General features: G+C 40.1%; 1 protein-coding gene across 1 annotated transcript; it reads left to right on the top strand.

The window, feature by feature from the left end:
* Window positions 1–63,808: 63,808 nt before the first annotated feature.
* LOC126190876 (protein PRRC1-like) lies at window positions 63,809–138,717 on the top strand. Its single transcript, XM_049931476.1, has 7 exons — window positions 63,809–63,998; window positions 95,487–95,646; window positions 99,697–99,923; window positions 121,377–121,479; window positions 121,648–121,815; window positions 127,068–127,257; window positions 137,863–138,717. Exons 1-7 carry the CDS (start codon window positions 63,902–63,904, stop codon window positions 137,977–137,979), a joined length of 1,062 nt encoding a protein of 353 aa, XP_049787433.1. The 5' UTR covers window positions 63,809–63,901; the 3' UTR covers window positions 137,980–138,717.
* The last annotated feature ends 393 nt before the right edge of the window (window positions 138,718–139,110 follow it).

Here is a 139,110-nt window from a genome sequence, read left to right as displayed (position 1 = left end):
TGTCGCGATACGATAAACCGCAATCGCGATAGGCTATGATCCGACCTTTATCAAAGTCGGAAACGTGATGGTACGCATTTCTCCTCATTACACGAGGAATCACAGAGGCATCACAACAACGTTTCACCATGCAACGCCGGTCAACTGCTGTTTGTGTATGAGAAATCGGTTGGAAACTTTCCTCATGTCAGCACATTGTAGGTGTCGCCACCAGCGCCAACCTTGTGTGATGCTCTGAAAAGCTAATCATTTGCATATCACAGCATCTTCTTCCTGTCGGTTAAATTTCGGGTCTGTAGCACGTTATCTTCGTGGTGTAGCAATTTCAATGGGCGGTAGAGTACCATATGAGGACCAAACTTGATAGCATTAATGTCAAGAATACGGAGAAGAGAAATAATGCAGAATCAATTCAGTTGAAACAATTTTTATGTGCTGCTATGGAACATCATATCATTACATACCGGAACCAATACTGCTACAAAAGGTGGTCAATAAGGCGCCCATCAGTGTCCACAAGAGTCTGAAAGCGCAGGATTGCATTCTGCATAACACAACGAAGCATGTCTGTAGGTATGCTGGCTACCTCTCTTATATATGCTGCGTTTCAGATCAGCACATGTGTGAATGTTCCCCTAGTAAACCCCGTCCTTCAAGTAGCCCCACAACCAGAAATCACATGGAGTGAAATCAGGTGATCGTGCCGGCCGAGCGTTTCGAAACGATCGGCTGATAATTCGATCGTTTCCAAGTGTGTTTCGGAGAAGCAGGCGAACTTCTCGAGCGATGTGCGCTGGGGCCCCATCTTGCATGAAATCTGTTAAGTTCAATGCGTCTCTCTGCTGTAGAGCGGGTTTGACATGCTGGCGAAGCATATTGCAGTAACACTGGCCAGTCACACTGCACATCTTTGGTCCGTGAGCGCCGACTTGTTCAAAAAATAATGGGCCAGTGATTAACGTAGACGTGAAGCCACACTGTACAGTGACACGTTCACCATAGAGACGAACTTCATGCACAGTGACAGGAGGTGAAGATCCCCATACTCAGCAATTCTGTGTGTTCAACTCACCTACCACAGAAAAATGAGCATCGTCTGTCCACAGGGTGCTCCAGCGCCAATCCTCGTCAACTTCAATGCTTATGAAAAAGTGGAGAGCGAAATCAACACGTCGTTGCGAGTCCTGTGGCGCAAGCTGCTGTACGATATGGATCTTGTACGGATACCATTTGAGAACGGTTCGAAGCACCTTTTATACAGTGGACCATGGGATGTTCAACTGTCGTGACAAAGCACGAACACGATCGGGAACTGCGTGCAGCAGCAACAGCGATTTCATCAACCACCTCCGGTGCAACCAGTCAGCGACCTCTTCCTGGAGCGACTCCCAGTTCTCCAGTTGATTCAAACTTCTTCATCATGCTCCATACAGCAGGTGGAGAAAGAGGACCCTTCTGTAATCTGTTCAGCCGGCGATACTCTCGAAGTGCAGCTGCAGCATTGCTGTTGTTTTGGTAATAGAGCTTCACCAATAATTTCGTTCTCCTTTTGTCCAAGCTCATGTTGGCACATCAACAAGTGCACTGCTACTGGTCAGGTGTGTGAGACTATGAATCACGATGAGTGGTCATGGCAGCTGGTGGTCATGGTTGGAACTGGACGGTGGCGCTGTGATTCATAGAAATCATGCATCCGATGCTCTGGACATTAATGCCACCAGGTATGGTACCCGTACGGTAATTAGTTTCCGTGTTATAACGTTTTAAATAGGAAAAGTTTAATTATAACCATCCGGCATTTCCTCATCGGGTAGGAAAAAAATCGTTTCTTATCTGTTACGTCATGCATCACAGGACTAGAATATTTGACTCATTTTTGACTGATGACAGAGTGCCAAAATGTACCACTATCACAGGATGCCTCCTCACTTTCGAACTCTCTCTGAAAGTAACCAAATGTCTCGTAACATACGAAGTCCTTTAAGGTAACAGCAGAGAGAAGTTCTGAATATAAGGTTTATACTGCGTATCACTTTATAAGTTCGATAATACACCTAATTTTATTACGATGGTTGTCTCTCCCTTTGTAGGTGTAAGATGGAAATATCATTAAAAGATGTCGCCGCAACGGAAACAACGTCCGATTATCGCTGCCACTCCTGAATTATTTCCGTGGTGCTATTGCTTCCACCCTCCAGGGGACTTATAGACAAATTAATTAAATGGATCATGAGCGTCACTCTGCGTGGCAAGAAATTATTCTTTTTCAGCAGTCGGATTACGCTCACCAGGTAGTTCAAATGGAAATCCCTGGAAGGAAGACGATGTTCTTTTCGAGGAACACTATTGAGTACCGACATTTGAAGCTGACCACAAAGGATTCTACCACCGACAACATACATTTGCGTAAGGATCGCGCTATTAAAAACATGATCACAATTATTATGTTACCGTCACCCTACATGAAAAGCGGTCTTGGTTCCACAGGCACACACAAGAGTAGACCCGAGTTAGTGTTAGAGTGTGGATGCTCCACGTGTTATATCCGGTGCGGTGTTGGGATGCGGATCCAGAATATGCCACGTCCGGAATAGGGTTTCAAGGTGGATATTCCGAACACTATATCCAGAGCGATGTTCAGAGGCGGATCCACAATACGTCACATCCAGAATGGGGCTCGAATGTGGATCAACCACACATTAAGTCCGGAGATGTGTTTTATGTTCGAAGTTGGTTCCACCGACGGGAGGACTGGGTCATGGGAGCCGCCCATGACACATGCACAGACACAGACATGCTAAAAAGACAGCAAACGCACAGTACCTGCAGAATATGTGGTTGGAGGTGACTGGATGCTTTTGAGTACAGTGCTATAGTATGCCATCTGACCAGAAAAATAGTGCATTTGCGCTAACTGCTGGAAACTGTACTACTACATTTACTAGCAATTTTAGAACATGGAGCTAGAAGTGATGTCATGATCGCTTGGGCAGAAGTGACATAAAAATCTGTAAAAATACAAATTGAGGGAAAATACTCCGAATTGCTGGGAAATTGAGGAAGTACTTGCATGTCTTCTGCCTGGTGCAGGACAGTTCTTGTACATGGAAACGGGTATGTTATAGCAAGAGGAATTTGAGAAAAAGTTGACATGGAAGCACCAGGAACCAGGGAAACAAGGTTTTTTTTTTTTATCGTCGATAGGAGAATCATGGTTGGAGTAAAATGTTTAACGTGGTTGACCACCAAATCTAGAATAATAATTTTATGTATGTAGAATCACAAGCCCAGGTGTGCCCCCAAGTTATCGGCAACAACGAAAGCAACAACCTTATAGATTTTTATAAAGTGTCCTTAGCTAAAGAGCATTGTAATACCAGCTATCTGACTGCAGTATACAACTACAGGATGAACTGCATGTTTGAACCTGTGCAGGATTGATTAGGTGTTTTAAACTCTGAAAAACGTATTTACAATGTGCTTCACTGGACTCTCCGCCAATCACAACCTTGCGGTGTCAGCTAACAGACAGTTGCTGTATTTTTTTAAACAACATTCTACTGTATGTCTGTTGAGGTAATAGTGATACATGCAAGTTGCCTGCTGTCTTTGATGCTTTCCTGGAAAATACTGCCATTTGCCTCTAAATTGATATAGAAAGTAGATGGAGTGATCGGTTGAGAGCGAGAGAGGGAGATGTTGCTGCAGGCCATTTAACAAGCATTTAACCACTTCGCCCATTGTTCTCTCGGGGTGTATCAGCTCTTGTGATATAACCTGCGATCGACACATATGGAATTACGGTACGTGTTCTGTGTGTGACTTAGAGCACTATCTACCTGAGATCGTTAACAGCAAACCTCTCCAAACCACAGTCATCAGAGGACTTCTGTCTCAAGTGTGATGAAATATGTCCATCAATGGAAAACCTGTTTCGGCAACCTCCTCTAGACGAATGAAGATGTATGGGAAGTAGTCCATTTCTCTGCCACATGTTGTACGTAAATCGAGTCTTCAGTTTCATATTGGTACGAAGCGACTTTCATGTTCGTCCTATCCTAAATGCACGCAAGTGGATCATCGGGGAGATGGGAAGTCTTAGGATTTTTTAGTGAGTTGGGGTATAAGATGCGCAGACGTACTTGTATAAAATCAAACAGAAAAGTGTATTCAGCAGTATGACCATACACATACGGAAAACTGTGGAAAAATATGGAAAAGACGTAAAATCGGTAAAATTCGAGAAAACCCAGTAAAATTACGGAAATTCATTAATAATACATAAAATTAGAGACAAATAGCATAAAAAGAGCACTGAGAAAAATCAATAACAATGTGTATTCTGGAGGAGGAGAGTAGACTGATGCTACCTATAAACATCTTTTAATAGTGGAGAGAGGAGGCATTCTAGACACATGGCGTCAAGACGAAACGGCAATATTACCCTGCACATGAGCAATACACCCTGACATCGGGCCATGACTTCTGTGTGCAAGAGGGAGATTACCAGGGGCGGCGGTAAACTGCAGTAACACTGTTACATCTCCTCTAGCTACTGATTGTGGTGTTTATTTCCTCGTAAGATGTCGCCATTCCTTCGTACGCATTTTCGGCTGTCGACTATCATTTTATAGGGCTGTTATGAAAAAGTCATAATTTACGAACCGTAATTGAGCTTGAACTTCGCAAACATCAGGTGCTATACACCTCTGGAAACCTATGTAATGTTTGTGTTACAAAGAATTGATGTTTTCTTTGATGTGCAAGGTAATAGTTGTATCGCTTTACAGATTGTCACCGTAGTTTATCGTAGAGAAACTTGCATGCAGAATGTATGTTACGTGGTAGGGACATATTTCTTGCACTGGAATATTAACAGCGTTGCATTCTGCAGGAGTAATATGTCGGAGTCCGCTCTGCTCTACCATTATAGCGCATTTTATGTATAAAATCGTGTAGCCTTGGGAATGTATGTGTTTATGTTCCATGATCATTTCTCTCTTACCAATACCTTCTTGAAAGTGACCTCAGACACTTGAGTAACGCTTCTGAATTGATAGTGCCGTTTATTTACGTAAAATACTTCAAATTCTGTTCGTCTGGAGGTCTGTCATTGGTAAAACCACATTGTTACTTCTTCATAGCAATCTGTTATATCATTACATCACTCTCATACCTATTATACACCGATAAGGGGTGCTAAACTCTTCGACATGCATGCACCTGGAGAGATTTTGTGCACTTGGATGGGTGCTGTGAGTAAGATTGGTGCGGAACAGCAGTTACAGACTCAGGTCCCTCATGACACATGGAATGTAGCCTCTGGCTTCTGGTCAGCTGCAAATTAAATCTGTGACAGTGTTGCAGGGAGGGTTGGTCACAGATAATGGGAGGACATCCTTCAATCTCTAACTTTATCCTAAGAATGCGAGAATTCTCTGTGACTCCCATATGCATAGAAAAAGATGGGCAATGGTAATCGTAAATTACGTACTATGATCGAAGTGCTGGAAATATGTAGATTGCTGTCTTTTAACTTTGGTATATATACAGTGTGTTTGAAAAAGAACTCCCTAGTTTTAATATGTCCTAGAATCTGTACAAAGTGGCATGCACTTTTCTAGTTTGTGGTGTTTGATTTATCAACTCTCCAAGTTTGGCTCTCCGGCATTTGGCAGGTCTGCTTGATCTTGAGACGAGCACCAGTGGTGTTTTTTCCCTCTGTTCCCTCAGTTCAGTCCAGGCGCGCGTGCAGTGCAGAGCAACTCAGCTACAATGTGTACTCCGCAACAGAAAGCACAGTGTTTTATCTGGCTTGTGAAAACTGAGTCAGTTATAACAGTGTAATGTAGTTTTAGATGCCAGTATGGTGGTGAACCACCTAACTATTCGTAGTGTTTTAAAAACAAAATCACCAGGTAGACCGAGAACTTCTGAAGATGTTGAACAGATCCGTGTTTCGTGTGTTAGCAACCCGAAGAAGTCATTGGCCAGACGTAGTCTACAATTATATGTGGCTAAACGTACTGTGTGTGATGTTGTGCGTAAAAGACTAAAGTTGCATACCTACATATTGCAACTGTTACATGAAATAAAATCTACTGGTAAAATCGAAAGATATAAGTTTGCTGTTGACTTTCTACAAAGAATTGATGATGATGTCAATTTTTTTTAAAAAATATTCTCTTTTCTGATGAGGCTGCATTTCATGTCAGTGGAAAAGTTAATCGTCATAACTGCAGAATTTGGGAGGCAGCATCCTTATGAAGTTTTCAACATCAACGTGACTCTCCCAAAGTCAATGTCTGGTGGAGTTTGATGGAAGATTGTGTGATTGGTCCTTACATTTTTGTAGAAAAACAATAAATGGGGATGTTTACTGTGTCATGTTGACAGATTATGTCATTCCCTAAATGGACGATATTGAGACGGTAAAGGGACTTGTGTTTTTCCAAAAAGATGGCTGCCCACCTCATTACAGTAACCATGTGCATGCAGCTCTTGACACTCGCTTTCCAGGAAGGTGGATAGGCAGGGCTAGCCCAATACCTTGGCCACCACAAAGCCCAGACTTAGCCCCACTGGACTTTTTCTTTTGGGGTCACGTAAAAAATTATGTGTACAGTGAAAAGATCAGAGACATCAATCATTTATGGGAAAGAATCGTCACGGCAGTTGGGACAGTTACACCTGAAATGTTGGTGAATACGTGACGAGAAGTGGAATGTTGTCTCGACGTGTGCAGGGCAACAAATGGATCCCACGTTGATGTCTACTAACATTAAACAAAACTTGAAGGAATTCTGTTTCATGATATGTACTCATTGATATAATATTTCATTAATTTTCCCATTAAATTTATACTTAAAACTAGGGAGACCTTTTTCAAACAATGATAAATGTATGTTCAAGCATGATAAATGTATGTTCAAGCATTAACAATGAATGGATGTACCGCATAGTCATCTGTAGTATATGGTACTCGTAAAGTAGTGAAGAGCTGGTTTAGTGATGGTACAGGAAATGGGAAGCATGCTACCATGTCACTGGTCGGTGTTGAAAACTGGAAAATTGCTAAAATCGATCAAACTATCAACTGTGGTGCTTATTACTGTTCATCAAAGGTGTCTTTTCCATCCCATTCGTCACTGGTATAATGTTGATTACCACATAATGATTGACTGACATCATTTGTTTGAGATGAAGAGAGTCTTGGTGGAGGGGTAACACCCTCTGAGGATGGTCTCCACCGAAACAGTGATCGCGTATATGACTACAGTGTGAGGGATAACTCGAAATGGAACACCAAGCCATCTGTTACACTGTCACTGTGAAAGATAAATTTAAATGTAGAGGTCATCAATCAGTTTTGGACAGCTATTTGGAAACGCTCCACAACGCCACAAAACTCTTCCAGTTTTCATATGTTGCGATGTCTTATGCATTTTTGCCAATAAGAAACACCGCCTGTGTACTTTATTTCAGTCATCCTGTGTACTGTGGAAGCAACATCAACATAATTTGCACTGTTCGATGTCCAGTTTTCTGTGAGAGCCAGTGGATCAAAACGTATTAATGTCAGTTTACAACCTGACACAGACCTCAATGTCGTGGTGGGAAAAACAAAATGTATGGCGGTATACAAAGCTGTAGTCATACACTGCTTGGACGCATTACAGCAGAAAAAACAATGTATCAAGCAACAAAACATGGGCCCTCCTTCCAACTGATAGTCTGTAGGATGTGCTCCTCCTACAGTACGGGAGATGAAACTTTAAACTGGTTTGTGCACGTGATTTTGATCACTGGTCACCTGCTCCAATGGATCAATGCCTGTATATTTAATAGGATCGCCACATAAGCTCGATGCTGGCAAAGAATGTGTGTGTGTGTGTGTGTGTCGAAAACCAGGATATATATATATATATATATATATATATATATATATATATATATATATACCAGGAATGCTATAAAAATCTTATCAAGTTCTCTATCGGATGATCGTAGCAGAGTTTTTATAGTTCACAGTTTTTTTTCTCTGTTGGATAGTACAAAATAATGATCACAGAGTGAATGTTTGAATGACAGAGGTGACTGCACCCTGAGGGATACAGATCTCCTTCGACCTGCATTACCTGTATGTAGTTTGGAGATGCTTCACAAAAAAACTGCACTAGAATTCTTGCTGTAGCAAACAGGTCCGAGAAAGGTTTCGCGTCTCTAGATATGAGATTGGCACGAACGTTATTCACCAGTGGCTGTAATCATTACAAGACATCTACACAGGATCCAGAGCAAGTATGTGGTTGAATTCCAAATCGCAGACAGCAATTCTACCAGAAAGCATAATGCTGTTAGCGACTCACGTGTGTGCCTGTGAAACCAAGACCACTTTTTATGCAGGATGACGGTGACATAGTCCTTGTGATGATGTTTTTAATAGCACGGTCCTTAAGCGAAATGAATGTGAAGCATCTCCAAACTACATACAGGTAATGCAGGTCGAAGGAGATCTGTGGTCAGCTTAAAACTTCGGTTCTCAATAGTATTCTTTGAAAAGAACATCGTATTCACTCCAGGAATTCTCATTTGAACTAGTTGGTGAGTATAACACAACTGCTGAAAAAGAAAAATTAATCCCATGCAAAGAGACTCTCATGATTAATTTAATTAATTAGTCTACCAGTTTGATGCCATTGGCATACTGAGTGGCGGGTGGAAGCGATGGATAGAGCACCGAGGAAATGATTCGTGAGTGGGAGAGGTAATCAACTATTGTTTTCGTTGCGGCCATACCTTTTAATTATATTTCAATTTTCCACCTGAAGAGGGAGAGACAACCATCATAATAAAATCTGATGTATTACCGAATTTGTAAGGTGATATGTGGTATAAACCTTATATTTATCACATCTCTGTGCTGTTACCGTAAGAGACTTCATATGTTATGAGATATTTGGTTACATCAAGAGACTGTTCGAAAGTGAGGAGGCGTCCTGTGATAGTGGTAGATTTTAGCATTCTGTCGTGAGTCAAAAATGAGTTTAATATACTAGTGCTGTGACGCATTATGTAACAGATGGGAAAAAATTTTTCCTACCTGATGGTAAAATACTTAGAGGAAATGTAACCCATGCCATACTGTTAAAGGATTTTAACAAATAACGATACTCCAGCGATGTGAAAATGCGTGTATAAGTCGATTTCTTCTGTCTTCGATAGTGGCTTGTATAAAAGGGGGAAATCTAGATTTCACATGAGAAATTCGTGGTGTATGGTCAACAGCATCGCTGCCTCGAATCGAGTAAAGTGGATTTTTTAAACTGATGAGACTATGATAGGGGGGAATTGTTTAGAACTACTGTATATCTACAAGCTGTGGCTACTTGTTTTGCAGTGCGCTGCAGCTCACTGCTGTGGTGGTCACGAGGAGTCGGCAACCGGAAGTAATGCATTAGCTCAGCCTGTGACAGGTACAAAGAATGGGCTTATCTGTCTGAACTTGTCCACGGGTTACTAGGGCTGTCGAAGAGACCAGTGTGCTTCGTGCCTGCATCAAAAGCGGACGTGTGTGTGTGTTGCAGGAGAGAAGATTCAAAATTATGGATTTTTGCACCGGATGTATTAATCTCATCCTAATTCCGATGCTTTCAATCTTCCACAGATGCCTTCCATGGCCAGAGGTGGTGTACTCTGGCATACACGCTCGACCACGACTATGGCTGTGGCTGCGGCGGTAGTTTTCACTGGCCTCTGAACGTTGGCGCTGGTTGTGTACGAGAGGACGGGCGTGCTGGCTGTGGAAATCTGGCACATGAGTGAGCAGGATGTGTGAGTGTTTTCAACGATCTCTGACATCTAGCCACAACAATTACTTCTACAGACTGGATTGTCGTTTAAGTGTGTCACGTTTAGTGCTTCTCAGTACATCACAGTAGACTCCGTCTTGAAGTGGTGTTACTGTTGTCTCTATCCCATCATGCAGTAGGCCTTCCGAATGTACCCCTGTGAACAAATTTAGGAATTCTATAGGGCTTGAAAAACCCAATCGCATTGTCAAATTCCCGATTGATAGCGATCTGCGACATCTAGCCACGACAATTACAACTACTACTAATATGAATTGGATCATGGTTTAAGTGTCTCGTGTTTAGCGCTTCTCAATACATTGCACCACGCATGCCCTCAGTATGGGCAGGCATGGCCTGTGCAAGTGTGGGTCTCTCTCCTGGACGGTGTGGACGGGATTACCCTGTAGTCAGCGAATGGCGTGTGGCTCGTGATCGCTAGTTTGTGTGATTGGTAGGATCTTTTTTTCACTAGGTATGTTTAGTGGATCGTTGTGGAGGAGGAGGGTGTTTGTACTCTCAAACATCGTTGCATGCAATGCCTCTGAAGTGCCAAAGAAACTGATATAGGCATGTGTATTCAAATATAGAGATATGTGAACAGGCAGAATACAGTGCTGGGGTCGGCAACGCCTATATATGACAAAAAGTGTCTGGTGCAGTTGTTAGGTCGGTTAGTGCAGCTACAATGGCAGGTTATCTATATTTAAGTGAGTTTTAACGTAGTGTTATTGTCGGTGCATGATCGATGGGACACAGCATTTTCGAGGTAGCAATGAAGTGGGGATTTTCCCATACAACCATTCCACGAGTGTACCGTGAATATCAGAAATATGGTAAAACATCAAATCTCCGACATCGCTGTTTCCAGAAGAAGATCCTGGAGGAATGGGGCCAACGTCGACTGAAGAGAATCGTTCAACATGACAGAAGTGCAACACTTCTGCAAATTGCTGCAGATGTCAGTGCTGAGCCATCAACAAAATATCATCAATATGGGAGTTCGGAGCCAAATGCCTGCTTGTGTATCCTTGATGACAGTACAACATAAAGCTTTAAGCCTCGCATGGACCTGTCAACACCGTCATTGGACTGCTGATGGCTGGAAACATGTTGACTCATCGGAGGAGTCTCGTTTCAAATTGAATTGAGCGGATGGACACGTATGGGTATGGAGACAATCTCATGAATCCATGGACCCTGCGTATCAACAGGCGACTGTTAAAGCTGGTGGAGGTTCTGTAATGGTGCAGGGCACGTGCCTTTGGAGTGACATGAGGCCCGTGATACAGCCAGATACGACTCTGACAGGTGATACATACATAATCATCCTGTCTGATCACCTACATCCGTTCATGTCCATTGTGCATTCTGACGGACTTGGGCAATTCCACCAAGACAATGCGACACCCCACACGTTCAGAAATGCTATAGAGTGGCTCCAGGAACAGTCTTCTGAATTTAAACACTTCCACTGGCCACTAAACTCGCTAGACATTAATATTATTAAGCATATCTGGGATGCCTTGCAACGTGCTGTTCAGAAGAGATCTCCACCGCCTCTTACTCTTATGGATTTATGGATAGCCCTGCATGATTCATGGAGTCAGTTCCCTCCAGCTCTACTTCAGATGTTAGTCGAGTCCATGGCACGTCGTGTTGTGGCACTTCTGCATGCTAGTGGGGGCCCTACAGGATATTAGGCAGGTGTACCAGTTTCTTTGGCTCTTCAGTGTATTTAGCGCTACGGTCTATTTCTGGTGGAAATTTCATTACTTGATTTGCATTATGTTTGTGTGTGATACTCAAACGTTCAAAGTATGTTTTGTTAGGAACATTAGTAAAACAAAGGCTGGAATGGTGGCTGGAAATAAATAAAATGCTTCCAGTAACACAGGACGGCTTAGGAAAGACAAAGGAGCCATAAGTAACTTATCAGTGTCAAGTCTAGACATTGGCCTTACAATGGAAAGAAGTTGATGTGGCTTCCTTTCTGTATGTAGTTGGTACTTATGATATTGACAGAAAAATCCGAATCACATCAGTTGCTTAAGAATTCATGCAGTTTATATATAGGGTGCTTCCAGAGAAGGAAGTCTTCTTTAAGTATCAGGATAAATTTGCAGGTTCTTGATCACTCACATCCAGATTACCTCATGGAGAAATACTAAGCCGCTTGATATACTGTATATTAGTGATTCGTTGTATCTTGAGTTGTCTGTCCCATCTCTAGTCCATATTCTTCAGTACACAGATAACGTCTCGCCAGTTGGAAGTTCAATAAGAGGAAGATCTGTATAATGCAATGAAGAATGTTACACAATGGCCTTTCAAAATAGACTATCAACATGAACAGAAAATTTCTTGTTTGTACTATTCTCAAAGAAGAGACTTGATGCAACCCAGCCTTAGATGGTTCTTAGTCCGTTAAATTTGCACTAAAACTGCAAGTTAAATACCCAGATTATCTGGACGCCACATGTAAGAACCGTAATTCTAAGTTGCTAATCGACACTGAACTTCGTCCTATCTGTTTTGAGAGTATTGTGGCTGACACGCCCAGTATACTGATTACCACGTACAGAGCTATCTAGACAGGACAGATTATGGGGGCACTTTATACTAGGGGTTGCCCTGACAGACTAGTTGTAAATATGGCTCTCGGGCGAGACATCGGATGTCGTCATGAAAATTCCACAATATTTCGTCACTGCAACTGACCAACATCTTCAGGTGTGGGAAACACACTGTGCAGTGTGTTCCCACACCTCAAGATATTGGTCAGTTATGCCACTGAAATATTATGGAATTTTCACCGACATCTTCAGGTGTAGCAAACACACTGCACAGGGTGTTTGCCACACCTGAAGATATTGATCAGTTGCGCTGACGAAATATTGTGGAATTTTCACAACACCCGACGTCTCGATGAGAACCATATTTACAACTTCATACTAAATACTAAAGTGCAGAGTAACACAATAGGTGTCTGATAAATATTTTCTTTCCAAAGAATAGATTATTGAACATCCAGCTTACCTAGAAGTACTCACATTTGCATGTATACTAAACGAAGGGAGAGGTACTAAAAGGTACTAGCATTATATTACAGTTACATGTCGTGGAACCATTTACTACGAGGGCAGTTCAATAAATAATGCAACACATTTTTTTTCTGAAACAGGGGTTGTTTTATTCAGCATTGAAATACACCAGGTTATTCCCCAATCTTTTAGCTACACAACACTATTTTTCAACGTAATCTCCATTCAACACTACGGCCTTACGCCACCTTGAAATGAGGGCCTGTATGCCTGCACGGTACCATTCCACTGGTTGATGTCGGAGCCAACTCCATTGATTGCCGTTTTGTTTCAGGTTCGAAGTGATGAACCCATGTTTCATCGCCTGTAACAATCTTTGACAAGAAATTGTCACCCTCAGCCACATGACGAGCAAGCAATTCCGCACAGATGGTTCTCCTTTGCTCTTTATGGTGTTCGGTTAGACAACGAGGGACCCAGCAGGAACAAACCTTTGAATATCCCAACTGGTGAACAATTGTGACAGCACTACCAACAGAGATGTCAAGTTGAGCACTGAGTAGTTTGATGGTGATCCGTCGATCATCTCGAACGAGTGTGTTCACACGCTCCACCATTGCAGGAGTCACAGCTGTGCACTGCCGGCCTGCACGCGGGAGATCAGACAGTCTTGCTTGACCTTGCGGCGTGATGACACACGCTTTGCCCAACGACTCACTGTGCTTTTGTCTACTGCCAGATCACCGTAGACATTCTGCAAGCGCCTATGAATATCTGAGATGCCCTGGTTTTCCGCCAAAAGAAACTCGATCACTGCCCATTGTTTGCAACGCACATCCGTTACAGACGCCATTTTAACAGCTCCGTACAGCGCTGCCACATGTCGGAAGTCAATGAAACTATACGAGACGAAGCGGGAATATTTTAAAATATTCCACAAGAAATTTCCGGTTTTTTCAACCAAAATTGGCCGAGAAAAAAAATGTGTTGCATTACTTATTGAACTGCCCTCGTAGAATCAGTTGTTTGATGGAACTCTACACCAGTGTATGAAAGTGATTACTCTGTAACAATGTTTTGAGCTTAGATTTTTGTAATACAGGATGGGGTAAATAAAAGTGGCTTGGAGAACAGAGTTCCAGGGTTAAAAAAAAAACACAGCAGAGGAAAGGAAATACAATACTAAACTGACTATAGCAGATGTTGAAAGTGACCACCATTCATCTCTTGGCCCTTTGGGACCCTGGTCAGCGAGTTGCTGAAGGTGGATCGAAGCTGGACTGCTGGAAATGCTGCAGTTTCATCAAAAATATTCTGTTGCACTTCTTGCGATTCACCTTAATCTTGAAGGCTCCTCACACAAATCAATCACACACTGACAGATCACCTGGGTAGCCAGCTGAGGTTGCGACCAGACTAACGTCTGCTAACAACACTCTCAGACATGAAGCTTGTGTAAATATGCTCCAAGATCCAGCCAGCTGTATGGGCAGTTGCTCCATCCAGTTGGAAATAACATTCCTTCTTTTCCTCCTCCGTTAATGCTGCCACAAATGGTAGCCAATTGTCTGGACCACTTTTGTTACTTTTAAACATTTACTTTTTTACTTTAAAACATTTGTTAACACTGCAAATTATAAGTAAGTAACCAGACAACTTTCTAATTTACACAGAGGGACTGAAAATAGAAGGTGACAAGCCTTTTGATGCCCACTAATTTCTGCAGAAAAATTATTCCAGCTTTCTCGAGAAACTTCTATTATACAAACAAAAGCATTTCGGTAATAGAGGCACTGAAGTTTTTTTATGAAAATACTACTACAAAAGTGTTGCTGCCATGAGATTCAATGTAGTGTAGTGGCGCCACTGGAAGTCAGGCACTGTCCCAGTGAAGGGGAATAACGCCGAAGTTGGCGCGATTTGCGTTGTTGCCAAATTTATTCTAATGGTCGCTTTCCCTGGGGAGTCCCCCACCTCCTCTCTATTGGGGGGAGGGGAGATGTGGCAAGTCACATTATGTCAGTCATCCCTCATCCCCCACAAGTATTCCCCCTCCCAGCTTCCCTCCTCCCCTCCCTCACTTCCTCTCACTGCCCCACTTAGCAATTGGTGAGAAAAAGACTCAATCTGCACTGAGCTGCTGGAGAGCAGGGGTTTATCAGATAGTTCTAGGGCTGTCTCCCATCTTCCACTTGTGAATTGGTAGAAAAAGGCTGTAGAGGAAGGATGTAAGATAATTATTTACTTATTTTTAGCGGGGAATGTGTTCAGTTGATGAGATGTTGGTGTTGGACAGAGAGGAATTTTACATATATATTTCCTGTAAGCATACAGCTAAGGTCTTCGTCTATAGCCTCCTACATGAAAAATGGAGGGAGAAGGTAATGTATAAGTGTAGGAAGAATACATTTCTGCAGGTAATGGTGATGCAGCAGGGTGGACTTAGGATGCATTTCACAACTCATAGAGACTACTGTCTGTGCTGAAGCTGTTTGTGTTTTTTAAATGGACGGTCAATCCACATTGCAGGAGACAATTTCATCCTAATCCTCTACCCCAGACTTAAAGAACCAGAGGCACTCGTCTTTGTGTGTGGGGCTCGACTGAGGACACCTTAAATATGTTTCGTTCCCCTTTCTGATCACAAGCAAGTGTACATGTTCACCTTGCTGTGTGCCCTAGTCCACAATGTCACTCGATATTGGCGGGAATCTGTCCTAGGGCCGCTGCCGAAAGAACTGCCTACTATCGATGTACAAGTGTATAGCTGCTGAGGAACTTGTACACAAATACACAGTGAGAAGGGATAGGACTTCAAACCATAACCGAAGTGTAAGAAGAGTTGCCTCTTACCGATCTGCAAGTGTACAGCTGCTGAGAAACGTGTACATAGATACATGGTTAGAAGGGATAGGACAGCAAACTATCACTGAAATGTAGGAAGATTTTCCTCTTACCGATCTACAAGTGTACAACTGCTGAGGAACTTCTACACAGATACATAGTGAGCAGGTATAGGGCAGCAAACTATCAATGAAGTGTAGTAAGAGAAGCTTGCTACTGATCTACAAGAGAAATAGCTGCTGAGGAAACACACACACAGAGAGAAAGAGAGAGGGAGAGAGAGAGAGAGAGAGAGAGAGAGAGAGAGAGAGAGAGAGAGAGAGAGATCATGGACAGTTCAATACGCATGAAAAAACCAGTCACTCTTATACTACGAATCATAATGCCACACATGCTGCATGGGGGCCTAATTAAAATAATACTGCAGATATTTTTTTAGTAGCTGTAAGTCCGATTACGCTGTTTCGTAAACGGCTGGCCCTGACTAGTATTAGTACGCAATCTGACTGCATAGAACAACAACAAAGAATGAAATGAAAATTTTCATTAACACAATTAATTAATTAAGTCCCCAGCAACTATAAAACCAACGCCACAACAAGCACAAGTGTAGCTGTTCTGTATGTGGTAGTATGACTCAACGCACATCTGGCACGGTTCTTCTTCAACAAGACAAGAATTTTTAAATATTGACGTGATAAAAGAAAATTAGAAATACTATAATTGTGCAAGAAAACTGAAATTACACTCTAATACAAGAACACAAGCCAGATGCTTTGTTGACTGAACCTGTAATGATGCATTATTTGAGACACACAAATAATAAAAGAACATAGCGTTTTATTGCCTTCATATATATTGACGAAATGCACTCTGATCATTACAATATCGCCATTAGAATAACATCTGCTATCTCTCCCATCAAATAACTGCATAAAACATGGAACAACACTCTCCACTATCACATCTCACTCCGACTTCACGACGAGCAGTGTCCACCACAACTTCTCGGCAAGAACAGCCTGCCGCTACTTCTCAATAAGCACTGCCAGTGGAGGCGGCGGAACAAAACTCTCTGGCGCGATCTCTGGCGCTGTGGCTTAGTGTAGCCACCTTTCATATGCCCCTCCTCCACGGGCTAGAATTTGATGGTATTTTTGCCTGCATTGGTGGTGAAAATACCACCAAATTCGTCAAAAAAAAATACAGACAAAAATAAAAGATAATATTACTACGTAAATATCATATAACTAGATAAAATTTTGGCTTTGCACTGACCTTACAATAGCCTAATATATAAAATACAGTAAGGAATACAAATTTTTTCATACATATGACTTTACATAATAGTTTACACAAATATCATGTGGTTAAACAGTTCAATCAATAGCGTCAGCAATGACGAATATGTACAGGTAAGAGTCTCATAACTTTTCACAAACAGTAATACACAAAAAATCAGTTTATACAAATATTCACGTAAATCCTTTCCATAGTTCAAGAAACAAGTAGTTGACAGTTCCAGCAGTAGTACCCAGCAATGTTGAATAGGTGCTACAGCAACAAGTGACATCATCTCAGTAGAAGCAGTCCATCAGTGGCACCCAGCAATGTCGAGTAGGTGCAGACACCATCAGGTGACATCATTTCAGTGGAAGCAGTCCATCAGTGGCACCCAGCAATGTCGAGTAGGTGCAGACACCATCAGGTGACATCATTTCAGTAGAAGCAGCCCATCAGTGGCACCCAGCATTGTGGAGTAGGTGCAGACAGCATCAGGTGACATCATTTCAGTAGAAGCAGTCCATCAGTGGCACCCAGCATTGTGGAACAGGTGCAGACAGCATCAGGTGACATCATTTCAGTAGAAGCAGTCCATCAGTGGCACCCAGCATTGTGGAACAGGTGCAGACAGCATCAGGTGACATCATTTCAGTAAAAGCAGTCCATCAGTGGCACTCAGCATTGTGGAACAGGTGCAGACAGCATCAGGTGACATCATTTCAGTAGAAGCAGTCCATCAGTGGCACCCAGCAATGTTGAGTAGGTGCAGACAGCAAGAAGTAACATCATTTCAATAGAAACAGTTCCATCAGTTGCACCCAGCATTGTGGAACAGGTGCAGACTCCAACAGGTGACATCATTTCAGTAGAAGCAGTCCATCAGTGGCACCCAGCAATGTTGAGTAGGTGCAGACACCATCAGGTGACATCATTTCAGTAGAAGCAGTCCGTCAGTGGCACCCATCATGTAGAAAAAGTACAAGTAACAGTCCATAATATTCACTATCACTGATCACACTGTTCACCAGCAGAAATTAAACATGTCCTAGTGGCACCAATCATGTAGAAAAAGTACAAGTAACAGTCCATAATATTTACTATCACTGATCACACAGTTCATCAGTAGAAATTAAACATTTCTAAGTGTCACACATCATGTTGAAAAGTGCAGGTAACAGTTCATAATATTCACCATCACTACTCAGACAGTTCAAGCATGAACAATAGTTTGAATACACATACAAATGCTTTTACAATGCTCTTACACTAAACATACAAATTCTAATAAACACACAAATGATATCAGATAATTGTCATATTACTATTACAAATACTCAAATATCAGTAAACCTATAATATTTATGAGTGTCAGTGCAAGCCACTACAATCAATAAAATAATATTTAGTAGATAGGTGGGTAGGATTAGGAAAGGAAAACACACAAAACACACTCACTCATCTTTCATCCACATTAAGTACTACTGTGTAATTGAATAGTGTTAACTGTGTAAATGCAATTCTGTCAAAATTTCATGTTCATCATGTGTATCAAGTAGTAGTGGCAGCAATGTATAACAGTCAATAATAGTTAAGTCAACGTCATAGTCATCATGTCAAGACCAATGTTTGCTAAGCCAGATCAAATGTACTGTTACTGAACAACTGTCAGTGTGCCAAGATATGCAAATACTTCCTCTCTCCAAAAAAAATACATACTGCTTAGTGATTTAACAAAGTGTGTGTAGACAATCTTCCTTCCACTTTAGTGTTCTAGTCTGCTATCTTCATCCTCCTTGTTCCATTTAGACCAACAAAAAAAATATGCACCTCACTTACTTTACCTCTTATACACCAAAACTCCAATAATCATCAGCATAATACCTCTTCAATATGTCGATACATATAAACCTTATTGCCAATATCATTTCACTTCCATAACAACTCTTTCCTCTAGTCAGTCTCCTCGAACAAGTACAGATAAAATCCTAATTCAAACCTCATCATCCCATACAATCCGAAGACACACTGTCAACACACAACCTCTGTGTAATCCATCTGACCAAAATCTTCTACTCATTATGAATTATAAACAAAGAAATGCATACATGACCTCTAACAGACTTAGTTCGAATAACTCTCAGTAATTAAGTACGATTACGGAGTGTGAATGATCATAATATTTCACAGTGTGTACACCACTTCAAGAATTATGGCAAACAGAAGCAAACATGTGGAGTATTTCTTGTGTCAAGTGTCACTTCCTATTTCAGTTGCTCACAAAAATGCAGTTTAATAACTGTCAATGGTCTAAACCTAGTTTTGGTATGTCATGTCGTTAGCTTCCTTCCTATTAGCATAAATTTATACAGCTTCCATAAAACCTCCAGCTCATGTGAATTCTATGACATTTCTTGTACTAAAGTCGCTCGTCGAATTACTGCAGTTCATTTTCTTATGTTAAAATATAAAGCACTGAGCGTAAGCAAAACAAGCAATAGCGAGTAAATAAACCAGTAGTGAACAGAATGTCAACAAGTGGATGCAGCACAATTCTTACAACGAGGCTCTGCCAAGCGAACAATCTGTAATTAATACAATAATGTGACCTAAACTCTATGTTTATACACAGTATATCAGCATTTCTATATACTAAATTAAAGAGTAGTTGTGACGACAAACAGAAGTGTATAAATATGCAATCCATACGCATAGCAGTAAACATATATCTTACGTAATAAACAGGTCATTAGCATCATATCAGCATAAGCAAATAAATGTTCATATGTAATCTTAATAAGTAAACATGAAGGCGCAAGCAGATAAATGACAAAGTGTAACCTACATACATAACCACAGTCAGCACAATTAATCAGGTGACAATTATAATTTAAATCAATAAGCACAGCAGGCACATAATTAAAAAATATGACATCAGTGAAAAAGCATAGCAGCCAAGCGATGCATAATATACACAAGTTACAACTCAGTTCATTAATAATCATTGTCAAAATCAGTTAATGTACGCAAGTACGTCGCTCCACAAGTAAATTCATAGAACATGAAATTTAGCACAAAGTATGAATCACGTAATCGCGAGCAGCAAATTACGTCTGAAGTACGTACCTAAGTGGAAATATGTTACCTGAAAATGAACCCAATTAACAGTTACCTTTTTTTTAGTTTATTAGTTTCTTCTTGGAAATTACATTCTTCCTGAAAATTTCTCGATAGCAAGTCGTCTTAACGTCGGACACGCACAGAATTTACCTGAAGTTCTTAAATGTTTTATAGAACCGTATCCTGAAAAATACTGAATGTTAATAACATAATTCATCAAGTCACTATAGCTTTATACTGAATTTAATCGGAGAAATTAAACTGTGTATTTGTTTACGGCTGTCAATGCATTCGCACCGAGCGCTCAATCAGCTGTAGGCGCGTGACGTAGAAAGCAATTGTTTGCGGTCAACGACTGCCTTGTGCGGCGCGCAGACTTCATTGTTGCTTTGAGTTGTTTGCGGTGAACGACTGCCTTGTGCGGCGCGCAGACTTCACTGTTGCTTTGAGTATGTGCCGCCGCGCTGCCAAAACACAGCGCGGTATCCTTGTATTCTCTGCATGTTTACGTAAACTGTTGGTTTCTCGAAAGTATGTCATTCCACAAAAATTTTAACGTTAGATATATGATGTATTCCCTTAGGGCGTCGTGATTTCAGAGTTTCTACTTCGACAGTGTTATCATGAATAATTTTGCGAATTCTATATGGGCCGTTATAAAGCAGAAATAATTTGCGACACAAGCCTTTTCCTTTGTGAGACAAACGATGAGACTTAATTAACACTTTCTGACCAACTGACAAGATTTTTAAACGACCAGGACGCTTAGCTGATTTCTCTCTTCTAGCAGCCGCAGATGTAATATTTCGTAGAGCCAGGTTGACAATTTCACAATGCCGCAGTTTCCGTGTAGGCGGAAAAGGAACGATTTCAGAGATGCGATTTGTTGGTACTTTATTTTTTAATATCAGTATAGACGGTAAAGAAGTTGAATCATTAGGGAGTTCATTCAGAATGTTTTGAAAAGTATGAAGATACTGATCCCACGTTCTGTGATTCTGATGACAATAAAGTCGACACAATTTAATGATTTCCTTCATCCATCTCTCTGAAGCGTTAGATTGAGGGTGAAAAAGTGAAATGAAAATTGGTTTAATTTTACGACACTGTAGAGTACGAAGCCAAATTATAGAACGAAACTGTGATCCATTATCTGATATAACCTTATCAACATGACCCACTTCTTTAAGAAAATGTTTGATGAAAGCGTTAGATACTGAACGAGCTGTTGCTTTGCGTAAAGGTGTAAAACACACATATTTTGATGTCAACTCCACTGCTACGAAAATGTACGCAAAACCATTAGTAGATCGAACCACTGGACCGAACAAATCGACTGCAGCCATGTCCTTTAATTTCGCTGGAATGATAGGAAACAACGGTGCTCTGTGAGAAACTGTTGGCGGCTTAGCCTTTTGACATAATTTGCATTTGGCCAGAACAGATCGAATACGTTTTTCCATATTACTGAAGTAACAATTTTCTCGCAATTTATGAAAGCATTTTCTGGGACCAAAGTGTGCATAACTGAAATGCGTATACCAAATAAGCTTATTAACCCACTCATCAGGAATACAAACTAACCAAACAGAGTTGTCGACCGATTTTCGTTTAAAAAGAATGTCATTGCGAACTAAATAATGCTGTCTAATCGCTACGCTTTCCTTTCTCCTCCACTTCTCCTTAATGTCCTTCCAGATTGGATCCTTATTTTGCTCCTTAGCGATGTCCTGGAGCGAAGACCAAATAAAGTTCTCAAACGCAACACCTTGAATATACATCAAACAATAATTGTTTTCCTTGCAGTCCTCTTCAGCACTTTGTTTCAAACCCATAGGTGCACGTGATAAAGCATCGGCAACAATATTTGAAGAACCCTGTATGTAAACAATACTAAAATCAAATTCCTGTAGGTACAACGCCCATCGTGACAAGTGTAAACCTTAGTATGTCTGCCAAACAAAAATGTCCGAAATTTTGTAAAAGCCCAAACAACAGCCAAAGCTTTAAGTTCCGTAATGGAATAATTCTTTTCTGATTTAGAGAGAACACGACTTCCAAATGCAATAGTCTTCTGCACTACAATGCCGTTTTCTTCTATCTCTTGAAATAAATGAGCACCTAGGCCTTTATATGATGAGTCCGTCGCCAGACAAAAATCTTTAGATAAATCCGGATGTGAAAGAAGTGGAGCAGCAACTAAAGCATCACGAAGTTGTTCAAATTCTGATTGAGCTTCCTCATCCCAACACCAATTAGATTTCTTTCCAGATAGTTCACATAAACGAGGTGTGGCCAAATCGTCCAATCTAACAAAGCGTCTAAGAAAATTACAGACACCAAGGAAACTACGAACATCACGTTTTGTGGTAGGAACAGCATAATTACGAATAGCGTCTAGTTTTTCTGGATCAGGAAGAATACCTTCTGTAGAAATAATGTGACCGAGAAATTTCACCTGAGAACGACCAAATTCAGATTTTTCCAAGTTCACTGTAATGCCAACTCTTGCAAAAATACGTAATAATGAATCCAAAATTTTGTTGTGCTCACTCCAAGAATGTTTAGCAATAAGAATGCCGTCAACATATGAAGTAATATTGCCACGAAGATAAACAGGTAAAATTTCATTTAAGCTACGAATGAATGCTGCTGAAGATACAGTAAGTCCAAACGGTAATTTCCGAAACTGGTAACAGTTACCAAAGGCTAAAAAGGCAGTATATTTTCTACAATCAGGGTGGAGTTCTATTTGCCAAAAACTTGCGCGCATATCAATCGTGGATAAAACTATAATTCCATGAAAATGTTGAAGAAGTTCATCTAAATTTTGTGGATGGTCAGTTTCAGGAATGATGATATTATTTATCTGTCTGGAATCCAGAACCAAACGAATTGACCCATCCTTTTTAAGAACAACGTGTAATGGGCTAGTATTAGGACTGACTGCAGGCTCAATAATGCCCTGATCTAACATTTACTGAAGTTCATTCTTAACCTTGTCTCTGTAAGCCAAAGGAACAGCGTACGTTTTCCCGCGAAATGGTGTGTGTTCTTTTACTTTAAATAAATATTGTAGGCCTTGTATAGTTCCTGTATGATGACTAAATACTGTAGCATGTGAAGTCAAAATGTGGTGCAGCTCTTCTCTTGCAACGTCATCTGGCACTTCAGCTTTCTTAACCTTTTCATTAATTAATTCTTCACTATTAATTATATCATCCATCGCGTCCCTGTATCTATTGTCATTGTCATGAATAAACACCTGTCGTCATAATGCTCAACGAAAACATCAGAAGTAAGAAACCTTAAACATTTTGTATCTGACTCAGATCTTGTTAAACACTCGAAAAATTTCAAACTTTTCGGCATTCCGGCAACAGTCAAATTCACACTTCCTTCTTTAAAGTTCAAAATTGCTTTATGTGCGTTAAGAAACTCCATACCTAATATAATTTGTGTGTTGAGTAATGGAACAATAATAAAATTAGCTGAAAATTCGTATCCTTGACAAATGAAATTTAGGTTGGTCTGTTGTTTAACTTCTACACCTTTTCCAGAAATCGCTCCTCGAATTGTAGTTTTAGAAATAGGTAACACAGGACAGGCAATAGTTCTTTCACATATACGAAAAACTGATTCACTAATGACATTCAACGGGCTCCCAGAATCTAAAACTGCAGTGAACTTATTCTTACCCACACATACTTCAATAACAGGATGTAAAAATGCGTCTACATTATTTTCCTTTTCGTCTAACAAAATGTCTCTCATGTCTTCCAGGCGTACGTAGTGTAAAGCCGTAGTGTCATTACTTTCTGAACCGTCTATATTGCTGACAGAAGCCGAAGCTGCTAGTCATTGTCGATTGTTTGCGTCACGTCTTTGATTATTCGCGTCATTTCGCGGATCCATTTCTACGATTTGCACTTGTCTCTCTGAAGTTCTGTCACGTGGAGAATGCCAATTAGGTCCCTCCTGTCTGTTAGATACAAATTCTTGGTTGTGTCTGTTATTAAAATTTCTATTTTCCTGTCTGTCTGCATAACTACTTGTTGTATAATTTCGACTGTCACTTCTGAAATTATTGTTGTATCTACTACCCTGATTACTTCTGTAGTAAGAATTTCTATTACTGTTTGAATAATTTCTATCTTGATAATACCGATTACTGTTTCCGTATGATTGATCATTCCGGTTCGAATTACCGTTATTATAATTGTCTGTGTAATTTCTGTTAGAACGTCTGTTATTGTCATAAGGCTGGTATCTATTGTCCTGTCTGTTACGTCTGTCATTCTCAAAGTTACCCATATAACGCCCGTTCCGATCACTATCCCTTTTCTCTGAAAATCTATTGTAATTACTGTTACTGAAAAAGTTACAAGAAGTCCCGTCGTCGTTGTCATACTCAAGTTCTTGCAACAAAGTCTTAAAAGTCTCAATGTCGTCTTTACATCTTCCGGCTAAAGCAATTTGTCTTATGGATTGTGGTAGCTTAGTTAAACAAATGCGAATTAATTCAGTCGGGCTATAAGGGTTGGAAAGGAACTGATTCTTCCGAATCATGTCTTCAAAATATTCTGCCGGCGTGCGGAACTCAGACTGTTTGAAATTACGCTGCATAATCAGACTATGTTTGACTCTATCTTGCGTGTTTTCGGACCAATATGCCGATAGAAATGCATGATAAAAATCATACAGATTATTACAATCTCTAATGAGTGCGCACATCCGCGTCGCCGGTTCGTTTTCTAAATGTTGTTGTTGTGGTCTTCAGTCCTGAGACTGGTTTGATGCAGCTCTCCATGCTACTCTATCCTGTGCAAGCTTCTTCATCTCCCAGTACCTACTGCAACCTACATCCTTCAGAATCTGCTTAGTGTATTCATCTCTTGGTCTCCCCCTACGATTTTTACCCTCCACGCTGCCCTCCAATACTAAATTGGTGATCCCTTGATGCCTCAGAACATGTCCTACCAACCGATCCCTTCTTCTGGTCAAGTTGTGCCACAAACTTCTCTCCTCCCCAATCCTATTCAATACTTCCTCATTAGTTATGTGATCTACCCATCTAATCTTCAGCATTCTTCTGTAGCACCACATTTCGAAAGCTTCTATTCTCTTCTTGTCCAAACTATTTACCGTCCATGTTTCACTTCCATACATGGCTACACTCCATACAAATACTTTCAGAAATGACTTCCTGACACTTAAATCTATACTCGATGTTAACAAATTTCTCTTCTTCAGAAACGCTTTCTTTGCCATTGCCAGTCTACATTTTATATCCTCTCTACTTCGACCATCATCAGTTATTTTGCTCCCCAAATAGCAAAACTCCTTTACTACTTTAAGTGTCTCATTTCCTAATCTAATTCCCTCAGCATCACCCGACTTAATTCGACTACATTGCATTATCCTCGTTTTGCTCTTATTGATGTTCATCTTATATCCTCCCTTCAAGATACCATCCATTCCATTCAACTGCTCTTCCAAGTCCTTTGCTGTCTCTGACAGAATTACAATGTCATCGGCAAACCTCAAAGTTTTTATTTCTTCTCCATGGATTTTAATACCTACTCCGAAATTTTCTTTTGTTTCCTTTACTGCTTGCTCAATATACAGATTGAATAACATCGGGGAGAGGCAACAACCCTGTCTTACTCCCTTCCCCACCGCTGCTTCCCTTTCATGTCCCTCGAGTCTTATAACAGCCATCTGGTTTCTGTACAAATTGTAAATAGCCTTTCGCTCCCTGTATTTTACCCCTGCCACCTTTAGAATTTGAAAGAGACTATTCCAGTCAACATTGTCAAAAGCTTTCTCTAAGTCTACAAATGCTAGAAACGTAGGTTTGCCTTTCCTTAATCTTTCTTCTAAGATAAGTCGTAAGGTCAGTATTGCCTCACGTGTTCCAGTATTTCTACGGAATCCAAACTGATCTTCCCCGAGGTTGGCTTCTACTAGTTTTTCCATTCGTCTGTAAAGAATTCGTGTTAGTATTTTGCAGCTGTGGCTTATTAAACTGATTGTTCGGTAATTTTCACATCTGTCAACACCTGCTTTCTTTGGGATTGGAATTACTATATTCTTCTTGAAGTCTGAGGGTATTTCACCTGTCCCATACATCTTGCTGACCAGATGGTAGAGTTTTGTCAGGACTGGCTCTCCCAAGGCCGTCAGTAGTTCCAATGCAATGTTGTCTACTCTGGGGGCCTTGTTTCGACTCAGGTCTTTCAGTGCTCTGTCAAACTCTTCACGCAGTATCGTATCTCCCATTTCATCTTCATCTACATCCTCTTCCATTTCCATAATATTGTCCTCAAGTACATCGCCCTTGTATAGACCCTCTATATACTCCTTCCACCTTTCTGCTTTCCCTTCTTTGCTTAGAACTAGGTTTCCATCTGAGCTCTTGATGTTCATACAAGTGGTTCTCTTATCTCCAAAGGTCTCTTTAATTTTCCTGTAGGCAGTATCTATCTTACCCCTAGTGAGATAAGCCTCTACATCCTTACATTTGTCCTCTAGCCATCCCTGCTTAGCCATTTTGTACTTCCTGTCGATCTCATTTTTGAGACGTTTGTATTCCTTTTTGCCTGCTTCATTTACTGCATTTTTATATTTTCTCCTTTCATCAATTAAATTCAATATTTCTTCTGTTACCCAAGTATTTCTACTAGCCCTCGTCTTTTTACCTGCTTTATCCTCTGCTGCCTTCACTACTTCATCCCTCAAAGCTACCCATTCCTCTTCTACTGTATTTCTTTCCCCCATTCCTGTCAATTGTTCCCTTATGCTCTCCCTGAAACTCTGTACTACCTCTGGTTTAATCAGTTTATCCAGGTCCCATCTCCTTAAATTCCCACCTTTTTGCAGTTTCTTCAGTTTTAATCTACAGGTCATAACCAATAGATTGTGGTCAGAGTCCACATCTGCCCCTGGAAATGTCTTACAATTTAATACCTGGTTCCTAAATCTCTGTCTTACCATTATATAATCTATCTGATACCGTCTAGTATCTCCAGGATTCTTCCATGTATACAACCTTCTATCATGATTCTTAAACCAAGTGTTAGCTATGATTAAGTTGTGCTCTGTGCAGAATTCTACCAGGCGGCTTCCTCTTTCATTTCTTAGCCCCAATCCATATTCACCTACTACGTTTCCTTCTCTCCCTTTTCCTACACTCGCATTCCAGTCACCCATGACTATTAAATTTTCGTCTCCCTTCACTATCTGAATAATTTCTTTTATTTCATCATACATTTCTTCAATTTCTTCGTCATCTGCGGAACTAGTTGGCATATAAACTTGTACTACTGTAGTAGGTGTGGGCTTCGTATCTATCTTGGCCACAATAATGCGTTCACTATGCTGTTTGTAGTAGCTTACCCACATTCCTATTTTCCTATTCATTATTAAACCTACTCCTGCATTACCCCTATTTGACTTTGTGTTTATAACCCTGTAGTCACCTGACCAGAAGTCTTGTTCCTCCTGCCACCGAACTTCACTAATTCCCACTATATCTAACTTTAACCTATCCATTTCCCTTTTTAAAGTTTCTAACCTACCTGCCCGATTAAGGGATCTGACATTCCACGCTCCGATCCGTAGAACGCCAGTTTTCTTTCTCCTGATAACGACATCCTCTTGAGTAGTCCCCGCCCGGAGATCCGAATGGGGGACTATTTTACCTCCGGAATATTTTACCCAAGAGGATGCCATCATCATTTAATCATACAGTACATCTAAATATCCACACATAAATTCCAGTTTGTGACTTAGTGGCCAATTTGGTGGAAGTGCGTACATAAATTGATCTAACCATGAACATGGATGTATGTCATTCTTAGAATTGCGGAAGATCTTAAATTTCCGAACAGTCAAAAAGTGTTTATAGTCAAAGTTTTCGCCTCGTGGCGACAAAGACCTACCGCGTCTGTCCCAGTCCGAATGTCGATTATTGTTAAATTCACGCGCCTGGCGCTCTCTTGTTGCATCCCGTACACGAAACAAATTACTTTCTTCAAACCCCTCTGCTACCTGTGATTCTAAATTTCTTCTGCTATCTTTTCCTACGATTTCGCCTTCAATTTGCTTGACTTGCTTTTTTAATGCCTCAAATTCCCTTTTCACGCGTTCATTAAATTTTCCCTGATTTTCAACATGTTTATTTATGCTCTGGTACTCTTCGGTTTCTGAAAATGGCAATGGAGCTGTGTCATCTGAATCTCTGTCCCCATTTAAACTAAGATTTGTCAATTTATCTGAAATCTCCTCCACTCTTTCCGAATAAGTCACCAATTTGTTCTTTCTGTTTATTTACGTCTTCCATAAGTGTCGCGACTCGCGTTTCAGTATTAACGCATTTAGTAGTTAACTGTTCATACTGTTGTGTTAGGTTATTTAATCTGTCATTTGGTACGGATTCCTCGATTCTCTCAAATATTTCTTCCTTATCTTTTGCACGTTGTAAATTTAACTCTGAAAATTTCTGTACTATCACGCGATCTCTTTCTTCCTGTTCTCTATCCTGTTCCCTTTGTCTAATCTCTACTGCAACTAATCTATTATTGTGAGCATTCAAAATCGGTTGTACTTCTTCTCGAATTCTTTCTTTAATTCATCTTTCATGTTTTTGAAACATGTCCCTATTCGTGAGTCTAACCGTGTTTCCAAAGTTCCAATCTCTGTTTTAAATTCAGATCCTAACTGTGATCCCAATGAGTCTAACCGTGTTTCCATTGTTCCCATTTCTGTTTTAATTGTCCCTATCTCTGTTTTTAATTCAGATCGCAAAGTTCCCATCTGTGATCCCAAATGTAATATAGCATCCATCAACTGCTCCATGTTAGCCGGTTCGAAATTCTTTTCGCCCCTAACATTTCCCGCAAAACTAACTTCCTTCTGCATAGCCATAACGCTATCTGTGTTCGATAATATTTCAGAATCTTTTATCGTTAATTTCGTATTCTGTGAATTTTCTGATTGAGAAAAATTTTGAAATGGTTCCGGACTATTTTCCCGACTTATTAAATTTTTTTCCACTTCATTATTCATCATACTGTTCCCCTGTGTTGGCGAGTTCGCCATGTCAACAATTTCGTCATTCTCACTATCCATCATTTTTCCCTTTTTCATTGATCGCGTAATCATTTACAAAATATGCAAAACTCGTCACTGTACGAAAATTACACACAATGACTCTCTATCTCCAACAATACCATTCACACGAAATGTTTCCTTCAAACACGATTAACGAACAATTGAAATAATTGCACTAAAGTGTCAAACGCATATACAAGGCAATAAAAATTTAATTTTGAAAAATACCATTAGAAGAATGCCAATTACCAAATCTACACATGCAAAATAGACTACAATTACTAAACTACAAATTACTACAACAATACTACTGTCTACTATTTTTACAATCAGAATAATTCCAAGGGACGATCCGAAGCAGCGGTCGCCACGTGCATGGGGGCCTAATTAAAATATTACTGCAGATATTTTTTTAGCAGCTGTAAGTCCGATTACGCTGTTTCGTAAACGGCTGGCCCTGACTAGTATTAGTACGCAATCTGACTGCATAGAACAACAACAAAGAATGAAATGAAAATTTTCATTAACACAATTAATTAATTAAGTCCCCAGCAATTATAAAACCAACGCCACAACAAGCACAAGTGTAGCTGTTCTGTATGTGGTAGTATGACTCAACGCACATCTGGCACGGTTCTTCTTCAACAAGACAAGAATTTTTAAATATTGACGTGATAAAAGAAAATTAGAAATACTATAATTGTGCAAGAAAACTGAAATTACACTCTAATACAAGAACACAAGCCAGATGCTTTGTTGACTGGACCTGTAATGATGCATTATTTGAGACACACAAATAATAAAAGAACATAGCGTTTTATTACCTTCATATATATTGACGAAATGCACTCTGATCATTACAATATCTCCATTAGAATAACATCTGCTATCTCTCCCATCAAATAACTGCATAAAACATGGAACAACACTCTCCACTATCACATCTCACTTCGACTTCACGACGAGCAGTGTCCACCACAACTTCTCGGCAAGAACAGCCTGCCGCTACTTCTCAATAAGCACTGCCAGTGGAGGCGGCGGAACAAAACTCTCTGGCGCGATCTCTGGCGCTGTGGCTCAGTGTAGCCACCTTTCAATGCACAGGGAACTGAGAAAAATTATTATAATAGCACAACTATTACAAAAGCTGACCTTAAACGATCTCTGCAGGAGAGAGTGGCAGCAGTTGCGTGTGCGTTCACCTTGATGTGTGGATACAGACTAAGCAGCTTAGAAGCTTTGAACCAGTCTTACCTTCCCTCCTACCTACTCTCCTCCCTCCCACTCCTATCCCCCATAGGTAGCGACACTGGTTTTCGAGGGCCATTGTAACCTATCGCTGGTGTTGACAAAGAGATCCGTCTGATGGCAGTGATATATTGTTTCTGGTCTATAGAAATCAGTCTCAGATGGATAAAAGATCCAACAACAGGACGCTTCCAGCAAGCCGTTAAACATATTTCTCAGGAAGACTGGCATCCCTGGGACAATAACGAAATACCTAAATATCCGTCATGGATATGTCAACAGTAGCAACGTTTCAAAAGATATGGACATGGAAGCACTGTCTAAATTGCTCCTTGGCTAAGAAAAATCAGTCTCATGTAGGAAAAAACTGAAATAGCACATCCTGTGTAATGAGATACACACGGATCTTTATCATAATCATCTCTCTGTACGCCAATCTACCCACTCTGCCCCCACAGGTGGAGAGCAGTGTCCGCACTTTCTAGCCTCTGCTGCTGCATGTGGTTATGACCCATCATCCTTTGTGTTTATTCTACTTCTTCAAGAAAACTGCCCAAAGATGTCTGATAGAGGTTTCATATGCTGCACCAAATAACAGCTTGTGTGTGTGTGTGTGTGTGAGAGAGAGAGAGAGAGAGAGAGAGAGAGAGAGAGAGAGAGAGAGAGAGAGAGAGTGTGTGTTCTTGTATATACCATCGAAGGATGAGAATTTCCGCTTCTCTCACTGAATGTCATCTGTATCTCAGTATTTAGGCACATACACTTAAGTAAAATACACTCTTTACCGTACTCTAGGTACATCCGTGAGTTGATAAAATCTGCTCCAGATATAATACAAACACACAATCATTGAGGGATGTTAGTGTTGAAGGAGAGGCACTCCAGCTGTACAGGCAGTGGAGAAATTGATGGTGTAGAGTAACACACTGTGTGTCTGCTTAAATTGTTGTCATTCTTAACAGCTAAACTGCTGTAATGTCAGTTCATTTAGTTAAAAAAGTAGCTGTATATACACAAACACTCATTTGCTGCATGAATATGCTTTTAAAATGAATACTGTGATAGCAACAGTGCAAATAGCAGATGTAGCATTAAAATCAATTAAAATTCCCGCAGAATAAGTGTGCATATCTGCATGAGGAACAGATTGTAGTGTGCAGGACTTAAACCTATAGGCCATGGATACTATGCACCATCAGTTGTCAATCACACTGGTGGAAGAATGGAATGATTTTCATATACCCAGGCGAACATGTAAGTACACTCATTTTTATTGTATTTTCCTCACTTTTACATATTTTCCATCAATTTTCGTAATTTCACCAAGTTCTCCATAATTTCAACGGATTTTACCCAATTACTCGAGCTCCAAACCACTGCTTCGACGACTTATCATGTCAACAAAATGTCTCATCGTATCAATCCCGTGATGCTCTCAACCAATGACATTACAGCATGGTTCTCAATTTCTGTAGCATTGGTAAATCGCGCCTCCATTACTTATGTGTGTGTGAAGTTAACTAAAATACGAGGGCCGTTCAGAAAGTAACCTCCGGTTGATTTAAAAAAATACACCAAGTTAAATAAAAATATTTTAATATATACATCTTACAACTACATCTTTGCACTATTTTTCTACATAGTCTCCATAGCGATTGAGGCACTTATCGTATCTCTTCACAAGCTTTGAAATTCCTTCTGCATAAAAATCACCCGCTTGTGCCTGGAGCCAGCCTGTGACCGCATCATTGAGCTCTTCGTCGTCATCAAACCGCTGTGACCCGAGCCATTTCTTCAAATGCATGAAGAGATGATAATCACTTGGCGCCAGGTCTGGGCTGTAAGGTGGATGGTTGATAACGTCCCACTTGAAGGACTCAAGAAGGGCCGTTGTTCTGCGAGCAGAGTGAGGACGGGTGTTATCATGCAAAAAAACGATACCGGAAGTCAGCATACCACGGCGTTTGTTCTGTATAGCCCGTCGTAACTTTTTTATTGTTTCACAGTGCACGTCTTGATTAATGGTCGTACCACGTTCCATGAATTCAACCAACAACACCCCTTCGGCATCCCAAAACACCGTTGCCATCAGTTTTCTGGCAGAAAAATCTTGCGAGGCTTTTCTTGGTTTGGTAGGCGAAATTGATTGTGCCCACATCTTTGATTGTTCTTTTGTCTCAGGGTTCACGTACTTAATCCAGGTTTCGTCACCGGTCACGATTCTGTTTAACAATGGTTCTCCTTCGTCCTCATAACGTGACAGAAAGTCTAATGCAGAGGCCATTCTTTGAGTTTTGTGGTGGTCGGTAAGAATTTTGGGCACCCATCGTGCACAGAACTTACGGTAACCCAATCTTGCTGTCACTATCTCGTACAAGAGAGTCTTAGAAATCTGTGGAAAACCAGTAGACAACTCCGACATTGAGAAACGTCGATTTTCACGAACTTTTGCATCAACTGTCTGAACGAGTTCGTCAGTCACCAATGATGGTCTACCACTCCTCTCTTCATCATGAACGTTTTCTCGTCCACTTTTAAATAAACGTACCCATTCACGGACAACTCCTTCACTCATAACTCTTGGTCCGTACACGGCACAAAGCTCACGATGAATAGCTGCTGCAGAATATCCTTTGGCTGTAAAAAACCTTATGATAGCACGCACTTCACATTTGGCGGGGTTTTCTTTGCAGCACACATTTCAAACTGCCACAAAAACTAAACTAGCGCAGGTACGACGTTCACTCGACCACGGCTTGATGCCGACTGACCTGTTGAGTGCGTGAACGCACAGATGGCGTCGCTACTCCCCCCACAACCCGCACTGTGACCGATCGGAGGTTACTTTCTGAACCGCCCTCGTAATTCACTGAGAAATATCCCTCACGCAAACTGCTAAAGGCTGAAACATTCTCTGTGTGTGTGATCCTAAAGATGAGTGTATACCAAAAAGTCAGACTTCATCCCAAGCCTGCTTGTTCTTTCAAACCTGTAGCGGCGACGTAAATGGCTTTCTTGGAAGAATCCAGCACTTACATGTCACTCAGGACAACAGAAAATGCTAGCCTCATTGAGTGTCCTGACCCTCAAGATCTTTGGACACAGTCAACATTACTACAACACTCTGTATCTTTTGGGGTGCTTTCATTTCTAGGGCTTACAATGTGTAACCACATGTGGGGGAGTACTTGGTATGACAGCAGTCATGGTTCGATGTTTGGTAGTATTGCTCATGCATAGGGGGATATGGCAGTTGCGTCTTCACACAAAATCTCTATAATGCACTCTTCTCCAACTATTAAGATGTGTATAGGTATCATAAATCCACTCTCCCTCATAACACACAGTTGTATTTATTTCCATTATTGTATTCCATCACTTGCTCAGTTTCTATTACTGTTTAGTGTAAATTCTTATAACCCCCTGCCGAAACCAGATTTCCCCATACACAATGTTTAAAGCTATACATAATCCTGCTCGCACATCTACAACTGCTTCTTCTTTTTCCAGTTACAGTTGTTATCGCCAGCTCTCATTTCATAACTTTGATGTCGTGTAGCTCCAGTTTTCTTTCTCCACATATAGCACATTAACTGTATTTACAGGAGTAATTTCCTTAAGAGGGAATGGCTTAAATATATTCAATGCATTGGTTCCTCTTCTTAATACTAAGGAGACTTTGTTGGAGACGGTGTTACGAATCCAAAAGTAGTTTATAGGTGGATAACTAAAACTGAATGCAGATACACCATAATTATAAGCTTTTCTTGATATTGAGTGTCTCTGAGGTTGACATTGTATCAAAATGCTTCTAAACAGCATCAAAACGTCTATCAAAATATATCCAAACTGCAATAAACTATTCCCAAAACGACACTGAAGAGCCAAAGAAACTGGTACACCTGCCTAATATCGAGTAGGGCCCTGCGAGCACAAAGAAGTGCTGCAACACCATGTGACATATGATCGACTACTGTCTGAAGTAGTGCCTGAGGGAACTGACACCATGAATCCTGTAGGGCTATCCATAAATCTGTAAGAGTACGAGGGGTGGAGAACCCTTCTGAACAGGACCGTTGCAAGACATCCCAGATATGCTCAATAATGTTCATGTCTGGGGAGTTTGGTGGCCATCGGAAATGTTTAAACTCAGAGGAATGTTCCTGGAATTATTATACAGCAATTCTGAACTGTGTGGGGTGTCGCATTGTTCTGCTGGGATTGCCCAAGTCTGCCGGAATGCACAATCGACATGAATGGATGCAGGTGATCAGACAGGATGCTTACGTTCGTGTCACCCGTCTGTCGTATCTAGTCGCATCAGAGGTCTCATATCACTCCAACTGCACATGCCCCACACCATTACAAAGCCTCCACCACCTTGAACATGAGGTTCACGTCCGTACATGTCCATCTGTTCGATGCAATTTGAAACGAGACTCGTTCGACCAGGCAATATGTTTCCAGTCATTAACAGTCCAGTGTCGGTGTTGAAGGGCCCAGGCGAGGTGTAAAACTTTGGGTCATGCAGGCAGCAAGGCTACACGAGTGGACCTTCGGCTCCAAAAGCCCATATCGATGATGTTCCGTTGAATGATTTGCACACTGGCACTTGTTGATGGTTCAGCACTGAAATCTGCAGCAATTTCCGGAAAGGTTGCACTTACGTCACTCTGAACGGTTCTCTTCAGTCATCGTTGGTCCTGTTCTTGCAGGATTTTTTTCCAGCCCCGGCTATGTCAGAGATTTTATGTTTTACCGGATTCCAGATATTCACGATAAACTCATGAAATGGTTGTATGGGAAAACCCCCACTTCATTGTTACCTCGGAGATGCTGTGTCCCATAGCTTGTGCGCCGACTATAATGTCACGTTCAAACCCTGTTAAATCTTGATAACTTGCCATTGTAGCAGCAGTAACAGATCTAACAACTGCGCCATACACTTGTTGTCTTATTTAGGAGTTGCCGAACGCAGCGCCGTATTCTGCCTGTTTATATATCTCTGTATTTGAGCATGCATACCTATATAAGTTTCTTTGGCTCTTCAGTGTATAATATACATCATCACAACTATCAGCTCTTCCTCAACTAGAACAACCACCCCTCTCCCCCATACCGACTTGGCTTTTCTCCATTACAGGTGCCAAAACTTTACACAGATCACATACATCCATGGAAACGATTTCGATCACAGACCTATCCATGCAGCACAATAGGTAATATCTCAAGCAGTTATTCTGTAAACTGACACATTTCCACTACACTCTATGCATAAAAACTGATGTCCAGCAAGAACATCTCGCAACAGAATTTTACAGATTTTGTGACGTTTTATTCGTACTTTCGATATTTATGTATATGTATGTACACTTGTTGCTTACGAGTTGTGACTTGCTGTTTCTTTTTACACCATCCAACTCTGAAACATAGCCACCTAACTGAGTCGTGGTATCTATAACCTATCAGAAAAACAGACATGCACGCAAATGGATTACTGCAGCGAGGTAGGGTGTTGACCTTATTCTGTTGTGAAGACATACCGTACTACTGCACAGCTACGCCACTTCATGTGTTGGATTCACAAGCTGTGACCTTCCCCACCCATTCTCCCTCACTCCACTGACACCTAGGTCATCGTCGTCAGCTGCATTGTTGAAACGTTGAACCTAAACTAAAAGAATCTACATTCTTGACAATATCTCAAATCATATGTGGGACGGATCCATACTAAACGTTATCTGCAACTTGTTATGCAAATGTACCACTCTAGCCGTTATCCCAGAGTATAGACTGGTGGATGTGCCTTGAAAAAAATTTCCGAACACGTAACGCTGGCAGATCCACCTTTTGGGCAATGCTTTACATCATTTGTGGGGTGGATCAATACAAAACATTTTCCATGAATTATTATGAAGATTGATCCATCTCAACCAATATCACAGAGTGTTCATAGGCAGATCTGTTCGATAAAATATTTCTGAGTTCGAATTCGTTTCCATAGGCTTATCGAAGACCTTGTCGCTTGTACTGAAAAAAAATCACATCAGTAGGAGGGGGGGGCGGTCCTTCGTCTGTTTGAGGAGCTGAGAGTTTTGATGATGGATGTTGTAGTTTTGGGAACAGTTTATTGCAGTTTGAATGTATTTTGATAGACATATGGATGCCATTTAGGTGCGTTTTGATACTATGTCAACCTCCCAGATACTCAAGACCGAGAATAGCTTATAATTATGCTCTGTCTGCATTCAGTTTGAGTTGTTGTTGTTGTTGTGGTGTTCAGTTCAGAGACTGGTTTGATGCAGCTCTCCATGCTACTCTATCCTGTGCAAGCTTTTTCATCTCCCAGTACCTACTGCAACCTACATCCTTCTGAATCTATTTAGTGTATTCATCTCTTGGTCTCCCTCTACGATTTTTACCCTCCATGCTTCCCTCCAATACTAAATTGGTGATCCCTTGATGCCTCAGAATATGCCCTACCACCCTATCCCTTCTTTTAGTCAAGTTGTGCCACAAATTTCACTTCTCTCCAATTCTGTTCAATACCTCCTCGTTAGTTATGTGATCTACCCATCTAACCTTCAGCATTCTTCTATAGCACCACATTTCGAAAGCTTCTATCCTCTTATTGTCTAAACTATTTATCGTCGACGTTTCACATCCATACATGGCTACACTCCATACAAATACTTTCAGAAACGACTTCCTGACACTTAAATCTACACTTGATGTTAACAATTTCTCTTCTTCAGAAACGCTTTCCTTGCCATTGCCAATCTACATTATATATCCTCTCTACTTCGACCATCATCAGTTATTTTGCTCCCCAAATAGCAAAACGCATTTACTACTTTAAGCGTCTAGTTTCCTAATCTAATTCCCGTAGCATCACCCGACTTAATTCGACTACATTCCATTATCCTCGTTTTGCTTTTGTTGATGTTCATCTTATATTCTCCTTTCAAGACACTGTCCATTCCTTTCAACTGCTCTTCCAGGTCCTTTGTTGTCTCTGACAGAATTACAGTGTCATCGGCGAACTTCAAAGTTTTTATTTCTTCTCCATGGATTTTAATTCCAACTCCGAATTTTTCTTTTGTTTCCTTTACTGCTTGCTCAATATACAGATTGAATAACATCAGGGACGGGCTACAACCCTGTCTCACTCCCTTCCCAACCACTGCTTCCTTTTAATGTCCCTCTACTCTTATAAATGCCGTCTGTTTTCTGTACAAATTGTAAATAGCCATTCGCTCCCTGTATTTTACCCCTGCCACCTTCAGAATTTGAAAGAGAGTATTCCAGTTAACATTGTCAAAAGTTTTCTCTAAGTCTACAAATACTAGATACATAGGTTTGCCTTTCCTTAATCTATTTTCTAAGATAAGTCGTAGGGTCAGTACTGCCTCACATGTTCCAACATTTCTATCGGATCCAAACTGATCTTTCTCGAGGTCGGCTTCTACCAGTTTTCCCATTTGTCTGTAAAGAATTCGTGTTAGGATTTTGCAGCCATGGCTTATTAAACTGATAGTTCGGTAATTTTTACATCTGTCAACACCTGCTTTCTTTGGGATTGGGATTATTATATTCTTCTTGAAGTCTGAGGGTATTCCGCCTGTCTCATACATCTTACTCACTAGATGGAAGAGTTTTGTTAGGCCTGGTTCTCCCAAGGCTATCATTAGTTCTAATGGAATGTTGTCTACTCCCAGGGCCTTGTTTAGACTTAGGTCTTTCAGTGCTCTATCAAACTCTTCACACAGTATCATATCTCATATTTCGTCTTCGTCTACATTCTCTTCCATTTCTATAATATTGTCCTCAAGAACATCGCCCTTGTATAGACCCTCTATATACTCCTTCCACCTTTCTACTTTCCTTTCTTTGCTTAGAACTGGGCTTCTATCTGAGCTCTACATATTCATGCAAGTGGTTCTCTTTTCTCCAAAGGTCTCTTTAATTTTTCTGTAGGCAGTATCCATCTTACCCTAGTGATATGCGCCTCTACATCCTTACATTTGTCCTCTAGCCATCCCTGCTTAGCCATTTTGCACTTCCTGTCGATCTCATTTTTTAGACGTCTTTATTCTTTTTTGCCTGCTTCATTTACTGCATTTTTTATTCTCTCCTTTCATCAATTAAATTCAATATCTCTTCTGTTACCCAAGGATTTCTACTAGCCCTCGTCTTTTTACCTACTTGATCCTCTGCTGCCTTCACTATTTCATCTCTCAATGTTACCCGTTCTTCTTCTACTGTATTTCTTTCCCCCATTCTTGTCAATCGTGCTCTAATGCTCTCCCCGAAGCTCTCTACAACCTCTGGTTTTTTCAGTTTATCCAGGTCCCATCTCCTTAAATTCCCACCTTTTTGCAGTTTCTTCAGTTTTAATCTACAGTTCATAACCAATAGATTGTGGTCAGAGTCCACATCTGCCCCTGGAAACGTCTTACAATATAAAACCTAGTTCCTGAATCTCTGTCTTACCATTATATAATCTATCTGATATATTCTAGTATCTCCAAGCTTCTTCCATGTATACAACCTTCTTTTATGATTCTTGAACCAAGTGTTAGCTATGATTAAGTTATGCTCTGTGCAAAATTCTACCAGGCGGCTTTCTCTTTCAATCCTTAGCTCAATTCCATATTCACCTACTACGTTTCCTTCTCTTCCTTTTCCTACTATCGAGTTCCAGTCACCCATGACTATTAAACTTTCGTCTCCCTTCACTATCTGAATAATTTCTTTTATCTCATCACACATTTCATCAATCTCTTTGTCATCTGCGGAACTAGTTGGCATATAAACTTGTACTACTGTGGTAGGCATGGGCTTAGTATCTATCTTGGCCACAATGATGCGTCACTATGCAGTTTGTAGTAGTTTACCCGCATTCCTATTTTCCTATTCATTGTTAATCGTACTCCTGCATTACCCATGTTTGATTTTGTATTTATAACCCTGTATTCACCTGACCAGAAGTCTTGTTCCTCCTGCCACCGAACTTCACTAATTCCCACTGTATCTAACTTTAACCTATCGATTTCTCTTTTTAAATATTCTAACCTACCTGCCCAATTAAGGAATCTGACATTCCATGCTCTGATCCGTAGAACGCCAGTTTTCTTTCTCCTGATAACAATGTCCTCCTGAGTAGTCCCCGCCAGGAGATCTGAATGGGGGACTATTTTACCTCCAAAATATTTTACCTAAGAGAAGGCCATCATCATTTAACCATACAGTAAACCTGCATGCCCTCGGCAAAAATTACAGCTGTAGTTTCCCCTAGCTTTCAGCCGTTCACAGTACCAGCACAGCAAGGCCATTTTGGTTAGTGTTACAAGGCCAGATCAGTCAATCATCCAGACTGTTGCCCCTGCACCTACTGAAAAGGCTGCTGCCCCTCTTCAGGAACCACACGTTTATCTGGCCTCTCAACAGATACCCCTCCGTTGTGGTTGCACCTACAGTACGGCTATCTGTATCGCTGAGGCACGCAATCCTCCCCACCAACGCAAGGTTCGTGAGGGTGGGGGGGCAGTTTTAGTTATCCACCTGTAAACTACGTGAGGATTCATAGCAATGACTTCAACAAAGACAATGCATGATGATTACACAGAAGCGCTATATTAAAGTGCGCTAAACATATTTCTCCCAATCTAGGACACTGTTCTCTTCCATGCCATCGACTATACTGTATTGGTCCAACATCAGACATACAACCACCCCGCAAGTTTCTTACCCAAACCACTACGGTGGCAAACTTTGAAATGATAGAACTACTTCCTTCTACACTATTCTGGTGTCCTAGGATGGCATCGTCAGTGTTTATCCACCGCTCGAGCTGCTTATAAACCAACTAGACTGAAGTCCGGAGACTGCAGTTGTTTCTCTTAGGAAATTAACGGATATTATATGTATTTTTAAGTTAGAAATGTACTCACAGTTCCCATGTCAGTTGTGCACATCATTAGTAGTAGCAGTATCGATTTTGACGTATGTGGTGACGTCTCACTAGGAAACAGAGCGAAGAAAAACCGACATGAATATGTTTGGTAGCTGATACATTGAGGTACCACAGACACACAATGCTGCAGGAAAACGCACACAAAGACGCAACAACTTCTTACGAGTGATTAAGGACTACGATCATTAGACAAAGGAGATGTAAGTCTTATTGCTGTTTACAGTAGCATCACCACAGCTCTGGTACCATTCCTCGTGCACAAAGAAGTCCTGGTCTCATGTTAGATAGTTTGGCTCATGTGTAGGATAATATAGAAATTTCGTCTTAACACCAGATCTCTCGAGTATACCCAGTCACATCATTAAAGGTGATACACGTGACATCGGTCCACTCTCCTACACAACACTCTAGGGAATGGCTTAAGTCTGCTTCTCCTCTTTAATACTTAAGTAGTAACATTGTTTGAGAACCATCCGTAATTCGAAAACATCTATAGTCGACTGCATGTCTGAGAACACAATTATGGATCGGAGTGCATATTTTTTGCCTGCTTTAATATAGCGCGTCTGTGTAATACTTACGTCGGCTTTATTGGAGTATGTGTCACGAAAACCCACGTAGTTTACAGAGGGAGGGGGAGGGTTAAAAGTGAATACAGCCAGAGCATAATTTTTAAGCTTTTCCCGCTCTTGAGTGTCCAGGTATCCCCCAACACAACTCAGTTCCCCGCATTTCGTGGTACTATTTCTCTAATTTTATGTATTCTCAGTCAGTTTAATTAATTTTGCAAGCTTTTATCGTGATTTTACATATTCCGTCGTATTTACCTCAATTTTACGTATTTCCCATCAATTGGTCGTGATTATAACAGGTTTTCTTCGATTTTTACCGGTTTTATGTCCTTTTTTCATATATTTTGGTATCTTTCTGTATGCATGGCTGACGTGGGAACTGTGATTGTGGGTACGTACGTTTCTGACTTAAAAAGACATAAAATCCGTTAATTTCCTAAGAGAAAGAACTGCATTCTCCAGACTTCGTTCCAGTTGGTTTATAAGCGCCTCGAGCTGTGGATATACACTGACGATGCCATCCTAGGACACCAGAATAGTGTAGAAGGAAGTAGTTTTATCATTTTAAACTTTATCACCTTAGTAGTTGGTGAAGAAACTTGCAGGGTCGCCGTATGTCTGATATTGGACAAATATATCCTGCATTAGAGTAATAAGAGCATTGTATTCCGCACGACTAATACTTCAGAAACTGTACGGTGTTAACAGTATAACATTTTGAGGTGCAGAACCATGTAACCATTACATGCTCTGTGATCATTCCTCTCATGCCAGTACCTTACTGGTACTGACTCCAGACTGTGGAATAATGCTTCAGAATCGATAGCACGGTTGATTTACGTGAAATGTTTGAAATTCCATCTGTCTGGAGCTCCATCATGTATAAACCATATGTTTCTTCTTAACCATCCAATCTATCACCGCAACACTCTCATGTCTACTATATATTGATAAGAGGTCCTACCCTGCTCAAATCGCACGCATCTCAAGAGATCTTGTGCTTTTGAATAGGTGCCATGCGCAAGGCTGGTGCTGCAGTGAGGATTAGTTAAGGACAATGCGGGGATGGCGGGGGGGGGGAGTAATCAGTCAATCTCCGACTTTATCCTACGAATGCGAGAATACTCTGTGACACCTATCCACACAGGGAAAGAGATGGTCGGTCGTAGTCACAGATTCTGCACTGTGATCAATGCTTTGGAAATATGTAGTTAACATAATTGCATCGGTATAGGACGCTGGATTCGCAATTTAGTATATTGTAACTGCAAAATAGTGGAGGCATGCTTTACCGATGATACAGAAATTAGGAAGCATTCTACAGGATCATTGGCTGGCAATGAAACTGCGGAACAACTGGTATACTTTGATGTATATGTTCGAATGGATGTACTGCACAGTCGTCTGGCTATATTCGTAACATAGTATATGGTAACTGCAGAGTAGGAGAGGGCGATTTAGCGATGATGCAGAAATTGGGAAGCATTCCGTTGTATCATTGGCTGGCGTTGAAGTTACGGAACAACAGGTGTCATTGCTAAAACTGATCATGCTATAAACTGCGGTATGTATTACAGTACATCATCCCAAATCAACAGTGTCTTTCCCATCCCGTCCGTCCACTGGTATGCTGTTGATTACCACATAATAATTGGCTGACACGAGTTGGTTGAACTGGAGGGAGCCTTGGCGGAACACTGGATATCTGCTACTTGTCACTGTGGAGCATGGGATTAAATGTGGAGGTCATCAGTTTCAGACAGTTGTTTTAAAGCATTCCTCAATGATGCAGACTCGTCCTATTTCCATATGCTGCAATGCCCTCCAGATGTTTTTATTTTTGTTTTTTCACTAATAAGATAACAGTACGTCTTTCTATTTCTACTACCACGTGCGTGTTGTGAGCGACACCTTCCTGCGATGATCAATGGAACAGTAATCATGTACATGACTGCAAAATGAGGAAACAATGCTCATCGAAACAGAACACAGAGACATCTGCTGTCCCGTCGCTGTCGAAGATGAGATTAACTGTATAGGTCATCACATTCGGATAGCTGTTGGAAACGCCCTACAATCCCGAAAACTCTTCCAGTTTTCATATGTTTTCCACATTTTTGTCAATGAGAAACATCGCCTCTGTGTTTTATTTCTACCAACCTGTGTGTTGTGGGAGCTGCGTAGTTTACACCATGCGATGTTCAGCTTTCTGTGAGAGCTAAAGGATCAAAACGTGTTATACCGTCTTAGCACCTGACACATACCTAAAAGTCATGGTAGAAAAACTAAGTGTATGGCCGTGTACAAACCTATCGTCATACGCTGCTTAGATGTGTTACAGCTGGAAAAAAACAACGTATTAAACCGCTTATGAACTACCAATTCAGAAACCCTATCATGTGTTTGATAGTCTGCTAGATATGGTCTTCCTTCAGTACAGTCGTCAAAACTTTACGCAGATCTGTGGAAACGACTTTGAGCACTGGTCACGTGCTCTATGGGGTGATACATGTATACGTAATATGCTCGATGTCAACATACAGACGGTACTTGCTTTTTCGATGTATAGGAAGAGAGAGATGTAGGAGGTTCTATTATAAGGAGCGATATAACTGGTTAAAGTTTGGATGTATACAGTTCTCTAAAAATTGCACCGATTTTGCTCATAAAACTAACAGAAATCGGATGTAACTATTCTCGTGGAAACATGATTGTTTTTATTATTATTGTCACGATTGCATGTTTAAAAAATAGTTGTTACCGCAAGTCCTGAGTTATTTCATACTTCATAATCTCTAATTATAAAGTAGACACCACTTGAATTGTAGCTCATTGTGGAACCTAGAATAGATAGTTGGTCCCCCCCCCCCCCCCTACATGTGAGTTGATTGCATGAAACAGGCTGTGTTGATCAAATTGCTTACAAAACTAGAACAGGAGAATCTACTGTAAGATGGAAAGTGTCGGCAGAGGATAATTATGCAGCAAAAATGTCAAATGTAAGCACACAGATGGTAATTTGTTTCGATCTAATGGAAGACAGAGAGAGAGAGAGTCGCAGTATAATCTTGTAGAAGGTTCTGTTACAAGACAGGCTCTCAAGATTTGTTTCATAACGCCAGTGTGATATAGTATCGCATTGGTAAAATGGGACTTGACACAGTGTATAAAACAGCAACATGCTCTTGAATTATAGCATGTTGTTGTCGAACATAAAGATGATTGTGGTTTTTTCCCCCGACATGTGAGCTAATGGCATGAAAGACTGTATTCTCTAGTGTTATTTCACTTGTCTGAAATGTTTGTAATAGACGTGTGCATGTCAGTTTATTTACGGACACTGATTTGAAGGCGGGAGACGCTCTCAGGTCGTTTAGTTTGTCCATCAAGGTGCAAGAGATTGCTTAACATAGACGTTTCTTCTTTAGAGTTAAATTTTCGCTTTTTCTTCACTCCGTTGATGGTTCCGAAATAACGAGGAGTTTCTGTGGTTTCACATCAAAACAATGGAAGATGGATGTCGCAAAATAATGAAATGCGAATCGTATCCTTTTTTATTTTTCATTTATTTATTTATTTATCCATCTTTAACCATTTACATGCAGTCGATGTCGTCATGAGTAATGTACAATTTACATATTAAGAAATATAACTATTGTGAGGTATCACACAAAGCTAAAGTATACATATTAAAAGAACATACATAATAAAGGAATATATTTGATACATAAAGATATCCCACATAACTAAAGTGTGCATTTTAAAGAATGTGCATAATAAAATAATACATTTCATACATAAGGATTTCTCCACATGTTTAACAGTTAAATGTGGAACTACAGAGACAAAAAAAGCTTAGGAAGAGGTACAAACAGAGTTGCAAGTTGTTTCGTACGTCAGGTCTATTTTTGAAGAGTTTTCAAATTCTTTAACACTGTAAAAAGCTTTGTCTTTCAGCCATTTTCAGTCTTACTTTTAAATATATTAAAGAGAGACACAATGTGCCTGCACAGGTAATGTGTTGAAAAGCCTTATTCCCATGTATTCATAACTGTCTTGTGTTTTCTTGAGTCGAGTTGTTGGTATGTCTATCTTAAATGTTTGATGAGTGTTATGATTATGAACAGACTGCCTAAAGTTGTAACTGTTAAAGTTTTCTTTTATGTACAAAAGGCAGCTGTATATAAAAAGAGAAGGGACTGTCATTATCTGTAGTTCTTTGAAGCATGACCTACATGATATATTATTTTTGGTAATCCCAGAGATGCTCCTGATGACTTTCTTCTGCCAAATAAAAATTTTCCTGGACCATGGAGAATTACCCCATAGAAGAATACCATAGCTAATATAGCAATGAAAGAAAACATAGTAGGAATTAATCAGCAGGCATTCAGAATCACAGGTGCGTAATATTTTCAGTAGATAGATAACTCGTGAAAGCTTTCGAGATATGTTGTCTATGTGACTCTGCCAGGTTAATTTCGTATGTGCCAAGACGTTTGGTAGAAGTGTACTCAATATCAGCATTGGATAAGCTGAAGGATATATTTACAGTCATTTCATAGTTAATAGCTAACTCACTGGCTTCGAACCACATATTGGATAATCTGAGAAAATCTTTACTTTGCTCCTTCAGTTTATTTATGTCCTTCCCTGAATTGATGAAAGTTGTATCATCTGCGTAAAGCACAGATTTGCATGGCATTTTGCTGGGCAGGTCATTTATAAATATTATAAACAGTTATGGCCCAAGCACTGATCCTTGGGGTACACCTCTAGTGACATTCAGTAACTGTGACTTTAGACCGTTGTAGCTTACAGTTTGCTTTCTGTTACTAAGATATGATTTAATGAGGAAGAGTTCCAGATCCCTAATGCTATAACACCATAGTTTTCCAGCGGTATTGTGTGGTTTGCAGAATCAAATGCTTTGCTTAAGTCCACTAGTGTGGCTTCAGCAGATAATTTGGAATCAAAAGAAGATTTCACAATAGAAACAACATTTTCAACAGCATTAATTGTTGATAACTGGGCCCTAAAACCATATTGAGACTTAGTCAGTACATTGTTTTTACACAAATGCATGTTATTTTGTTTTTGTATACAATATTCGATTATTTTTGAAAAAATAGGTATCAGAGAAATTGGATGATAATTATTAGTGCAGTTTTAACACCCTTTTTGTGTAATGGAATTACTACTGTCTTCTTTAGACATTCTGGAAAAATACCACTTTCAAATATCCAGTTTATGAGTGTGCAGAGATGGAATGACATCAAGTCGATTATTTTTTTAATCACAAAATTTGAGAGGCCATAAATATCTTCTGATCTGTAGTCACTTAACTTTGCCACAGATATCACTTATTTCCACATGTCCCCAATTACAGGTTGGTACAGTCTCAGCAAAGTTTTGTAAAAACTGGTTTATATAAGTAGATTGTGAATTTGATTTTGAACCCTTCTTATGAGCAGATGAGGGATTAGGGTTTGCTGCATTGATAAAAAAGAGGTTAAATTCATCTGGGGTGACATTAACATCAGTTGTAACTTTTACACTATGACTACCTGTACCTAATTCTGCTTTAATGACCCTCCACGCAGCCTTACACTTAATATTCTAGTTTTTAATGAAGATATCATTTGCTCTACATTTTCCTAATCTGATTTGTGATCTATAGTGTCTCTTGAGGCTAACATACATTTTTTACCTTATCATAGCATATCAAAACCATTAATCTTAGCTTCTGTAAATATGATGTGAACCACCTATGAGGAGTAGTTCTACCATGCTTTCTTGCCATAGTTTTGTTTCGTTTGGTAACCATTGGACAGGAGGTATTGAAAATTTCAGATAGAGTACTAACAAACCTGCTACAAGCCGCCTCAACATTGTTGGAAGCATATATTATATTATTCCAGTTTAGTACCTTCAGCTTATCCCTGAAGCTATTTATGCTTTTATCATTTAATAACCTGACATACTGGGTTGATTCACAATCCCCCATTGTTTGATCAATTCTTAGCTTTACCCATATACCTTTGTGATCTGTTAGATGGTCGACATTAAGGAGTCCCAATTCAAAATCATCTTTATGTATATTTGTGATAAAATTGTCGAGACAAGAAAGTTGTCTTGTGGGACTATAATTTGCACAGAAGAGATTATAGGATCTTAGCATGTTACGCAAATTAGTATTCTTGTGTGTTTTTTTCCTTACATCAAAATTTAAATCTCCTAAAATGACTGTCTTGTGTTTGGTATATTTTTCTGTACAGTGAATAAGTTTATCTAAACACTCTACAAATTGATCGGCATCACTATCCGGAGAATGGTATATTGAAATAACTGTGAGTTTTAATGTTGGTAGTAGTATGACAGTAGCTTCAAGAATGCCTTTAACACATATGTCCCTAACATCAAGCACAGCATATCTTAACCCTAGGTTGTCATATATATTGAGGAACCCCCATAACCTTCATTGGGTCTGCAGTAGCTTGTAATTAAATTAAAACATGGTGGTACATACAGTTTTATGTCTTCTTCTCTTAACCACTGTTCGTTAATACATAATACTATTCTATTGTTTCCATTCAATACAACACCAAGTTCATCTGCTTTATATTTCAGAGATCTAATATTCATGTGCATGAATAATATTGATTTTTCACAGCAAGAGGGAAGATGTGTGGTGTCTTCAGCCCAACTGGATGCACACATGGTGGTTTGCCTTTCACTGGTCCTCATGTTTGGTGTGGTGATGGTGTTATGTTGCGGTAGCGGTTGGACTTCCTTGTGGCAGGCCATTAAAAATCATTATTTACTCTGTTGTATTTTTTTGGTTATGTTTGAGGCTTGGGCGGCAGACTTTTTTATTTCACTTCCTGCATGATTTATCTGGCATGGGGGATTTGATATACGCCTACTTGATAACACATTGGTGTGGGACAGCTGATATGATGCACTAGATAACACTTCACTATGGGATGGAGATGATACAATACTTACTGAGGTTTCTGTCTTCTTATCTGCTAATTGAGGTGACATTTTTGCTGTCTGTTTCTCAAGGTTCTTGTTTATCTCACATGTTACATAGTTTATGTGGGCAGACTGAATGGAGGCACTTGATAACACTTTGGCGTATGATGGAGCTGGTAATACAATACTCACTATGGTTTCCTTCCTCTTTTCTACCGGTGACTGCAGTGGAACTGCTACAGTTTTGACACCATTTCTACTTCTGTTGCTTGTGCTGCTGCTGTTATTGGTCTTGTTGCTTGAGCTGGTTCAGATGTTGCTGGTTTTGCTGGTGCTGCAGTTTTTACTGAATTTGATCGTGATGCTGTAACAATTTGTGGTTCTGCAGCTGCTTTAGTTGTTGTCTCCAAGACAGATTCACTTCTTATATGGTTGCTTTCAGTAATGTATTGGTAGTTCATTACAATGGATGGTACTGACTCATAGATACTCTGTTTTTCATATGTTTCTAACGTTTCGTAAATTGCTTTGCACAGAGATGACTTGCCTCTTCTGTTCAGCTGCATGCCATGTTTTGTAAAACCGCATCTATTCAGGAAATCGACTGATAGAAATCTTATGTTTGGGTACACTTTACACACTGTTTGTATCTGTTTATTTGCTTCCTTAATTTCGGCGTTCACACATGAAGCAGATATGAGGTCATGCCTATGTGGTATACCAATAACAGTTACTTTTTGGTTTTCTATCGAACTGAGGGCACTTTTGAGACTGATAATAGCGTTAGCTATCTCGTTACAATACACGTCATTTGCTCCTCCAATTAATACAAAATGACGATTTTCGTTGTCCAGTAAAACGTCCCTAATAATTTCCCGCATTGGTGCTCCTGGTTTCACATGACTGCATGCTTTCAGATCGTAATGGTTTCGTAGTACTTCCGCCAGTGCGCGTCCGTGGCTATCTGAATAGATATTTAACTCAGTGAGATTTCCTGAAGATTTCTTATTTATTCTTGGAGACAAATATTTCACTTGGGCACAGATTTTCGCTTCGCTGGTCTCTGCGTGTTTTCTATGTGAGGTCTGTCTTTGTAGTTCATTAGTTAATGAACTTATTATTATTTTTTCTTCTTCCAGATCGCTTTTATATTTTAATATATCAGGCTGTAGGTCTTCTTGTGTTAAGGCGTCATATTTACGTTTTAAAATGCCGATCTCAGTTAGCAACGTTGCAATCACTTCACTTTCGCATTCTGCACTGATCAGTTTTTTTTTTCAATGTCGTCTACGTAACATTCCCGACAAGTCCAGAATTTTTGTTTCGGATTAGCACTTGCACAACTGTAATGGTGTAAAATTTTGCATTTAACACACATAATACCTTTCACCGGTCGCTTGTTGCAGTAGCACTTGTCTGAATATACACGATAATGTTCATCACAAGGTTGATCGGAAGACGATGTGGATGCTATACTCGCGATTGCGTTAACGAAATTTGTCGATTTTCCCATCCTTTCTTCTGATATTTTTACAATCATATGGCATGTAACACATTTCTCTTCACTATAAATGTTTTGTTTTTTACATTTTGCACACTTTTTACCACTGTTTTTGTTCACATTTGTGGAGCTAACACACACTACATCTTCACTTTCCGCCATCTCACCTAAGTTTAACCCTTTATTTGGCAGTGTTGCTCTCAAGCAACATCAAATTTACGTTGGCCTTATGGGACAACAAACACTCCCCAGTGCCCTTCACTGGCATTGTTGCCTTCAAGCAACGTTCATTTACACTCTGCGAATGCCAGTTGTTGTACTGTAATAATTCAAGGTTTTCCACACTATATGGCAGTTTGTGTAATGGTGTTATAGAGATCTCCTCGTGTGAGCAACAGGGGTGACTTATTTTGGTTCTGAAAGAGTGGATTTCAATAAATTGGCAGTGATCTTAGTAGATTTTCTTCAGGAAATACCCAGAGGTGAGTTTACAGCAGAAATATTTCAATCTAATATTGTTTTCAATTACGTAAATAGTATAAAACTTTTATGTTGCTTGTGAGCAACATTGCCTATAGTTGAGACATGTGCCATTAGTATATTACATATGCTTACGGCGGATATTCGAAACAATAAAATCGTGACACTTGCAACCTCATTTTGTGGTGTCCAACCACTCTCAACAGTAGAATGATGGGACAGCAATGAAAAAAGAATTGATGTGGCCTGTCCCAGTATTGTACGTCAGTACAACAAGCATATGGGAGGAGTTGATCTTGCTGGTATGCTGATAGAGCTCTACAGACTACCAATGAAAACTGGATATTGGTATGTGAGATTGTTTGGATTTATGCTAGATCTGAGTGCTGTAAATGCCTGGCTGGTATTTCGAAGAGAATCTCTGGACAAGAAGACCTCACTGAAGTCATTCAGGGCAGATATTGCTAATGGTTTGATGTTTTCAGGGAAAAGGAAAGTAGGAAGACCCTGAATAGACATAACACCACGACAAAAGAAGAGGAGGCAGCCAACAGCTCCTACTGTTACACAAGATATCCGATTTGATAATATGGAGCATTGGCCTGTATACGGTCCCAAAGGTCGTTTTCGTTATTGTCCATCTGGATTTTCTACAGTCATGTGTTCAAAATGCAATCTAGTGTTGTGCTTCGTTCCAAAGAGGAACTGTTTCCAAAAATTCCATTGCAAGAAGAAGAATTAGAAGGGAAAAGAAACAGTTCTATTACACAGCAGGAATGCACACATGTGTTTATAAATTAAATTATTCACGTACAGGAAACCTTTTGCTTGAGTTTATTGGCAAACACTTTTTTTCTATAATATATATAAATGTGGTCTACTGCTGGCAATGTTGCTTGTAAGCAACATTTCATAATTTTCATAATTTTTGTCAAAAATTTCTAAAACTGACTGAATTGTATTTCTTTAAGCATAATAAATAAATATAAGCACTGAAAATTTTTTTGGTTTTTATTTTCACCATTTGCCAAATAAAGGGTTAAAGTAAAAACTATACCGATTTTACTCATAAAACTGAAAGAAAATGGACTGCGCCTATTTTCGTGGAAAGAGGACATTTATTATCGTCAGGATTGTGTTTCCCTTTTTTAATAGGTGATTGATTATAGGAGATGTTTTGATGTTAAATACAAATGTTACAGTGCAGTGTTCACAATGGCTGGGCTACTAGAGGCGTGGTAGCCAAGTTCCATAGGAGGTCGCAGCTGTCCTTTTAGACAAACAATCCGTGGTCAGGATAGCCTTCATTTATCACAGTTTTGTTCTGAGGCATGTCGGCGTCGCGCTCTATTGTATATGTAGCATATGTTGGCGTTGTTAACGCTGATCGCCCAGCCAAGTGCTAGTGGGGACGCATTGTACTGAAGACTGCGGTGCAAGGCTGCTCTGGGGTCTGCGGTTGTTTTAGGCAGAATGCTTATTTTCCAAGCAGCCGGTTTTTGAAAAGGGATCTGGAGTGTTCTCCACAATTTCATTGTTGTTCCAGAGGGGTCCAGTCTTTCCAAGAAATGTAGCAGATTGCAGGAAGCGTTCTCTTCTTCTTGCCTTTTGTCTATCTGTGACTAATTTCCACAGACTGGAGACAGAATATCAGTGCCACCAATACGATCTCTTTGTGCACCACCAGCAGCAAGATAGAATATGCATCTATCCCTGCCTACAGTGAGGAGAGGGAGGGAGGGAGGGAGGGATGAGGGATGAGAGGGGGCTTAAGACTACCTCCAAGTTGGTTAGTTCGCGAACACCCATGGAGGAGGACACAGCTGCAAGTTTTTGTGGTAGTTGTGTTATTATGACGCTTTTTTTCCTATCACCAGTACTTGTGTTGCAATGTTATCTGTCCTTTACGAGTGCTGGTTTTTTTCACAATAATTTCGATGTATAATCAGAACAGTGATGCAGTTTTTTACATCAGTTGTGGTAGCATGTATTGGTCTCTATTATCTGAGCTACCAGGTGATTGTTGAGCAAGCATCTGTAGTGAACCATGATGTCAAACAGCGACAGATACAAACCGCAGCTGTATGCTTGCAGGTAATACACTTATTAAACTCCTCTCTGTCCAACACCAGCATCTCTTCTGTTGAACTTATTTCCCGTCAAAAAGAATAAAGATAGTATCTCACACCCCAGTCATTTTCTCACCAGCATGTAGATGAAGGGCAGAGTTTGAGTATGTCTGCCACTAGTTTCAAGTCATATGGTGAATTTTTATTCCCAGCGGGATATGTTGTATGCCATCGTCAATTTTTGAGCTGTGTTGCAATTTTAGGTGGTCCTTGTGTAACACTGTGCATATAGTTGTATAATTAGGGTCGATCTTTATGATTAATTACGTAATTAGGACCGATCTTTATTTCATTTTCCCAACCAAAATAAACAAAGTACACTAACGTGACCTTCCTCTCTTGCATCTGGGCAGTTTCCATGTGTTAGGGGATGCACTTGGGCTCTCCGTCCAGAAGGACTAGGGTTTTAGTCCCGGAAAGGGTACCGCCGTTTCCCGCCAATTTCTGTGGGAGGGGTTGGGTCTGGGACGTCGGCACAGTCCTGGGACAAAGAAATTCCCACCAAAATTCGAAATTCTCGCCAAAATACGAAATTGCCGTCAAAATTCAAAATTAACACCAATAGGGTACCTATGGTTGGGGGAGGTGCCAGGGAGGGGTCTGGAACCCATATGATGGCTGAGAAAACCACATGACGTCATCTGAGGGTGGAGGTGGCACGTGGTCGAGGTTAATTAATTGATCAGTTTAACTAATTTACATATCAATTAGATATCAAAATTGCACCCAGGCCGCCATCTCCCTATTACTATCGTATTCTTTCCGAAGCAGCCTCCAACCACCCATCGACATTTGTAGAGCATAGTCAACATAGCATTTTCCTAAATAACAGATAAATACTTAAGTTGATCGATGAAAGAAGCAAGTACAAAAATGTTCAGGTAAATTCTGGAATGCAGAAATAAAAAGCACTTAGGAAGAGCAGGGAAGCTAAGACGAAATGGCTGAATGAAAAATATGAAGAAATTGAGAAAGAAATGACTGTCTAAAAGACTGTACTCAGTATACAGGAAAGTCGAAACAAGCTTTGGTCAAATTAAAAGCAAGGGTGATAACGATAAGAGTTGTGTGGGAATTCAACCGTTAAATGCAGAGGAGAGGGCGGATAGGTGGGAGGAGTACATTGAAGGGTTGGGTCTGGGACGTCGGCACAGTCCTGGGACAAAGAAATTCCCACCAAAATTCGAAATTCTCGCCAAAATACGAAATTGCCGTCAAAATTCAAAATTAACACCAATAGGGTACCTATGGTTGGGGGAGGTGCCAGGGAGGGGTCTGGAACCCATATGATGGCTGAGCTCTATGAGCGTAAAGACATAACTGATGAAGTGACAGAAGAAGAAACAGGAGTCGATATAGAAGAGATAGGGGATTCAGTATTGAAATCAGAATTTGAAAGGGCTTTGGAAGACTTAAAATCAAAGCAGCAGGGATAGATTAAATTCCATTAGAATTTCTAAAATCATTGGAGGAAGTGGCAACAAAACGCCTATTCACATTCGTGAGTATAACATATGAGTCTGACAATCTGTCATTTGACACTGTCCACACAATTCCGAAGATTACAAGAGATGACAAGATAATTATAGCATAATCAGCTTAAAGCTCATATATCCAAGTTATGGACAGGATTAATATGCAGAAGAATGGAAAAGAAAATTGAGGATGTTTTAGATGACCACCAGTTTGGCTTTCAGAAATGTAAAGGCTCCAGAGAAATAGTTCTAACATTATAGTTACGGACAGGATTAATGTACAGAAGAATGGAAAAGAAAATTGAGGATGTTTTAGATTACCACCAGTTTGGCTTTCAGACAGGTAAAGGCGCCAGAGAAATAGTTCTAAAATTGTAGTTGATAAAGGAAGTAAGACTAAAGAAAAATCAAGACACGTTCATTGGGTTTGTTGACCTGGGAAAAGCATTCGACAATGTAAAATGGCGCAAGAGTCTGAAATTCTATTAAAAATAGGGGTAAGCTATAGGGAAAGGTGGGTAGTACACAATATGTACAGGAGGCAAGAAGAAACGATGAGAGTGAAAGACCAAGAATGAAGTGCTCGGATTAAGAAGGGTGTAAGACAGTGATGTAGTCTTTTGCTCCTATTGTTCAATCCACACATCAAAGAAGCAATGACAGAATTAAAAAGAAGATTAAAGAGTGGAATTAAAATTCAAGGTGAAAGGACACCAATGATAAGATTCGATGATGACATTGTTTTCCACAGTGAATGTGGAGAAGAATTACAGGATGTGTTGAATGGAATGAACAGTCTAATGTGTATAGAATATAGACTGAGAGTAGTAAATCAAAGAAAGACAAAATTAATCAGAAGTAGTAGAAATGAGAACAGAGTAAATGTGCTTCCTAGGCAACAACATAGCCCAAGACAGATGGCGCAAGGAGAACATAAAAAGCAGACTAGCACTGGCAAAACGGGCATTCCTGGCGAAGAGAAGGCCACTATTCTCAAAGATAGGACTTCGTTTGAAAAACAAATTTCTGAAAATGTATGTTTGGAGCACAGCATTGTTTGGCAGTGAAACCTGGACCATGGAAAACCAGAACTGAAGAGAATCGAAGCATTTGAGGGTGGCAAAGAATAATGTTGAAAATTAGGTGGTCTGATAAGGCGTGGATGAGGAGATTCTCTGAAGAATTGTTGAGGAAAGGAGTATAAGAAATACACTGACAAGAATAGGGTCAGGATGGTAGGACATCTGTTAACACATCAGGGAATAGCTTCCATGGTATTAGAGGGTTAGAGATTAAAAACTGTAGGGGAAGGCAGAGACTGGAATAAATCCAGCAAATAATTGAGTATGTAGGTTGCAAGTGATACTCTGAGATAAAGACGTTGGCACAGGAAAGGAAATCGTGGCGGGTTGCATCAAGTCAGTCAGAAGACTGAAGACTCAAAAAAACAAAAACAAAAAAGGCGACATTCTGTGAGGGGAGCGAAAAACCTCATTCTTCCACAGCATACGAGAACACACACACACACACACACACACTCAAAGCTTTTATTCGGTACAGTTGAACACCTGAGACCTCTGCCAGACAGTGTTTGGACAGTTTCCCTGAAGAAGTAGAATAAATGCGACACTTTGTAAACACATGCAATACCGAAGGCTAGCGAGTGCAGACACTGCTCTCCGCCTGTTGGGGGCTGAGTGGGTGGATCGGCACACACTGAGATGACTAGTATGAAGATGTGTGTGTATCTCATTAATGCAGGACGTGTTGTTTCAATGTTTTTCCTAAATGAGCCTGGTTTTACTTAGCCAAGGAACATTTTCAGGCATTGCCAACACATCCAGAATGTTTGAAAGCTTGCCGCTGTTGACTGTTCAGTTCTGCATCAATTGTGGAAAGTCAGGTATTTCGCCATTGTTCGAGGGGAACCAGTCTTTTTGAGAAATATGTTGAACAGCTTTCAGGAAGCGTCCTCTTCTTGGGTCTTTTGTCGATCTGTGACTGATTTCTGCAGATCGGAAACAGTATATCACTACCAGCAGATGGATCTCTTTGTTTACCATCAGCGACAGGTTAGAGCAGGCCTGGAAAACCAGCATCCCCACATACTGGAGGGGGGGGGGGGAGAAAAGTCAGGAAAGGAGATAGGCGGGGAGGTAAGACTGGTTCTAAGCTGCTTAGTCTGTATCCACATATCGAGGTGAACACACGTGCAGCTGCCGCCACTTTCTCTTGCGAAAAGTTTTTGGGGTCAGTTTTTGTGGCAGTTGTGTAATTACAGTGATCTTTCTCAATTCCCAGTGCATGTGAGGCATTAAGATCCATTATTTACAAGTGGTAATTTTTTCATCACAATTTCGACGTGTAATTAGAGCTGTAAAGCATTTTCTATCAGTTGTGGTAACGTGTATTGAACCATGGTGTGTGTGTGTGTGTGTGTGTGTGCGCGTGTACAAGTTCCTCACAGTTATTTCACTTGTATAGCGGTAGGAGGATACTCTTCCTACACTTCAGTGACAGTTTGCTGTCCTATCCCTTCTTACCATGCATGTGTACAATTTCCTCAGCAGCTATACACTTGTAGATCGGTAGTAGGCAATTCTTTAAGCAATGGCAGTAGGACCGTTTCTTGCCAATTTGGAGTGGTATTGGTGACTACTGCACACAAACACAAACAAGTGATCGGAAGAGGAACAAAACTCTTCTCACGAATCCTCAGTCGAGCCCCAAATGCCAAGGTGAGCACATCTGATTGACTCAGTCTGGGGTATTGGCATAAGACAAAGTTGTCTCCTGCAGTGTGGATTGACCATCCATTTAAAAAAAGCAAAGAGCTCCATCGCAGGCAGTAATACCTTCGAGTTATGAAATTATCCTCAGTCCATCCTGCTGCAGTATTCTGCTTACACTCATATATTATCAGCTCCTTTCATTTCTCGTGTAGCAGGCTATGGACAGAATCCTCAGCTATATGCTTACAGATAATACACTTACTAAACTCCTCTCTGTCCAACACCAACATCTCGTCAACTGTACATATTTCCCACCAAAAATAAATAGGATTGTATCTGTCTTTAGAAAGTATAGTGTGAGAGTATCTTATGTAACTACAAATAACCTAGGATGTATTTTGCAATGTACTGTAGACACAAAGAGTTTATTTCACGCTTCTGGAGTTTACAAAATTGATTACCCAGACTGCGGGGTCTGTTACGTTGGCCACATGGGAAGAAGGCTACAAATTAGGTTTGGGGAACACATTGTGTTGTAAAGAAAAGACGCCACAGAGACATCGAGTATGTCTGCTCATTTTCTAACACCAAAACAGAAGTTGCCAACTGTGATGTCTGTGTGAGGGTTGTTGTGGCGTAACAAGACAGCCACACCACTCGGAAGTAGCCGAAATGCACGTGTTAAATTCAAGCAGGCTTGCTGAGGTCTGAAACAGGATACGTAATGAATGCTATAAAGAAAAGTACGTAGCTGCTGGAATACTTAACTTTAATCCATCATTTGTATACAGCATTCTTGATGATACAAGTGAAACTCTCTATAGAAATGGTTAATGGCGCCTTGCTAGGTCGTAGCCATGGACTTAGCTAAAGGTTATTCTAACTATCTCTTGGCAAATGAGAGAAAGGCTTCGTCAGTGTAGTCGCTAGCAAAGTCGTCGTACAACTGGGGCGAGTGCTAGTACGTCTCTCTAGACCTGCCGTGTGGTGGCGCTCGGTCTGCAATTACTGACAGTGGCGACACGCGGGTCCGACATGTACTAATGGACCGCGGCCGATTTAAAGCTACCACCTAGCAAGTGTGGTGTCTGGCGGTGACACCACAAGGGTGGTGCATAATTGTGAGGAGGGCAGGTTCCTCTATACCTTCTAGAAGATGTAGACATCTTTTGCTATCAAAAAAATGTTGGCTGCAACCTAATTAATGATCATATCCTTATGAAGAATGCTCATTTTTGGGAGTGACTCAAAAACTAGTTGCTTGGAAGCAGTGAAAGATACGACACAGGCATTACGAAATAGGTTGTGACTTCTTGCCAATATTTAGCAGCCATTGATGTAATAGTGTAGGAGAATGATGATTATAATACTGAACCTATGTAACTTGTTCCATGTTATGTTGGTTTAGGTGCATTTGCATTGTTTATAATAGCAATTCAGTACGTTCTTTTTAATGTACTTATAATTAAATGTCGTTTTGAAGTGGCACAGTGATCAATACTCTCTACATTCACTACAGATTGACAAATCACACCAACGATCTATCTTGGTGACATTTGGCGCTATCTGTGAACCATTCAATAAGTAAGAGAAGCCACATACCTCATCATGACAATTTAAAAAAGTACAGAGTGTTATGTCTTCCTTTCCACTGTGTGGTTCTTTAGTGGATACAAGAGCGAGGGACAGATGCGGTTTATGAACAGAGAATTCAGATATTAGTTTATTCTACATATACTATCTAACAGCAAAAATAATACATAACTTTGCTGCTGTATTGGCAGCGTTAGTTGCTAATAGTAGAACTGAAAGTAGAAATATATATAGGCACAAAAGATTTACAAATCTGTCATTCTTCAGTATAATATCCATTCAGAAGATGTTGAGCCCTGGCCACTATGAAAATCTGTAAATGTTATCAACTGGCAATCACACAAAATGGACTCAGTTCATGAGTGTTTGAATCTAAGTACACACATCACTGGGGCTCCAGAGAGGGGATGCTTGCATCTCATTGGCAGGTGCATAACCGTTCATGGCCCTGCCCTCATGCTTTGATGATGGCTGTTGGAAACACAGTGGTGTAACTGGCGGCACATACATTTGAAGGTGTGGCCTGCCAGATAGTGGATGATACCCCAACAAGAAAAAAATATTCAAATCAAATCAGTTCTGATAGTCACTACATGCAACATGTGCCTCATAGTGGTTTGTAAATTTTATGTAATTTTTTTATGAAACTGATGTTACCTATGCCTTTAAAGATCAACAAAACAATTAGTTCACAAGGAATGTATTTGGCATATCTTATATTTTCTAATGTTAAATATGGCAGTAAATCAGTACAGCAATACCAATAATTTTACTTTTATTTTATTTTATTCCTAAACAAATTTTAAGTTTTGTTATAGACCATAGTTGCTTTACTATGAAGGTGACATAGTACATAGTTCATACAGAGGGTGTCACACAGCCAACTGACTTGCTCTCTGCAAAGCCTACCTTCACTACACAGTAGTCTTTAACAAACAGTGACAGGTGCCCAAACAACAGGTCTAGAGATACTAGGACATGTATAACAACTCTGAAAAACTGGTATATAATTCAATGTACAAGTGATATAGGTTATGTCATGAGTTGCAATATTTTGTATTATGCTCTATGTACTTCTCGTATTTTTGGCATTGATAATAGCTAGTTACTAACAGAAATCTGGATATGCTTTAATAAAGCTAGAATGGAAACTGATTGCTGCACTCAATGCTTTTGAAAAATATTCTGGGATTACTTCTCACTTTGGCAAGTAGTATTCATTGTACAGAAGAAATTAATTAGAAATGTGTCTGGAGTTCACACATGTACACCTTGCAGGCATCTCTTTAAGCAGATGGAGTATTAACCACTATCTCACAGTATACATTTACTTATGAAATTTGTTATCAACCATCCACCTAAGTTTGAGTAACAGAGATATCCACAAGTACAACACTAGAAGCAAAAATGATCTGTATTACCCTTCAGTGAATCTAATTTTGGCACAGAAAGGGGTGAAATATGCAGCTATAAAATTCTGACAGTCTACCCATAGAAATAAAAGTCTGACAGGTAGCAGAAGTTTTCCCAAATGTAGATGTGTTTTCTCAAAAACTTCTTCTACACCTTAGTAGAACTCTTGAGTAGAGATAATTAATCATTAAAAAGACTTACAAAATGCCAGCATGTATCAATATAAATATTATTTTTTTATTTAGTTGTATACAGGGTGATGTGAATCAGTTTGAAGTTTGTAAGGGCGTTACACAGTAGTTTGTGCTGAGAAATAATTATGAAGAAAAAATTGGATGTGTTACGCCATTTCCAAGTTAATTAGCACTGAAATTAGCCAATCAGGCCGTTGTGTGTGCAGATTCAAGTAGCCCATCAGAGACATTCTCGCAAAATGTGTTCTTCAATTCTTTGCCTGTAACTGAACAAGAGAAAGATAAAAAAAATTGGACGTGGAACGGTAGTAAGGGCCGAACCCAAGTCAAAGGGTGAGTAGTCTCGTGCACTATCGTTTATGCTATGAGAACAACTGACTTTAAATGTATCTAGTGGGCCCCATGAATTTTCGATGGCAAATTTCAAGGCTAATTAACTCAGAAATGATGCAACATATCGAATTTCGTCTTAAAAATTATTTCTCAGTGCAATCTACCCTGCAACACTGTTACAAGATTTTCAGACCGTATTTGACCTCCATGTAAGTGTTCTATGTTTGTTCTGTTGAGACATTCCATATAATAACATTTATTGTAAATTTGATCTGTGGAACAGATAACAAACTATAACTACTTGTAACATTACTGCTGCAAATGTGGGTAAATATAATTATTTAAAACTGCTAAATAGAAATGTTCACTTTGAAATCTCATCTAGTAGTCTCACCAAAAATGAATAATAGAAACGGCTCCTTCACTAGCTACAGAACATGTTGTACTTGCACCGAAAGTTTAGGCTGAAATGAATAAGAATGAAAATGTCAATAAAGTTCTTGGGTGATGTAAACTTGACAGTAGAATTTAATACTCAACTTTTGGAGCTCCATATCTGCTTTGCTACTGATCTCCTGTTGTATATTGTCTGTAAGAAACTGTACCAATCTTTTCACATCATGGAAATCATCAATGGAAGTTCAGGAGCTGAAACGAATTCTTTTATTACTGCAAAGGTGGTGTGCAGCAATGAACAATTGGCGTTACAAACTGACTACATCTTGACTGTCTGAAAACTGACTACAGTCTGCATAATGACAGTGCTGTTTCATGTCTATTTATACATTTAGCAACAATCAATGGTATTGTTTAAGAACTAAATTTACAAAATTTCAATAGAAGATTAATACACAGAGGTAAACTGTGGACAGCGTGATTTAGGTACACTATTTGCTGATAGGTATGCATAGGTAGTTTATGAAATAAAAAATTTAAAAGCGTGAAGCATTATAATATATGGAATTAAAAATTCGAATTATACTTGATTAATTTATTAGGAAAATATAAGTCAAGTCATTTTCCTGACATAAATGACATAAATTGGAGTTACAAATTAAGTATGCTTTCATCTAGCCACATAGTACAAAACGATTGGTAGTGTTGAAAATCAGTATATATTTACATTTCTAATAAAGGGCTGCGTAATTTCTCTTTAATTACAAATGAAGTTGTAAGTATTTTACATTGGTGACCTATTATACTGCAAAGTTTAATGAAATAATATATGCAATGGGAACAGAATATGAGACAAATATAAATTCTAGTGAACACTGCTAGTCATTAAAGAATTTAGCTAATTAATGTCTTCAGTATTAACAAAAAATATTTGGCTTCTAACCAGGGTTTCCTTATTAACTGCTGTGTAAGATATACAGTAACTAGTATCAAATTGCACTAGTCAAATGTTTGACAATATTTTATATGCATATCTGATGTTTAAATGGCTCTTCAGATGGTGTTCTGTAACATACTACCTGCTACCATGCCATAGCAGAGAAATGAGCGAACTGTTACTGGAATTAAGCCATCATTCGCATTTGAATACTGGTGTAATGATTGGAAGGATATGAGAGACAACGATAGGGAACTGGAACACAAAATGAAAGGACAGTTACTTTACAGTTATTACAGAGTAATCAAGTCTGCTTTAAAAGAACACAGTCTCTTTGCTTTCTGTATTACGTCTACATAAAAAGATGGGAAGTTACAGATACCTATGCAAGAACATAGGGTTCGTTTCTTACATGTAAGAAAAAAATATGGCAGTTTATCGGTTCAAAATAGTTGCATGAAATTTACAGAGTAGCACACAGTCAGATTATTTTAACGTTCACGAAGTTTTTCATTTTTGCTGCTTTTTAATATGTTTTTGCACCTCCTCTGCGTCTATCTTTGCGTTTATTTTCAGTCTTTACTTTATTTTTGTATGGCAATATTTTAGCTACATTCCTTACTACATATTCTTCGCATTTTTGCTTCAACTAGCTTGGACTTGAATAATTGTAATCTCCAATATAACTTGAATTAGACACTTCATTTTCAAAATTTGTTCCAATGGGGATACAGAGACTTTATGAACCTTATTCCCATCCCTTAAGCCCGGTCCACACGCAACGATCTGTCTGCGCAGACATTGTCGCAGATGTCTGTACATGCAAAAGATCGCTGCAAATGTGGTGTGTTCACACGACACAAACCCTAATCTACTACTCGCCCGCCATCTGTCGGTGTAGAAAAGAAAAACCCGTGGCAAGCGACTACGCTCCCCGTGAACGTCAAAAATTTAATTCAGTTATTTTGAAATATAGAAATGGAGGAAGTTCTGTTGTGGTCTGTGTTCGCAACTTGTGTTGCAAAAAACATTCAGACCAACCGCAGGAAACAGAGAAGGCGGTCAAAATGGTGTAGACAATGGTTGCTGAACCGAAAGCAGTTTTCTCACGTACATTTACTGCGAGAGTTGCAGGGCGAACCTGTTTTGTTTTACATTACCTCGTGTTCCATTTACTGGCACATTGACACTCCAATTTCATCTTCAATTGTACTCCTGCTTGGTCTTGGCGTTTCTTGATCACTAAGAAAGCCAAGCAGATCAAAATACCATAACGTTGGCTGGTATACTTGATCTACTCTTACACCAGGTCTTCTAGATTTCTGAACTTTGGATAACTCTTTTCGGTAAACAGTTCGCTGGCAGACTTAATTTACTTAGCTTGCCTTCATGAACTCATCCTTCAGGACAGCGTAAATAGCTTCACATGTGTTGGGTAATATTTTACTCAACACTTGTTTCGATATTGCAGTTGAAAATTCCAAATCCTTGTAGCTCCTTCCTGTTGCTAGGAATCTTAATGTTACCGCCAGCCGTTCATGAGGAGACATTGCCCTTCTCATACAAATATTTTTTCTCATAATATGAGGGGTTACAAACTTTAAGAGATAATTATAAGTTTCGACATCCATCCGCAAATAATTTCGCCAGTTCGCAACGATTTTTTATTTTTTTTATTACCGTTTCTCTGTTTGCTGAGGCGTCAACTGCCCGTAATTTTTCAATTAGAGCATTGTATGCTGCTGTCTTTTTGTCTCGGTCACTATATTCTTTACTTTTAATCTTCCACAAACATGGGTGGTTTCTATATATTTCAATGAATTCACTTACAAACTCTCGAGAACACTGACGAGTATCAGCCATTTTAATGCCCTATGCGCACAAATGCAAACACTAGACTGAGCAAACAGCTGTTTCGTGCCAGATTTGCGGCGATCTCCTGTCCACACGCTCCAACTTGTCTGCGCAGATGTGGTTTGAACCCACAGATTTGAGAGGTTTCGCTCAAACCTCCAACTCCAACTTCCAGGTTTGCACACACCTCAGGTTGGTGCAAATCTTCTGTCCACACGTAACGATTTGTCTGCGCAGATGTGATGTGCGCAGACAGATCGTTGCGTGTGGACGGACCTTTAAGTTACTGTGTATCCGTAGTTTTATCAGATATTTACATCGTTTACAAATAGCTAACACTGTGTTGTCCTGCAAATGGAGGCTACAGTATGGGAGTGCTACAATAGCGCCAGTTAGTTTTAGTGAGTCTATGGTCCATTAGCAAACAATTTCGCTAGTCTTCAGGTTCACTCGCTTTCATTTAAGGAGTCATAGTCTAGGCCATTTATATCGTTATTTCTGCCTCTGACACTTCGTTATCAATTTTTAATGCTAGTCGCGAACATAAATCACAGTAGATATTTTTGCATTGTGAATTAGCGCTCTAAACTTTAGCAAGAGCGTATCATGGACAGCAGTAGGCCTATGTTGAAACTGCGTCGTGTGGTCGCACGAGATTTGAGGCGATGTATTGCATGCGCCCAACACCACACTACGTGATGTTGGTGGAGCGACTTTGGCTTTGGCCAGAGCGATTCTCGGCAATGTATCTTTGGTGAAATGTGTCAAACATGGCTGTTAGCCAGTAGCAACAAATAGGTAGTTTTTAAATACAAGTATATTTTCAGTATCTAAACATGATGCAAGAAGATTCTAACGGAGAATCGACTTTCGAATTTGTCGACAAAAAATCTGATAATGGATTGACACAAGATAAAATGGAAAAAAATACAGGTTGTTTTGTACATTTGTTTTTAGACTTATTTTGTTTAACAGATAGTGATGGTTGTTAGAGGCCCAAGTAGTGATTAACATATTCGACGTTACCCGTACATTGAATTGAATAGAACGTATGACTGCAATAATATAAATGATACAAAAGATTTTTATTAATAATGAAGCCATACGAATCTTAACGTAGCTTTCCATAACTGTTTGCTTAAGTTGTCGCTTTTTTTGTGAACGTTTCCGCTTGTTGCTTAGTTCGTAGAGCATTAATAGTAATGATGCAGTTGAAATTATTGCAATGTTTATATAGCTACTTAATTTTGGTAAGTCATGGGCTTTAACTTTTGGAAATTGCGTATACTTTGTGTTTATATACAAGATAATTATTGTAGAAAGAGTTATTTGCTTGTGACGCAGTGTGTCCAGCGGCCTAGGACATTAAACCCTGCCCTTCCTTTTTCTTTTCGGCATAAATTAGGGTCATTCCATGTCAGTTCAACCAATTTGAGAAAATGTTTCAGCTGATAGTCTCAGATTTGGCTAAAATTTAGCACCCAATGCTACCAAGTGTGGAACACTCATGTACAAAATTTTAAGTTCCCCTGCTAATTCGTTCAGACTTATGACTTGTGAAAGAAGGTGGCGTGACCCGGAAATTGCAACCTGCATCTGGCAATATATCTTCAGACCCAACTTTGGGTCTTAATAACTTTGGAACTATTGCGCACAGTCCAGTGACATTTTTACAACCCAGTAACATCCACTTAGAGAATACTCTATGAATCAAAACACCAACAACATATTTCTGAGGGAAAATAAAAGAATCCAAAATGTGATTAAAAAAATGTAATACGTTAAAAGGTACATATTGTAGGTGCCCTCTATGCCAAATATAATTCACTCAAAAAGGGTATAAATTTTTTTGTGGTAAGCTTAATGTGGCCTAAACATCCACAGAACTCATCTTGCCATATCAGTCACACAGAGTTACATTCACACGAAGCTACAAAAATTTGAAAAGTTACGTGAAATACATGGATTTTCCAAGTGTGGTAGCACAAAAGGGACAAGTGATATCCAAGCTAAATTTCACACACTGCATAAGTAGACCATAATATAATATGTGGCAAAATTTCAACTTGTTATTGCAAGGCATTTGTGTACAATAAAATTTGACAGATGTATTTGGTTAAGTTTCTTTTAACACGATTTAGCAAGTAATAGTGACGATGCAGACAGCTTGTTTCAGATAAAGCTGCAGCAATTGTTGGGAACCATTAGGCAACAGAAAGTTAAACAATGATAGTTTTCAGGGACAGAATGAGTCATTGTTAGGCAGGAACAACAAAGAAAACAAGCAACAATTACAGGTTACTCATGTTTTAAAGATTCTAGTTCAGACTGGTCAGTACTGTTGTGGAAAGTCAGTATGGAGGCAGAAGAGTGTACTAGTGGTGCTTTTGTTCAAACAAGTTGCAGTATTGGTAGAGCACAAGCATCTGATTGTCATAAAACAACATATGGAACAAAATGTGACATTCGCTTTGTACTGTATGATCTGGATGAATGTAACCAAGATTTGTTACTGTGGAGATCCGCGATACACTCTGTGGGCAAAAGAGGTACAGTTCCAGGAAACTTTAGTGTTTGTTATCATCATATGAAAGTGTTTCTGGATAAGTATTCTTTTCTACAAATAAGTTGTTTTGATCCATTTCGGATTCATAAGAAGACACTGAAGTGTAGCCTCAGAGAAATTGATATAAAATCAGTATTGAAAGTGAATCAGTGCATGGGACTTAACATGAAACCAGGACAAAAGTTATGTTCCAGGTGTGTTACACTGCTAAAAAATGAAGAATATTCTGATAATTTACATGACTGATGAAGAGTATCAGCCACCTACAACCACAGCGGATGAGCAATTAAATACTTAGTGACTGCTCTTGGTTTATCTCCCATGAAGACAGACAAAGTTGGGAAAAGAGACGGCCCAGCTATGGTAGAAGAAAACTACAAGAAGCTCAAATGGAATTAAAACACAAAATACCTGACACACTAATGGTGGAAGAGGAAGAACTATCTGCACCAAAGGAACAGAAATCGTGCCAGAAATGCTCTGATTTGGACAAAATTGTGCATGATATGAAAGAAAAAAGTGCCATATCCATACACCAGAAAAAAGTAACTAATCTTACCCTTGCACCTTCCAGCTGGTCTATTGACTACACTGCAAAGGAATTCAGTGTTTCTACATATATGGTAAAGCAGGCTAGGGAAATAAAGGCAACCCAAGGAGTGCTTCCACAACTTCAGCAGGCTCAGGGTAAGAAATTGAGTTCAGAAATAAAGGTGCCAGTGTCGGAGTTTTATGAAAATAATGACTACAGCCGAATAATGCCTGGAAAAAAAGCCTATGTAACAGTGAAAATTGGAAATATACGTGTACAGATGCAAAAAAACTGTTCCTATGCAACATATCAGAGCTATATGTAGAATTCAAGGAAAAGTATCCCGATACCAAAGTAGATTTATCATCTTTTTTTCAATCTTCGGCCAAAATGGGTTGTGCCTGTAAGTGCAAGGGGCACACACAATGTTTGTGTATGTGAGACCCATCGAAATGCTAAGCTGATGTTTGCTGCTATAAAGGATTCTGATCTGGATTACAAAGGTGCAATGAAGCTGCTAGTGTATGACACAGCACAATCAGCTTATCTCCAGTTTTGTAAGGATAATTTGAAACAAGATGAAATTATAGTAATACTAGACTTTTCTGAAAATTATGCGTTTATAGTTCAAGATGCCATCCAAGGATATCATTGGGACAACAGTCAAGCAACTCCCCAGCCATTTGCGATTTACTAAAGAGGTGAATCAGGTGATGTGTCTGTCATGAACCTGTGCATTTTTAGTGACCGTTTAATTCATGATGCCATTGCAGTTAATGCCCACATTCGCACTGTCGTGGCATATGTGAAAAACAAGCTGCCTCACATACATTTTGTGAAGTACTTCAGTGATGGGGCAGCTAGTCAGTATAAAAACTGTGCAAATCTCAAAAATTTATGCATGCATTACCATGATTTTCAGATTCACGCAGAATGGAATTTTTTCGCAACAAGTCATGGTAAAAATCTGCATGTGATGGTATTGGTGCTACCATTAAGCGCATGGCATCACGAACTAGTCTGCAGCACCCTACAGGAGGTCACATTCTAACACCTTTTCAATTATTTACCTGGGTACAGAGAAATATCTCTGGCATACCATCATTCTATGTTTTGAAAGATGAGGTGAAATCAGTCGAAGAGTTGCTAAAAAGCAGACTAGAACACGTTAAAACTGTTGCAAGCACAAGGAGCCATCATCACTTCTCTCCAGCGGACTATGACAATGTGCAGATGACCAGACTGTCCGGTTATAACTATAGGTTCATGCACAACGTGTCGTCACAGTGTGTCTGACTCAGGATTCAGAAGCAAAAAACAGCAACATACAACTAGGTCGCTATGTTACTGCTGCTTATGATCACAAAAGGTACTTAGGATGTGTTGCAGAGTGCTGTGAAGCCCCAGCCATACCTATATTTACCTCACTCACTATGTTAGTGTGTGATTCTGGATATCCAAATGAGACCCAGTTTTGGCCAATTTTAAGTTTGTATGCCCCAGCTGCTACCTCCATCTTAACCCAAAGGTGAAGTGGAGGCATGTCCAGCATGGCTTCCATTCCAGCAGTTGGTGTGCTGCTAATTCCGCCTGTTATGGCTAAGCAAGCCAATCTCTGCACCTTAGCAAGCTCTTTAGCAGCAACCCGCTGTTCTACCTTCTTCCACCACACTACAGCCCCATAGGAAATCCTAGGTTTAACCACTGTGGTGTATATCCAGTGCATACCGCTGGGGCTTAGGCCCCAGTTTTTGCCACAAGCCCTCCTAGTAATCACTAAAGTGCTTTCTGCTTTGGAGCAGATACTCTTAACGTGAGGGGTCCAAGTTAGCTTCTCATCCAAGGTTACCCCTAGATATTTCACTGTCCCCTTCACAGGTAGAGTTTCATCGAAGAGCTTTAGATTCCAACTTGCATGCTGAATATGTCTCTTCGTAAATGGCACCACAACAGTCTTCTTAGGATTAACTCTCAGATCCTGTTTAATGCACCATTTTTGCACAATGTCCAACTCTCCCTGTGCCATATTCCTAACTGTGTCAGTGAATTTGCCAAGTATTACTATGACAAGGTCATCTGCGTATCCTTGGCAGAAGCATTGTCTGGAATTTATTTCCTCAATGAGTTCCTTCACCACTAGATTCCACAATAGAGGGGACAAAACTCCTCCTTGTGGGCAGCCTCTAGTGGTCTTAATTACCATCTTTTCATTCATCATGGTAGCTACCTTCCTTCCACTAAGCATGGCTCTGGTCCACCTACATGTAGTGGTCCCCAGATCATGCACCTCTGCTGCCCTTACCGTGGAATCGAAGGTCGTGTTGCTAAAGGCCCCCTTGATATCCAGGAAGATGCAGAGGACTATTTCTTGGAAGTGAAGTGCTTTTTCCACCTTCCCGACGAGTTGGTGGAGAGCTGTTTCACATGATTTACCTGGTTGGTATGCATGTTGGTTCAGGTGTAGAGGGACCCTACATAGCCTCCTCTCCCCAACATATACATTAACCAGTTTTTCCAGTGTTTTGAGAATGAAGGAAGACAGGCTGATTGGTCTCGTATCCTTGGCCTTGGTATGATAAATTCTCCCTGACTTTGGAATGAAGAAAACCTTCACTGCCCTCCAAACATTGGGAGTGATTCCTACTGCTAAGCTAACCTTAAATAGCCTGCATTTTTTTGGTCATCAGTCTACTGACTGGTTTGATGCGGCCCGCCACAAATTCCTTTCCTGTGCTAACCTCTTCATCTCAAAGTAGCACTTGCAACCTATGTCCTCAATTATTTGCTTGACATATTCCAATCTCTGTCTTCCTCCACAGGTTTTGCCCTCTACAGCTCCCTCTAGTACCATGGAAGTCATTCCCTCATGTCTTAGCAGATGTCCTATCATCCTGTCCCTTCTCCTTATCAGTGTTTTCAACATATTACTTTCCTCTCCGATTCTGCGTAGAACCTCCTCATTCCTTACCTTATCAGTCCACCTAATTTTCAACATTTGTCTATAGCACCACATCTCAAATGCTTCGATTCTCTTCTGTTCCGGTTTTCCCACAGTCCATGTTTCACTACCATACAATGCTGTACTCCAGACGTACATCCTCAGAAATTTCTTCCTCAAATTAAGGCCGGTATTTGATATTAGTAGACTTCTCTTGGCCAGAAATGCCTTTTTTGCCACAGCGAGTCTGCTTTTGATGTCCTCCTTGCTCCGTCTGTCATTGGTTATTTTACTGCCTAGGTAGCAGAATTCCTTAACTTCATTGACTTCGTGACCATCAATCCTGAAGTTAAGTTTCGCGCTGTTCTCATTTCTACTACTTCTCATTACCTTCATCTTTCTCCGATTTACTCTCAAACCATACTGTGTACTCATTAGACTGTTCATTCCGTTCAGCAGATCATTTAATTCTTCTTCACTTTCACTCAGGATAGCAATGTCATCAGCGAATCGTATCATTGATATCCTTTCACCTTGTATTTTAATTCCACTCCTGAACCTTTCTTTTATTTCCATCATTGCTTCCTCGATGTACAGATTGAAGAGTAGGGGCAAAAGGCTACAGCCTTGTCTTACACCCTTCTTAATATGAGCACTTCGTTCTTGATCGTCCACTCTTATTATTCCCTCTTGGTTGTTGTACTTACTGTATATGACCTGTCTCTCCCTATAGCTTACCCCCACTTTTTTCAGAATCTCGAACAGCTTGCACCATTTTGTATTGTCGAACGCTTTTTCTAGGTCGACAAATCCTATGAAAGTGTCTTGATTTTTCTTTAGCCTTGCTTCCATTATTAGCCGTAACGTCAGAATTGCCTCTCTCGTCCCTTTACTTTTCCTAAAGCCAAACTGATCGCCACCTAGTGCATTCTCAATTTTCTTTTCCATTCTTCTGTATATTATTCTTGTAAGCAGCTTCGATGCATGAGCTGTTAAGCTGATTGTGCGATAATTCTCGCACTTGTCAGCTCTTGCCGTCTTCGGAATTGTGTGGGTGATGCTTTTCCGAAAGTCAGATGGTATATCGCCAGACTCGTATATTCTACACACCAACGTGAATAGTCGTTTTGTTGCCACTTCCCCCAATGATTTTAGAAATTCTGATGGAATGTTATCTATCCCTTCTGCCTTATTTGACCGTAAGTTCTCCAAAGCTCTTTTAAATTCTGATTATAATACTGGATCCCCTATCTCTTCTAAATCGACTCCTGTTTCTTCTTCTATCACATCAGACAAATCTTCACCCTCATAGAGGCTTTCAATGTATTCTTTCCACCTATCTGCTCTCTCCTCTGCATTTAACAGAGCAATTCCCGTTGCACTCTTAATGTTACCACCGTTGCTTTTAATGTCACCAAAGGTTGTTTTGACTTTCCTGTATGCTGAGTCTGTCCTTCCGACAATCATATCTTTTTCGATGCCTTCACATTTTTCCTGCAGCCATTTCGTCTTAGCTTCCCTGCAGTTCCTATTTATTTCATTCCTCAGCGACTTGTATTTCTGTATTCCTGATTTTCCCGGAACGTGTTTGTACTTCCTCCTTTCATCAGTCAACTGAAGTATTTCTTCTGTTATCCATGGTTTCTTCACAGCTGCCTTCTTTGTACCTATGTTTTCCTTCCCAACTTCTGTGATGGCCCTTTTTAGAGATGTCCATTCCTCTTCAACTGTACTGCCTACTGCGCTATTCCTTATTGCTGTATCTATAGCATTAGAGAACTTCAAATGTATCTCGTCATTCCTTAGTACTTCCGTATCCCAAGTCTTTGCGTATTGATTCTTCCTGACTAATGTCTTGAACTTCAGCCTACTCTTCATCACTACTATATTGTGATCTGAGTCTATATCTACTCCTGGGTACGCCTTACAATCCAGTATCTGATTTCGGAATCTCTGTATGACCACGATGTAATCTAATTGAAATCTTCCCGTATCTCCCGGCCTTTTCCAAGTATACCTCCTCCTCTTGTGATTCTTGAACAGGATATTCGCTATTACTAGCTGAAACTTGTTACAGAACTCAATTAGTCTTTCTCCTCTTTCATTACTTGTCCCAAGCCCATATTCTCCTGTAACCTTTTCTTCTACTCCTTCCCCTACAACTGCATTCCAGTTGCCCATGGCTATTAGATTTTCGTCCCCCTTTACATACTGCATTACCTTTTCAATATCCTCATCCACTTTCTCTATCTGTTCATCTTCAGCTTGCGACGTCGGCATGTATACCTGAACTATCGTTGTCGGTGTTGGTCTGCTGTCGATTCTGATTAGAACAACCCGGTCACTGAACTGTTCACAGTAACACACCCTCTGCCCTGCCTTCCTATTCATAACGAATCCTACACCTGTTATACCATTTTCTGCTGCTGTTGATATTACCCGATACTCATCTGACCAGAAATCCTTGTCTTCCTTCCACTTCACTTCACTGACCCCTACTATATCTAGATTGAGCCTTTGCATTTCCCTTTACAGATTTTCTAGTTTCCCTACCACGTTCAAGCTTCTGACATTCCACGCCCCGACTCGTAGAATGTTATCCTTTCGTTGATTATTCAATCTTTTTCTCATGGTAACCTCCCCCTTGGCAGTCCCCTCTCGGAGGTCCGAATGGGGGACTATTCCGGAATCTTTTGCCAATGGAGAGATCATCATGACACTTCTTCAATTACAGGCCACATGTCCTGTGGATACACGTTACGTGTCTTTAATGCAGTGGTTTCCATTGCCTTCTGCATCCTCATGTCGTTGATCATTGCTGATTCTTCCGCCTTTAGGGGCAATTTCCCATCCCTAGGACAAGAGTGTGCCCTTAACCTCTATCCGCTCCTCCGCCCTCTTTGACAAGGCCGTTGGCAGAATGAGGCTGACTTCTTATGTCGGAAGTCTTCGGCTGCCAATGCTAATTATTTATCAAAATTTAGGCAGTGGCGGGGATCGAACCCGGGACCGAAGACTTTTTGATTATGAATCAAAGACGCTACCCCTAGACCACGGGATTCTTATAAGCTTTCCTCCTGCCTGTTGCAGGAGAGCTGGAAAGATTCCATCTGGGCCAGGTGACTTGAACGGCTGGAATGTTCCCACCGCCCACTGGATTTTTGTTGAAGTTCACACACTCCTTGGCCGATTCCCAGTCCTCTCTTCAAGTGTCTGAGAACAATTGTCTCGCTATGGGTCACATACTGGTCTGTGTTAGCCGGCAGAGCATATTGAGGAAAGTGAGTTTTGAGGAGAAATTCCAGCGTCTCATGTGCTGTCTTTGTATATTCCCCATCCTCCTTCCTCAACGTACCTCCTGGATTAGTTGGTACTCTGTGAGAATCTTGTGAAGTCTGGCTTGTGCAGCCCTGCCTTCCACTTCCTCACAGAATGCCTTCCAGGATGCCGCCTCTGCTTGTCTTATTGCAAGGTTGTAACTGACTAGGGCCTCACGATATTTAGCCCATTGTCCTTTGCGTCTTGCAATATTAAACAGTCTCCGTACCTGTTTTTTTTTCACATTTCCAATTTGTTATTCCACCAAGGAACACTCCTATTTGTGCACTTCCTGGTGATTGTGCAGTTATCCTGATTTGAGGTCACTGTGGCGGTAACAGCCTCTGCTACTTCCTCAAATTCTACTGGCTTCCTTATCGTGGTTTTAATTTCCGATAAGCCTAAGTCAAGGTCCCTCCTATATGTATCCCAGTCTGTTTTCCTGGGATCTCTATAAGTCATGGTCTGTCTGATTCCCATTTCAACCTTGAATTTAATGTACATGTGGTCCGATGAGGATGGCTTCAACACCACATGCAATTTTTGACATAACTACCCATTGTCATGGAACCAAATGTTATGTCAATTACTTCTTCCCTTCTGCTATTCCTGAATGTAGGTTCATTGCCCCTATTCAGGACATCTAAGTTTTTAGCTAAGAAGAATTCAAGAAGGTACTCACCTCTACTGTTGGTGTCCTTGCTACCCCACACTAGGTTGTGGGCATTGGCATCGCAACCCACCAGCAGTTGGTCACCTTGCCGATGGCAAGTCTCTACCAGTCTCCTCACCTCCAAGGGAGGGGGAGAACTGTCTTCGTAAGGAAGGTATGCTGAGGCCAAGACAATTTCCCTTGTGATACCTTCCTCACATTGCTGCATTTTGATGGTCACTAAGTCCCTGGAGCATAAATCCATCATTGGCATGAAAGAGATGCCGTTTCTAACATACATGCATGTTCTGGAGTTTTTTAGATTTCTAGCATAGATCAGCTTACCTCCAGTGCCTCCGAGGCCTGATACACCCCTTTTGTGTAAATAGGGTTCTTGTACCAGGGCCATGTCCACTTCCTGTCTCCCCAGGCAGCGGCTCAGGGCAGCAGAGGCCCATTTACTGTGCTGCAGATTAATCTGCTGCACCTCTAGACTCCGTCTTACTGCCATCTTTGAGGTCTTTGAGAACCCTGACAGTGACCCTGCTCCCGCATCGCCTTCAGGGACTTCTCACCAACCTCCACCACCATTGTTCGTCCTTCCGGAGCAACCTTCTGGTTAATCACTCTCCAGTCTTCTATCGGGACTTTTGGGGTCTGGGCCCCTATTTTCCCGAACAGACTCGTGGGAGAGACTTCCGTAAGGATCTTGGGTACCCATAATGATATCTTTGTGGTCTTAAGAAGCTCCGCTGCCGTATTGACCAGCAGCTTCGCATCTTCCCAAGGGGGGTCGAGAGAAGCATCTGATCCCACGCGTCGGCTTTGACCTGTGAAGTAAGGGTGTTGTTGTGTGTGACGTCATGACGGCGCGGAATTTGGTTTGTGAGTGTGGCGTGTTTGTAGATGTCATCGTGTTGTGGTTTGTTGTGCTCTCTGGTGGTATGTTCAGGTTTTCGTTTGTGTGGTGTAATGGGCTCAGTTTGCTTTTGCTCATTATCCAGACTTGTTTGAGTGTCGGCTGTGTTTGTAGTGGAATTTGTTTCAGTGAGTTAACGATTTTGTGTGAAGGTTAATTTAGTGTTGTTCGCTGTACATCGTGTGGTAATTTTAGTAAAATTAATCGGTTGTTGGTTTTGTTCAGGAATGGATATGACGGATAAAATTAACAGTGCACAGGTCAAGGGAAGTGTTCAATCCCAATGTGTGGCTGTGTATGTTGATATTGGTATCAGGAGATGTTTTTGAGCTATATAGGCCAAGGGAAGTGTTTGATCTTAATTTATGGGATCGGGAGCTGCTGGTGAGCTATATAGGTCAAGGGAAGTGTCCGATTCCAGATGATATTGTGTTTAGTGGTACTTGGGGAGTTTTGTGATGTCGGGTTTTTTCGTTGTTTTGTATGGGGGTGGGTGTCTAAATTTGTTCATATTTAGTTTGCCCCCACCCAAAAACACCTCATTTCCGCTTGACCCATTAGTGTCATTAGGCTTTTTGTGGAAAGTGTGTGTGTTTGTTTTTCGATGTATTTTCGTCCTCATAATGTGTACGTACCGACTTTATATGCGCCATGTTGGAATCGTGGTTCATGGTCGTTTCTGCCATATTTGTGACGTCATGGGTCAAAGCAGACGGGCGGGATCGGACGCTTCCGTATTTCCCCCATGGGGATATCATGGGCACCTTGTTCTAAGCCATTCTACTGTGTGCACCCCCTCACAGACAAAAATGAGTGCACCACGGTCTAGATAGACCCTCATGAAGTTGGGAACTGGGCCAGTGTCCCCTCCCCCCAATCTTTTCAAAGAGGGACATCTGTACTAGTTCCTCCTGCTGCGAGGTAATGGCCACCAGTGGATAACCTTCCTGGATAACTGCCATCCTAGAAACCGAGACTGCAGTACTATAGGTCTGTTTCCCTATTTCTTGCCTCGGTTTTTTCTGGACTCACTTATACAGGGAGGAGGGAGTCTTTGATTCTTCCCTTATCCGCTTACTACCTGTCTTTGACGTTGTGGGGGTCTGCGTGTCCCCTTCAACGTGAGAGTTTTTTCCTGGGGGTCTTCGGTTCTAGTCCCTTTACTTCCCTCCATTTGTGTTTAGGAAGCCATTCTTTTCCTTCCTTTTCCCGCTATTTCCTTTGGGCCCCAGACAAGCCTTTGATTTTAATCTGGTCTAGCTTCTCGGTTACAGTTCCCACTTCTCGCTCAGGTCTAGATCCTGGTTCAGTAGTGGAAGTGCCTTCCATAACCTTCCTAGTAGCATAGTACAGTAGCTAAAGTGTGCGAGAACTTCTGTTCGAAGCACAATTGACTGGTTTTTAGCAGTTAAGGTGCTGTAAACATTAATGATAGGTTGTGTTAATTTGTCTATATGTTGTTGCTTACTGATTAAACAGTTGTGGGAGAGGATAAGAAGAGGCAGAACAGTTTACGATATATTTTTTATAAAATTGTGTTGTGGAACAATGACCACCTCACCAAATACATCTGTCAACTTCCATTGTACACAAATGTCTTGCAATAACATGCTGAAATTTTGAGATATATATCGTTATTGCCTACTTATGCAGTGTGTGAAATTTGGCTTGGATACCACTTGTCCCTTTTGTGCTACCTCACTCTGAAAATCCATGTTTTTAATTTTTGTATTTTCATGTGCATGTAACTCAGTTTTTGTGACTGATATGGGCATGATGAGATCTGTGTGTGTTTAGGCCACATTAAGCTTACCACTAAAAAATTTATACCCTTTTTGAGTGAATTATATTTGGCATAGAGGGCACCTCCGCCGCTCGTGGTCTCGCGGTAGCGTTCTCGCTTCCCGAACACGGGGTCCCGGGTTCGATTCCCGGCGGGGTTAGGGATTTTCACCTGCCTCGAGATGACTGGGTGTTTGTGTTGTCCTCATCATTTCATCATCATCCAGGAAAGTGGCGAAATTGGACTGAGCAAAGATTGGGTAATTGTACGGGCGCTGATAACCACGCAGTTGAGCGCCCCACAAACCAAACATCATCATCATAGAGGGCACCTACAATATGTACCTTTTAACATATTAAATTTTTAATCACATTTTGGAATTTTTTAATTTCCCTCAGAAATATGTTGTTGTTTTGATTCATGGAGTGTGTTCTCTAAATGGATGTTACTGGGTTGTAAAAATTTCACTGGAATGTGTGGAATAGTTCCAAAGTTATTAAGACCTGAAGTTGGGTCTGAAGATAGATTGCCAAATGCGGGTTGCAATTTCCAGGTCACGCCACCTTCTTTCACAAGTCATAATTCTGGAACTAATTTGTAGATGAGTGTTCCACACATGGTAGAATTAGTGTACTGAATTTCAGTCAAATCTGAGACTATGAGCTGGAGCCCCTGGTTGAACTGACATGGAATGACCCATTAATGACTCAACCACTTCAATGTTACATAATAAATTGTTTTATTTTTCTTGGACATTGCTGGCAGACAAAACTTTTTTTAAAACTGAGACAGTATATTTAGGCTGATGTTCATGAAGGGGCTTATTTTGGCAGTGTGGCAGCAAGAGCATTGGAGGTTAATATCTGCCAAAAATTATCAAGTTGAGATAGATAAAAATAGACACAGAGTGTGAATTAATCTGGATGAAAGTAAACTTCAAGTGGTCCAAGTAATAAATGATTGTGTCTGCCGTCCATCTGTAATAACTAACAAAGTGGGAAAAAACTTTTTTTTTTTTAGATTTTTGCTTGAATATTTCTTGATGGTGCCATAGCTATTGTAAGCAGCTTCCATTCATCAGATACTGAGAGATACATGCATTTAATAAATTTTATTTAGAGAGAGATTTGTGCTTAATGGTACAGTATTAAACACGTATCTTAAAATTTTTGTGGAACCAGTGACACCTTAGCTCTAGGTGTGGTATTGTAGATATGTTGGCAACAAACAGAACCAGTATCTTGAACTCTAGTATTGTGAAGGAAGCATTGTATGATAGCTAGGGTGTTACAGTATCAGAGATTATCTGTGTTGATGTAGAATGATAACTAAGGCAAAACAGCAGTTTTGTTAATCCAATGTTATGAACTTAGCTGAAGTAGTCTCCAGCTAATATTCCCCAATGGAATTTGAGATGTGGAAGGCTCAAGTCCAGGTGTGCTTTAAGATGTACCTTAGTTGCAAATATGTAAGCCAAGATAATTTTTCTGGAAAAAAACTCCTATTGTTTGTTGATTGTTTCAGTCAGTCTTGTATAGGAAAGAAAGCTGCATTGTAATGTCAGATTAAGTCATGGAATAAGCAACAAATGAAAAATAAGTCCAACCAAATCCTTGCATGATGGTTAGTCAGAATAAACCACTCAGTAGATTTGAGAAAGTGTTATGTAGGCCTATGAAATCCTAAAAAATCTAACTTGGAAATTTCTGACACTGTGCCTCTATAGAAAATTGGTGACAAAGCATTTATCAAGTCACTCATTGATCTAAATCTATGCTTTGCACTGTGAAGTGCATGACGGAGGGCACATCCCATTGTACTAGTTTTAGGGTTTCTTCCCATTCCATTCTCTTATGGAGTGTGGGAAGAATATTTGTTAAATGTCTCTGTGTGTGATGTAATTAATCTAATCTTGTCCTCATGACCCATATGTGAGAGATAAGTAAGGGATTATTGTATACTAGTAATCATTTAAAGGCAGTTCATGGAACTTTGTAAACAGTCTTTCTCAGGATAGTTTACATTTATCTTGAAGAATATGCCAATTCAGTTTCTTTAGCACCTCTGTGACATACTCCCAAGGGTCAAACAAGCCTGTGACCATTTGTGCTGCCTTTCTCTGTATCCATTCAATATCACCTGTTAGTGCTATTTGGTACAGGTCCCACACACATGAGCAATTAGTCGTGTGAGTGATTTGTAAGCAGTCTCCTTTGTAGACTGATAGTTCTTCCCCAGTAGTCTACCAATAAACCAAAGTCTACCACCTGCTTTATCCACAGGTGAGCCTATGTGATTATTCAGTTTTAGATCCTTACAAAGTGTTACATCCAAGTTTATGTGAGTTGGCTGACTTCAACTGTGACTTGGTGATATTGAAGGAGGAGGATACTGCAATTTTTTCGTTATGTCAATTGCACCGATTTACATTTCTAAACATTCAAAGCAAGTTGCCAATCTTTGCACCACTGTGAAATCTTATCAAGATCTGACAGAATATTTATGCAGCATCTTTCACACAGTATTTCTTTATAGATAGTTGCATCATCTACAAAAATTCTGAGGTTACTATTAATATTGCACGTAAAGTCACTATGTACAACATGAACAGCAAGGGTCCCAGCAACCTTCCATGTGTACTATCCGAAGCTACTTATATATTTGATGATGACTGTCCATCGAAGGTAACGTGCTGTGTTACAACTTTCACTTGATACCCCATATGATGTAGCTTCTGAAAGTAAGCATAGGTGTGGTACTGAGTCAAATGCTTTTCAGAAATCAAGAAATACTGCACCTACCTAAATGTCTTGATCCAAAGCTTTCAGTGTGTTATATGAGAGAAGTGTGAGTAGTGTTACACATAGGCGTTTTCAGAATCCATGCTGGGTGGCATTGAGGACGTCATTCTGATAAAGATACCTCATTATATTTGAACTCAGAATATGCTGTAAGATTCTACAGCATGTAAATGACAAAGATAATGTACAGTAGTTTTGTGGATCACTTCTACTACCCTTCGTGTAGACGGGTGTTACCTGTGCTTTCTTCCAACTACCAGGCATGGTTGTTTGTTTGAGGGGTCTATGACAGATTATAGTTAGAAGAGGGGCTAACTCAGCTGCAAATTCAATATAGAATATGATAGCAGTTTCATTGGGTCCTGGAGCTTCGTTCAGTTGTAATTATTTCATCTGTTTCTCAATGCCACTGACACTAATACTGATTTTATTTGTCTTTTCAGTGATATGAGGGTTAAATTTGCTTAATTCGCCTGGTTTTTTGTTTTTAAAGGAACATTTGAAAGCAGAGTGAAGCATTTCAGTTTTTGCTTTGCTACCCTCAATTTCAGTTTGTGTCTCACTTGCTAGGGACTGGACACTAACTTTGGTGCCACTAACAGCCGTTTAGACACAACGAGATTTTCTTGGTGATTTGGGAATTATCATTTGACAATATTCTGTTACATTAGCTATTAAAGGCTTCACACATTGCTCTCTTGACAACAAAACACGTTTCATTCAACATCTCTCTATCTACAGCCCATTATGGACTGTTCTACTGGGTACATATCTGCTGGGTATATAGTCATCTACTCTTTTAAACCTGAGTTATAGTTCCTCTAGATGCTCCTGCCCTACACTGAAAGTTTCAAGTTCCTCATTCCAATATGAGACTACTGATTTTTTATCTAGTTTACTGAACATATATATATATATATATCTGTCTGCTTGTTTTAATTGCCCTTTGTACTTTGATAATCATTGTTGCCAAAACCGCATCTTGAACACTGATACTAGTTTTGATGTGGACATCTTCAAAGAAGTCAGGTCTGTTTGTTGCCATTAGATCCAATATATTTACATCACATGTGGGGCTCCGAACTGTCTGTTCTAGGCAGTTTTCAGAGAAGTCATTTAACAACGTTTCACAGGATTTCTTATCACTCCCACCGCTAACAGAACTGTAATTTTCCCAATTGATTGTTGGATGATTACAAGTCCCACTTATGATTACAATATGGTTGGACAATTTAAGTAAAAGTGAACTGAGGTTTTCTCCAATATTTTCGATCACATTGGGAGATGAGACCGGTGGGCGATAAAGGATCCAATTACAATTTGATGCCCACCCTTGGTACTAAGTTTTGCCCAATCAATCTCACATGCAGCTTCAATTTCTATCTCGGTGGTTTTGAGTTTCATGTCTGCTGTGACAAATACACAACTTCCATATCGCATTATTCTATCCTTTGATGATACACTTAAATTTTTACATAAAATCTCACTCCTCTCAATTTCAGGTTTCAACCAGCTTTCTGTACCTAGTATCATGTGAGCTTTACTGCTTTCCAGGAGTATTTCAAACTCTGACACTTTGTTGTGAAGGCTTCGGCAGTTAACCATTACGATTTTAATACTTTCGTGTAAGAGGCAATTCTGTTGATGTGACAGTGATATTTCTGGCTTTCCCGCAGCTATCATTAGCTGTATTGGTTGGAGAGTCACCTAATTTAAAAAGAAAAAAAAGAAAGAAAAAGCATACAGTAGCTACCTGGTGTGTAGTGCACACCTGACCCATTTAGCGGCACCCTACAGTTCACAACCCTAGGGTGCAAGTCCAGGAGGCTGAAGCCTAGCTTGTCACACAATTTTCGAAGTCTCTGATTTGGCCCTTCCACCCAGCTCAGAACCAATGGGCCACGATCAGTTCTGGGGACAATGCTGGAAATTGCGACCTTTGTTGAAACTCCGTGCGCAAGGTTTTTCTCTGCCAGTTTCTGGAATTATCCAGATATGACAATGGAGCCTAGATGACAGGCATCATTTGTTCCAGTGTGCATTTGCTTGCACCCTGTTTTCTCAGTAGCTGCCAGAATAGCCTCTTCAACATGTTGAATGAGATCCCCAGCCATACACACTGTGTGCACCTTGTGTCCTTTCCTGTTCCTTGCTGCCATTTCCCTTTTCCTAAAGGGTATCATCATTTGCTGCAAGTTTTGAACTGTTGAAATTAATAGACCCTACCCTTTTGCTTGTGTCTCCTCTTGACACTGGACAAAATAGGTTTCTCCAAAGCAAGTGAAGTGAGTCCCAATGGTCCAGTTTCATTGAAAGATAGCATATTGAACTTGTTAGTTGAGGGGATTGGTGTAACACCCTGAGACCTCCCTGATTCCCAACCACAATGTACAGGACATCTCAATCTCCCACTGAAACAGTTTTTGCCATCAAGTGGACGAGTAATGACCAATCTGTACTTTCTGCAGAGCAGGCAGGATCCACAAGTTAATTGTGGGGTGTTATTACCGGCCACCAGGTTCCACCGTGACAGTTCTAGAATCATTCAGAGGGAGTCTACATTCTGTATTGCAGAAGTACCCAGATCATGCTATATTAGTCGGAGGAGACTTCAACCTACCCAGTATAGACTGTGATGTCTGTGGATTCATTACAGGTGGTACAGACAAGCCGTTGTGTGAATTACTTTTGAACACATTATCCGAAAACTATCTTGAGCAGCTAAATCGACAGCCAACGCGTAATGGAAATATTTTAGATCTGGCAGCCACGAAGAGAACAGACCAGACCTCATCGACGGTGTCAGTGTTGAGACAGGGATTAGTGATCAGGATGTTGTCATTACGACTATGGTTACGAAAGTTAAGAAGTTGGTCAAGAAGGCTAGGAGAGTATTCTTACTAGAAAGAGCAGATAAGCAGTTGTTAGCATCCCACTTAATGAATCAACTTCATTTACTTCCGGTACGATGGACATGGAAGAATTATGGGCAAGTTTTAAACACATTGTAAATCACGCATTGGACAAGTATGTGCCGAAAAGGTGGGTTACGGACGGAAAAGACCCACCATGGTTTAACAGCGCAATTCGGAGAATGCTCAGGAAGCAAAGGCAGTTGCACTCGCGGTAGAAGAAAGATCGGGAGAATGAGGACAGGCAAAAGTTAGTTGAGATTCGTGCTACCGCAAAAAGAGCGATGTGTGAAGCATTCAACCACTACCACCGTCATACCTTAGCAAAACATCTTGCGGAAAACCCAAGGAAATTGTGGTCTTACATGAAATCGGTAAGCGAGTTGAAGGCTTCCATCCAGTCACTCACTGATCTGTCTGGCCTGGCAACAGAAGACAGCAAAACGAAAGCTGAAATTTTAAATTTAGCATTTGAGAAATCTCTCACGCAGGAGGATCGTACAAACATATCGCCGTTTGAGTCTCGTACAGATTCCCATATGGAGGACATAGTGATAGACATCCCTGGGGTTGTGAAGCAGCTGAATGGGTTGAAAATAAATAAATCGCCAGGTCCTGATGGGATTTTAATTCGGTTTTACAGAGAGTACTCTACTGCATTGGCTCCTTACTTAGCTTGCATTTATCGCGAATCTCTTGCCCAACGTAAAGTCCCGAGTGACTGGAAAAAAGTGTAGGTGACACCTGTATATAAGAAGGGTAGAAGGACGGATCCTCTAAATTACAGACCAATATCCTTAACATTGGTTTGTTGCAGGATTCTCGAATATATTCTCAGTTCGAATATAATGAATTTCCTTGAGACAGAGAAGTTGCTGTCCATGCATCAGCATGGCTTTAGAAAGCATCGCTCCTGCGAAATGCAACTCGCCCTTTTTTCACATGATATCTTGCGAACCATGGATGAAGGGTATCAGATGGATGCCATATTCCTTGACTTCCGGAAACCGTTTAACTCGATGCCCCACTGCAGACTCCTAACTAAGTTACGAGCATATAGGATTGGTTCCCAAGTATGTGAGTGACTCGAAGACTTCTTAAGTAATGGAACCCAGTACGTTGTCCTCAGTGGTGAGTGTTCATCGGAGGTGAGGGTATCATCTGGAGTGCCCCAGGGAAGTGTGGTTGGTCCGCTGTTGTTTTCTATCTACATAAATTATCTTTTGAATAGGGTGGATAGCAATGTGCGGCTGTTTGCTGATGATGCTGTGGTGTACGGGACGGTGTCTTCGTTGAGTGACTGTAGGAGGATACAAGATGACTTGGACAGGATTTGTGATTGGTGTAAAGAATGGCAGCTAACTCTAAATGTAGATAAATGTAAATTAATGCAGATGGATAGGAAAAAGAATTCTGTAATGTTCGAATACTTCATTAGTAGTGTAGTGCTTGACACAGTCACGTCGATTAAATATTTCGGCGTAACATTGCAGAGCGATATGAAGTGGGACAAGCATGTAATGGCAGTTGTGGGGAAGGCGGATAGTTGTCTTCGGTTCATTGGTAGAATTTTGGGAAGACATGGTTCATCTGTAAAGGAGACCACTTATAAAACACTAATACGACCTATTCTTGAGCACTTCTCGAGCGTTTGGGATCCCTATCAGGTCCGATTGAGGGAGGACATAGAAGCAATTCAGAGACGGGCTGCTAGATTTGTTACTGGTAGGTTTGATCATCACGCGAGTGTTACGGAAATGCTTCAGGAACTCGGGTGGGAGTCTCTAGAGGAAAGGAGGCGTTCTTTTCGTGAATCGCTACTGAGGAAATTTAGAGAACCAGTATTTGAGGCTGACTGCAGTACAATTTTACTGCCGCCAACTTACATTTCGCGGGAAGACCACAAAGATAAGATAAGAGAGATTAGGGCTCGTACAGAGGCGTATAGGCTGTCATTTTTCCCTCATTCTGTTTGTGAGTGGAACAGGGAGAGAAGATGCTAGTTGTAGTATGAGATACCCTCCGCCACGCACCGTATGGTGGATTGCTGAGTATGTATGTAGATGTAGATAGTACTTGAGTTATCTTTGGTATCAGTATTACAGGTACATGACTTTCAGTAATTATTCCAACACACCGATCCGCAGCAGGCAATTTCTTACAGGACAGTTAGCAAATAACTTTAAACTAAGCTTGCTGATTATCTTTTATATCTGTTGACTTAAAAAAAGTACTAATTCCCTATAAGTATTGAAGCAAATTCACAAAACAAGATTTCCATTAAGGCAACAGAAAAACATAACTAATTTCCTAAAACTTTTTGAGGTTAATTGTTGTTATTAGCGAGCTCTAAAATTTTGTTAATTTACGATAAATTTAGATAGTATATATATTCTTCAAGGCAAAACAAGATGTAATAAAAGTACCATATGTTAGTTAGAATATCTGCTACAGTAACTAAATCACAAACTCCGATTTACTATGATTAGATTATGCACAGGACAATGGTAACTTCAGAAAATTCTCAAAAATGCTCATTTATTTGCATCGATATACAACGAAATTAGCAGTGATCTCTTCTTTAGCAGTAATATTTAATCACAAACACTGATTTGCTATGAAATAAGTTATCCAAAAACACTCATACTGGTAACTTATGAAAATACAGCTTTTTAAGCATCCAAAAATTCTCGAAAATAACCTATTTCCCATGTTATTATACAATGAAATCAGAGAATGGTTGTTTCCAATGACTATAGGTCTACTGTTCTTAAAAAATTTTTAAAAGAGCACAATTTATGGTGTCACCGCCAGACACCACACTTGCTAGGTGGTAGCTTTAAATCGGCCTCGGTCCATTAGTACATGTCGGACCCGCGTGTCGCCACTGTCAGTAATTGCGGACCGAGCGCCACCACACGGCAGGTCTAGAGAGACTGACTAGCACTCGCCCCAGTTGTACGACGACTTTGCTAGCGACTACACTGACGAAGCCTTTCTCTCATTTGCCGAGAGACAGTTAGAATAGCCTTCAGCTAAGTCCATGGCTACGACCTAGCAAGGCGCCATTAACCATTTCTAGAGAGAGTCTCACTTGTATCATCAAGAATGCTGTATACAAATGATGGATTAAAGTTAAGTATTCCAGCAGCTACGTACTTTTCTTTATAGCATTCATTACGTATCCTGTTCCAGACCTCACGCCAGTCTGCGTTAGATTATAGCGTGCCTTTCGGCCTCCTCTAACTACAAGGTGTTGGCACATCTGCCAACACATCACAATTAAGTTTAAGCCTACAATTGACAATAGCAGTAAAAGATTATCACAGCACTCATGTAAGTTTGAAATTTCACAATATATCACAATACAAGCTGGAGTTGATAAAGTCAATGGAAAATTATGCAGAAGCGTCACGAACAGTAAAGTACGCAAATGTAGAAATTCACATTGGCACACAAATCTTGCACACACAGTCTCACACAAAAAGAAATCCCCAAGTTGTCTTTTACATATAAATAAATGTGCGAATTGTATGGATCTTTTTACTTCGCTGTTTCTGTGTTAATTTCTATATGGTGTGCCGAAGAACAACACTGCAGCATGAATTTATCTTGATCAAAATTTAGAAAAATGTGCAGTACGAACAAAGCCTGTTGCTGCTACTCATTCAGTGCAGGTGCATCTCGGCGGACATTTGGCGTCATGGAATGACCATGTTTATTATCTGGTGGGCATGAGGCTTCATCTGTCTCTTCAAACTGGCTGCGATTCATTGCACATTGTTACGACCCTAGGAATTTTCCCTCCTTGGTCATGCCATGGCAGGAAAACAAAACCAAGGGACTTAGACTCCCCTCAGTTCCTGATTTACACCCAAAACAGATGGAGGGCCTCTCTCTCTCTCTCTCTCTCTCTCTCTCTCTCTCTCTCTCTCTCTCAACTATGCCAATATTCTTCATGGAGAAAATTGAAAATGTATTTTGCGTGCTCTCTTCCCTTAGTAAATTACGATGTGGTTAAGACGGCAAATCCTAAACAACTTTGTGATGTACCTGTTAGTATAACATCCGAAAGAACCTCTACATGTTACAGGGATTACTTTTTCACTTGGACCTAATGGAGTTCATGGATCAAGAAATACACAAACACTTGGAGATGTGAGGATCCATTTCGTAAATCATGTATGTTGAAGCCTGCCAGACAACAAGATTGATACTGACGTGTAGGTCCCTGTGTTTGAGGATGATTTGCTTCCAAAGGAGGTCAAGATAATTGTCTGCTGCTGTGATGTAAAGCTGTATTTCCCAACCTGATGAAGTGCTTCTTTGGACATGTCTCTTCGCTGTGTACATATGAGCCAATTTGTGGAGACTGTGACTGGCTGCTTCTTGAAAATTCACCATGTATGCTACAACCTGTCTGTCAGTTGTGGGAATCCCCAGTGCGTTTCCCTGACCAGGGAGTGCAAAATGCAGCAGGTGAAAGTCACCAATCATCTTTCGTAATTTGAAATCCAGAAGAAGAAGAAAAAAAAAATCATTTGCATTCAGTCTCAGTGATTTCAAATTTTATCACTTCTTTGGTCAGGTCATTAGCAATGCCCGGCGTATTTACTTCCTCAACAACCTCTCATATTGAAGCGAATAAACTTTATTATGGAGGTGTTGGACCCTCCCCTAATGTGATTACTATGGCATCTTTGAAAGCACTCCACACATGTTCTGGAGAAGCAGCATCCTCCTTCAAAGTCTACTGGTGACAGGGCCCCCTTATGAGAATCGTGTCCCAGAAATCTGCAGACCAGCAACGTGACACCCCAGGGGGCTCGTCACTCTTTGGTGGGTTCTTGCTTGGGTACCACGGACCCCCCCATCTTTCCCAACGTCTTTTGTCTTCTGTGCTGCGTGTCTATCCTCTTGCTGTTCCTTTACCCCTCCCTTGGGGAACATGGCTGGGGTGTTTTTGGGGATGTGTTCCGCATTTCCAGTAGCTGACTGTCTCACCACTGGTTTTTGATCCTTTTCTTTCTTTGTTCACCGTGTCCTATCCTTCCTCCACTTCGGCGTTAGATATTCCTCTTTTTCTTCTTCCTCCCTGTGCACTCCTGAAGGATGGGCCACACGTCTGACACATAATAGGTGACTGGGTAACATGTAATTGCTAGCCCCAGGCGGACAAGTAGGGTTTGCACGTACCCGCTGGTACTGCCCAAGCCCAGGTAGGGGTGATTGCCTGAGCTGCTAACTTCCCAAATTTCTGATTGGTCCCTCTTTCTGGTGTACAGGGGGTAGGGGGTGTGAACAATTACCTAAGGCAAGGGGGGATGCCCCCCCTCCCCCCCTCCTCTGAGGGAGGGCCCCGAGTTGGAAAGAGAGCGCCATCGGAGATGCTGGCAATCGTAGGGGATTTTCTCACAATAAGCCAGTCATCATCTTCATGGTCAACGTTTACCAAACATAAACGGAATGAATCTCAAGATCCAGAGACCCTCCCAGCTGCATTACGATTCCTTATGGTTCCACGTGCTTAAGAGAGTCAGTCCTTCCCAATGGTAAATCCATTTCTTATTCAGGAAGGTGTGGATGCAGTTGCTGGCCCTGTGAAATCCTGCTCTTGTTTATGCAGTGGCACTTCACTTCTAGAGACTGTTTCTGATTCTCAAGCACAACAACTGCTTGCAGCTTCATTGCGCCGTGACTATCCTGTTCATATCAAGGCCCATAGAACTCTGAATTCTTCCCATGCTGTTGTTTACACCGTGCTGCTTGCTGGTCTGAGGCAGAAATATAAACATACCTCTCTGATCAGGATGGCATTGCAGTTCAGTGGTTGATGGAAAAGGTAAATGCATCCTTAGTGCCCACAAGCACACGTTTTCTTACTTTTGATAGAGTGGTGCTTGCATCCAAGATCAAAGCTGATTATGAAGTTATCACAGTCCGACCATACATTCCAAACCCGATGGGCTGCTACCAGTGTTATCGTTTCAACCACACTCGAATGTCCTGTCAATACCCAGCCAGTTGTGTAACCTACGGTAGGGATGCTAATGAGTGTGATTGTCCGCTTCCTCCTTCCTACGTATCTCGATGAACGGGCTGTCCAGGAGATCTGGGTAAAGGAAAAATAGCCTTACCCGGTCACTCACAAGTTATTGGCTAGTCACTGCCCTGCAACAAACCACTAAAATTTCACCTTACAGGACGAAGTCACCTGCTACACAACTGGCAGGCCGGAAAGGACAGAAGGAATATTCCTGCGAAGAAGGAATACTCCCGCGAAAACTTCTTATGTCCCTCCAGCCAGCACACATCCCAGTCTTCCTCTACCAACTGTAAAGGCTCCAAGAAATCAAACAAAGGCAAACCGTCTTCTCCTTCGGTAACTTGGAGATCCTCTTCAATGGTGCCACGTGATACACTCGCCCGGCCAGCCTCCATGTCGCCGATGTGCACCATCAACCGTTTTTCTGCCCTGGACTCTGCAGACTGACAGAAGGAGAATGCCGATGCCTCTGTAGATCTCGTGGAGCAGAATCCTCCAGCTTCTGTGCCACGTAGCAGTGAGTCTTCGAAGGCTGGCACTCAGCAGCTGCCGAGGTGACACCCCTTCATTTTTTCCCTCCTGCCCTTTACCTGTCATGACTCTCCTCCGATGGAGCATTCACGACCTTCGATCCAACAAAGAGGACTTACACGGCTGCTCTTAGAATCGTATCCACATGTTCGCTGCCTCCAGGAAACAAAATTGTGTCCGCGCGACTGATTTGAGCTCTCTCATTTCTCCCTGGTCCGCTTTGACCTTCTCCCCCCTGCCTCTCTCCCCTTTCCCCACCTGAGAAGGGCATTCCATCTTAAGGGGGAGTCATGCTGCTCATCCAGGATGACGTCAACCCATCTCTCTGACTACCTGGCTTCCTGTTGCAGCCCGCATTTTCCTTCCTCATTTGACCTTTTTCCTTTGTACTCTTTACATCCCTCCATCATTCAGTGTTACCAGGGCTGACTTCCTCCTGTTTATTCGGCAGCTACTTCACCCCCTTTCTGCTGCTTGATGATTTTAATGTGCACCATCCCCTATAGGGTTGTCCCAAGATTGGGAGAAATGAGAGAGCTCAGGTGTCTGAGAGGTGTCCTCTTGGCTTACCTTCTCACTCAGCCTCATTTGTCTTAACGAGGGAGCACCCACGTTTCTTTCAGACTCCATGCACACCTCTTCCCATTTTGACCTATCCTTCTGCACTGCACAGGTTGCTCATCGCATCAGGTGTTCCGTTCTCTCTGACACATACTCTAGTGACCATTCCCTGTGTGCTATCTGTTTGCTGACTCCTACCCCATCTAAGGCCGACTGGAGGCTTTACTGCTCCCTGGCAATGTTCGACAAACAAAACTTCCCCAGTTGCTACAGTCAGGGAGAATAACTGACAAACATTATCCTTACTGCCCGTAGAACGTTCCATTCCTCTCACTTCCTGTTTACCGCGCCGTGTCCTGGTCCCTTGGCGGACTGGGGCATGTTGCAACACAGTTTGGCCACGGAGACTTGCTCTCCACATTTTTAACTGTCATCCTGTGATAGCAAACTGCACTCTTCTCGGAATAGTGAGTGCTTTAATGTTGCCTTTACTATGAGTGAGCTAGATCATTTTCTCACTTCATCCCAATCCTCCGCCATAGGGCCAGCTGATGATCACATTCATGTGTTGCAGCACCTTTCTCTTTCAGGCAAGGACTTTCTCCTTCAGACGTACCGCATCTGGGCAGAGGGCACTTTTCCAGATGCTGGCGTGAAGCCACTGTCATACCCATACCTAAGCTTGGTGAGGACAAACACCTTCCTTCTAGCCACTGCCCCATTTCTCTCAACAGCTGTGTGTGCAAGGTTATGAAACATATGATTCATGCCCAGCTTGTATGATGGCCCGAGTCTCGCTATTTATTTACCACTGCACAGTGTGGAATTAAAGTGCACCGTTCTACCGTTGACCATCTTGTCACTTTGTCCACCCATGTCATGGATGGATTTTCTGTGGAAATCCCAGACTGTGGCTGCATTTTTTGATTTGGAGAAAGCCAACGATAGTATCTGGAGGACTGGTATCCTCTGTACTCTCTTCACATATGGCTTTCATGGCCACCTGCCCCGTTTCCTTCAGAAATTATTTCAATCTATATGTGACTTCTGCATTGTTGGTCGCCCTTATCTGAGGAAACGGTGTACCACAGGGTTCTGTCCTTAGCGTCATCGTCCTTGCAATCGCCATTAACCCTATAATGGCCTTTCTCCTGCCGGGCATCTGCGGCTTCTTTTTCATTGACAATTTTGCCATTATTGCTGTCCTCCATGGACTTGCCTCTTTGAGCGGCGTTATCAGCGATGTCTCGATCATCATTACTCATGGAGCATCAACAGTGGCTTTCGTTTTTCCACTGACATTGTATGAATTTCTGGCTGTGCAGTTGGTTTCTTCCTCTGTCTTCTCTTCTTGGGCCTGTTACTCTTTCATTTATTGAAGCTATGAAATTCCTGGGGCTCATGCTCATAGGAAACTTACTTGGTCCTCCCATGTGTCTTACCTCGCAGCCCGGCTATATGTGGTCCCTCAGTGTCCTATGTATCCTCAGTGGTAATTCCTGAGGAACAAATTCAGTCACCCTCGTCCATTTGTACCTGTCCCTTGTCTATTCAAAACTAGACTATGGGTGTTTTGTTTATATATTTGCATGTCCGTCCCTCATATGCTGTCTCAATAGGCCTACTATCCACCATCGTGGCATCCATTTAGCTACTGGTGCCATTTGCACTAGCCTGGTTGAGAGTCTGCATGCAGAAGCTGCCGAACTACTGCTGTCCTACTACCATGACTTTCTCCTCAGCAGATATGCATGCTGTTTGTTAACCATGTATGGCCTTCATCCTGTGCCTCCGTCTTCGATGACTCCTTTGATCACCAGTATGGGCTGTGTCCCTCTCTCTGTTAACTCCTGGCGTTCGCATTTGGCTCTGGCTCTGGCAGCCACTGCCACTTTTCCATTGGATGTAAACCCTTCACCACCTTGGCTTCTTGCAGTGGGCCGTGTTCACCTTGACCTTCATTTGTTACTCCAGTGTTGCTCTATTGCCTTCAGTTTCACTACCTTCACACAGAATGTCAGAATAGTACCTTTGTGTACACTGATGGGTCTCGGACAGACTGTGGTGTCGGGTGTGCCTTCATCATTGGCACCAATGTTTTTTGGTATTGGCTTCCGGAGCACTGCTCCGTATTCACAACAGAGCTCTGTGTCCTATATCAGGCCATGCAGTACATCCGGTGACTCAGGCTTTTCAATAACGTCATCTGCTCCAACTCTCTCAGTGCCCTTCAAAGCCTCTATGTGCTGTAAATGTCCATCCCCTAGTGCAACAAGTCCAGGAAAGCTGTCACTTGCTCACTCTTGATGGAGCCACTGTGACGTTTATGTGGGTTCCTGTCGGTCTGACAGGAAACAAGGCCATTGACACTGCTGCCAAGCCTGCAGTGCTTGTACCCCAGCCCGCTGGCTCGTACATTCCCTCCAATGTTCTCTGTGTTGCCATCTGTCAGCAGGTGGTGCCACTTAGGCATCACCACTGGTCCTCCCTTCATGGGGTCACTCTCTGGCTTATTAGATCTCTCCCAGTGGCTTGGACAACCTCCCATCGGCCCTGTTGCCATGGGGAGATCATTTTAACTAGGTTGGGTATTGGGCACTGTCTTTTTTAGCCATCTCTAATTGTTAAGTGGTACTCCCTCACCACTTTGTGCGCATAGCGCTCAACCTTTGATGGTACGCCATTTCCTGACAGAATGCCCTTTTTTTAAACAGTTATGTTTTCATTTGTGTTTGTCATCCGAGTCATCGGCCGTTTTAGTGAACAACATATGGGCTGTTGAACGCATTTTACTTTTTATCTATTATAGCAATATGGTGAAGGACATTTAATCTTTAGTTCAGGACCTCTGTTTCTCTACAGCTTATTTGTAGACATTTCTTCATGTCCCTGTTTTTAGCTGTCTTCTCTTCTCTCAATTGACATTAATGTGTATTCGTCTTCGTGTCCTACGGTTCTGATACAGGCACATATGACCCTAGTTGTTTTTGTGCCCTTAAAACAAAACAACGAAAAAGGAACCTGACACCAGCTAGTGGCTGAAGGAGCCTGAGACTGTGGGTTCCAGAGCTTCTTCCAGGCTTACACCTACAGCTATGGCCTCACAGGATTCTCCACTGTCAAAAGTTGTGAAAGAGAAGAAATTTCAGGAGGAGGCTAGCCAGTGACCCTGAAGGTTCTAGATCTCCCCACACTGTCTGGACTTCAAACTGATGTTCATTGATGTTGTCCCAGCTCTTCTGGTGACAGTGATTTTGGGGCGTGAGCGGCCCTCCAGGCCCTTTCACTCCTAACCATGGCATCCTCCACATGCTAATTCATGGAACTGCAATGGGTATTACTGTCATCTGCCAGAACTACAACAGTTAATTTCCTCATGTTCTGTGATCTGTGTTACTGAACACATTTCACTGATGACAATTCTCCAGTTTTGTTGAAACTGTTGTGGCCCTGAAAGAGCATCTGGATGGGTCTGATGTCTTTAGTGTATGGATTCCCCTCTGTGCCATATTACAAGCAATAGCAATGCAAGCGTGAACAACCCGTAGCAATCACCATTAGTAATGTTTATTTATCTGCAGGCAGCCTGCTTACTTACCCCCCCCCCCCCCCCCAAAAAAAAGCATTGTTTTTTGTAGTTTTTTCCTTTCTTTTATTTGTACTGCCTCAATCTCATATACATATGGAATCACCCACACATACACTCACGATTCACATACAATTTTTACATTGGTTGTAAACATATTACTTACATCACAACATGCTTCCATCGTTGGCATCACTCCAAACGCGATTTCAAAATGCTACACACAATATTCATGCTGCCATACAACTTTTCTGGTGAGTACTGCTTACAAGAAAGTGATGACATTCACATACACAACATTGTTCTCTGAGTTTTATTCATGGCCCCCAAACTAAATAAAATATGCCAGTAAAGTTGTCTGGCCATAGATACTTAATGCTATCCATGCATAGCTGGGACAGTTCGCTAGTGTGGTATATAATCTATTGTTGCCCTTCAATACTGTTGGATTAATGTTGGTTGGTGAGGTGTTTGTCTTGGTTTTCCAGCAATCAGTTTGATGCTTTGTGGGCTCTTACAAGCTGTTTCAAGTGGGATTTCCGAAGAATACGTGGTGTTTAATAATTCATATTATACTCTTTAACACTGTGTAGGGGGCTTGTTAGATACATTTTTACATTTGAACAATATACAGGAACAATTCAGTTACTTGTTATAGGAAAACAAGATAAACTCATTTTTTTTTACTTTTGCACCATTCCATACATAGTTTTTCTGTATGGAATGGTATCATCTGTGACAAGTGATAACACTCCATACTTGGCCAAAACTTTCTATGATGCGATCAGTAATCTTATTCCAGAAGAGCTACTGTGAAGTTTGGAAGGTAGGAGATAGGGTACTGGTGGAAGTAAAGCTATGAGGACAGGTTGTGAGTTGTGCTTGGGTAGCTCAGTTGGTAGAGCACTTGTCCGCGAAAGGCAAGGCAAGGTAAGTTCACGAGTTCAAGTCTTGGTGTGGCGCACAGTTTTAATCTACCAGGGCATTTCAGTAATCTTATTAATGAAAAGTTGGAGAACTTACCCCTTTGGTGGTAATTTTCCCTTATTTGTTCTGGATTTCTCTCCTCTTGATTGTAGAGTTTGTTCCACCTCCTTATTGACACATAAGGCAAATAAAGTATGTGAGCCAGTCTAATTACAATAACAACACAGTTACTTAAAGTTGGCTGTTAAGAAAAGAAATGTTGCTTCAATAAGAAGGTGGTAGGAGCATTACTGTCAGGAAGAGAATTCCAGGAATAATGAGGAGAAATGACAGTTGAAGGGGAAAGCTTTCCTCCATTTCATTAACAAGATTAAAATTTCATTCATCATATTAGACATTTCGGGAAAATGTGCAGTGTGTCATTCGTGATTTAAATAATAAAAACTGCCCCAATTACTTATTTTTTGTTGCTTAACACATACTAAACAGCAAAAAAATGTGTAACTGGGACAGGTGTCATTATTTAATCAACAAGATTATTAACTGCATTGGAAAAGTTTTGGCCGAGCAAGGGTTGCAAATGATGATTAACCCCTCCTGGAAAATAAAAGAATGCCTTAGAACTGCAAAATATTTACGCAGTCAGTTTTGACTCAAGTCGTATTTAAGATTGTTATAAGTTAATGCTGAGTACAATCCAGACAGACAATTAAATTTGAATGACACATGTCAGTGTCAGCCGGAATAAAAATTGGTCGGTTTTTACACCAGCTGACAACATGTCATCTGAATTTACTCATTATCCTTTGCATCAACACTTCACACACTTGATATTGAATTGTAATAAAGTTGAAACTAGTTATGTAAATAAAATGCAACATAATTGGCATCTAGAGCATTTGATTTAAACAAACATGTCCTGTTTCTGTCAACTTTCTGAATTTTTACTCTCACAATGTTTGATCACATTTGCAGTTTCATACCTAGGTTCTATTTCAGTTTTTCTTGTTGTTGTATTTTTCATGTGGCTCCCGTCACCTCTCTCATCAGACCAGACTACAGAAGCACAAATTATGCTATCTAGTGGTCTTAACAGTTTTTGTATGCCATATTGTTTTCTTACAAGTGGTAAATAAATCTTCTTGTTTCTCTGTTGTATTGCAATTTCATTTTAAGCTCTTCCTTTTGTTATTGACAATTTATAGAGCAAGACAGGTAGAGGCATAAAATACTATAATAGTAACCTCTTTGAGCCAGGTTACAAGTAACTTTAGCCAATAAAAATACCTTAAAAGCATTTACACGTGGATGGAGGTTACTGAATGCACAGTGCCATATGTTGTTGTTGATTGTCTAATGAATACCAGTGTTGTTGTAGTTTGTCTGATGAATACCAAGCAGTAACTAGCTATCACTGATTCATTCTTCATCATCTGGTAGCTCTTTTCTGTCTTTGATATAACATGGTCACCTTTGGGCAATTGTACATTTGTAGCAACAACTGATAGACTTAATTTTATATGCCTCTTAAATTCATAGTGATTGGCTTTGCTTATAAGTTTGTATTTTTTCTGATGTATTATGTTCATAATGTAACACTGTAAACAAAAAGCCTTGTTTTCCTTTTTATAAAAAGAATTTTATCCTTGATTTTACAAAACATTTAAGCATTAATCACCTTTGTATTTCTACCCTTTGTGGCATGCAGGAAGAGAAAACAATCACCGTCGCTCTTGCTGACAATACCTTTAGAGCACATTAGCTCCATTATTTTCATGTAACAGGTTTCCTGTTTCGTTGTGGCACACACTTCTGAATGAAACAAAGTTATATATTCGCTAATAAAAGTAAATGGTATTCCATATTTAAAACTAAGTGTGTTATCTTAAAAAATTCACTGATAATTTTCCAGAATAGTTAATATAGGGATTTTTTGGGTACCATTCAATACACATTCCATGGAAATAGTGACAATATTTGAATGTACAATTTTAAACCAAGGTTCTGTTGCTAAGTATAATTTATATGTATGAAATTTCACCCTTTATATTAAACTGAGTAGTATTTCTGTAGAGTGTAAGCAGGCAATCTGGGCACGAGTGGGTGCGGAAGTGGGAGCACATGCACACACGTGCATGTGGATGTGTATATGGTTTCAAACTATTCCAAAGACTGTGTCTATTGCTGAAGTCAACACAACTACAGGTGTCAAATATGCTCTCTCCCTACAGAACATAAATTTGTTTTTTAATGTGCTAAAAGCATAAAAATGCCACAAATGTGTGTTAGTGTACAAAGGAATGCATATGGGAACATATTATTCATTAAATATTTTCTTCTTTATGCTAGAGTCAGGAAGTGGAATGTCATTGCCTTTGAGTGCTGGTAGTTTGCTGTCCAATGTGCCACCACCATCTGAGCTACCAAGTTTTATATCTCCACCAGCAGATACAGTTTTAAAACCAGTTACTACACAGGCAGCACCAATTTTCCATGAAACAAAGTTCAGGTAAATCTTTTATAATATTACTGCTATTTTAAAATAAATCTAGGAACTACAGTGACATATTGTGTTCTGTGTGCCATACTTATGTAATTTAAAACCAAATATCGTAATTTTTTAAGCATTTCTAGAAACAGGAGAATATGCTGCACATCCGTAATCTGTATATTGCCATTCCTCAGCAGGAAGCTTATAAATACTTTTATTAATTTGGGTACTGTTGAGACATAAATGGTGGTAGAATTAAAGGGGTATTTATAAAGCAGTTCACAGATAACATGCACACAAATTAAGAATAAAACTTGTTATGTTGAAAAATCATCCCCTTTTGCAAGAATGCTGCATCATCATATTACAGTCTTAAAAAGTGGTTGACGAATTCAGCACAGAAGTGTAGAATCATTTATGATATAAAGTGAAATCTATTGAATGGTTATTGAACATCTTGTATCAAGGAGTATTCTATTAATAGCTTAAAATGTTTAATGCATGTTAGTTTATTTGGAACTTAAATTGCAAGAAGGACAAGAAACATACATTAGATAAACATGTGGGAACACATTGTGTGGGTCAGAAAAACATATCACAAAATGAAAGTAAATAGCATGTTAAGCATGCCAGGAACCTTTGCCGTACTATAGGACAAGGGTACAAACAGCTGGAATCAAGCATTATTTAAAGTAAAACTTACAGAAACTGAAAAATGTAACAATGCAGCTTTTTACAGCATTGTTAATAGTAGAATTGGCTCATATAGCCCCTGTGTACAATAGTGCACAGCATTTATTGTCAAAGCAGGAAGATACAAATGTTACATTATTCTCTGAGCACAACCAGTCCTAGCTGAGCCATCTGTGAATAGATTAATCCACTGTTTACGAAAGGTCCAGTGTGGCTCATGAGTCATTCTTGGATTTCCCAGTCATTAAAAGCATTTCCTGCATTTTTTTTTTCGAGTCCTTGATTGTGCACAGTTTTAATCTCTCAGGAAGTTTCAGTTTCAGAAAGTATTTGTAAGGTTTACATGACTAACCTGTCACGCTGTCTGCTGTGAGTGATAACTGAAGAGTTGGTCGATCACAAGCTACTGATACACCAGTATCTGACTCAGCAGGCCAGAATGCAAGATACTCCTCCCCTCCCCACTCTGCTTAATCGGTCCATAGATGATGACAGAATTTACATAAAGAAGAATGGGAATGTAAAATGCAGTGCACAGTATTAGATTTTTTGGGGAAATTTAAAAATAGTTCAAATTATTATTCTTTTTGGAATAACAAAAGTATCTCCAAAATAAAAATTTATATGGAACTGGTTATGGTATCAACATAAAACTGTATGGGCACTGAATTATATGTTACATTCTTACTACAGATGAAACAGGTAGGTGTTCGGCTGATTGCCCAATGTCCAACCATCCTATAAGCTTGATGTCCAGTAGCCGGATATTGGGCCGAACATTGCCTTGTAGTATGTCGTAATGTAGAGGTCTGAGTGGGCCCGCAGAAATCAGCCACAAGTGATCGAATGCATTTGGGTAAATTAGGGCGTCATCGATCATAAATGAAATGAGTGAACGATATATGAATAGAATGATTTGACTGATTGAATTGTTGCAAATTGCCATCACTTTCACTCCTTATTATTGGAGGTTACTACTGAAAATAATGCATTAACTGCAAGATAAATTATGAAAACTGTCATTTGGGAATATTTTGAAGAGGTTGAAAAAATCAACCAACCAGTTGCAAAACAAAGTTTTACTATCCCTTGACCTGGGTTTCAATATTTCAAAAAATATCTTCTTCAGAAGGAGTGGGCCTTGTTACATCACATGGTGGTATATATTAGCTGAAGCCGAGCAGCTCTTGTCATATATAAAATTGACAAAAACAAAAACTATCCCAAGCAATGGCTTTAGATAGCAGCCAGATTACATTTAGTGTACTTCAGAATGAGTGCTCACTAGTAAATGCCCACAGGTAGAGACTCTTGTCAACCTAAAATTGTAACAGGAGTGAGCATTCATTCTGAAGTATGCTAAATGTAATCTGGCTGCTGTCTAAGGCCATGGCTTGGGATAATTCTTGTTTTTGTCAATTTTATATGTGACAAGAGCTGCTCGGCTTCAGCTAATATGTACCATCATGTGATGTAACAAGGCCCATTCCATCTGTAGAAGAAACTTTTAAAAATATCAAACCCCAGGTCAAGGGCTAATAAACCTTTGCTTTGTAACTGGTTGGCTGGTTTTTTCAACCTCTTCAGATTTACACAATTACTGTTTTGCAGCTATGTTTAAGATTTTAGGTATATTTTGATATAAACAGTGGCAGTAAGTTTGCCATTTGTTGTTCACAGTTAGAATTTCTCATTGTGGAGAAGAGAAAAAGGCAAGTATGTACCAAAACCTTAGTTTATTTTGTTTCTTTACACTGATCAACAGTGAGTCTCTCTACAGATATAAACTTTACAGGTTGTGAGGGTATGTGCAAAGATTATGAAATGGCGGCAGATACACAAAGGACTTAGCAGTATGAGCCTACTTAAATTTGTCACAATGCACTCCTTCTGGCTTGAATGCATGCGCTGATGTATCCTCTCCTGAGGTAAATTGGTCCACAACTGTTGTTACTGGCACTTGATATTCTGGATACTAGCACTGGGATGGAGTCGACATCCAAGCAAGTCCCATACATATACATGTGCTATCAGGGACGGAGGTAACAAATGAGGTTGCAAGATGTCTGTGATGTAGTGCTTCCCAGCTCACCCCCACACTTGCCAATACTGGCCATCTGGATTAGTGTAGAACTGTGATGCATTGCAGAAAATAATGTGATGCCATTCATCAGCAGTCTATGCTTCTTCATCATGGCCCATTCCAAATGTTTGTGTTACGGTGTTAATGGCATACTTCGCATGGGATGGTAAGATTTAGAATCTAAAACATTCAAACCCGAACAACACTGCTGGTGCCTCTAACTTATATAATGAATCCTCCTCATCTGCGGGAGACACAGATCTAGACACATAAGTGATGGGTCATTGTTCCCCTTCACTTTGCTGCTAGAGGAGCACTACAATTCCTGAATTGGTAGCATCAATTTGTAGAACAAACTCCTTCTCAAAATCAGGTATGGCTAACATTGGCATTCTGTCTAACACTGCTTTGAGTGTGTTAAAAGATGCCAGCTGATATTCACCTCATTTAAAAACCTCTCCTTGTGCCTCAGTTGGGGGACTTGCCAGCTAGGATAAGTTCTGGACAAATTCTCGGGGGGGGGGGGGGGCGGCATGTTGATAAACCTCGCAATTTCTTTCTTATTCTTGGGCACCGGAAACTAATGAATGGCTTTTTTGCGCTCTTGGTCCATCCTTAAAACCATTGGATGAAACTGCGCGACCCACTAATGATCTCTCCTCCTTCGTCAGGTTAACTATTCACAGTTTAATGGTTAATGCTGCCTCAGTAGGTGACACAATACTTGAACTACATGGTCCAGGTGGTCATCAAACATTTTGCTGTAAATAACACCAGTGTCTAAATAATCGTATACACTCTTGAATTTTAAAGCACTCAAAAGAGAATATAAAAGTTGGAACAAGACTGTGGCCCCTGGCCAGTTCAAAAGAGACTGTAGTTCTCAGATAAATTCCAGTACGAAATAAATCCCAGTCTGTACAGAAAGCAGTCAAGGGCTTGGACTCTCCTGCAAGTGGGACCTGATGATATGCTTGATTCAGATGTTATGTACCATTAGCCTTTTGCTGGTGGTATTTTTTTAAAAAAATATATATATCTGTGTAGAAAATATATATCTCTCTCTCTCTCTCTCTCTCTCTCTCTCTCTCTCTCTCTCTCTCTCTCTCTCTGTCTTTGTCTCTGTCTCCCCACCCCCTCTCTACTCCCTGTGTGTGTTGAACGTGATTTGTTGTTAACAGTTTGTTTAAACATGTCAATCAATGTTCCTGGCATAGAGAAAAATAATGTATTTAAGTTGTGATACATGTATTTTAATTGCTAATATCTATTTTAACATCTGAATTTTGCAGTCCTGTTATACCCCAAAGTAAAGGAGCTGAAATGGTGCCTCCCCTGACACAAGATGTACCTGCTGCAGGTGATAGTGGAACTGGTAGTAACAGTAGTGGTGGTTTGTTTGATTGGGTGAAGGGAGCAGTTGGAAGTGGGAGTCTTTTATCAAAAGTTGCAGAGAGAGCCAAAAATTCTGTTGATTCCATGATAACTACTTTGGACCCACAGATGAGAGAATTTTTACGTAAGTATTTATCTTGAACTCGAAATTTGATTTAAGCTTACATTGGTAATTGCATATATTAATTTAATTTAGTTCAGTCGCATCATATTGCACATAATTATGGTAATAATATAATATGTATATAAAAAGAAATAATTTCTATTGTTTCATGAACTGTGAATGAATGTAGGACAATTGTGTGGTTGAGCAACATTTGGGCTACAATATGTAAAGTTTTTTTGTCAGTGGAAAATCCATGCTGGACGTGACTGGACTAAGTTGGGGAAATGAACCCACAGTGACATCCAGGCTTGACTCACTTTCACTGATGTTTCCACCTATGATTTACGAACATCGTAGCAGGTTCTTCCAAGGCAGTAACATCATTAGTGGAACACAGTTTGTGGAGGACCATGTCATACTCAGCCATGAGGAATATACTCTGTGTTTCAGATAAGGTGTTTCTCTGTGCATCTTACAAAGTATTAAATGAAAGATAACTTCATTTAGATAGGTAACTGCAACACACATGATTTGTTCTGTGGTTTTATGAACATGCCGTATTTGCCCGATTATAAGAAGAGGTTTTTTTTTCCCAAATGCACCATTCGAAAAATACAGGGTCATCTTATATTCACAGATTAAACTATTGCTGCTGAGGTTAACATTTTTATATTGTTTAACAGACTATGCAGAGGTCATATGCAGATTTATTTTGAAGAATTCAGAAGGGCTGGGCTGGTCAAACACTGCTCATGTTTGAGCAGGCTTAAGATTTCCTGATATGCCAAAGTGCTTGATACCGTATCACTGCTGCTCGAACTATCACATGGCATTTGATCTGGGTGGCGCTAGTGCAGGGAAGACACAAGAAACTATGAACTAGCCACTACAACAGTCTATTGCTCAGCTTAAAATTTGATTATTTTGTGGAAATACATAAGGAAATAGTACTAAACTGAATCATCTTACAAACTCTTGTATCTGAACAGGTTTCTGATAAATGTTTGGATTCTGTGTACAAATATTAATGCTGCTTTTTAAGCATAGATCACATTCAAAAGCGGAAATGTTGTCCTTCAAAAGAATTATGTGATTCTGAACCCAGGTAGATATTTTATTTGATTATGAGAGACAGTAATGATTTACTAAATGGGCTGCAAATGAGAAATACGGCCACTGTTCACATATTAGGATACTGGGTAAAAACTTTGCCTGATTTTAATCAGTTTTAAAACATTATGGTGACATTCAGATGAAATAAGAAGGAAAATTAATCCATAATAAAATGTCTAAAAACGAAATAAATCTTAAACTGTAATCATTGTTGCAAGAATAAATTACAGCAGGAGATATTACCAACAGTCATGGGTAGATTGCGAGAAAGTGAAGTTCGAGAATTGAACTGAATCGTGATTGCGATCTTTTATTTATGTGTTAGCTGCTGTTGTTGCAAACGAGGTCTGTTCAGAAAATTCCGGGACATTCTTAATTTTGCGCCAATCCTTGCTGACGCCTGTGTTTAATGTGTAACTGCCAGAAGTTTCAGTATTGTGTGCGTGTTAGTTATTGTTCATTGCTGTATTGAATAGAACATTGTGTCTCACAGTTTGGGTATTTTGAGATGACAGAGTTAGAGGAGCAACGCGCCTGCATTAAATTTTGCGTGAAACTGAATAAAATCTTTACAGACACACCAAATGATGAAGAAAGCCTGTGGTGAAGGGTGCTTAAGCCAAACTCGGTGTTACGAATGGTTCATATGGCTTACAAATGGCTTGATGGAAGTTAAAGATGACCCTCATTCAGAATACCCTCGATATCTACCAATGTTGCTCATATCAGGAACATCAACAAAATTGAATGTGCCGATTGAAGACTGACTGTCCAAGAGATTACAGAAAACTGTAACATTTCGGTTGGATCTTGTCATGAAATCCTGACACATCATCTTGGAATGCATTGTGTCACCACCAGCTTCATCCAATGAAATGCAAGAACACTCCATAGCTTGTCATCTTTATATCGAAGCGTCACTAACATTCCACACAACGGAAAGAGTGGCCATGACTACAGTCCCACAGAATCTTCCTTCCACCAACAAGTGATATTATATTTGTGACACGTGATGTTCCTTAAGAGAGTCAGAAGTGGTGATGAGACATGGATCTACGGTTATGATGTTGAGACCAAAGTTAAACCTTCAGAATGCGCCGGGAAAGGTTCTCCAACACCAAAAACAGCTTGACAGGTCAGGTCAAATGTGAAAGACATGCTAATAGTTTTCTTTGACTTCGAAGGACTAGTTCAGCATGAATTCATGCCACAGGACAAACTGTTAATCAATGGTACTATTTGGACTTGCTGTGATGCCTGCAAGAAAATGTGAAAGGGAAACAGCCTGAACTGTGACAAGGCAATTCATGGCTATTGAATCATGATAACTCATCCGCACACTCGTCCCTGTTGGTGCCTGACTGAATTTTTGAACAGACCTCGTATGACCTGTACTGTAGAAGAAATTGCAGTTTGTGTTTCACATTTGCTCAAGCACAGCACTAATGAATGGTTGGTGGGGGAACACTGATACTAGCTTGCTGAGAACTAGGTGAGCGTGTGGAGGGGAGCAGTGAGCGGGCAGCAAATTATATCATGTTGCCAACCTTGAGAATGTATACTGTGTACTTTGGCGTTTTAGGAACACCTGTCGTGTTTAAAATGCAGTTTGCCTGAATCTATTTACAGTAGGAATTGAGTCGACTTTAAAATTGGACAAATACTCAACAAAAGTATTCATTTCTGTAGGAGTCAATAGAAGTCTAGATAGGGGCTAGTGGCTTACTGACGTGTACTGTGCTGCAATTGTCGATGCTCATCGTGACGTATGACAGGTACAAAAAGGGGTGTGTCAGCTGCTGGTTCTATGCAACCATTGAGAAAGCAGCAGGCAGGTGATATGTTTGAAAGGAAGGGAAATTATAAGATTCTCACAACAGTATCGAAGTGAAATCTGATATGTTTTCGGATAAAAACAGCTGTGTTCTCATGTCTCACAGCAAATACAACTTCAGAAATTGCAACATATTCTTAAGAAACAGCTAAATGTTTGTGTCAACGGAGGTGTAAATTCCACAGCTGTGCTGTTTGGATAATTATAATAATAATAATTATTATTATTATTATTATTGTTGTTGTTGTTGTTAAAAATAGTGATACCACAGACAGCAGAGTTAGTAAGCGAAAAATGTAGAAAAGAAAATGGTCTGCAAGTTAATGAAAACCATTTCTCTTCATTTATTTTATCTCTCATTGTATTACTGGTATCGAAATTGAGACAATCAATAAATGGCATAAATTTAGAATTGGTGTAATGTTAACTTTGTAGGCAGATACTTTATGTCAATAAAAGTTCGCAATTTTGGTCAGAATGTGCTAAAAACTAAATTTTTCTCAAGATGCCTCTTTGAATAAAGTGGGTCGTCTTATACACAGGTAAATAAGATACTTTATTTGGTTATTTTACAAAGAGTTACAGCAAAGAGCTACAATTTTTTTAAATATAGCATTATTTTTACCTATTTTATAGATGATGTATTTAAACAAAATGTGTACAGATCAGTTAAAATAAAGTTTCTATCAATTTTAGTTAGGGAGTTAGAAATGTACTAGGTTTTAGTAGTGGATGGATGCAACATACTGTATATAATAGACTGTTTTAAGATGGATTTTCTGATGGTGAAAAATCATATAAGTGATGTGTTCAAATGAGTACTCATATTCTGAATGTACAATGTAACGACTGATGGAGCAGGATATCTCATGGTATAATCCATAGTTGCTTCATCGGTATTATTTTGGTCTTCACTGAGCATCAGAAAAATGTCATAGTACTAGTAGGACGTGTGTGCGAGATTTATTGTATGTCAATATCCATGGCTTACAGAACCTTGTTTGTCTGTGCGTCCCTCCCAACACTGCTCTGTATAAAGCAGTGTAAGGATACATTCTACAATCTAACCATACATGACTTAGCACACTGTGGGTGTTTGCTACTTCCTGACACATCCACAGATGATTTATAATTGCCTTGAGTTGTGCATTCAGGAAAATGAGTACTTGTTTGTTCACATCACTTAGTTCTGCCACCAGATCATCCATATGAACACAGCCATTTATGTACAGCATGTTGCATCTGCCTCTAAAACTTAGAATGTGTGTAGCTCTCTAAGTAAAATTGTAAAAAATTTCATTTAAATTTATTTGTATGCAGTTTGTTTAAATACATCAACTATATGATAAGGAAAATAATGTTGATTTAAAAAAATATGCCCCCTCCCATGAACCATGGGGGGACCTTGCCGTTGGTGGGGAGGCTTGCATGACTCAGGGATACAGATAGCTGTACCACAGGCGCAACCAAAACGGAGGGGTATCTATTGAAAGGCCAGACAAACTTGTGGTTCCTGAAGAGGAGTAGCAGCCTTTTTAGTAGTTGCAGGGGCAACAGTCTGGATGATTGACTGATCTGGCTTTGTAGCACTAACCAAAACGGCTTTGCTGTGCTGGTACTGCGAATGGCTGAAAGCAAGGGGAAACTACAACCGTAATTTTTCCCGAGAGCATGCAGCTTTACTGTATGGTTAAATGATGATGGCATCCTCTTGGGTAAAATATTCCGGAGGTAAAATAGTCCCCCATTCGAATCTCCGGGCGGGGACTACTCAGGAAGACATTGTTATCAGAAGAAAGAAAACTGCCGTTCTACATATTGTTGCATGGAATGTCAGAGCCCTTAATTGGACAGGTAGGTTAGAAAATTTAAAAAGGGAAATGGATAGATTAATGTTATATATAGTGGGAATTAGTGAAGTTCGGTGGCAGGAGGAACAAGAATTTTGGTCAGGTGAATACAGGGTTATAAATACAAAATCAAATAGGGGTAATGCAGGAGTAGGTTTAATAATGAATACAAATAATAAGAGTGCGGGAAGCTACTACAAACAGCATGGTGAACGCATTATTGTGGCCAAGATAGACAAGAAGCCAACACCTACTACAGTAGTAAAAGTTTATATGCCAACTAGCTCCGCAGATGACGGAAGAGATTGATGAAATGTATGATGAGATAAAAGAAATCATCCAGATAGTGAAGGGAGACGAAAATTTAATAGTCATGGGTGACTGGAATTCGATAGTAGGAAAAGGAAGGGAAGGAAAAGTAGTAGGTGAATATGGAATGGGGATAAGGAATGAAAGAGGAAGCTGCATTGTAAAATTTTGCACAGAGCATACCTTAATCATAGCTAACACTTGGTTTAAGAATCATGAAAGAAAGTTGTCTACATGGAAGAAGCCTGGAGACACTGGAAGGTTTCAGATAGATTATATAATGGTAAGACAGAGATTTAGGAACCAGGTTTTAAATTGTAAGACATTTCCAGGGGCAGATGTGGACTCTGACCACAATCTCTTGGTTATGAACTGTAAATTAAAACTGAAGAAACTGCAAAAAAGTGGGAATTTAATGAGATGGGACCTGGATAAACTGAAAGAATCAGAGGTTGTAGCATGTTTCAGGGAGAGCATTAGGGAACGATGGACGAGAACGGGGGAAAGAAATACAGTGGAAGAAGAGTGGATAACTTAGAGATGAAATAGTGAAGGCAGCAGAGGATCAAGTAGGTAAAAAGATGAGGGCCAGTACAAATCCTTGTGTAACAGAAGAAATACTGAATTTAATTGATGATAGGAGAAAATAGAAAACTGCAGTAAATGAAGCAGGCAAAAAGGAATACAAATGTCTCAAAAATGAGATCAACAGGAAGTGCAAAATGGCTAAGCAGGGATGGCTAGAGGACAAATGTAAGGATGTAGAGGCTTATATCACCAGGGGTAAGATAGATACTGGCTACATGAAAATTAAAGAGACCTTTGTGGAAAAGAGAACCACTTGTATGAATATCCAGAGCTCAAATGGAAACCCAGTTCTAAGCAAAGAAGGGAAAGCAGGAAGGTGGAAGGAGTATATGGAGGGTCTATACAAGTGCGATGTACTGGAGGACAATATTATGGAAATAGAAGAGGATGTGGATAAAGATGAAATGAGAGATCTGATACTGCGTGAAAAGTTTGACAGAGCACTGAAAGACCAAAGTCGAAACAAGGCCCCGGGAGTAGACAACATTCCATTAGCACTACTAATAGCCTTGGGAGCGCCAGCCCTGACAAACCTCTACCCTCTGGTGAGCAAGATGTTTGAGACAAGTGAAATACCCTCAGACTTCAAGAAGAATGTAATAATTCCAATCCCAAAGAAAGAAGGTGTTGGCAGATGTGAAAATTTCCAAACTATCTGTTTAATAAGTCATGGCTGCAAATTACTAACACTAATTCTTTACAGACGAATGGAAAAACTGGTAGAAGCCGACCTCTGGGTAGATCAGTTCGGATTCTGTAGAAATGTTGGAACATGAGGCAATACAGAACCTACGACTTATCTTAGAAGATAGATTAAGGATAGGCAAACCTGCATTTCTAGCATTTGTAGACTTAGAGAAAGCTTTTCAAAATGTTGACTGGAATACTCTCTTTTTAAATTCTGAAGGTAGCAGGATAAAATATAGAGAGCAAAAGGCTATTTACAATTTGTACAGAAACAAGATGGCAGTTATAAAGAGTCGAGGGCATGAAAGGGAAGAAATGGTTGGGAAGGGAATGAGACAGGGTTGTAGCCTATCCCCGATGTTATTCAATCTGTATATTGAGCAGGCAGTAAGGGAAACAAAAGAAAAATTTGGAGTAATTAAAATCCATGGAGAAGAAATAATAACTTTGCAGTGTGCTGATGACATTCTAATTCTGTCAGAGACAGCAAAGGACCTGGAAGAGAAGTTGAATGGAGTGTCTTGAAAGGAGGACATAAGATGAACATCAACAAAAGCAAAACGAGGATAATGGAATGTAGTCAAATTAAGTCGGGTGATGCTGAGGGAATTAGGTTAGGAAATGAGGCACTGAAAGTAGTAGATGAGTTTTGCTATTTGGGGAGCAAAATAACTGATGATGGTTGAAGTAGAGAGGATATAAATTGTAGACTGGCAATGGCAAGGAAAGTGTTTCTGAAGAAGAGAAATTTGTTAAAATTGAGTATAGATAAGTGCCAGGAAGTTGTTTCTGAAAGTATTTGTATGGAGTGTAGCCATGTAAGGAAGTGAAACATGGATGATATATAGTTAGTTTGGACAAGAAGAGAATAGAAGCTTTCGAAATGTGGTGCTACAGAAGAATGCTGAAGATTAGATGGGTAGATCACATAACTAATGAGGAAGTGCTGAATAGAATTGGGGAGAAGAGAAATTTGTGGTGTAACTTGACTAGAAGAAGGGATCAGTTGAAGGACATGTTCTGAGGCATCAAGGGATCACCAATTTAGTATTGGAGGGCAGTGTGGAGTGTGAAAATTGTAGAGGGAGACCATAAGATGAATACACTAAGCTGATTCAGAAGGATATAGGTTGCAGTTTGTACTGGGAGGTGAAGCTTGCACGGGATAGAGTAGCATGGAGAGCTGCATCAGTCCAGTCTCTGGACTAAAGACCATAACAGCAACAGCAGCAGCAGCACCACCACCACCACCACTACCACCCTGCTGTAACTCTTTGGAAAATAACTATACTATGTTCATAAAACAACAGGTAGAGTATCATCTCTTACTTTTACCTATCTAATACAAATTTTTGTTACTTTCATAAGCTACTGAATCACTCTATATGTGAATTATTTCTGTTTGTTGTATGTAAGAAAGGGTGAGCAGCTGAGAAACACATTCACTCTTCATCCACTCACTCCTCACCCACTCACACATTCATTCATTCATTCATTCATTCATCATCCATTCTCACTGTTGTCATGGAAGGGATGAGGTTATAGAACAGCTGGTGGGGGAACAGGAAATATTGTGTTGGTGTGGAATATGTAGGTGCTAGTCATGTACAAGCACAGAGTTCCTAAGCCTCTCTCCCACTGTGCCCCATTTGTATTATATCATGTCTTTTCCATGTCACCATCACCCACCTCATCCTATAAAGCTCTTAGCACAAATTGGCCTGCAGCACAGTTAGTGTGTGTGTGTGTGTGTGTGTGTGTGTGTGTTTGTGTGTGTGTGTGTGTGGGCGCGTGCGGGTGCGCGCGCACATACAAAACAACCACAGGTCTTGCTCATGGTATTGTAGATCCCATCTAGTGGACTCTGAGCATGGGATACTGCATGTGGGCAACATACTTGTATTCATTACTCGTGAAATGAAATTAGCTTGATAATGGTTGTTTCCATACTCTTCCTCATTTCTTCTTGCCACAGAAACTGGATGTGCTGATTGGAACTCACAAGAGGAATAAGTGGTTTCTGATTGTGCAGCAGGTCTTACAGACTACTGAAGTTAGAAATACAGGGTGCCATTTCAAAAACTTAGTTGGACTAATGATCTTGATGAAATCAAAAATTAACACTGTTTTGAAATTAAAAGAAAAATAACACTGTAGTCTGTTCTATTACATACCTTGTCATCTGATCAGTTTGAACTTATATATATATATATATATATATATATATATATATATATATATAGTTATAATAGAAGGAAACATTCCACGAAGGAAAAATATATCTAAAACAAATATCCATCCACACATATACAGACACAAGCAGACATATTTAAAGACAAAGAGTTTGGGCAGAGATGTCAGTCGAGGCAGAAGTGCAGAGGCAAAGATGTTGTTGAATGACAGGTGAGGTATGAGTGGCGGCAACTTGAAATTAGCGGAGATTGAGGCCTGGTGGATAACGGGAAGAGAGGATATATTGAAGAGCAATATCCATCCACACATATACAGACACAAGCAGACATATTTAAAGACAAAGAGTTTGGGCAGAGATGTCAGTCGAGGCAGAAGTGCAGAGGCAAAGATGTTGTTGAATGACAGGTGAGGTATGAGTGGCGGCAACTTGAAATTAGCGGAGATTGAGGCCTGGTGGATAACGGGAAGTGAGGATATATATATATATATATATATATATATATATATATATAAAAAAATAGGCTGGAGAACTGATTTGAACCCAATGAAAGCAGTGATTCAACCGTAGCTTGTAAAGAGTGTTGACAGAATTGTGACTGTGCCCTGCCAACAGTAGAGGGGCAGACGCATCCTTGTAAACTTTCAGAAGTCTTCTGCAGATATAAAACAACAATTGGGTGGCTGGACACAGCTGATGTGGAGGGGATAGGTGTATGTGGTGCGATCTCAGCTCTTAAGTTGCAGTGGTGTGAGTGGATCTTTCCACAGATTGCCGTGCTTTGAGGAGCATGCTCAAGGCTGGGTCCCAAGCCTTACTTAATTGGAAACTGCTGTCTTTATTTACCAGTTCATCATGTAGTAGCATTTTTACAAATTCTTGAAAAATGTGATCCTAGAATGTATTGACCTGTTTTAACAGCTTGGTTGTCATCATAATTCTTGCTATGCCCTTAGGAGGTGCAGTGTTCTGTGATAGCTGATTTTGTTGGTTGCTCTTTTTAGCTCTGTGATACTTGTGCTCTGTGCATCTTTTCTGTTGTGTTTGGATTCTCTGAGCTACATAAATTTTCCTTCACTGGCACAGGACACCTGTTCTGAGGATTGGTCTGAGGGTGTCTTCTCGATGTGAGGAATTGTGACACTTGGAGTTATGCAGATTTACATCTGTATGTGTCACATTCTGTCCCACTATGCGATCTGAGCCTTCATGTGACTAACATTTGCAGGAATGGAAGTTTTTTGTTCTGTTCTATCTATGTTTGTGGACCTACTGTTCTTATCCATCAAGAGTTAAAGCAGCAGAGTTGCAGCACCCATGGAAAGTTTTCCAGAAAAATAGTTAAACCACTGCCATATCCTGCATGCCACAAAACCAAAGAAGTCTTGGTCACAGCTTGTAGAGGGAGAACAGAAATCTGTTACGATAACATTTATCCTTTAAATTGGTAACATATCAGTGAAAATTGGAAGAATACACTGGGAATATAATTTAAAGTGTGTATTCCTCCCCCCATTCTTGCCCAAGATCAAAGCTTTCTAGGTATCTGTGAAGGACATGTAGGACTCAGGAAACAAGGTTTCTAGCAATCTCTTGCCAGTGCAGGAAAATATATGTCATTTTTCAGACTATCTGGACAGCACAGGAAAGATGCATGGAGCATGAGCATCGAATAGATAAAGAATAATTGACAAAGTCAGTTGAAAAAAAGTGCCCTCCATCTCATAAGGGCTTAGCAAGAATTATGTCAGCACAGAGTTGTTAAAACAGGCCAACACTTTCTGGGATTCAGTTTTAAAATAATCTGTAAAGATCTGGTTACATGATGAACTGACAAAATATGAAGCAGTTTCCAACTAAATGAGGCTAGGAACCCAACCTTTAGTGTGCTCAGAGCACACAGTAGTAAATGGGTAGATTGCTCAAGCTGCATGAGCTGAAGAGCTGAGCCCACCTCACGAAGACAGGCCTCCTGTGTATCACCAGTGTTCTAACTCCCAAAGTGTCAACAGAGAGACAGGATCATAGCTCGTGTTCTGATTATGTACTTCCCACCTCGTATCTCACCTGTGGAGTCACACTCCGCTGCAGCGGATTTGAGATTATTGGGGGCCTTCGGTTTGAATCCTGGCGATTTTATCTGCTCGGAGACTGGGTGTTGTGTTGTCCTTATCATCATTTCATTGATGTGCAACTCGCCAATGTGGTATCAAAAACAACCTGCACTAGGTGGTTGAACAACCCCGGATGGATCTCCTGACCAGAAAAGCCATATGATCATTTCATTTTCAGAATAATATCAGTTAAATTCTTCATTTGTGTATACCTGATATCAGAAGCTGCTGTATCATTAGTTCATCAGTAATGGTACTGTGTATGCAGCTTCTGAACTATGACTTTTCATCATTATATACATTTTGTTTTATTCAGTAAAAACTTCGTCAATTGATTTTTCTCATCCATTTATTACTTACATTGCTGTCTGCATTTTGCTAGAATTTTTATCTTTCTCACTGGTGCTGTATATAAAAAATACAAGAAATTGAGAGGCCAAGAATGGCAAACCATGAAACACAACAAGGCTGACAATGTAGTCTACCAATAAAGTAATATATTTCCGATGGCACAGATAGCAGGCAGCCATGGGGCAGAAGTGGGAGAGAGGAAAGGCTGTTTCACTGCTCCCAGCCTCACCTGTCGCAGGCATGCTTCTCAAATGTCTACTGTAGTTAGTGGGGGTAAAGGAAACCCAGTAAAGTATTATTTATCTTGCTTGTCAGAAAGCATGTAATCATTCATAGTTTGAGCTTCCCATATCAGCAGTAAAAGTTTATTCTCAGATGGTGGCCACAAATAGAAAGGTAAACTGTTTACTTTCTTGTACATTTTTTGTTGATTTGATGTGAGATTCAGTCTTACCTTGCTATATTTAGGTCGCCTTCAGCAGTAGTCTGACCTTGTTGTATCAGTAAAGGGCCTTATTGAGGGAAAAAGATTATGCTCTTGGAAAGGTCTACAATGCTGATGAAACTGGGCTCAACTGGAATGTTTTGCCAAGAAAAACTTTTACTTCATGTAATTATGTAGAGTACCTAGTCCTAAAATAAGATAGGATTGTACTACTGCTTTAGCTTGCACTACTGCTACTGACAGCCACTGAGCACCTGAATGGGTAGTATGATTTTCAGGAAATGATTTACAGAAGTTTTAATCAGTTAAATGGCAAAAGGGAGAATTATTGCTCCTTGTCAGTGCTCCAACTTTTCCATAATGTGATATCTTAAAGGAAAAGGACGAGTTCAAGTGATGGTTCTTCCACATAATGTAACGTCCTATTACAGCCCAATGTATCAATTATTGAGTCTTTCAAACGCTATTACAGAAAAGAATTATTACATAAGTTATTGTTAGAAAGAGAAGAGGAGGGTAAAGAAAGTGTGTGGCAGCAGCATCTCAACAACTAGTTGTTTAGAAAATGAAGATGAAAATATACAGGCAGTTTCTGAAGCATTTACTTGTTTAGATACTGCCTTGCGATGGTTTTGAAGCTCAAAATAAAAGCGACCAGCATCGGATACCTTTCCTGAAAAAAGTGCATGACTTAGCTGCTCTTAAACGGGTAGGCTTGCTCAGACATATCAAAATGAAAGGATATTTTTTAGTATTGATTGTATAAGTACATGCTATATATGCAAAATACGCAAGTGTTACTTTTTCTTTTGCTTGGCTGTACTACACTCCTGGAAATGGAAAAAAGAACACATTGACACCGGTGTGTCAGACCCATCATACTTGCTCCGGACACTGCGAGAGGGCTGTACAAGCAATGATCACATGCACGGCACAGCGGACACACCAGGAACCGCGGTGTTGGCCGTCGAATGGCGCTAGCTGCGCAGCATTTGTGCACCGCCGCCGTCAGTGTCAGCCAGTTTGCCGTGGCATACGGAGCTCCATCGCAGTCTTTAACACTGGTAGCATGCCGCGACAGCGTGGACATGAACCGTATGTGCAGTTGACGGACTTTGAGCGAGGGCGTATAGTGGGCATGCGGGAGGCCGGGTGGACGTACCGCCGAATTGCTCAACACGTGGGGCGTGAGGTCTCCACAGTACATCGATGTTGTCGCCAGTGGTCGGCGGAAGGTGCACGTGCCCGTCGACCTGGGACCGGACCGCAGCGACGCACGGATGCACGCCAAGACCGTAGGATCCTACACAGTGCCGTAGGGGACTGCACCGCCACTTCCCAGCAAATTAGGGACACTGTTGCTCCTGGGGTATCGGCGAGGACCATTCGCAACCGTCTCCATGAAGCTGGGCTACGGTCCCGCACTCCGTTAGGCCGTCTTCCGCTCACGCCCCAACATCGTGCAGCCTGCCTCCAGTGGTGTCGCGACAGGCGTGAATGGAGGGACGAATGGAGACGTGTCGTCTTCAGCGATGAGAGTCGCTTCTGCCTTGGTGCCAATGATGGTCGTATGCGTGTTTGGCGCCGTGCAGGTGAGCGCCACAATCAGGACTGCATACGACCGAGGCACACAGGGCCAACACCCGGCATCATGGTGTGGGGAGCGATCTCCTACACTGGCCGTACACCACTGGTGATCGTCGAGGGGACACTGAATAGTGCACGGTACATCCAAACCGTCATCGAACCCATCGTTCTACCATTCCTAGACCGGCAAGGGAACTTGCTGTTCCAACAGGACAATGCACGTCCGCATGTATCCCGTGCCACCCAACGTGCTCTAGAAGGTGTAAGTCAACTACCCTGGCCAGCAAGATCTCCGGATCTGTCCCCCATTGAGCATGTTTGGGACTGGATGAAGCGTCGTCTCACGCGGTCTGCACGTCCAGCACGAACGCTGGTCCATCTGAGGCGCCAGGTGGGAATGGCATGGTAAGCCGTTCCACAGGACTACATCCAGCATCTCTACGATTGTCTCCATGGGAGAATAGCAGCCTGCATTGCTGCGAAAGGTGGATATACACTGTACTAGTGCTGACATTGTGCATGCTCTGTTGCCTGTGTCTATGTGCCTGTGGTTCTGTCAGTGTGATCATGTGATGTATCTGACCCCAGGAATGTGTCAATAAAGTTTCCCTTTCCTGGGACAATGAATTCACGGTGTTCTTATTTCAATTTCCAGGAGTGTATGTACATACCTATGTACTTGCCTTGGTAATAATAGAATAGAAGAGATCCATGTACTTATAAATGTATGCAGTTTTTATTGGTAAATAAAAGTACACTGTTCGATTATCCAGATAAACTGGTTTACTAAACACCCCCCCCCCCCCCCCCCCCCCCCGGTTTGTTTGGACATTCAACACTCAACTGTACCAAAATTTATGTATTGTTTCAGTCTCAACAAAAAAATGATAATTTAAAATGTTTTTTAAAAAGTATTTGGTTATGAATTAAGTGAAATGATTAGTAATTGGCAGCGCTTCCACCAACTGTGGACGACTCATTGAATGATTGGTGATTAATTACAAAGAATTTGAAAGTATAAAAATCAGAGTACTGCAGTGAACTGATGTCTGGGTCATGAGAGTAATTCAACCTCTTAATCTATTTGTACCTCATTATTCACAGCAAATTCGGAGTAATTTTGTTGCCTTTATTAACCTTTCACCAGTGCATACTAAGCTACATTAGCATTTCTGATGAGTTTATCATTTAGTTCGTGATATCATTGTGCTTAAGAGTAGAGGATGATACTAGTTTTGAAAATCTCTTGGACATTATTTTGTTGACGTAAATGAAAATAATGTGTATGTGGAATTTCATTTTTTAAACAAAACGAATGACTAAAAATTGTGGTACATGGTAGTACTATGGAAGTTTAAGTACCTGTGATTGCTGAAGTTAAATGACTCATGGGCAAGTCAATTGATGGTATAAAATATAAATAATAGCACCAAATCTCCATCCTGACACAGGCCCACCAAGCAAGATGGTGCTGTTGTTAGCCATCTGGACTTGCATTTAGCAAGAGTGAGGTTCAAATCTTCATCCAGATGTAGTTTTTCTGTAGTTTAATGAATGAACAGCCAATTTTCTTCCCCTGCCATGCACAGCCTAAGCTTGTTTCCAGTGTCTAATAATGTCTTGAAATACAGCAGTTTCAAATTGGGAATCCCAAGTGGCTAGAAAATGTAACCTTTGTTGTACAACTAGTGTCAGCCATGTGGTCATTCTCAAGTTGACGTGGAGAACATACAAACATTGTTTATATTGGGGTATCTATGTATGTAACAGTTTCATGCAGTTAATATCAACTTTCATGATAAACTTTATGTTCTGTCGAATAAGTTCAAATGACAACCCATGACAAAAATGTGCCATTGAAGTCTTCAGTTCATGTGAGGCAAAGACTGAACTTCTTTATTCTGTGTCAACTTGAAAACTGATATGTGAACAATACTAGCCATTCAATAAATGGTATATTCTCTAGCAACTTCAGGTGGTCCAACATGAAACTATTTCCGTATTTTGAGGCTGTGCAACACTGCTCCAGTAAAATATTCTAATGATCTTCTTGTGACAATAGTCTCTCATATTTCATTGTTCTTCATACAGAATGCTCTTCCCTTACCCCTCCCTCTGCCTCTCACTCTTTTGCGCCATAGAATGCTGATTAAAAAAAATAATAAATATATTATTGATGGTATATGCATGTATCATAACTACAAATGGTTCTAAACTTTTTTGTGGAACTCTTCAACAGAGTGAAAGGAATTTGCATCAAGAAAATTTTTCACTTTAAATTTGTCTCTCATTTTCTGTTATGCTAGAAAGCTATTGACAATTAAACGTGCACAGCAATGTGTACATTTCTGTACAATTGTAGTGAAGTATCATTTCATTGCAGATAGTTTTATCATCTAGTGTTAAGTGAGTGAGTGAACACTTTTGAGTGAGTCCACATTGTAAATCAAGAAATCTCATGCAAAATAGCAGGCCTTGTATTAATCACATTTCAACAATAGCCAAAAATGTCAGTGGTGGCTTGACTATTCTTATGTTTAAGATATCAGCACTCAATTTCTGCACAACTAGTGGACATCACACTGGAGGAGATGAGCTATCATGGTTATCGTGACGGAATAGTGTGGGCAACTGCCCTGGGGACATACATAATACGTTGTATGGGCAGATCCATTGCTGGAAGTGTTTACCTACCTGCTGCAGTAAGCTGGGTGGGTCAGTTTTAACACTGAGTTCAACCACTGTAGACATTGCCTTGCACCTCATGCTACATGCCATTTCCATGTGCTCAGTTGTCAACCAGCGGTGCCAGTCAGCTACATCTGCCATGTGTTGTATTTATCCCTGTGCACATCTGTACATGGTTTCGGACTTCTGCTTCCCCGTAGATTGATTTGCATGGCACGTTTTCATTTCTTCTTGTGGGCTTCTATTCCATTGAGCCACCGTTGGCCCATACAGTACCTTGTGTCGACTGTGTTGTTTACCAGGCATTGTAATACCTGTGCAGATATTACAAATACGGTATTAGCAAGAAAAATATTTGTCTTTGTTCACACCCAAGAATTTAAAATGTTGTTGTTTTTCAGATTATTTGTCCGCGATGTCATAATAAAATATCACACAATGGAAGCTCCGGGTTGCAATATCAACAATATTAGGTAGAGGATAGAGTGCACTCACCATAAAGATGACACATTGAGTTGCATAAGATTGTCACAATGTCTGAAATTGTGCACTGTGTTTTGCTGCAATTTGGTGACATTATGTTCTCTGTTAGCCACATTCTCTACATAATCTTGGTCACACAGATAACAGTAATTACTGTATACTCCTTAAGCATGTAAGAATGAGAGACATCCAGTACCGTCTTGAGTGGTACACATTTGATAATATTTTTTCTCACCCAGCAATCTCATTTTCTGTATCGTATATTTAATACAGAGCAACTGTTTATATATTTCTGTATGAGGGCAGTTCAAAATAAACACACAGGTTTCTTTATGCACTATTTCTGTCACCTGCAAGATGAATGGAGGCCACCGAAATGGCTCCACAAAAATCTACAGTATGTTTTGTTTGTGTTGAGAGTCTGATACAGTGTGGAACATTCTATGAAAGTGATTCACTTCAATTTGACAAATTAATGGCACTGCAGGCTATCTGGCAAAAATGTTCATAAAGTAGTCAGGATTCACCATTCATCTGCATGCGCGCGCGCACCCACCCACCCACCCACACACACACACACACACACACACACACACACACACACACACACACAGAGTATAAATACCTGACATTCGTCGCACAAAAATTTTACAGATTCACCAATCATCTGCATGCGCGCGCGCGCGCACACACACACACACACACACACACACACACACACACACACAGAGTATAAATACCTGACATTCATTGCACAACAATTTTATAGTTAATTTTGAATCACATTTATGACTGAAAGAAATGTTAGTTATATTGTTAATTTGTGAAAAAGTGTGTGCAGAACATTGATAAGGTTATGGATTGAAAACTGAAAACTGCCTGTTTTAGATAAGTACCAAGGATGTTGCCAAATACCTGTAAAGCAATCTCAGTTACTATACCATATTTACTCGAATCTAAGCCGCATTTTTTTTCCGGTTTTCGTAATCAAAAAAACCGCCTGCAGCTTAGAATCGAGTGCAAAGCAAGCGGAAGTTATGAAAAATGTTGGTACGTGCCGCCACAACTAACTTCTGCCATCGAATATATGTAGCGCGACACAGGCATGCTTTGTAGGCACAAAGATAAATACTGGTGCCAAAACCTCTGCGTCAGTAAATAAATTTAAAAAAAAAAGTGGAAGACGAGTTTTTTTTCTCCGCCGCGAGTTTCGACCACTGCATTTTCATACATTATCCAATGAAGTAAATACAAATTCCGTATTGTTCATCTTCGAATGTAGCACAATTTCAGTGTACTACGAAAATCTGACTGGCAAGACTGTTTGGGATGTTTGTCAATATGGCCAACTCCACATTCTGAATTTTTTCCTATCTGTGAGAAGAGATGGTTACTAATAGGAACCTGATGAAATTTGACTCACATACATTATTCTCTTCACCATAAGAATAATACGAATATAAACATTTTGCCATGTATCCTTTCGTGTTTGCTGCTATCTCATTTAAATCCTGTCTGCCTAATAAACTACGAAACTAGAGTGAGACAACAGCAAACGCGGAAGAATATACGTATCGTGTCATGTTTATATTCGTATTATTCTTATGCCTAATAATGATACAGTCTGAAATGAAGCACGGCAAGTGACTAGATTTTTAAATCTAAGATGACTCTAATTTCTGTGCAGAATTTGATGTAATAAAGAAGCGGCCGCAAAGATTTTCAAACGGAGAAAAATTTTCGCCTAACTCTCGTTCAGAACATGTTCTATCATACGCAGTCTATTATTTGATTCTTGTTGATCATTATCAAAGAAAGCAGCAGTGTAAGTAACAACAAATAGCAGTCTCTTGCCATTGTTTCACTAATGTGACGATTCCTCTCTTTCTTGTTTTAATTGTACGCAGCGGTAGCGCGCACAAAAGCAAGCCATGCCGCGAGCCGCGACAGGCCGTAAACACGCACTATCAGAATGCGACAAACAATGCATGACACAGTGCAGTAATGCATTTTCAGCTTAAGAGTGACGCAAACACCTATAACAAAGAAAACAGCACTTATCAGATCAAAGCAAAATAGGCAATCGATTCAAACCAGACGAAGCACGTGAAAAAGGAAGGGTACCCGTATAAATTCGGACGGAGCGCCTGACGCATAGCAATGGCTACGTGGTAAAGCTTAACTGCTAAGCTTACGACTCGAACCAAACTACTGTAGCTGTATTGTCATTCATTCGACCTAAATTGTGTCTCATATTACAATGGACTAACTTTGTTTCGATTTGGAGGTGTGGCCTAAAACTTTTCTCTCCCCTTGAATTTCGAGTCTCAAATTTCAGGTGCGGCTTAGATTCGGGAATTTTTTTTTTTCCCTTGATTTCGAGTCTCATTTTTCAGGTGCGGCTTAGATTCGAGTAAATACGGTACACAAGGGGACAGGTCTGAGACAGGGTGTATACGACCTGGGACAACCGGGAGATCCGGGAAAAACCCGGGAATTTTTTCATCCGGGAGAAAACCTGGAAAAATCCAGGAATTTTTTAGAATTCCGGGAATTTTTCGTTGTTTTAGTTTTCAATTAAATTTTGTAATTTTTACTGATAAGAACCGTTACTCTAACAAAGGATATTACTGTATCCGCTACTGCAGAATAATACTGCAGCATTAAAACATGAACAAGAGAAAAAAACCAAAATAAAACTTAAATTGCAAAGGAAATGCACCATATAAAATAACACAGTGCTCGTACAAGCATCTGCCAACAGCAAAATGTGTCAATGGCTTTCGGAAGACTATGCAGTGCTTCATAACAACAAATTGCCTTCGATGTGCGTGACATCACAACTGTTTACATTAGACTCGTTTAATCAGTTACGAGCGGGCTCATGCACATGCGCAGTTGAGTCGTGTATGAGTAGTATCTTCTCCCACTTCTGGCTACAGAAATGTGGCTGTTGGCTGTGTAAGCAGCAGTAGCAGCAACCAGCCACATGGAACCCAGAAAAATTTTACTAGTGCTCCCAAGCTGCCAGATTTATGCATGTGCTGCAGGCCCGGATCTAGTGGGGAGTGAGGGCAAACTGGGGTATCTGAGTATCTGAACTGGGCAGCAATTTTGGGGGGAGGGGGCAAATTCATATTCTTAAGAAAAAAAGCCTTGTTTCACAAAGCACCCTAGCATCCAGCGCTCGTAGGTTTATCCATTATTCATATGATTTTGAAATGCATCGCTGCTGGTTTTTGAACACATTCTAAGTTGATTTCTGAATGAATTATAAGTTGATTTTTAATTGCGTGCATAGTGTAGTCTCCATGTGACCCGGTTTTACATTTAGTGATTTTTCTGTTTCCTCTTCGTTTACTGCTCTCATGTCAAATGAAAACAGATGGATTTCTGTGGTTGGGAGCTATCAAGTGAATTAAAATACATTCACATAATTATGGAAGGGTAAACTATGTTACTAGTTTCAAATTTTATTTCCACCTTTCTGACAGTCAAGCTTTGCAGAACAATGAAGCCTTGCAGAACAGTGAAGTTATTTTGGCGGTTTGATAAATAAATTTGGCTTTTATTAAGCTTTCCTGCTGAGGCAGTCAATTTATTCCATACTATTGGCTAGTTTCAACTGTTCGCTGCATTTCAGATGCACATTTTCATCTTCTAGCACATATGGCATTATGCCATAATAAAGAACCAAACATGAGATAATACAGTACTGGTACTTACGAAAATTTACGTCCCGAAAACCACACCGAATAGCTTCTATCTGGTCAAGGCCACATCATTGAGCATCTGGACATACAAGTGTGCACTGTAAGGCGAACTATGCATTTTAGTATGGTTCATAAAATTCTGAGGCTCTTGGAGTATCCTCTGATGTCTTGTTTCTTTTATGATGTAATGTAAGATCTTTTAATGTTTTACACGTATGAACATACGGGCTTCCTACATCACTGTAGCTATGCAAGCACGGTGACGCCTCTTATCTGGTGCTCTGTGACAACTGCTGAAATGAATCTATTTGTAACAGGTCACAGTAAAATATTGTGAATTGTTGTTCTGAAAGCGTTATTTTCAAAGTAAATTTCCTTTTACGCAAGATGAACTGTGTGCGAGAGTGTAGGATGGAGTTCTCAAATCATGGCGTGTTTGGTCTCTTAAAAATCAACTCTTTGATGATGAGCCATTTAGAAAAATTTCAAGCCCAGAAGGTCAGAGATTTATATCGGTATTAAAAATCTTACAGGCGTATTTGTGTGATGTATCTTAAAGTGTACCATGTGCTAAACAGATCAACTTTATAAGTGAAAGCTTAGCTTCTCTTGTAGCTTATTAATCTTCGACACAAATATTATATGCGAAAGCTTTTCTTTTCTTGTAGCAACACTATGTATATTAATTTAAACCATTAACTTTTCCTTTTGGTGGAATTCGAATTAATACTTTCGTAATACGAAAGTATGCAGCGTACATGTTGCTGCACATCAAAGATCTTTCCAAAACATGTTTTCTCCCCCTCAGTATCGTTTTCTAAAGTGCCGGGACATTCTATGTTGCTGTATAAAACCATATCCTATCAAAGGATAAGTTTTACATTTCCGAGGGAAAGTATACTGTCTGTCACTTCACATGGCAAAAGCGCATTTTCACCCAGGAGAAAATGTATTTTTAACCGGGAGATCCGGGAATTTTTTTTCTCCTTGTCTGCGTATACACCCTGTGAGAATAATAGTGACAAATTTTGTACAAGAATTTTGATCATACAAATTAAACCCAAGAGTGACAGTGGAAGAGAAGTTTCCCGACTGTATGACAGTGTGATGTCACGTCAACCAAAAAAGAAAGGACACAAGCACAGAAAGTGGCCAGTGGCTAGACATCAATACCAGTTTTTCCTTGTAACTCTGATGTAATACTTTTAAGTTGCTCATTTCTGTTAGAGTAGCCCATGTAAAATTTGAGATAATTATCTATGCTGGGGAAAAAAAAAAAAAAAAAAAAAAAAAAACTTGGTTACACTGTAACAGGGAAAAAATGCACAGCATAAATTTAAATATAAGTATAAATCCATTGTATAAACACAAACCATCAGGTTTTACAGAGCACAAATTTGTAAGTACAGACAATTACGTGAAGCCAAGCAGTTAGCTGCAAAGGGAACATTATGACCATGTCCTGCAGATAAGCTGCATACTATCATTTATTTTCTAGAACTTTTCTTTCTGTTTTAGATTCTGGTGGTGATATTGATATTGTGGTTGCATCAGACAAAGAAATTAAAATAAGCCCAGTTAGAGAAGCTTTCCAGGCAGTTTTTGGCAAAGCTACTGTTACGTAAGTCTGTTGTGCAGTTTTTGTGCTGTTGTCTCCTTTAACATAGGCACGGAACAGAATGAAAAAATAAAATAGTGGTAAAGTATTCTATGGAATCTCTTTACTCATATCTGTATGCATAAGTTTTTATGTATGTTTATCACATATTTTAAAGATCATATTTTGTAGGGGACTACCAGCACAAGCAGTAACTGTTGCTGCACAACCAGTTGGTTATGGCTCGGCATTCAAAGCAGCAGAAGAAAGGATACACTCAGTTCGTACAAGTGGTAAAGTTCATGAGAACCAACCTGTAGTTGCTGTGGAAAATTTTATTGTGGAGGCTGCTGAAGGACAGTGAGTAACTATTACATACTAGCTCTGTGTTTGTGCATGAGTTAGTGCCAAACAGCAACTTTGTCTGATTCTGCTGTTTATTGCTGAAATGTGGATTCTCATTGCTGCACGGGGTAGCCGTGCAGTCTGAGGTGTCTTGTAACGGTCCGCACGGCTCCCCCCGTCGGAGGTTTGAGTCCTCCCTCGGGCATGGATGTGTGTGTTGTCCGTAGCGTAAGTTAGTTTAAGCTAGATTAAGTAGTGTGTAAGCTTAGGGACCAATGACCTAAGCGGGTGGGCCCATAAGATCTTACCACAAATTTACAATTTTAGAGTCACAGTCTAAACTTTATAACAAACTATCAAGAGTACTACGTAGGATGTACAGAGTTTGGTTTCAAGCTCCATTCCCCATGGTTTTAAATCCCTACCTGCTTTTTCTGATGTAATGGTCTTTTTGAGAAATACTATTGAGAAAATTTACAGAACCGGCATTTGAAACTGTCTGCCGAATGATTCTGTTGTGACCAACATACATTGCATGTAAGGACCACAAAGATGAGAGAAATTAGGGCTCATATGGAGGCCTACAGACAGTTGTTCTTCCCGTGCTGTATTTGCGAGTGGAACGGGAAGGGAAGGGAAGGGAAGGGAAGGGAAGTGAAGTGACAAGTAGAGGTGCAGGGTAACCTCCGCTACATGCTGTACATTGGCTTGTGGAGTATCTATGTAGATATAGATTTTGTAGTTTCCCAGAGACATACCAGGATAGTTCCCTCAGAAGGTCCTGAACAATATCTTGCTGTATCCTTGCTTAATTCAAGCTAGTTCCCAGTCTCTAATGAACTGAATACTGATGAGACATTAAACTCAACCTTCTTGCTGCTCACTGGTGGAAAAAGACCAAAGCCTAATGGAGGAAGGTTGGGGTGGTTTAGTGGTTCACGACACACAATTCCTCCTTATGTCATCAGAAAGTATTGTTTTCATACAGTTAAGACATTGTAGTAATGAAAAAATCAAGCACTTCTTAGAGACGCTGATCAGATTTATTTCAAAATAGTGGGCAGTATAGCAAAAGAATAACTGAGGGAACCACATTGTCATTACTTCGCATTGATTTTCCTGCAAAGTAGAGACCATAATGCTTCTGTCAGGGAAAACTAATTGTCATTGTCTTCTTCCTTTAACCTACTCTGTTGTTCTGTGTATTGTATATTCATAAGTTTTAGCATATTCGTTTCACTCTGATTCATGTGCTGGTCTGCATAAAAAAATGAAGAGTGTTGATCAGTTAATATACTGGATTGTGCTGATTTTGAACCGAATACATCTCAAACTGTTCAAGTCCACAAGTATATGAGATGTCAGGAGAAAGAGTGTACTCATAAGGATGCATACAAAAAAAAGTAGCAAAAGGATGTATTACAGATTGCAGCGTAGTGACATCAGGCGATCAGTTACTAATGAAGCAGACTCTTCTCTCCAGTTTCATGTCATCAAATGTGACATTTCTTCCTTCCATCATCATCCCCTTTCTTTCTTCTACTGCAAAACACAATATACAAAGTTATGCTCCAAAGACCCTGAAGTATCAGGATTTTATTAATGGCAGGTGCTTAGTCCACCTCATTTTAATTTTGTGATCAGCCAACCACATTTATGTAGTGTAATATTGTAGTCTTCTCTCCATTGACATCTGTATTCACTTATATCTAATGTTTCAAGAACTGCCATACTAGGCATTCTTAATGTGATACTGAAGACGAAGATGTTGAGTGTGATACTGAAGACAAAGATGTTGAGCACTCTGAAACATCTGCCTGTCCACATACACAAGTAAAAACAAAGCCCTGTGACCTGAACTCAAAGGGTGGTTTGATCACTATATAAGCATGTCCTGTTGGAGGTGATACACTCTTTCTTTCCTCTGACTTTTGCACTGATTCACCCAGCAAGTTTAGCATCAACTCCAGACAAAGGTGCAGTTTGGTGAGATATTTCAAGTACACACATAAATTAATGTATTTACGAGTGTAAGATGACCCTGAATACACAGTTATCCCCTTTCTTCTTTCAGAGATTCCTTGAGAAAATTTTATTTTCACCATATTCTGACTGATCAAAATTACAAACTGTTCTATTCATACGAAATATCTGCATAAAAAATATTAACAATACACCTATTCTAAACTTACGCCGTTTACCGATTGTTTCTACCAGAAGAAATAAAACAAACAAAAAGTGGTGTACTTTAACTTTTATCTTCAGTTCCCTTTTCTGCGTACTATCTAAGCCAGTCATCTGTGGTATCAGTAATTTGGTTACAGCGGTACCCAATAGCACAACTGAAATTGCTGTGAGGAAACAGGCATCATTAAAATTTACAATTTTGGTTGGCACAAATATTTTGCTGCTTCTTCTGCTTATGTTGCAATGTCCAAGGTTGTAGTTACTGTGATGCTGTAGAACATAACTGTTTTCTCTGAATACATAGCAAATTTTTCATCTTTATGGATGTGAGAATGTGACAGTATTCCGTCACTCTTGTTTCCAAACAGATAGCCTGTCTGTTACTCTCACATTGACTGCTTAGAACCAGCAATTGACGCACCTCTCTTTGTTTGTCCATAGTTTTTCCCAATGAATATGCTGCTTTAAAGTCTCTCGAGCACGCAGCCAGATTGATTGGTCATTGTGGAACAGATTTTCAATGCATAATGTGCGAACACCACCCAGTTTTGTTCCTATCATACCTCATGGCGAGCATTGACAACATTACTCCATAAAACACACAAGTACACCACTGGCTCCTATTTAGACTTTTACTGTCTCCTGCAGAAATTTGTATTAATGTTGAGTATATGCCCAGTTTTAAAATTGGTTCAATTCCAGCTGCAAATGGATCCAGGCAAAAAGCCGAAATATGCTGTATGCATTCCTGTAGTTGGCAACATGATGAAATTCACTGTTCGCCTACCACTGTCCCTCCCCAAATTTTCCCTAATTCTCAGCCAAACTGGTGTCAAGTGTTCCCCTTCCAACCTTTCAGAATTTTTCAAGATAACTCTGTATGTAATCTCAGTTACCAAAGCTTCATCCGTAAATGTAAGGCAACAACTGTTTTAATCTCTTACACAATGTAAAAGTATTGACCTCAGCAGCAGTAGTTCAATTTGTAGATGTAAGGTGATCCTGTATTGTTCAAGTGATGAGTTGTGGAAGAAACCTCATTGTATAATTGAGTAAATACTGTATTGTTAGATGTGAAATACCGGTAAATGACAAAGGACAGAATCATAAGACCAACTGCGGATTGAACACTGGACTTTGAATTCATAATCAGATACTTATCCACTGAGGTGCCAGGATACAAGTCCATGCATCTGCTGCTGACAGAATTTTAATTTATGGTGTTAACATTTGATATTTTCGCTGCTCTCTCTTCACTTCCTTTGAATGGTACAGGTGAGAGCTTTCAGGATTTGTTGGCATCATTGTAAATGGTTTATGAAAAACAAACTAACATAAATACATTTTTTAATTTTCACTGTCAGTAGTATTCCTTTTAGTGCATTGCCCAACCAACTTGATTTTTTGGGGAATTGATTAGGTGCTGATTAAATAGAAATCCATTTGCCAGCATTGGCTTGGATATTTGTTTTGTCAGGCTACATTCCCAAGGTGGGACCACCTTCCACAACTAAGTCTTCACAAAGGATAAATTTCATCTCCTAAAGCTGTATTTATTAGTATTGGTTTTCACAAATTACTGTTTGTCGGTTGATCTTCATGTGTTGTAATAGAAAGTGTAAATCAGTTGGGATCCACAAACTTGTTCTGTCGTACAAGCCCAGGGTGTATGCTCTTGATCTGCATGGACTAACACTTGGAAGATAGTTTAAACTTGGAACTGCAGCACCATCTTCAGAAAAATTGTCTGTACTGGGTTAATGCAACAGTCAGTCTTTTGTCTGTCAGTGAAGCATGTCACATTCTGTCAGCCTAACAGTCAAATTGCAGGCAGTGGTTGTAGAGGTTCACATCACTCGAGATAAAAGTATGTTCCAATTAATTGCTGAAACTACTTGACAGTGAGGTATTGATAAGACTAATGAACTGTATTGTACTATTGAAATTATTTTTTGTTTGTTGTTTTGTAAGATACTTTTAGCCAGTCAAGATGAGTTAGAAGCTCTGATTTTGCAGCTTGGATATAAATTAATAATTATGGTGTTAACTCTTTGGAAGTACTCTCTCTCTCTCTCTCTCTCTCTCTCTCTCGCTCTCTGTTCCTTATAGGTGATTTAAAAGCAGGTTGAGAAACTGTGAAACACCAATTTTAGCACATCAAAAGGCCCCTATTTCTCAATTAATCGTGCAGTTTTCTTTCTTGCCATCATTGTGATTACTCTGTAGGAAATAAAGACAACATACACTCCAGTGAATACTTCCCTGTAGGGCAAATTAGATGCTCTGCACAAGTGGTTGGTTGTGTCAGAAAACTGAAACGATGTTAAGGACTGGATAGATAACGTCGTTAAGATATAATTGCATGAGTTTTTATCAGCTGTGCAACATCTGCTGTATGAAAGCCAGTGATTTTTGTGAAAAGTAGTACCTTATATTTAAACTACCATAGCGGCAGTGCTTGAAGTCACAGCAGATGAGAGATCCCGAATCATCCACAGGAACTTTTACAAGACAGGGCTTCCGAGTCAAATTCCAAAATTACAGATCTAGAGAGAAACCAGTAAAATTCAAAGCATAGGAAAATATCTGGGCTCATGGTGGGATCAGTAATAGAGTTTTTTGAACCAGTGAAGCATGAATGGGCAATTATCATATCATTATGCTTATCAGCTCTACAAGAGACCAGATGCACAAATGGCTTAACAAGTAAAATCAGTAAAAGGTCAAAATCATAGTCCTAGTCTGACACATATGTGTTAACTGTTTTCAAGCCTTGTATGTTTTGCTTCCCCACCACACTTCTGTTGTTTCCTTTCTTCAAATCCCTGTTTTAATGAGCCTTTTCCATTTTCTGTCGTTCCTTTAATTTAGACATCTCATTCTCTTCCTTGTTCCTTATCTCCAGATCAAACTTAAAGCCAAATGCTTCAATATTTTACCTCTTTTAGTATTCTCGGCAGCTGTTATTTAATGTATTTCTACTAAATATAACCAAGTCAAATGTTTTTTTCCTATGAAGTGTAAACATGCAACAAAACTGCATTACATTGTTTTTAGATCTGTTGTTTCATTCTTTTCAGGTGGTACGACTTAGGCTTGCTAACATTGGATGACCCTGGTCACAAAATAACTCTACACACTTTTACTGGAACAACACCTGTACCATCCACTGTTGTGGATTTAGCAAGGGATGACACACCTTCTGATTATCCTCTGCTGAGTTCGGGCTATGCTGTGACTATTGGAAGCCTGATGGCCAGCAATTTGGAGGTAAATATAATCATTTGGAGTGTGTGTATTGTACTATTGAAATTATTTTTTGTTTGTTGTTTTTGTAAGATACTTTTAGCCAGTCAAGATGAGTTATAAGCTCTGATTTTGCAGCTTGGATATAAATTAATAATTATGGTGTTAACTTTGGAAGTACTTTTCTCTCTCTCTCTCTCTCTCTCTCTCTCTGTTGCTGTCTTCTCAACCATTTTGAGGAGAAAATTCTGTCTGAAGGAGTTGTTTCAATTACTGTTGTCTTTGCTGTGTAATTGATTATCTAATTTTAATAAGCTAAGCTGTTCTGTGCCCTTGTTATTTTCTGCTGTTCTTTCAGTCCTACATAAATTATTATTGGAGGAATGAAGCTTTAACAGTCAGGAAAAAACCTATAGCATCTTATTGATATGAAGCTAACTTGAATGTAGGGTCCCTCAAGACATTTACTTTATAAACCATCTCAGGGGTTCTCATACAGTTAGATTGCTGTAGTCCTGTGAAGCTCTCGTACAATCTCCTATTGAATATGATGCCTGCAGCATAAGATATAAGTAGATAAGCCCAACTAAAAATAGGAGTAAGGTCTGTTGTGAGAGACTTAAATTGACTATGTGCATCGTGACTTGGTTTTGAAACCAAAAAATTTGTAAGGCACTACTTGAGGTAGTCATTAAGTTTTAATCATCACCTCAAAAATAGTTATGGAATTAATTTGGTATCTCCCTGTATGTACATGTCTGCAATGCTACACAGAGAATTTCCTGTAACATAGTAACATACCTCCCCAAGGGAGCTCGCCAGTCTTTGACAGGTTTCGTGCTTGGCTACCCCAGGGCCCCAGCATTTGCAGCATCTTTTCCCATCCGTGCTGCACATCTATTCTCTTGCTGTTCTTTTTCCTCTCCCTTGTGGAACAGGTCTGGACTGTTTTTGGAAATGTGTTCTACATTTTCAGTAGTCAATATCATAGTACTCTCCACTGTTTTTCGTTTCCTTTTTCTTTCTTAGTTCACCTTCTCCTGTCCTTCGTCCACTTTGGTGTTTGAGTTTCCTCTTTCACTTCTTCCTCCCTGTGCACTCCTGAAGGCCATCTTACACATCTGACATTTAATAGGTGACTGGGTAACGCGTAATTCATAGCCCCGGGTCGACAGTAGGGTTCGCACGTACCCCCTGACAGGCCAGGATGGGGGAGGGGTGATTGCCTGAGCTGCTACCTTCCCAAATTGCTGTTTGGTCCCTCTGTCAGGTGTTCAGGTGGTGTGACCTGAGTCGTGAACCATCACCTAAAGTGGGTGAGGCCCCTCCGAGGGAGCAACCGCAGTGGGAAGGACTGTACCATCGGGGACGCTGTCAGTCATGGGGTATTTTCATGCAATGAACCAATCATCATCACAGTCAACATCTACCGAACTTAAATAGAATGAAGCTCAAGATTCAAAGACCAACCCAGTTGCACTACAGTTCCTCTTATATTGACGTACTGAAGACAGTCAGTCCTTCACAACGGTAAATCCATTTCTTATTCAGAAAGGGCAATGGCACTTTACTTTTGGAGACTACTTCTGAGTCTCAAGCACAACTACTCCTTGCAGCATCACTTCTCTACAGTTATCCTGTTCATGTAGAGGCCCACAGAACTCTGAATTCTTCCCATGGTGTTACTTACACTAGGCTGCTCGATGGTCTGACTGAGGCATAAATCCAAACTTACCTCTCTGCTCAGGGTGTCATTGCAGTCCATCAGGTGATGAAAAAGGTAGATGCGTCCTTAGTGCCCACACACACTCTTTTTCTCACTTTTGATGGAGTGGTGCTTCTGTCCCAGATCAAAGCGGGTTATGAAGTTATCACAGTCCAACCGTACATAACCTGATGCGCTGCTACCAGTGTCATCGTTTCAACCACACTTGAGTGTCCTGTCGATATCCGGCCAAATGTGTAACCTGTGGTAGGGATGCTCACAAGGGCAATTGTCCGCTCTCTTCTCCCCGCTGTATCAACTGCAATGGCAACCATGCTGCCTCCTCTCAAGATTGTTCCATGTATCGTGATGAGTGGGCTGTCCAGGAAATCTGGGTAAATGAAAAAGTGCCTTACCTGCTAGCTTGCAAGTCGCAGCCAAGTTGGTCCTGCGGAAATTCATCAACAGCTTGTTGAAGTTTATGGTGCAGGTGTAATGAATGATGGAATTGTGCGTAAATGGTGTAGGATGTTTCATGAAGGGAGGACAAATGTTCATGATGAAGAATGATCTGTACGGTCTATTGTCAGGACTGAAGACTTGATATGAAAAGTTGATGAGGCAATTCAATAGTGTTTCACATTGCTACAGTCAAACTTCACTACAGAAAATGTGTGTGTGTGAGATGGGTGCCGAGAATGTTGACTGAAGAACACAAAACAATGCGAATGGCATGTTCTTTGTCTGTTTTGGAGTGCTATCATAAGGATGGTAACAAGTTCTTGAGTCATATTGAGACAGGTGATCACACGTGATTGCATACTACACTCAATCCAGTGAATGGCGTCACTCAAATTCCTTGATGAAACCACGAAAATTCAAACAAGACCTCAACACTGAAAATCATGGTCACAATTTTTTTGGACTGGAAAGGCATTCTTCTGTTAGACTTTTTGCGAAGAGGAATGATGACAAATGCTGAGACGTAAATGGAATGGAATGAAATAATCATTGGCATTCATGGCTGGGAGACCCCGGGAAGTTCGGCTGCTGAGTTGCAAGTCTTATTTCAGGTGATAACACATTGGGTGACTTGTGTGTCGGTGAGGACAACACAATACCCAGTCCATGAGTGGAGGAAATCTCCAACCCGGCTGGGAACCGAACGGGGGCCTGCTGCATGGTAGACAGACACATTACTACTCAGCTAAGCAAGTGAACTGCTGAGTGGTACTTGGAAACATTATTAAAACTTAGGCGTGCTATTCAAAATCGCTGGTGGGGATTGCTCTCTAGCGGCAGCGTTCTGCTTCATGACAATGCTCGGTCACACGTTGCGGCAAGAACAAAGATGCAACTGAATAAGTTTTATTGGGAATTACGGGCACATCCACCATACAGTTGTGACTTAGCACCATCAGACTTTCATCTGTTTCCAAAACTTAAGGAATTTCTTGGTGGAAAGCACTTCGAAACTGATGACGTCTTCAAAGAAACTGTTACTAACTGTTAAACATGTCAGGCAGCAGAGTTCTTTGATGCTAGACTAATGTTTAAATGTTCCATTGACTGTGTTGAAGAAATGTGCATATTGTAGTTTGTGATACAATTTATGCTTGTAAATAAAGTTTCTCTAACTCCATTACAGGTCTCTTCTTAGTTTAAAAATGACCCTCGTATTTCTACATAAAGATGAGAAAATCTGCAAAACCCCCAGCCTGAACATTCTAAAAATTGCAGGGTATGTTAGTTGGTCATTGTACTTATGGAAGGCACTATTAGAGTCAGCAATTTTTGGTGATGCGAAATTGGTGAATACTCTCAAGGTTAAAAAAAATTAAATGGTTTGCTGATTTTGAGTAAACGTAACGCAAAACAAGCATATGTTAGTCAAAATAATTATTTTGTAGCCTTCTAGGTGAGTGAGAAAACAACTGTTCATTTTCCTCCAACATGTTATAAAAAAATTAACTATAGAAAATACTTTGTACATACATTTTTCTGTTTCTGATATTCTCAATTTTTATTGTCTTCTGTCATGACTTTATTTCTGTATGACATTCTATGAATTAAAATAGCCTATCCTGTAACGATCAATACTGCAGTGCTGAAAAGAGTTCATTTGTTTTTTTTTTCCCATCTCCTCGTCACTGAACTTTTACAGCTGAGCTGAATTTGTACAAGGACAAAGACAATCCAACAAGAACTGTACTTCAGAAATGGGGACTGCACACTGATCTGTTGACAACGGCTATTTGAAAGAATTTGCCGGACCATGGGGTGTCATAAAGGAAACAGTTACATCTTGCAGCTCGTATGGGTCACTAATTATTTGTCCCACCCACCATTGATTGTCAAAGTTCATATTCTTGAAGAGAAACACTATGTTTCACAAAGTGCCTAGCATCCAGCACACATTCATCTATTGATTCTTCATATAATTTTGAAAAGCACCCCTGTTTGTTTTTTAAAATTTCTGAACACATTCTAAGTTGATATCTGAACGAATCATATGTTGATTTTTGAATGTGTTCGTAGTGTATGTGAAGTGTCTGCCAGGAGAATCTCTGTCACACATAGAAATAAAAAAAACTTTTCTGCAGACCAAAGGGGACGGGGCTATACGAAAAGAGCTGATCTGAATAAACCCAAACGGGTAAATGCCAATCACTGTTTGTTTATGTGGTTGATTGGATGTGCAAACTCCAATTTTTATATAAATTTGGAATTGTCGTATTCTTCCATGTGGGATTTCACTGTTCCTTCTCCTTCCTCATTCTAACAAACACTCTTATCATTACTAATTCTGTAACTATTCTGGTCATTGTCAGTACTTATTCTCCGGTTAACTTCACTAACCCTGCCAGAATCACCATTTTAGTTATTCTGCGTTTATTCTCCGGTTAGGCATTATTACGTGTTCCTACAATGCTTTTTCCGCACTATTCTGACAATAGTATTGAGTGGCTGCTAATCAAGGACTTTAAAACTGTCCCAAAAGTGTAGCAATCTGGCAAAAATTTTCTCTCAAAATTTCATTTTTTGGAGACACCAAGAAGATAATGTAACCTTTCTTACCTGTTATTGCTGTTAGTTGTTCATTTCCACACTGGTAGTTTGAATGTATGAATTTTGCTAATAATTATAACAGTGTTTATCATTCGCACATCGAATCAACCACATAAACAAACAGTGATTGGCATTCACCTGTTTGGGTTTATTTGGCTCAACTCCTATCGTTTAGCCCCGTCTCCTTTTGTCTGCAGAAAACTTTTTTATTTCTAGATATGACAGGGATTCTACTGGCAGAGACATCACATACACTATGAACACATTTAAAAATCAACTTATGATTATTTCATATATCAACTTAGAATGTGTTCAGAAATTTTCAAAAGCGAACAGCAGTGCATTTCAGAATCATATGAAGAAACAATAGACGAATGTGCATTCGATGCTAGGCACTTTGTGTGACATGGTTTTTTTCTTCAACAATATGAATTTTGCACCCCCTGAAATTGCCACTCTGGGCAGATACCCCAGTTTGTTGTGAACAACTAAATTTCGTGTGTGGATGACAATCAGTGGTGGGTGGGACAAATAATTAGTGTCCCACATGAGCTGCAAGATGTAACTGTCAACTTTACCTCATAGTCCGGCAAATTCTTTCAAATGGCCGTTGTCAACAGATCAGTACGCAGTTCCCGGTTTTGAAGTATAGCTCTTGTTGGATTGTCTTTGTCCATGTACAAATTCAGCTCAGCTATAAAAATTCATTGAAGAGTAGATGGGGGGGGGGGGACATGAACACTTTTCAGCAGTGCTGTGTTGTGTGTGTGTGAATTCCTGAATTCCTAAGAGACCAAACTGCTGTGGCCATTGGTCCCTAGACTTACACACTGCTTACACTAACTTACACTAAGAAAACACACACACACACACGAGGGAGGACTCAAACCTCCAGCGGGTGGACCACGCAATCCGTGACGTGGTGCCTTGAACTGCGCGGCCATTTTGACGAAGATATACCAGTTATGCATTACGTTTACTCAAAATCAGTTTAATTTTTTTTATTAAAACCTTGAGAGTAGCTAGGTCTAAAATAAAAAAATTCTCAAATTTTGCATCACCAAATATTGCGCACTGTAATAGTGTCTTCCATAAGTACAATGACCAGCTAGTATACCATGCAATTTTAATATTCAGGATGAAGCTTTTAGTAAAAACTTACAAAGTATCAAAAAATTTCACATTTCCTCATCTTTATGTATAAATGTGAGGGTCATCTTTAAAGTAAGAACAGATTTGTAATGGAGTTAGAGAAACTTTATTTATGAGCGTAAATTGTATCACAAACTACAATAAGCACATTTTTTTAACATAGTTGCAGGATCATTTAAACACTGGTCAAGTTGTGGCACCAGCTTTTGGGTCCCAGCACAAAGAACTCTGCCACCTGACTTTTAAACAGTTAGTAACAGTTTCTCAGTTTCTTTCAACGTCACCAGTTTCCAAGTGCTTTCCACCAAGAAATTCCATAAGTTTTGGAAACAGATGAAAGTCTGATGGTGCTAAGTCAAGGCTGTATGGTGAATGAGCCCGTAATTCCCAATAAAACTTGTTCAGTTGCATCTTTGTTCTTGCTGCAACATGAGACCGAGGATTGTCGTGAAGCAGAACGATACTGCTAGAGAGTGATCCCCACTAGTGAATTTGAATATCGTGCCTAAGCTTTAATAATGTTTCACAGTACCTATCAGCAATCCGCTTGCTTAGCTGAGTGGTAACATGTTTACCTACCATGCAGCAAGCCTGGGTTTGGTTCCCGGCCGGGTTGGAGATTTTCTCCATTCATGGACTGGGTTTTGTGTTATCGTCACCGACACACAAGTCGCTCAATGTGGGGTTACCTGAAGAAAGACTTGCAACTTGGCAGCCGAACATCCCGGATGGGATCTCCTGGCCCTGAATGCCACACAATTATTTTTTTTCCATTTATGTCTCAGCATTTGTTGTCATTCGTCTTGGCAAAAAGTCTAACAGAAGAATGCCTTTCCAGCCCGAAATAACCGTGACCATGATTTTCCATGTTGAAGGTCTTGTTTGAATTTTCGTGGTTTCATCAAGGAATTTGAGTGATGCCATTCACTGGATTGAGTGTAGTGTGCAATCACGTGTGATCACCTGTCTCAATGTGACTCAAGAACTTGTTATCATCCTTATGATAGCACTCCAAAACAGACAAAGAACATGCCATTCGCATTGTTTTATGTTCTTCAGTCCTTGTAATAGTCAATAGTGAAGCAACTGTTTTGGTGAATTGCCTCATCATGAACATTTGCCCTTCCTTCATTAAATAGCCTAGACCATTTATGCACAATTCCATCATTCATTACACCTGCACTGTAACCTTCAACAAGCTGCTGGTGAATTTCAGCAGGACAAACATGTTTTGCATGTAAGAACTGAATAACTGAGCCCACTTCACAATTGCCAGGATTACTGATTGACATGGCAACAAATGAAGCTGTTTAACCTTACAACCAACACCGAAAGAGGTGTGAAATGTAATTGTGTCATACTGAGAGACCGGCCAAGAGTGGCTGACCATGAACAGACAGTGAACATCAATTTTCAAAATATAATTTTGAAGTTTGCTAAAAGTTACAAATTTTTGTAGTTTATTGTTTTGGAATTAAAGATGGAAAAAAGCTCAGAAGCGTGTATATGTTAATCATGTCTGATAATATTGTGAACAAGGCTTTTATTAAAAACAATTTCAAGAGCTCTATCACTGATAATTTTTTTAACCTGTATTATTTGAGATGAAATCGCCTAGCAGCTAATGAAGTATAATAGCCGATGTCTCTAAAGTACATTGCTTTTTACCACACTACTTCGTGTAAATGTACAAGAGATAACGTTGACAATTGGAGTCAGGCAGGTGGTATATACAGTACACCACTATTGCGGTTCCAGGAATATCTTATCGTAGCCCTTGTCTAGTTGATGCTAAATTGCTCTGCCACAGCTAAACATAAATTAAACAATGACTAGAAAGATATCATCAATTAAATGGCCACAGGGCTTGGTATTTTTCCATAGCAGGCAAAACCTGACTCTTCGGTGTATAAAATACACCAGCACATTTGCTCTAGGGTTAAGTGGATGTGTCTTTGCTATCTGGATGATAGTCATTTTCTTCCAAAGACATTTGTCAAAACATCTAGGCTCTCTGATAACTTTGTTGAAGTATTCAGACTGCGGGCCTCTACCTGAATCCAAAAAGCTGCCTCTTCCCGGAAAAAAAAAAATTCATATTGGGGCACCTAGTGAATGGCAATCTGAGTCCAAACCGATCCATAAAAAATAACAGTAGTCACAGATTTTGGACTCCTCAGCACATTCGTGATGTGAGAAGTTTTCTCAGAATGTGCTTGTACTACTGGCACTCAGCAAAAACTTCTGTTCCAAGACGTGCCCCTTGCAAGAACTACTGCAGGGAGATGCCATATTTTCCTGGAACAATTCATTGTTCTTAAGGAAACACTAACATCTTCTCGAGTACTAGCAATATATGATGTGAATGCCAAGACACAATTTCACACCAGTACTAGTGGTTATGGGATTGATGCAGTTCTAGTACAAATTCAGGAAGGTGCAGCTTATGATTTCATAGTACTCTCAAAATCCAAGAGGAACTTCCCTGCAACCGAGAAAGAGTGATTTGCAATTGTTTCGACCATCATCAACAAGTTTTGGGTGTGTTTATTTGAGAAACCATTCACTGTTTTGATGGACCACCATTCTCTACGCTAGCTGACTAATCTGAAGGCATCAACTGGAGCAAAGGAAACTGACAGTTCTAGATATAAGACAAAACAGTTGAATACAAAAATGGACACAAGCACAAAGATGCCAACTGCCTTTTAAGGAAACTTGTGAAGAACATAGCAGTTTGGATATGATCTCAGCCATTGGTATATTAAATGACATTGCTGCTGAACAGAGGGAAGATCCAGTATTGCAGAAGGAACATGACATTTGTTCATGAAGGTGCTTAATCGCAATGTATGCTCTCTCCTATTTTAGTTTCCTGGACGTGTTTCGCTTAATAAGTAATATCTTGGTTAATCAGCTGTCTCACTGTATTGATACTGTCAGTAATACATCTCCACCTAACCTATGCTGAATTGCATTTGTATCAGAACACTTAATTTCCAAATATGTTCAGTCCATCTCAGCAAGATAATTTGATCACAGAAATTATTATAAAAAAAGAAAAATGAAATCTCATATGTCCAAAACATTATTGTGCATCTGAAATATATTACTACTTTAAATTTTATATTACGCAATTTTTAATTTGTAATTATTTTGTGTACTAAACATGTAAAACAAGTTCTGCAGCATCTACAATCTACTGTACAAATTCCTCTTAGCACAAGCTTTAAGCTGAAATATCTACATGTTGAAATACATTGCATTCTTATGTAAGTATGTAAGAAGTTAATTATAGGAGGATACTGCAAAGAAATCCTGTCAAAAATAAATCACAGTACTTGGGGCAAGATAACCCTGTAGCAGAACACAGCATTGTGGATGTAATCTGTTATTGGTACATTTAATGACATTTCTGCTGAACAGAGGGAAGATCCAGCATTACAGAAGAAACAACACATTTGTTCATGGTGGTGCTTTATTGGTCATACCTGCACTAGTGACCCGCGAAGAAGAGCTACTTGCATGACTGCTTTGAAATATTTCGTGGTTCTTCAAATGGCAGAATATGCCCCTTGTGTTTCAGCTCCTCAATAATATACCGGGAAGAAATATTTGTTCCATCCCCCCCCCCCCCCCCCCCCCACTTTTGTGGGACCCAGTGAAATATTCTCAGGCTTGAGATTTCCTCTTTGTTGCCATATTGCAAGTATTGTGTTCAATACAGCTCTATGCTATTAACAGCAAATTAGAGATTCAGCCCAAATTAAATGACAGAATTTTCCTCACGTTTCAAGTTGCAGGCTACCTATTTTTCGTATACTATTTGCTTTGACTAGAAGTCACACTCTTGTATATAAAGGAGATTATTGGCCCGTATTGCAAGAGGGCTACAGTATCATGACATCAAAACCTGTTTACATGTACAAGAAATACATTGGGAAATTTCTTAAAATGTGCTCTCATTTCCGATTTCTAGTGCACAACTTCTAATGCCCTCGGTGTTAACATTGTGTTAAAGTACCACTCATTGACAAGTATATGCCAAAGGAAATAAAATGTGATGGAAACCTGGCATAAAAAAGAAAAAAAAGAAATCTTTTCCTGTGGCTTATCAGAGGACAGAAATGGTGGCGCTCGTACAGTCTCACAGAAAATAACTTCGAGAAAAGTTATGAGCAGTGGAAATTATAAATGTAGATATGTGTGGGTCCATTGTTGAAGGTGACAACCACTAATGTTGAAAACTCTTGTGATGAACACAAATTTGAGCATGTTATCTTTCTTTTGTGCCCAACATTATACGTGACTTTTCCAGTGAAGTGCAAAAAAATATGTGTAATAAAGTGCCTGCAAACTGCAATGAGTTCACTCAATTTTGACGAAACTTGTCACACTATATGGAAAGCAGCTATGCCCTAATATGCCGTGCAAATAGTTTTGCTAATATGAGTAGCCTCCTGTCTGTTCTGTGACTTTTATTTCACTCAGAGTTAGAACACAGGAAAAATGTACCTTGCTCAATTTTTAATACAAACATTTATTCTTTATATCATAGCTACCTTTATGACTGGTTAGTAACTGAACTTTGCTGCTTTTTCTTACATTTTGAGATCAAATTTTAATGTCTTTCCCACCAAATATTACATTTAGTCATCACACATTTATTATACTGGGCTTACACTAGTTACTGGTCTTTGCAGGTGCATCACTCAGAGTGGCATCAGGCAGTGACTGGTGTTTCCAGACGTGACCATTTGCTTTTGGCAGCAAGGGTGCTTGCAGGACTGTACAAGAACAGTGTTGGCAGCATGCTATAGTTTTCTGTGACTAACATATGCGCCTTAATATTATCAGTTCAGAAAAATCACTTTGTAAACCATGTGCTGATTATGTATGAATTCTGAAGTAATGATACAATGAAAAAGTACAGGAAAATTTGGACTGAACATTTTCCTGTGATTTACACTTATTTTCTTATGTGCTCATTTCTTGCCTAAAAATGAAGATATCCTCTTCACAATACAATAGTTACAGGTGTCCTTTGATATTAAAAAATACTGATATAAACAAATAAGCAAAATGTAACATTGGGCTATCTCTCTCTGTACCCCTTTCAGCACATTTATCTTTTTGTTGTGCTCTCCCCACCATGTAAATAAATTTCATAATTTATCTTAACATTTTTATATTTTTCAGTTGGGGAAGAAGCAATGTACTGTACTTACTGTGAATGTTTTTAATGCATGTATATATATTACTGTGATTTTATGAAGAATGAAATTTGTAATTTTGAGTCTCAGTAGCTTTAGTTATGTATTAGTATGTAAGAACTGGCTTGTCTGCTGAAGATTGACTTGACATGAAAGTTTTTTTGTCTGTTTATAACTGCAAAGAAATTGTTTATTATTAATTTTTATTTGACCATGTAATAAATGTGATACTTTTCAACTTTCCCAGTAATAATACTACACTACCTTAACAAATTCCAAGAATTGTAAAACTGCCTTGTATATCTTGGCAGATCGAATTGTAATATGGGAAATATAATAGAAATCCCCTCTTAGGTCTGTGGTATTAGTGTAATCAGAATTTTAAGAGAACAATGAAATTGTTTTAGGAATATTGCACTGGAAGTGATTTTCTTGCTAGTAAATGCCAACAATAGTGGTGTGCAGTCATATCTGTGAGCACTTACTGCAGACAACATTGGCCTATTTAGTTACACATTTGTTGTGGAGATGGAATGTTTTTGTACCAAAGAAATTTTCTAAAGCTTTATTAACACTTCTAGAAATTTTTCTCATGCCATAATCTCGGATGGTTCTCCCACTACCTGTACTTCAGTAAAGGCTATACTTTGCATTTAGTTCATTCATATTTATGGTAGGAAATTAGGTTAATAAGTAAAGGGATGTCCATTAATTACACGAGGGATTTTCCTTCAAATT

The sequence above is a fragment of the Schistocerca cancellata genome, chromosome 6, assembly GCF_023864275.1.
Source record: "Schistocerca cancellata isolate TAMUIC-IGC-003103 chromosome 6, iqSchCanc2.1, whole genome shotgun sequence".
NCBI classification, from domain to species: Eukaryota; Metazoa; Arthropoda; class Insecta; order Orthoptera; family Acrididae; genus Schistocerca; species Schistocerca cancellata.
Note: the sequence above shows the minus strand (reverse complement) of the source record. Positions and strands in the feature narration are given on the sequence as shown.

What these genes read in the sequence shown, in the direction of transcription:
- LOC126190876 (XM_049931476.1), top strand. Translation starts at nt 63,902, where the DNA reads ATGATGCAAGAAGATTCTAACGGAGAATCGACTTTCGAATTTGTCGAC. An exon ending in TTCCATGAAACAAAGTTCAG is followed by an intron (nt 95,647 to 99,696) that starts GTAAATCTTTTA and finishes TGAATTTTGCAG; the next exon opens with TCCTGTTATACCCCAAAGTA. An exon ending in GTGGAGGCTGCTGAAGGACA is followed by an intron (nt 121,816 to 127,067) that starts GTGAGTAACTAT and finishes CATTCTTTTCAG; the next exon opens with GTGGTACGACTTAGGCTTGC.